Source organism: Neolamprologus brichardi, chromosome 5 (assembly GCF_056152115.1).
Source record: "Neolamprologus brichardi isolate AB-2024 chromosome 5, ASM5615211v1, whole genome shotgun sequence".
Classification (NCBI taxonomy): Eukaryota; Metazoa; Chordata; class Actinopteri; order Cichliformes; family Cichlidae; genus Neolamprologus; species Neolamprologus brichardi.
The window spans coordinates 19835579-19979757 of record NC_142108.1 but is presented as its reverse complement, the minus strand read 5'-3'; the positions used below and the strand labels follow the sequence as shown (position 1 = coordinate 19979757).

General features: G+C 38.5%; 5 protein-coding genes across 8 annotated transcripts; 4 read left to right on the top strand and 1 right to left on the bottom strand.

Annotated features, from left to right (window-relative positions):
- The first annotated feature begins 3224 nt into the window (after positions 1-3224).
- On the top strand, positions 3225-33083 carry slc38a3b (solute carrier family 38 member 3b). Of its 2 annotated transcripts, XM_006783134.3 has the most exons (17): positions 3225-3510; positions 13420-13585; positions 13912-13932; positions 14095-14176; positions 14297-14412; positions 16649-16722; positions 17258-17350; positions 19188-19269; positions 24936-25018; positions 26488-26546; positions 26907-27080; positions 27258-27337; positions 27420-27520; positions 28121-28245; positions 28348-28492; positions 29441-29544; positions 29634-33083. In XM_006783134.3, the coding sequence occupies exons 2-17, from the start codon at positions 13482-13484 to the stop codon at positions 29736-29738; spliced, it is 1548 nt and encodes a 515-aa protein (XP_006783197.1). In that variant the 5' UTR covers positions 3225-3510; positions 13420-13481; the 3' UTR covers positions 29739-33083. The 2 variants fall into 2 exon arrangements, with proteins under 2 accessions (XP_006783197.1, XP_006783198.1); XM_006783135.3 differs by lacking the exon at positions 13912-13932.
- A 2739-nt stretch (positions 33084-35822) lies between these two features.
- On the top strand, positions 35823-83891 carry gnai2b (guanine nucleotide binding protein (G protein), alpha inhibiting activity polypeptide 2b). Its single transcript, XM_006783136.2, has 10 exons — positions 35823-36515; positions 36625-36771; positions 63790-63832; positions 67397-67538; positions 75857-76017; positions 78860-78988; positions 80961-81090; positions 81583-81736; positions 81852-82044; positions 82685-83891. Exons 2-9 carry the CDS (start codon positions 36654-36656, stop codon positions 82040-82042), a joined length of 1068 nt encoding a protein of 355 aa, XP_006783199.2. The 5' UTR covers positions 35823-36515; positions 36625-36653; the 3' UTR covers positions 82043-82044; positions 82685-83891.
- Positions 83892-85276: 1385 nt separating this feature from the next.
- On the top strand, positions 85277-87890 carry inka1b (inka box actin regulator 1b). Its single transcript, XM_006783138.3, has 3 exons — positions 85277-85406; positions 85496-85537; positions 86777-87890. Exons 2-3 carry the CDS (start codon positions 85535-85537, stop codon positions 87704-87706), a joined length of 933 nt encoding a protein of 310 aa, XP_006783201.1. The 5' UTR covers positions 85277-85406; positions 85496-85534; the 3' UTR covers positions 87707-87890.
- A 1307-nt stretch (positions 87891-89197) lies between these two features.
- uba7 (ubiquitin-like modifier activating enzyme 7) lies at positions 89198-122262 on the bottom strand. Of its 2 annotated transcripts, XM_006783482.3 has the most exons (24): positions 122158-122262; positions 121849-122017; positions 121155-121289; positions 120856-120962; positions 120695-120785; positions 120303-120435; positions 119952-120049; positions 119721-119870; positions 119470-119634; positions 119212-119310; positions 119031-119111; positions 118465-118620; positions 118013-118178; positions 117436-117632; positions 116999-117063; positions 115259-115469; positions 113221-113295; positions 112444-112645; positions 112268-112356; positions 110284-110376; positions 107645-107836; positions 92263-92364; positions 91037-91119; positions 89198-90066 (listed from the first exon to the last, which is right to left on the bottom strand). In XM_006783482.3, the coding sequence occupies exons 1-24, from the start codon at positions 122202-122204 to the stop codon at positions 89934-89936; spliced, it is 3039 nt and encodes a 1012-aa protein (XP_006783545.2). In that variant the 5' UTR covers positions 122205-122262; the 3' UTR covers positions 89198-89933. The 2 variants fall into 2 exon arrangements, with proteins under 2 accessions (XP_006783545.2, XP_087697451.1); XM_087841325.1 differs by having other exon boundaries at positions 112268-112645.
- A 2331-nt stretch (positions 122263-124593) lies between these two features.
- Positions 124594-137443, top strand: LOC102792522 (macrophage-stimulating protein receptor-like). 2 transcript variants are annotated; one of them, XM_006783140.3, is made up of 21 exons: positions 124594-124648; positions 125377-126657; positions 128104-128274; positions 128403-128522; positions 128624-128794; positions 128934-129100; positions 129946-130075; positions 130188-130324; positions 130425-130604; positions 130693-130792; positions 130909-131139; positions 131288-131434; positions 131533-131695; positions 132169-132261; positions 132518-132703; positions 132788-132868; positions 132966-133147; positions 133271-133380; positions 134204-134369; positions 134478-134614; positions 134928-137443. In XM_006783140.3, exons 2-21 carry the CDS (start codon positions 125461-125463, stop codon positions 135151-135153), a joined length of 4095 nt encoding a protein of 1364 aa, XP_006783203.2. In that variant the 5' UTR covers positions 124594-124648; positions 125377-125460; the 3' UTR covers positions 135154-137443. The 2 variants fall into 2 exon arrangements, with proteins under 2 accessions (XP_006783203.2, XP_006783202.2); XM_006783139.3 differs by having other exon boundaries at positions 132497-132703.
- Positions 137444-144179: the final 6736 nt, after the last annotated feature.

The window sequence follows — 144179 nt, the reverse complement described above, 5'->3', positions numbered from 1 at the left end:
AATTGTTTTTTTTATAAACAGTTGATTGTCAGTTGTAATTCCACCTGATCCACTGAACGTCCTGTGTCATTGTTCATTACTTTGTATTGGAGATTTGACATATTATTAGATGGTTAAGAGACCACTTTAGCCTCTGAAAAACAATAATTTGTGATTGCCAGGTTTTTGATGGATGACCACTGCTGCACTGTGGTGATATTTTGTACGCAGGCAAAAGAAGTCCAAGGTCAAAAACTTGAAAGTTGCGTTTTGTGGTTTATTTATCCAGTTTGGCAAGTAATAAACAAAGATAGAAAATTGACCTGCAGTTCTTCCTGGCTGATTTACAAAGGCAAACAACAAAAACAAAACACAAAATTATGCAGTCATTAACCTGCAAATTGCTCCACACATCTTAAAACAGAAAAAAAAAACTTGAAAGTGATATTAATTCTTCACATAAAGAGTTGGTCATGTGCATGCAAGCAGTTCGTATGAAACATGATATATCTCTCATTGTTTCATGACTCTCATCATCTTTCGTCCTTTGATGTTTTCACTTCTTAGGAAGAAATGTCCTGAACCTCAAACTCACTTCTTTTAGACACATATATTGCAAGAAAGAGTACAAATTGATTACATATCTCACCTATGTTCTGTGCTGTGTAAAGTGTTTCACCACTTCCTAAAGCCACGCCTAGAAAACCAGCTGGGAAATAGTAGAAGAAATCAAGCGCAGGACGTACGTCAGCAAGAATTTAGTGCTGTTTTCTTTAGCTCCTCTTATGTAATACCATTATGTTCCAGTCACAGAGCTAGTAGTCTCTTTTTTACATTTTTGATGACACTTTTAAAACAAACAACCAGCACATGATTTTTTTAATGAACTGAAAACTGAACAGACTTGAAAATATTGTAGAAATTGAGTGGAGATGTGTACTTTGCATGTTTTTGTATTGGTAAGGAAAGCATTTAAAGACTTTTTAAGAGATGCCTATCTCTGTGGGACAATAATTATAGAAATACGTGAGAGACACAAAGTGCTGCTTTTCTGTTTGTCTTTTTAGTCAACTACTGCAAGTTGTTTAGCTAAAAATGTTCCAGCAGATCAGTCTGTTGAAATGTTTTGTACTTTTCATGTAAACATTACTTTAAGCAGATTATCTGAAGCAAGCATCAAATCAAGATATGTCACCTTTCCTCTCCTAAGCACAACCACAATGAATGAGTGATCTGTTAGCCAGCTTGTGCTAAAAAAAAAAAAAAAAAGGTATTGTCTAATGAAGTTGTATGTGAAAAAGCTTGGCAGTGATTCTCTTGGCAAGGGGATTATCGCTAAATCGGCAGCATTACTTCCGTGCCTTGAACTACTGCTTTGCTCCATATTTAGCACGTCTAGTGTGATGGATGAAGGCAGCTGTTTACAGGAAAAGGCTCTAAAAGCTCACTAAGCACCAAACTGCAATGTTAGCACCTATCTGCTGAACAAATGTGAAGCATTTTGAACCAGAATAGCTATAAGCACATAGCAAATAAGAAGAAAAAGTCAAGCTAAAATCTCTCTGATTCAACTCTACATATGGTTAAGCAGTAAGACAAATATGACAAATAGATCATGTGATCCCACTTGTTAAAAGATGAAAACTTGGCATCACTCAAAAATATGCATCTTACACCATTTAGTGCAGGATATTGGTGATCTCAGACTGGGTTATTGTTTCAGTCACTCCAATACATGCTCAGTCCTCTTGAAAAGTCAGGGGAATTGTGTGTATAAATGTCACGATCTGTTATTGTTGTGTTTTGAGGCTCCTCTGAGCTGTTCTGCATTTAACATTTACTTACTGTTTGGGCCAAATTTGAACTCTTTTGAGATGTGATTATGGTAAAAAAATAATAATAATAATAATAAAAAATAAAACCCTGTATAATATCCATATAGATGTAGTTATGGTGATGTTTTTATGAAAACAGCAGTGAGGAGTAATGATAGTAATGGTTATATGGTTGTCTAGTAAATCCCAGCATTTTCAGAACGTTATCGCCATTTCACTTTCTAAAATATATTTGAACCCTTATAGCTGTTGTGTTTTCATGTCTTGAACAAAGCAGAAATAAGGTTTCCCTGCTCTCTGAAACATCCATTAAGAATTAATAATCTATTTGTTGGCTGTTTATACATTCTAAACAGATCTGTAGTTCAGATTTTAATATTATAAAGAAATTATTGGCTTTGGTCAAAACTCACCAGGACCCTACAGTGAAGGCAAAGACATGTGTAAGGGTTAAGAATGTGTTTATGGAGGTGTGAATGAGCATTAATCTGTTAATTAGCGTCTCTAAATCTTCCTTCAATCAGCATGACCTCTAGAGGACGCTAAAGTGACATTTAATTTAGGTTGTCTTTTGCTTAAAATAATTTAATGTCGTGGCAACAGTGTAAAACTACATGATTCATTTCTGCAGTATAACCTTTTATGATATACTTGTAAGCTATGTAATAGCCAGTTATTTGATCCAATCTGGGTTGCAACTCTTGCTTCACACTAGGCTTGTTTATTTTATGTTTTAATATTTTATCTACAACTACACTATTTTTGTATTTCATTGTTTTCCTTTTATGGTCTATTCTACTGAATTCTGATAATTGTCTGTATTTGTGCAGCTGCTGGCTGGTGATGTTTCAGGTTAAGATATCTTAAACTTTAATAACTCATACCTGCACCAAAGCCACATCTAAAAATCAATTTATTTATTTAGATTAAGAAAAATAAATACATAAAAGAAAGTGTGATCCATTGGTAAATACTTGTCTGAGTGCCAGAAGCAAACAAGTGACCTCCTCACCTTTGCAATTTTTTGTGAGCGAGCAGAGGAAACCACTGGATCCAACACAAGACACACAATTTAAGAAAAATAATGTACTAATACAGCTTTTCAGTGCAGGAACCACGGTATGCGGAATATAGGGAGACGAAGATGAACGCGCGTATTTGGCACTGTCGGGCTTTTAAAAGCTTTCAGACAATTAGGACACGTATGTGAAACTTAACAGGATATCTCCTCTATTATCAGACAGATCTAAAGAGCCGTGTAGTTAAGTTCTTCATTCCGAAGACTTGAGTAATCACTGCCTGCTGAAAGTCAGATTTTTTTTTCTCATATTCGCTCACAGGCTCACTCACAGAACCAAGTGGCTGAAAACTACATCGAGCAACGCGGCTAAATACCCGGCGGGGGCGGCGGGGGTTGCAAAGGAGGCGGACCTACCACGACCCCCACAGTTGGAGCTTCAAATGGTTTTACAATGCAAATCATCTCGCAAAGAACAGTTTGTGGCCACTGCATTGGAAAGAGACGGTACAAATGTGCGTAAAAATCCACGAATACAGATAGACAGATAGATGGGCAACTCTCACCTTCCCTGAGGAAAAGAAAGACACGCGAAACGCACGAAAGGAGAGCGTGGTCATCAGATTGTTCCCACTTACCAGCGGAATTATCGTGGAAGCTTCGTGACACGAGCTTTTGGTGAGACATCACAATCCTGTCTTTTTTATATATTTGTTTTATTAATTAATTTATTTATTTATTAGGGGAATGGCTTTGTTACTTGTTGTGACTGACATATTTTTTTCTGCCTTCACTGAGAGGTGGACACTTGTAAAATAATACTTTAAACCTTTATTACAATATTTTGATTTTCATTCAACCACGCAGGAATATAGTAACCTAAGGGGAAAGCAATGAAAAAGACATAAAGGAAATTGTAGCTTCACTCTTTGGATATATAGGCAATAGCTTTGTTTCCTAAAAGGGGGGTGATCAATAAAGAAAGAATAGCATGCTCGGTCCCTCTGGAGTGAGCGCCAAGAGCAGATGTCACGACCATGCGTTTCATCCAGGGCAACAAACTGGTGCTCATCCATTGTTGTTGTGAATCTTTCTTAAATATAAACCGATGCGCCTGAAAGTTACTGTAGCGCAGTTGCAACAGGTAAATCCAAGCTGGACGAATGCCTACGTGAGCAGTATGTGACACAGAAACGGCTTTGATCGCTTATATGATTCCTATTTTCAGCTATTTTTTTTCACAGGAAGATGTAAAACTTTGACATGTTGTGACCCCAGTGTCCCAGTATTCTTACAGGTTGTAGAACAGGCTACTTCCCTGCGGTTTAGGCTGTAGCACATGCAGGCACATGGTATCGAGTAGCTAAGCCCTTTCCTTTTCCTCCTCTTAGCGAAACCATATCCGACGGAAACTAAAATTTTTTCCTACTTAGTTCACCACAAGGTGACAAACATCTAACAACGGCAAGAGTGGATCAGTAGCTATAAACACCAGGAGGAACTAAGAGCACCCCTTTAAAGCACTTTAAAGTCTGCCTTTGTTACTGTTTGCTGTAGATTAATGCTGTGAAATGGATTTTTATCCCATTCTAAGTATAAACTAGGCTTATGTGTTGACCAATAAAGAGGCTACAGTTCAGTTAAATAAATAAATAAATTGTAACGGGTAATAAATACATTTAAAATTAGCCATTTTCAGCTGAAGATGCCTAAAATAAACTGGTTTCAGCTACTCGACTGTGAGCATTTGTTTTGTGAGAAACTGAAAACCAAATGATAGTACAACAAGATGATGGGTGGAAGATTAGTGAGAGTGATACTTTTTTTTAAAATTTTGCATACAGTGTGCATTCTAGCTCTGAGTATATAATTAAGAATTTACAGCGACTGTTTATGTTGAAAAGTTGCTTAACTGTAAAGTGTTCTGCAGCAATAATAACAATACTTACAGTAAAACTGTTTGGGCAGGTGGTTTCATGAAGCTGCAGTTTTGTTTTGCTTTGTTTTGAAATCAGCATAACAGCTTGTGTTAATGTAGGATAAAACTTAACAAGTGGACTGCAGGCGGCTGGCTTAAGATTTTCCTTTTGCTGGAAATGTGTGGAAATGTGGTAGGTGGGGAAATGGTGAATGTTTTTCTGCAATGGCTGTCAAGATCTTTCGACCCCAAGCTGCTTAAATGCGTGTGTTGACTAGATGTGTTCGACTGTGACATATTGGGGGAAAAAGATTGGTTTCCAGGTACTGTGAGAGAGGGTGTATGTGTTTGACTTTGGTCCCTATCGAAACCCCAGTGTGGGGTTTTGTCCTCGGGTCATTATAGTGCAGAATGAGCAGATAAGCCTTGTGTGGTGAACAAAGTGGCTAGGAGTTTGAGCAGGAACCTGACAGGTGCACAGTGCGTGGAAGTCAGTGTTTTATCCATGTGGGACGCAGCCAGCTGTACTCATGTGTCACATTAAAGAGACCTGTGAAATGTTGTATTTAAGTCAGTCTAACTGTCATGTGTCAGGTTATTATTATCTTTGTCATGGGTCTCATAATCTTTGTGGGTTGAACCAGACTCCATCATGCGCCGGTGTCTATTTATATTGAAGTCATTAGAAAGTCATAGTCGTTTGTTGATATTGTTTATATTGTGTGGCAAAAATACTTTTGTTCAGCATTTTATGAGACAGTTAAGATTGAAAAGAGAGCCCTAATTCTGTTCAGAGTGGATTTTTTAAGCTTTTATCCCCCAAGTTTGTTCCCTGTGGATGAATATGCACTGACATGTTAATATATGATGACTGAAATATTCCACAATGAGCCATAGATTTTGTATTTATATTTGTACTTGTCCTAAAGAATTGCCTTGGCTATTTAGTCTAATGTTTTGTAACCCCAAGAAATCTCCTGAAAGACAATTAATAATAATAAAATGTTAGATAGCAGCTGTTCAAATTTCAGCTCAATATTTCGATTTCTAACTCATGGCATTCATGCATCATTTTTGGCTGCAGCAGACATGTTTTCCAAGGAGTGCTGAGTGAAATCTACTCAACACCATACATTAGACTGTCTGGAGAACATGAAAGAGTAAGATATTTCCTTCAGTAGAGACAATAACTGGACTTCAAATGAACAATAATGATAAATTCTGGATCTGATGGACAAAATTATTGCTCTGTGTGTACTGACCCATATGGGAAAGATTATAGAAAACACAAAGGTTTCCCATTCCCTCGGTAAATGTTTAGGTTTTATGTCTATATCCCAGAAGCCTGACTTTACAATTTACTCATTAAAGTGGTTACTTTGATAGGTTTTCCTCATACAACATTATTACTGCATTCATTCTTCTTTCTCAAAACAGTGTTTCATGGAAAAATGCGAAAAGGGACACTTAATTGTTCAAATCATAATATGAGACATAAAAGCCGTCAGAGACAATGTAATAAAAACATACAACATAAAACATTTATTATTTTTTTCCCCCATGTAGTAACAAAGACTCAAAATATCCGTAGGCCTTTAAGCCAGGGTACCTGCTTTAATGCTTCCACTGCAATCACTTTATTCTCGCATTGATGTCACATTTAATCATTTTGTATTTTTTAACTGTTCAAATAAAACAACAACCTGCACTGTCAGTAATTCACCCGTTAAAAATGCAACATTCTTGTGATGCAGTGTAAAAGCTGCCTTAAACACATGCCCAGAGTATAATTGCTCAGTACTTCCCGCTGCAAACTCCTGGTTACCAAACTGTGCTTCAGAAAAATGTCCTGCAGTTTATCAAGTAATCATAATTAATGAGAGTTAACTATTTGCTTAAATAACTTACCAAACTATTTTGGCTAAAAATTGAATCAAACAGCCCCTTTAAAAAAAAGCTGGTTGTAGTTACTTCTTACTTCCTTTTGATAACTGTAGGACATATGCTTTTAATATTAAAAAAAATATAGTTGGTTTATTATTATTGCACTGCACTGATTTTTCACTTTACTCACGTATGGCACAGATATATATGGTTAAGTCTTGTTATTCAGAAGATCTTCTTTGTAACACTGTAGATTACAAAAAATAATAATAAATAGTGTTTGTTAATAAAGACTTAATTACAGCTGATAAATATATGTAATCTCTTATTCTCAAGGTACAAAGTCATGCTACTAATCTTGGCCTGTCTTGTTAGATAGTTGAAGTTGAGAGGTCATTTAAAGAAAGCATTACAGTGGCTTTATTAACACTAAAGCCTCCTTAATTGCTTTAGTGCTAATAAAGCATAATAATTGCATAATTTGCACAATGTAAAATACATCTATGTATTTGCTGGGTTTCAACACGATACGAAATTTTGTTTTTTTTTTTAACTATTTTTTTTACTACAAATGCGCAAAATCAGTTCAAAACCATGGTTCCAACAAATGTAAAACTCTTCTAAAAGGATCAAGACATTACTGATAACTCAAGCTGTCTTTGAACCATCCTGGTTAAACTAATTTGAAGTATCTTTTACTGTCTTCTTTCCATGGTGGCTTCGTTCTGTGTTATCAAGCCTGAAACCCGGTGCTGTTCTCTATAACTGCATATGTGCGCTTGTCTGTTGTATTTTGTTTCTTTGTGTTTTTGTCATGAACCTACGTACGTTTGAGCGTTTTTATCTTCTGTGTTAAACACAGTGACTATATAATGATTGTATAATAAAATGTGAATCGTAAATAAAATGTCCTACTCTTTTTTAAATTTTGCTTTATTATTGTCTATAACATTTTACATCTAGCATTAATTATAAAGATTGTAGACAGGAGAATCTGGGAAAACCTGCATAAATAATCATAAATAATAGCTTTTATATCTACTCGGACCTGTACAGGTGCTTGTACTGACTTGCTTTGGAACAATTCGGGATGTATCAATTAGGCTTAAAATAAAATTTGACGTTTTATGGTTCCTAGATCCTAAAGTGTCAGCCTCTGGGATGTGTAACTCACAACTTCACCTACCATCAGGGTGCACCTGAACACCTGTACTGATGAAATATGGGGAGATTTGTTGGGCTGTTTGCTATTGCTCTACAAATCATCCTTTATCGGACAACTGAGCCTAATGTTTTCAACTAAATCTTTGTACAAACACAGACTGTATTGTCTGCTTGCACAACTGCACATTGAATTTCGTCCTTGTGTGCTTTCTAGTGGTGGTGCTTCATTTTATGACCCTTTAAATGATTTAGGCAGCTTGTATGTGATGACTAAGAAAAATAAGCCAAGATTATTTTATTGAATTTATAGAGGGTTCAACCTTAGAGATTGAAGACAGTTGTACCAAAGCATCAAGTTGCTTAAATAAATGTCTATCATGTTTATTTATTTACTATTTATGCAGTTCAGCAAAAAGGCAATTTCAGAACTATTTGGGGGTAGTTAAAGCTAAAAACAGAAATGTTTTATAGTTAACAGCACTCCCTTTTTTGTTCCTGGAACTATTTTCTTTTTATGTAGTCTTTAATGTCCCTGTCTGTTTGATTTAACATATATTTGATGTCATACATTTGTATAATATATAATTTATACAATTCTAAATTCAATTTCTAAATTAAACACCTCAGTTTTCCTTCAAAATGAATGTTTAGAATACTTTTAGTATACTTTCATGCCTGTTTAAAGTAAAATAAATCATCTGTTCTTTTGAACTGCTTAAAACGTTCGTGTTAATATAAAGGTTTTAGTTGTTGAGAAACCTATCATGATAAATGGAAAGAATATGTAATTCAAGTTCTGGCTGTAATGCAAGACATGAGCATGTGGTCCCCTGTCCCCTGGAAGCACGTGGATTAGGATGAGCTGGTGCTGCCAGGCGCTCTTGGCTGAACCTCGTGCCACATGCGCCTTTCTCATCTACATGTGCTTGCCTGCTCCCCACTGTCCCGTGTTTGTCGCGTGCATGCCCTGCTTTATGTCCTAGTGTCACAGGAATAGATGCTCTGGTTTAATGATAAGAAAAAATATATAAATAGCTCCTCTTACTTGAACCTTTAACCTTGAATTGTCAAAAAAGAGAGAAAGAAATCAGCTAATCGTTAACCCTTCCACTTGTTCAAACATTTCAAATGCCAGATAAATATAGTAGTTCAAAATGAGACTTTTCAGTTTTTGTCACTTCGTTGCTGAAAACAAAACTCATTTGGAATCTATATAAAGTCTAAGAGTTATTGAAATTATGTAAAAGCAAGTTTTAAATTGATACCTTTTTAGAACCAGCCTGCATTGCAACAGGTTTTAGAGCTAAATTTCCACGTAGGTGGGGTAATTCCTTTGGAAAGAAAATGACCAAATTCACAGGTTGAATAGTTTTAGGAGTGAACGTCACAAATTTTCACGGGACACAAATTGAATGGGTATACGCTTAAAAAACCCAGGCTTCTGGATCCGTGACAAGCTATGCTCTTTAAAATGATGTTATATGTGTTAGTATAAAGAAATAATTTGGCTTTAGTTTACTTTTGTGTTTTATGGGAACATTTAAGTGGAAATCACTGGCAAATATTTTCTGTATTTGTCAAAGTTCTACACTGAGATATGTCCCAGCTGTAGCAGCTATCTCCTTTTCACAATAATAAAGAATTCTCTGGTTTAGCAAAGCCACACTTCTGGTAAAATTTGTATACAAATCTGTTTTTAACATTTGAGCCAAATGTTATAAACCTTGTGGTAATTTGAGTCCTTCTACTTCTGTAACTAGTAATTATGTGGTACTATGTTGTCTTTTCAGTCCATAGTTTGGTAAATCCATTAGGATTTACGGTGCCATCTATAAAAGTCATGCTCCTGTCCTCCCACCTCTGTACTTCAGTGTTGAGACAATATGGTAGTCCTGGCGAGCTTTGTACCAAACATCCTGATGCCAAATATATTTATGTTGGTCAAGATCACGAGGAGCTCATTGAACAATGATTATCCAGTCATCAAATATACGTTGATGTTCTATAGCTAAATTGAATCTTGCAGTTTTGTGCTGAATAGCAAACAAGCGTCAGACGCCATCCGCTGAGACTGACATTGTGCAATGTCCTTAACATTGTCCACACTGGCACAGAAACACTGACTTCCATTGATAATCCCTGTGCCAAGTCTGAAGCGCTTTCTCTTCTCATATTCACCTCTGCTGTCTGTGGTGTGATCTTAGTAGGACTACCATTGCGGCTCTGATTAGTGTTATGAATCAATTTACATTCCCAATTTCCCAAGACTTTTTATTTCCCAATTTGTCCTGCAACTGTGTTTTCACATATTTATAGTTGGCCACCTCTGCTCTTGTAGCCTTTTTAAAGTTTCATCAGACTTTTTATTTCCCCCGGCAGCTCTTTCCATACTTTTGAATAAAGAAATACATGAGGAAGGTTAAATGTTTATGGTTTATTTTATAAGAGTGTTCTCAGTTGCACTCAGTTTTGTTTCAGTGATCATGCACACACGTGCACACTCACTTTGTTGCATGTGTTTCTACACTAAGACCTTTATTTTCATTCCCTCTAAATGAGGGTTTTTAGTGGTCATAAGAGGAAATTAGGTACTTGTAACATTAGAAATAATACAATAATTAATCATTTTTTAATGAACCAAACTGAGATTTTTCTTACTTTTCATGGTACTCTATGCAGTATGGAAGAGGATTAGGGCCACTGGAAAAAAATCTGAGAAAAAAGTCATAATTCTGAGATTAAAGTCATAATTCTGAGAAAAAAGTCAGAATTCTGACTTTAATCTCAGAATTCTGACTTTTTTCTCAAAATTCTGACTTTAATCTCAGAATTCTGACTTTTTTCTCAAAATTCTGACTTTAATCTCAGAATTCTGACTTTTTTCTCAGAATTCTGACTTTTTTCTCAGAATTCTGACTTTAATCTCAGAATTCTGACTTTTTTCTCAGAATTCTGACTTTAATCTCAGAATTCTGACTTTTTTCTCAGAATTCTGACTTTTTTCTCAAAATTCTGACTTTAATCTCAGAATTCTGACTTTTTTCTCAGAATTCTGACTTTAATCTCAGAATTCTGACTTTTTTCTCAGAATTCTGAAATTCTGAATTCAGGAAAAGAAGAAAAAAAAAAGACGTGCCCACTTTTTTTCCCCCCAGTGGCACTAATCCTCTTCCGTAATGCAGCCCTGTGAAACACAGAGTAGTCTATATTTCAGTAGATCCACCTTTGGCACCAATAACTCAAAGTAATCTTTTTCTGTTTGACTTTATCAGTCTCTTCCATTATTGAGGAGGAATTTTGGCCCACTCTTCTTCTTAATAACACTGCTTCAGTTCATTTACATTTGTAACCATTCATTTATGGGCAGAGTTGTTCAGGTCTCACAGCAGCATTTCAATCAGGTTGAGGTCTGGACTTTGACTGTGTCATTGCAACATTTTGATTCTTTTCTTTTTTTAGCCATTCTGCTGTAGATTTGCTGCTGTGCTTGGGATCATTATCCAGTTGTATGACCAAGTTGGGGCCAAGATTTTGCTGTAGGACAGATGGCCTCACATTTAGAGTACTGGCATACGGCATAAGGTGCCCACGACCTGTGGCAAACAGCAAGCCCAAATGATCTTGACAACTGTGTTTGGCAGCTGATATGTTGCATTTGTTGCATTTTGTTCTCACCACGCATGGTGCTGTGCATTATGGTCAAGACATATATGTTGGGTTTTAGATATATAGAAGACCACAACAGAACAGTCACTGCTGTATTTAAGTATAAACATGGTAAAGTCACGAGACAAAACAATAGGCTTTTGTTGTGTTTACTGTAAATTCAGTGATCCCATGCTTTATGGTTGTTCATGAACAAACATAATGACTGTAGTTTCACTCACCGTGAGAGGCTCAACCTTTTGAAGAGCTCTCCATGTTTACATTTCTAAGTCTGATTTATTTTTGCTTGTTTGCGATTGCTTTTCATGTAATGGCCAACACTAATCATAAATTGTATCACAAAGTGTATTTCAATTTGAAAATAGCATTCACACAACATTTTCTCCCCTGAATTTACCTCACTGGAAATAATTGCTGTCAAAGGCCAGTGTTGCAACAGGAAGTGTTTACATCAGGGGGTTTTAGGCTAGGGGATTGAGGCTACGTTAAGGGACGTGGTATCATTGAGCAAATACTGACTCACCAGATAACATGGTGCAAGGTATCAGTAATGTTAGGTATTTTTTCTTTTTAATTTAAAATCCAGATTTAGATCTTCTTCTTTTTTAAATTGATGAAAGGTATTCATAAATTTGAAGAGCTCAGTACCCGATTATATTGTGAAGCAGCACGCAGTGTCCTCTCAAGTTTCTTTCCTAGCTTCAGTGGCATTGTATCAATGACACTCTTTAATTGTACACTATGAATAGCCACAGCAGTGATCTTCTGGCAGAGAGGACACTGTGAACACAATTGAGCTGCTCTACCCTGGTCACAGCGGAAACTACTAACAACACACCATTGTCTGTCTAAGTTCTCACTGAAGTATAGAAGAGTATTTATTTCTGTTAAAAAGTCTGAGGCAAATTTTAAAGAGCTATTAATTACAGGCTTGCTAATGATAAAATGACAAATACTCTGACATTCTCTTCTGACTGTAACTGTGAATACAGCGTCCCCCACACTGATGCTACTGTTAAACTGTATAATTATAGTAGCCTCATAATAGCTGTTTTGGAAAGCGCTTTCTCTGTTATTTGAAGCATTTTGTTGTGAGTGATCTGGCATCTCGTTTAATCATACTCATGTTTATATTCATCATCAAGGCCACAGTGTCATTGTGTGGGGATGTCAGCAGTAGCACTAAAAATCGAGGGATCTGGAATATAAAAGACAAGAGCAAATACGGTTATTAAAAAAAAGTACTCTGACTGTGGACTTTGCCTTAGTGATCCTGACTTGTTTGCTTTGCTCCATTCTGAAGTTCTGGAAAGCAGAACATGCATCGTCATATTTCATCCTCACATTTGATTATTTGCAATTCAGTGTATGGACTACAGAAACTTCTGAAAAAGAACGAATGAGGTCAGATCATGTTGTCAAGTGTGTTGAACGTCACTCGCTTGACTCTGAGTCATTCCTGTGCTGTACAGATGTATTCTGGATAGAAAAATTTGACAACGTCATGAACACAACATTTTGTTCCAATTTCTAAAAAAGAAAATTGGGCAAAAACAAATGACTTGTTTGTGGCCTGTAAAGTTTAGCTTTCAGTGACGTGGCACAGACAAAGGCAGCCCCACAGCACATTTCTAGGCCCTCTCTGAAAAGAAGGATTGGATATAAGGGTTTCTTCAGGTCCACCCTTTTCAAGTTTAACAAACTTGCAGAGATGTATATAAGGATATTTTTCACATGGACTAATCAAAAGTCTATGAACTTTTAGAGAAAGCTTGTGTTTCCACGAGCATTAAAAAGTAGCTGATTGTCTACAACAGGCTGGCTGAAACCACATGTCTTGAAGGCCATTAAGCATGTTAAGTGTACATTGTCTTTATGAAATGGTTTATCCAAAACAAATAAGGCCTCTTGTCTGACATGTTATCTGACTCATGTTTTTTCCACCTCTGCCCTAGATATTCAAGTCACTCATAAGAACTGCTTTAATCGAACGCATACACCAAACAGAGCTTGAATTATGGAGCCTTCTCAATCAGAGATGAACATATTATCAAACGGGAAAAGTCATGACCTCGGCGAGGATGTGGGTGTGCCATTGAAAACAATGCTAGATGAGGATCAGTGAGTATTCTTTCCTTATGAATGGCTGCCTTTGTTTCCTTTTTGTCTTTCTCTAGTTATACTTGTGTGAAAGCCACAATCTCATAAATCCAATTAAACAATATTATTTTAAATTCAAATGTCACTGCTAAAGCTAAAAGCAGATGTTTGATTTGTTTTTGCTTACTGTTGTCACTATGATAATTCTCCATTAATAGTGAAAATGATGAACAAGATAACAGATGTGGTGAACCACATAAAGTATAACTTCATAAATAATATTCGCTTTTTTAAATGCATGTTTACCTTGTTTTTGTGCTCGCCTCAACTGGTGGATCCTTATACAGAAATGGCACTCAAACAGTCAGGTATGTTTGCAGAGATTTACGTCAAGGGTTTTCAGCTACATATTTGCCCATTACGTCACCTTCAAAGCACATGATTTGCTAGAGTCTGCAGACGATGTTTGCTCACTTTCTCAGTGGCGGACGGAAATGTCATCAATTAACACCTGCAAATCTGGCCTCTAGATATGAAGAGCCTGATGATGGACTGGAGAACGAGGAATTTTTGCCCAACGAAGGCGGAAAGAAACCCATACGTTTCACAGATGTAAGTGAGAAACCCAACAATTGTAGCTATATAACATAGGTAACAACATTAGGTTTTATCTTAAATTGGCATTTAATGTATACTCTGTTATTTATTTATTTATTTATATTGCATTTACAGTTTGAAGGAAAGACGTCTTTTGGCATGTCGGTCTTCAACTTGGGCAATGCTATTATGGGTAGTGGAATCCTGGGTTTAGCTTATGCCATGGCCAACACTGGGATACTCCTTTTTTGGTGAGTAAAAGAGTTTTAAAACAAAAAATAAAACAAGTTATGTGACATTTTTACAGCAAATCAAACTTACAGAGATGTCTGAATATTGTCTTAAACATTTCTTTTGGAGGAGGATACTTGTTCACCTTTTATCATTAATTAGATTGATACAACCCTTATTTCAAGCTTTGTACAATAGCTTTTACTGTATGGGGACAGTCTATTTTTGCAATGTCAAAAGAAAAGACTATATCTATCAGCATATAGAAAGTTCTGTAGCAGGTAGTTTCAGTTCCTCCCTTATGGATGGATCTACATATTTTACACTGGATGGCTTTTCTGGCACAATTCTCCCATTAATACTCCCAAATGGGAGCAGACTGGCTTGTGACCTCTTGAGGCTGGTTTTGTAACCCCTACTGGTCTCAACACAGGGATCTTTTGTATATTAAGGAAATGTGTTAACCAGTACACTATGGAGCTAGCATATGGAAAACTATTTTGAGACTAATTCTTAGAACTATGTTCTCATGGCAGTGCCAAGAAACCAGTGAAGACCTCAGGAAATATCTTCACCTAGGAAAGGAATTTTCACATGGATGTAGGGAATCACAGAGATCTTGGTATAAGGAGTCATCCTAAGCGATGCTGTCAGGCCCCACATTTATATTAAACAAACAAATGTATGACAGCTTCCCACCTGTCAGCAAAAAAACCAATTAGTCTTTTTCCAACAATTTTCTGACCTCAAGATTTGCTATTCTACTGATATGCAGTGATTAAACTGAAAGGAGGTAAACTAAGTTGTATTTCTCAAAGTAATCTGCTTTTTCAGTGCATTTATAAATAGTACTGATTTATTATATGTCTTAATGTCTTGCAACACATTATATGCCAAGATTGGTTCACTTTTATTTATTGCCTCTCTTAGGCCCCAAGCCTCCTTGCCACATAGGCCATAGAAAGGCCACAGCTCAGAATAACTGAACCTCCAGACCCAATAGAGGCATCCATACAGACAGCTGCTGTCAGACCATGACCCAGGTTTTCCTAGTCATATAGTTTATGTTTAAGTAGCTGCAAAGAAGTGAGACTGGAGCAGAAAATGGCCTCAGCGTCTGGGGAAAGCAGGAAGTCAGTTTAGTTTATACAGAGTAGCTCTTGTACTGAAGGAACCTATAGCCTTATGGAATCTTCCTATTAGTACTTGCATTAGAACTGTATAGTGTATGACTAGCACAAATATAGTTAGACTGTAATATTACATCAAGCCAAATTTAACACATACAGAAAAATAAGTAATAAATAAGTACAGCAAAATAAGTATGTTTATAGATGTCTGTATTATAACCACTAATGCTAGAACAGGTGTTTCAGCCACTGAAACAGCTATCCAGACTGAAAAAAATACTACTGAAAATACATGATACTGCAAGGTTTATAGATCTGGCTGGAATAAGTATTTTAAACAGTTGCAATTAAAGTTGACATATAAAGGCTAATTTACATCATGAAAAGCTGACAGATGTAACACTGCCTGTGTAGCTGGATTTAAGAAATGAGTGTTTAATCCTTCGGGATTGTATTCTGATTTTGAAAGTTCAAGTTTTTAAAACATGTTTATTGCCATCTTGTGCCAGTAGAGAATGTGACATCATGTGGTAGGTTTTTTTGCGGTCAATAGACTTACATTAGTTTATGTTAGCTAACAAAACTAATAACTCAGGAGAAAATAAGGACATCCATCTATCCAGTCGCTTCCGCTTATCCTTTTCAGGGTCACGGGGGGTGCTGGAGCCTAAAATAAGAACAGTAAAATAAAATAAAATATAAAAAACATCAGTTTTTCACTTTTGTCCTGCCCTTGGCTGCGTCAATGAGTTTTATGTTAAAACTGAGGATATGCTGTCCAGCTGTCACTCTCTGTCTCTGAAGCAGTAAGTGGTTCTTCATTGTTTGGTTAGCTGCACTCAAACTGTAAAATCCACCTGTTAGCCATAATGTTTGAATTTGTAAAGCACTTTATGAATGAGATTAGTATGGAGAGCGGCTTTGAAACAGGTGACTGGTGGTTTACCAAAATAAAAAACCTGGAGTCAGAAACGGATTTTTTCTTGTGTGGTCATATGTACTGTGCGGCACAATCAGCTGATGCAGTCAGTGCTAATTTATGACCACAAAATATCATGAATCAAAAAAACAAATTTAATAGTGGTATAGAAAATAACGAGTGTGTGACTTTTGTTTTTTGTCACAGGTTTCTTCTGACTGCAGTAGCAGCTCTGTCATGCTACTCTATTCATCTGCTGCTCAAATCCTCAGGCATTGTGGGTAAGCATTGTGTCATTTCTCAGTGTTTTGAAAAGAAATGGTACAATTACATGTTGTAAAGTTCTCACATCAAAAATCCCTTCGAGATTGCTATTGTGGTTGCCATTAGAAAAGGACAGCTGATAAAGTTGAAAAAATCAAAAACCGCTTAATGTCAAAGAGTGCTTGACTGGAAAAAAAGTTATGTGAAAAAAACTTGATCAACAAATAAAGTATTCATAATTTAAATGTATTTTTAAAAGTCAATTTTGTATAGAAGGATTTGATTTTCAGTCATCGCGACTTGTATAATGCCCTGTCTCATTAAATAAAGACATTTTGTTTTGTTTTTTTATTCCGTAATTTGAGGTTTTGCTGAGTTAAAATTGTCTAGGCAAATTTTAAAACTAGAAAAAAAAGTCATGTCAGCGTACTCTTTATTTATCTAAGTTGTGCAGCCATTTGTCAACCCCTCTGAAAGCGTCTTGTTGTGTTCCTTGGACAGAGATCTTAGCAAGTATAACTGAATTTGTGATTGTTTGTAATCTGCTTACAGGAATCCGAGCTTATGAACAGCTGGGGTACAGGGCCTTTGGCAATCTTGGAAAAATAGCTGCTGGCACAGCAATCACCCTGCAAAATATTGGAGGTGAGGAGATAGTGTAGGTTTGGAACATGTTCGCTCATGTGTTCTTCCACTGGCCTGTAGCTATAAACTGAATTCACTTCAATTCAATTCTGTTATATGCTTATTGCACCAAATCACTTCAAGGTGCCTTATACTGTAAGGTAAAGACCCTATAACTATAGTCAAATAAGCCATTAGTATTACTTTGGCTTTTGGTCCTATTTATAAGTTTGGGATATGATAGAGTATTAACACTGAAGTAGCTGCTTATAAGTAGCTGTAGTCCTTGTGATTTTGACATTAAAAAGATTTGCTCTTCTTACTGACCAGAGAGTTGTTGAGCCAAACTAGGTCATACCTTCTTCTTAAGCATGAACTACTCAACCCAGCTTCTTAAGAAAAAAGCCACAGTTTACCCTGTTGATTTCCGAATTATTAAAATCACTAAAGAAAGCTACCTTTTTGCTGCTCCCTTGTCATAAGGGGTAGTGTGTGTAAATCACAACACCGTTTTTGAAAAGAAAATAATCATAATCAGTCATCAGTATGAGTTATATATTTTACAAATTCTAACACAGATTTCAACCATTTCTAAGCAAAGAAGCAGCCACAATTAATGTAGTCACTTGAGTTAGGCCCAGGATATAGCTCCCCAGGCTGGTTTAGATTGTACCTTTTAAAGAGAACATATTCAGAAATCAGTAAGTTTTTCTGATCTCTGGCGTTCCACAAGGCTCCATCATTGGTCCTTTGTTGTTAGAAAAACATGTCTGCAGTTACTTGAAAATGGAGCTGCTTGATTACTAACAGACTCAAAAAGATAAAGCTGCTTTCCTTTCTTCACTAACGATTAGCTTTGGTACTGATTGTAAGATTACATTTGATGATTACATTTAAAGCATTTCATGGCCTACAACAACAAAAACATTTCATCAAGTGAAACTGAAGCAGTCAGTCATGAGTGTCATCGGGCAACAGTGGCTTTTCCTAAGACCAGAGTCAAGACAGATGGAAATTATCTGTGAAAGTCACCATAGATTATCACAGTCATTGATGTTTTTTTGTTTTGTTTTTTTCACTCTTTCTTTAAACTTGACTTTAAAAATGTTCTTAAATGCATTTTCCAGCTCTATCTTGTACTTAATTATTTATTGTAGGAGAGCTTGATTATATGTTTTAGTGTGATGTGATGTAATGTGATTTTAATGTGCCTCGCAAAGCTTCTTAAGCTCTAAATTAGTCCATAATTGAGATAACCCCATACTGATTTCATAACTAGTTTGCTGCTACTACGTGGTAAGATCTGGTACGATCTGTATCCAGATAACTGAAAAGGGGAAAATATGTTAATGCAAGCCGTAAACGCACAAGCATGTCACTGTGATCAGTCATACCACTCACTACCACTAACTTCACCTGCTCCTTCTAACCAAAACATTCCGACAGAAGTTGCAGATATTACTCATAGGTATAACAATTACACTGTAAAGAAGCTACAAAGCATAATTGTCATTGGAAAACTGACCTTATTTTTCAACAAATACACACTTTTGCTTGAAAGGTAACAGAGTCTATCGTCCCAGCTCAGCTAAGTTATAATCTCTAAGCAATAAAGTTTTGGTGCGAACGATAAATACTGAAAGTAGTAAAAGTTAGTAAAACATCCATTTTCCCAAAAGTACAAAGGACGTGACCACAGTGTCCGCAGTAGTAGCGACGGCTGTGTCACCTATGTAAACATGATGTGGTAAGTGTACTTGTGTCATGGTTTTTCTGATGTTTGTTTGGTTAGCGTGTGTACTTGCACTGTGGTTTACTTCACCACATGTTACATTTCCCCTGTCTTGTCTTGTTACAGCTATGTCCAGCTACCTTTACATTGTTAAATCCGAGTTACCGCTGGTCATCCAAGCTTTCCTGAAGGTTGAGCCCAACAGCGAGTGAGTCTTGTCATTTATGTCCTTTTCAGTATTTACACCACCGGGCTGACATGAGCACATGAGTCTTGCCTGTTGTTGACCCAGAGCTGAGACACTGTGTGCAGGGTCATGGGGCCTAGCCCAGTTTGCAGCATTTACTGAGTCAGTTGGTTTGGGGGTGTAATGAGAATGGGAGCCTGGAATTGGCTGAACAACAGGAAGGATATGATTGGGCATCTGATACTAAAGCACACAACATCAATCCTCACTACTGTCAGCTTGTAGAGGCAAGCACTGTCCACGTCAGAGTTGTGCCAGAGACACGGTCTGCATAAGGCCACGGAGGACTGAAGTAGATTCCAGCTGTCTGTTTAAATCTAAAAATGGATTGCAGCTATAATACTTATGTGCTCAATTTATTCAATAACTCAAGATACTCAACAGAATACTTTATTCAGTTCAATTTAGTTTTATTTATATAATGCCAACTAGCAGGATTACACATGTCAGGGCATAATGTGCAGACCTTCTGAGTTAAATGGGCTTGACACAAGATTTTCATCTAAGCATGGGACTTGTTCCAATTGTTGCTCGTTTGTGTATTTTAGTGGAATTTTTCCCTTGCTTGGATAGACTCCAGCCGCCCCATGACCTTGTATTCAATAAGCAGAAGGGAATGAATGATGCATGGACTCATAATTACATAATTGTTCAAGTCGTAGGTGCTTCAAATATTTAAAGTCATAAAAAAAGACCTTCAGCTGTAAGGGGTCTTGCAAACATAGTGTGGCAATCCAGAATCCTGACCTCAACATTATTAAGTTTTAAGTTAAGATTAAAACCAACTGAGACAACCTAAACCAGGGGTAGGCAACCTTTCTGATGGCGAGTGCCATTTAAAATTTCCTCAGAAGTCAGTGTGCCACATCATTGCATTAGATTAATAACGCTCTATATTAACAGTTACACAATATATAGAACCACTTTATAGAATTATATTTGTTTGCATATGTTGGCAGCTATCAGTGAATAGTTATCATCTATTTTGAAACAAAAAAAGACACTTTTTATCCATAACAAGAACTCCATAACAGCAAATGAACTGTACAACAGAAAATACAAATGCTATTTATGGTCTCCTCACAACAATGATAAGAAAAATAAACTAAGCCAATATGGCATGTTTGTTAATACAGAGACACACATGTTATGTGATCTCTGGTCTCCCATTCAGAGACACAGGTCTCCAAGTGTCCAGCATTCAGACGGCTACCTGAGGACACTCATGTGAGAGAAAATCTACTCACACAGATATGTAGAGCCAAATACTGTCAATAAGGCCTCTGCAATGTTCTGAAGACAGTTAAACTTGTCAGGTAGTGATGTCCAGCAGGTAAAAATGCAAGCTCCATGAACACGCACAGCTGTGGATTCCAGCTGCTTCGATGTTGCATTAACTGGCATTAACTCAGCCAGTTAATGCGAGACAAATCTAGCTGCTCATTAAAGATTTCTGGTTTGATCAGAAAATAAAACATTGGTCCATACACCTGAAAGTCCCAAAAACGCATTGTGAATTCTGTCTCGACTCTACGGATGTATCCGTGTATTTCCGTGGTGCTGATGCTGAGCGGAAAGCTCCTGAAGCTTTTGAAGTGTAGGAATGTGGAAAGGTAACAACGTCCCTCTCACCAGTAGGCTAAGTTATTTTTAGCCAATTACAAGTTGAATCTGGTAGTTGGGGTTGTTAGCTAAAATACCGTCATTAAGAAGCGGCACAACTAATGTGTCTATGCGAGCTGCCATTTACCATCTGAAAAGGTCTATTTATTTTTTAATGCACCTTTTCAGATTAATCCACTACTGGGACAAAAAAACAGCCCGGGCATTTTGACTAGAGACCAGGTATTAAAGCTATAAAGCCTTTGAATGAAAACAAACGCTGTTGTGACAGTGATGCACACTGTCTTGTTGGTATATGTATGATTTCTATACATTTTACATCAGATAAAAACTTTGGTTGTAAGATTCAGATAATTATTTAATAAAAGCTAGATATTTTAAATGAGAATAAGAAAGTATTTCTTTGTGCCCCCCTTTCCCTGTTAATGCCCTATCTGGCCCCCCTGGCAAAACTTTGCCAGATCCGCCCCTGCACAGTTACCAGCTGTCAGCTACTTTAAAAAAAGGATCCTGGTGTTATTTGTCTCTCAGAAACAGTTCATAACTTCCCTTCAACTCATTCATGTCACCTAAAAGGTAAACCTGTTTCTCCATCACTTGTTCAGCTCTGATGATTCAGTAAGGACATCTCCTGGTTTCATCTTCATGTTTCCGTCTCACCACATATCCAAACCAATATCATGACCAGCAGCTTTTACAGCTGTGGCTCCAGCAAACATCAGCTGATACTAGGAATTAATATTAAATAAATTCTAACAACAGCTGATCAAGCTTAAACGTGCTGCTGTTGTTTAGTGCGACATCCGCTGGTTTCCTCTTTCTGGCGCAAAGTGGGCGATAAACAAACAAGAGAGAAAAGCCGATCAGCTGATCGTTAATCAGTTTCATGATTGAAGTAGCAACAGGAGGGGGAGGGGAGAGAATGAGAGAAGAAGAGGCAACTCCAGCTTTGTGTCTTTTTCCATTCTAGCTGAAGTACGGGACAAACTGTGTCCCTACTCAGCTCAACACCAAACGCGTAATATTTTCTCTGAATGCGGGAGAGAAACGGGACGATTCTGTCTTTTTTAGATGCCCGATGGCCAGTCCAGCTATCGTCGTGCCATCAGTTAACACTTCTAACTGATGTTAACCCCGTGCCTAGGGTTGCCGACCCATGACCTAAACCCACATAACAACTGCAGTTCTCTCGTAGTTCTCAACCTACTTGCCACCTACGTTAAACGCTTATAGCCAAATGAAATAGATGTATTGAGCTCTGTAACTGCTCTACATGCCTTGCACACACACACACACACACACACACACACACACACACACACACACACACACACACACACACACACACACACACACACACACACACACAAATGACAGCAGCAGGTGGTGTAAAATGGGGTGCCAAATTCTGAGGCTGAGGATAGGTCAGCTCAGGGCCAGCCCTATAGCAACGGAGGCACACTGTGTTCATGTCCACTCGATGAAAATTGTCGTCCAAATTCATGGCGTCACAGCAACTAAGAGGAATGAGGGGTGTGTAGTGGGTCTGCAGCTTTATTTATGACTAGTGGCTCTTGAATTAGAAAGCTATCGTGTGGTGGAGAGACAGCCAAGTGCCTTTCACTCTGCCTGAGTTTAAGTAGTTTGTGCCAGTGCTGAAGTAGATCTGAATTGGTTGGTGTTGTTTTATGTAGGGTATGTGAAGGGTTTTTTTTTGGCAAAATATAAAGGGTCCAGTGATGTACAGCATGTTCAAATACAGAGAGGCTGAGACATTTGGAAACATGTCTGCCATTCAGTTCTAGAAAAAAAATCTGTTAATCCAACCTAGGGTTGTCACTCTATGAGAACAGTGAAAGTTAAATCAAAAACTAATTTTGAGGGAGAGAAAACCAAAACTGTTTGTATTGTCACTGCTAATGCAACTTTGGAAGCTAAATGTTAAAATACTGCTAGTCAGACTAACACAGTTTACTTCCAAAGACTTCATTTGACTGAACTTGGATTTCAACTCTAGACTTGACTGGACAGAACTCGTCCCAAGTGCAAGTGCACCTGCATGTGAAAGCTGCTCTCATTTGACCTACCGCCTAAAAGGCCAAAGAAGGCATGACCTATGATTTGTGCAACTTCCCCTGCTTTTAAGTGACTCGCCCAAATTCGCATGCACTACACTGGTAGTGTCATAGATCACACTGTGTTCCAGCATGTAGGACTGTGGCAGACAGCCGATCCTACTCTTTGTGTTTCTTGCAGGGTTAAGAATAACAGGCTTAGCAGTGAGAAACAGGCTTTAGGGGACAAAGACTTTCCTATGCACAGGATTTAAGAGACAGTTGACTTTAAACTGCATGTTTGTGTGGTCCCATTTGGCTCTACAGCTCCTGATGTTTTAAGTTTAGACAGGTAAAATGACTATAAACATGCTGTTTCACCACATTCATTTATTTATATTCACTTAGCAGATGGCAGGTAGATAAAGCGCTAAAGTTCACAGAATAACTCGCTGTATGGATAAGTATAAAAAAGGCGCTGTAAAGTCCCTAGATAGATTAGTCCCACTGGAAAAAGTCATATAGATGCCACTGCATTCCGTTTAGTATAACTGATGATTTGAGTAGTGATTAAAGACAAATAAATGTTTTTAAAACTTAAATATATTATGTCCATCCTTTATTACACAGCTGGATCACAGTGTCAAATCAATAAAAGCTATATCATAAAAGAAGTCAGACTCTCTGCAGCATCTCTAACTGCACCCTAACACCTGACAACTGAGTGTCAGCATTTATACAGCGGTTAACAAAGTTATTAGACCACCTGTCATAAAACAATAAAACACAAATATTTCAGTAATCTGTGAAAAACATATTTAAAACTCAAATTTATAGCTGTTCTTTGGGCAAATAACAAAAGGAAATAATGTTTTTATACCCAAATTTGAGCAGGTGCAGTTGATTGGTAGGTAAACAACTGTAATTCGGTATCTTGATAAAATATAAGAATGTCTTTTACTATTTTTTCTGCTTTTTCTGAAAAACAGTAAATTTGAAAATTTGATGATAACAACAGTAAATTTATTTTACAATTAAACTAAAAAAAAACCCATAAATAATGATTTTGGTAATTACTAGTACTGTTATTTAGGGCAATTGGAGAATAAACCTTCGCAGGTTTGCACCCTCTGAACCTGCGCAGGATGTGTCAAAAACAACAGGTTATGACACAGTGTAGGTTATGGCGTGGGTTACAAGATAGTTTACAGTGCAGGGTTTCAGCAGGGTTTGCAGATATGACAGATACCACGGTGTAGATTTAACACAGAAGTACGAAGCCACTGTAACACTAACATTTGTCTACATGTCCTTAGAATAAACATATACATGTAATCTCAGCTATTGAGGTTGCACAACAGAGATATTTTCTTAATTGAATGAATTTCACAAGATATTTGTTCAGAGTGAGGACATGTCTGGGGACCTGATGATGACAAACTAGCAGAGCTGTAGAAGGAGACTGTAAATGTGAACACTAATACTTGTCTGATGTCTTTTTTTCTGTTTGAAAGAGAGGATAAAGTGTCTGACAGGGACTTTAAGCTGATACTGGTAACATTTGCTGACTTCTTCAGTCCTAAGATGTTTAGGCACCATAGTGTTTTGCTTTACTGCAACTGTGACCAGTCATATAAATAATCTGAGTTATGCAACACACTATTCTAGTACTTCTGTTGAGAGTAACATAAGCAGACACATTTTTTCCACAATCTTGTGGCCAAGGGTGTTCCCAACAGGTTACTGTTGGCCTGACAAAATGGGGTACATCAACCATTTGGACCAACAGATTTTTAACAGCCCTGTGTCACAGATTTAGCTGCACTGACATTTTTAAAAGTACAAAAACAGCACTAACTCTATGCTACATGTACAGAATGAAGAAACATGTTACCACCACACACTCTTACCAAAAGCTTACCAAAATAAACTAGATTTTTCTCCAAACAGTCTGTGGTACTTGAACGGAAACTACCTGGTCATCATGGTCTCTGCCAGTATCATCCTGCCCCTTGCTTTAATGAAACAGCTTGGTGAGTATAATGTAAATATATCTTTGTTATGGGAGTACTGTTTTCCACTTCCATTTACCAAAGAAAGCTGTTAGTGTGTTGGAACATGCTATAATAATACCTTTTTACAGATATTAGAAAACTGTCACAGCTACAAATTGCTTCACAGTTTGAATAAAAGCCATATGTTAAAGATAAATATGCACGTTCGAATGTACAGACACATAAAAAGGCACATAATCGTCAGAAGCTCATTCAGACATATAAGCAAATAGTTGTAAACTATGGCCAAAAATAAAGGGATGAGGATTAAGGGAAAGCTTACCTATAAAAATGAGTTTTCAGCAGTCATTCAAAACAGTTATCAGAATCAGCTAACATGTGATCTAATGCATACATCAGACAGTGATGATGTTTTTTTCTCCCTACAGTTGCCCTGCTGTTAAAAAAGAAAACAAAAACATCCTCTTTTGAATCAGACCACTAAGGCAACTTTAACCTTATTGTTGACACAATACTAAAGCGAGTGGGCAATTGCATATAGGTGAATGTATAGGTGTTTTCTGCACACACAGTGACCAGAGATAAAAGATAAGCTTGAAGCAGATAAAAAAGCCAAATTTACTGATCTATGAGTCTAGCCAGACTTCCAGGACCATGTACACAACACCAGCGGGTTTAACTTTCCAATATAAATAATAAATTATTTGAATTTCCTAAGAGTAAAAAAAAAGTAATAATATAATATGTAATATAATATACTAATAATCAATAGCTAGTGAAATAATATAAAATATGTATGTTGTCTTCACTTAAATTTACAGTTTGACTTACATTTTTTTATTTTTAACTTAATTAAATGGATCTCCATGGCAGCTGGGCAAGGTCCCTGCATAACAAGTATTATGTGTTTACAGTCTGTATTAACAGTTAATGTCCTTTTATTCAGCTACTCGTTGTAACATAGCTTCTTTAAAGTAGTTTTGCTCCTTTTCATTATACTCCAGAGTGGTGGGTTTGAGTTTTGGGTTGTTTTCTTGCAGTGCATTTATCTAACTCGTGCATTTGCCAGTTTGTGTTCAAGAAATATTTTCTATACTTAGAAGTTATCAATTAAGATTATTTTAAATTAATCCAGCTTATCTAATAATTTTGAAGGCAAAGGTATGTACATTGCAGTCAAGCAATTAGTGCGTTCTTGTCCTACCCCTCACAGTGAAAACAGCGGGCTGTTCAGTTAAAAATAATTTCTCCTGACATAATCGCACTCTCAATTCCGGCATATTCTGCTCGTTAATACACAGTATAAACATGCCGTCTTTGCCCTCACAGTGCTGTGAGGTCACTCTGTACATTTTCAGGATGTTATTGCAGTAGCTTCATTTATGACAAGGAGCATCTAAAGCTAATGCAGTTAATAGTGGTTCCAAACAACACATGCATTCAGTCTGAGGAGCAGTTATGAATTTTCTCGTTCTCTTTATTTTCAGGTTACCTTGGCTACTCCAGTGGGTTTTCTCTCAGCTGCATGGTGTTCTTTCTCACTGCAGTAAGTTGGTCCAACACACACAGTGGCACATCATCACAGTCACTGCGCACACAGAGCCTCTTTTGCTCTGGCATGCCTTCCTGGCGTACACTTTATGTTGCTAACTTTCCCATCCTTGTCTCTATTTTTGGTGGAATGTGTCAGTGTTTGATAAGGCTAATATAAGAGCTACTACAGACATCAGAGGTTCAAAGTTAAATCTGTCTACTTAGAGGCTGAGTGGCCCTAATCTAGATTGAAATGGTTTTTCTAAGTAGTTGTTGATAACTGGAGGATGTTTTTTTAATGACTGACATATCACCTTATCCTTATTTTTCATGATATTCCTGTTTGTTCTTCCACATGTTGCCACATTTGCAGGTTATCTTCAAGAAGTTTCAGATTCCCTGCCCCTTTGAGGAGTTCTCAGTGAATGGTACCGCTTCCCACCTCAGCTTGAACGATTCAGTCCATATCCATGAGTACAACAACGGTGTGGTTCACGAGGATGATGACTCCCACTGCACCCCACGCATGTTCACCATCAACCCACAGGTAGGCGGCTAAGATGAAGATCCGTTTGTATCTGTGGATCTGTATCGCTTTCGAATATTGAAAGCCAGAGATGCTGAGATGCTGTAAATGTATTTGCTAGTTTCCCCACATGTATGCGGGGAAGCTCAACTGCACTGCTAATAATAGACAGTCATGTGTTTATGTGTCTCTTAACAGACAGCATACACAATCCCGATTTTGGCTTTCGCTTTTGTTTGCCACCCTGAGGTCCTGCCCATCTACACTGAGCTACACAAGTGAGTCGCCCATCTGTAACCTGCAATGTTTGATAACATCTCAGTGCAAAATGTGGCATTAATGTCCACTCTTTGATTTTAGCCCATCAAAGAAGAAGATGCAGAAGGTGTCCAACATTTCCATCTTAATCATGTACACCATGTACTTTCTGGCGGCTCTCTTTGGCTACCTGACTTTTTATGGTGAGGGCAATTTTCCCTGACATTTCTTTTACGATTGGTGTTTCAGTACCAGCAGACGAATACAAATGGCTGTGTTCATATCAAGTGGACAGAACAGTGATAGATATTTGTTATTATTAAGTAGGACAAAAGGAATCTAGTTTGGGCTCAAACATATTTGACTAGGGAGATTCGTTTTTTTTAGAGGGGCAACTCAGATACGGTGTTAAAATGTTCAATATACTTTACAAATCTTGCAAAAAATAAAAATAAAAATCATTTTCCTTGCAAAGGAATAGCTTTTCCTTGTTGTTAATTGTTAGTTATTGTGTATTAGCTATTAAGTGCCATCATCCAGACGATCTAATGTGGTTTCTATAAAAGCGTAGTAACCTTTTTCATGGAAAAATTGAGTCTCTGTAGACAGTTTTTTTTGTTTTGTTTTGTTTTGTTTTGTTTTGTTTTGTTTAATGATCCCATCCTTTACAGAATTTGCCCCTACTGTGTTACATGGAACCCAAGCGCCCTCTTGTGGAGATTGTTTGTCATGGTATGCTGTCCACATTTGCTGAGTAATGAGCTCATGCGCAGCTAAACTAGTTTCTGTTGATATTTTTGTAGGCAATGTGGAGCCTGAACTACTGCACACATACAGCCGGATTGATCCTTACGACACTTTGATCCTGTGTGTGCGAGTGGCTGTCCTTACTGCTGTAACACTGACAGTCCCCATTGTGCTGTTCCCAGTAAGTGATGCCTTTTATTTCAGTCTTCAATTAATAATTAAATTAATATTGTAACATTATAGTGTTTCTGATGTGATTTTTTTTTTTTTTTTTTGCCCACAGGTGCGTAGAGCCATCCAGCAGATGATATTTCCCACCAAATCTTTCAGCTGGTTACGTCATATTGCCATCGCTCTCATTCTTCTCACCTTTATTAATATGTTGGTGATATTTGCTCCTAACATTCTGGGAATCTTCGGCATTATTGGTGTGTATAATACTGAACGTAAAGTTGAAATAATATCAAAACAGTAATGTTTTTCTTATGCTATGGAGTCTGAGACTCAAGAAGAGGGGGTATAATGCCTAAATCTCCAAGAGGCAGTAAGGGAACTGATAGGTTGGATTTATGGGTAACTTCAGTTGCCATTTGTATACACACACAAACAAATATTAAATGTTAAAAACGTGACCAGTGTCATGGACACACTGACAGCTTAAGTCAATATTTTTGTTCCACTTTGTTTTCAGACTGAGGTCATGTTTCATAGGTTACAGGTAAAAGTATAAAACATTAACTTTAGGGACTACCGGGTACTTCCTCAAAGCAAGGGTTTACATACAGAGTTTACCTGTTTTTGAATCTATGCACAGAAGCAGAAAAAATAGAGGATATAATAAAAAGAGCTGTTTTCAGATTTTGCTTTTTTGTGTGCTAGTGTGTAAAACAGAGGGGATTAGGAGGATGGGATTAGGATCAGGCCCATGTATATGTTGTATAAATAATCAAAAAGTCTGAATAAAAGTATAAATTACAAATCAAGTTTACAGAAGAACAGCAATGACACGGTGGTTAGCACTGTGGCCTCACAGCAAGGAGGCCCGGAGTTTGACTCCACTGTCTGCCCAGGACCTTTCTGTGTGGAGTTTACATGTTCTGCCTGTGTTTGTGTGGGTTATCTCCGGGCACTCCGGCTTCCACTCACAGTCCAAAGATATGCACTTAGTGGGGTTAGATTAATTGGTGATTCTAAATTGGTTGTCTATCTCTCTGTGTTAGCCCCGTGTCAGATTAGTGACCTGTACCCCTGGAAGAGAACGAATGGATCGAGAATTTAGAAAACAGAAAACAAACATCAACAAATAATAATGAGTCCCGTGTATTTTTTTCTTATCAAAGTTTTATTACAGCATTGCATGCTTTTTTATTTTTCAGGCGCCACATCAGCTCCTTGCCTTATTTTCATCTTCCCTGCTGTCTTCTACATCCGCATTGTTCCCAAGGAAGATGAACCCATGAACTCTCTTCCTAAGATAATGGTGAGGCAATGAAAATATTTGCCATGCATGTTATATCATTTTTCAACTTCTTGATAGTTAAGTCCAATATGTTTTCCCATCATTCTTAGGCTGCCTGCTTTGCCGCTTTGGGTTTCTCCTTCATGGTAATGAGTCTGAGCTTCATTATTATCGACTGGACAACAGGGGAAGGCCTTGCTGTTGGAGGACACTAAGTGCTGCTTCATTGTGTGTAGTCTTAGGGAAGGGGTACATACTGTAAAACGGTCAATGGTTAGAAAATACTGTCAAGTAAGCAGGAACACACTACAGGGCTGCTAAGAACAGCTTCCGGGTTTCTAAATGTGTAAAACACCCAGTATAGTATGTGGGTAGAAAGGAATCACTCTTGGAAATCAATGTAACTTTTGGACTGTAATTTAACATGTATCTGTACAAAATCCATTTATTTCAATATTTTATTATTTAAGTTAACAGAGTGTAAAAATTATTTGAATAATTACGAATGAACAGGGTTGTTGTTTTGTTTTGTTGTTACCCTGTGTTAGTGCGATAACATCCAAGGATGCAGGGATGATAGTGAAATTGTCTTTCCCTGTTGTTTTCCCTTTACTCACACACACAAACAGCTGCAGCTGGCACTGTACAGAGAAAGACAGTATGATTGACAGTATGAAAGGAAACAAATTAAGATAAAGTATAAACAAGAGACAGTAAAATAACATACGTTTTATGTATTATTAGTTATTTTCCATTAAATGCACAGAAGAAAACAGATTATTTCAACCTGCACCAGCAGTGATCTGAACTGTTCATTCTCATCATTATTATGGAATATTATATAATGAGGTATTTTAAAGCCTTAGAGCATGGCCGACATTTAATTATGTGTCTGCAAGCTTTTGCTTCATATGCATAAATCAACAAATTTTATTCAAAAACCTGGGTGCCTTTTAGCATTTAACAAAAAGCACACAAAGATACGATGAAAGCAAGAGTTTATATTTATTTAGCTAACTACCAGAAACATGTTTTTAATTTCAAATGAAATATATTTAATTCTACTTTATACAATGAAACCAATGATCATGATACAGAGATAATTCACACAAATAATATTTCATTTGTTTGTTAAAATGTAAAGTGTTTGATAAAGAAATGCCTTTTTAATGCTTTTTTAGTGCATATAAGCCAACTGTGACCCTTTATATAAAGAGTTCAAGTTTACTTTAACACTTTGTAGAAGTTTATTTACCTTATTTTATTCCTTCTTTGAGGGTTTCAGAAATAATTTCTTTACTCTACCACATCACTACAATTTACAAGTTGGATGATGACTGTGTTTAAAAAAAAATAAATCTAAACAAGTGCCACGCTTTTCATGGATAAAAAAGAACACCTACAGGAACGTTTAAAGCCCAGTAATGAGCATGTTATGTCCAGTTTCCAGTCTTTTTGCTCAGCTAAGATAACAGCTAGGTAGCTCTACTTTTATATTTATCGTAAGACGTAAAACTGGTGATGATCTCATTTAATTTTAAGCAGCATCAAAGAGAATGTTCATCTTCCCAAACTGTCCCAACTATTCGCTCACTTTTAATCACCCGTGGTTAAAATTTAAAGGATGTATTTGCCCAGATTCCAAATACATAAATAAAGACCATGTAAATAGTTTGGTTGTACCCAGGTTTTAATAGGAATTTTATAAACAAATGTATAGACACGATGTATATATATAAAAAAAATAAGCAAATAAAACCAAAACGTCATCCATTGCTAGATACCGCTAGGTAAAAATGAAGAAAATGTAGTTTCTAGTTGTAATTCAGTTTGGACCTCTGACCTCTGAGTTGTTGGGTTTTTTTGTTGTTGTTTGTTTTGTTTTTTTGGCTCTGCCTGCTGGAAATCTGTAAAATTAAAATGAGTTAATTTGATAGATCGATGTGATGATGATGCTTTTGTTATTCTGTCGCATTGTCATTGCTTCACTAGTTGATAGTAATTTGCTTGGTCTTGTTGGCCATAAACATGAAGTTAATCTTTTTGCATGATCAAGTCTGTTCTGTATTTGGTGTAGTGAGCAGAGATTTGCCTTCCAGCACTGTCACATAGAGATGTTAAGTAATAACTGTGCATTTGGCATCTTATAGTGAAGCGTACTAAAGTCCCAATCTGTTTTGTGTTACGTGTTAAAAAGTCGTTCTTAAAAAAAACCCCCTCAGACTATTACGATTACTGTCATTACGCTCAGAGAGAGAAGACTTTTTTTTAGTTTAATTCATGTGTGTTGAGGAATACCTCCCAAGTTTTGGCTTAAAGTGATCTGAACACCCATAACGGGTATGACTAATTACATAGGAGTATGCTTTCACAGACTACAGGGGCTTTAGATTATGTAATATATATGAATATAAACCATAAATTCACAGCTTTTAAACCAATGGAAATTTTTCTCATGGACAAAAGTTAGAAAAGCTTATGACAAATACTTTCAACTTCTACCCAAAGATGGTTTTATATTGTATAACAACTCCCAGGCTTTAGAAAAGTCAAGGACAAATTCTCAGTTTATTTATATATAACTCTATTTTCTGTTTTTTGTAGCAGTTTTGACTCCAGGTTAAGTTGGGTTTTTTTTTTCAGACTAATCATGAGCAGAAGAAATATCCAGTATCCTTTTCAGTATTGCTTTTTCACATTTACTTGCTGAGCTCCTTGTGGTGTTATTGGTGGTTTAGTCTCATCAAGTTCAGTAACCAAAGTTACTAAAGGGATCTTGGGGTTACTTTAAGGGATCTTGCCAAAATAACAACTGACTACCTACTACTGCTTTAAAATGCTATAGCTTTTAACCCTGGAGAACCCTAGGGTTCCCTAGAAAACCAATGGGGTCGGCTCTGACCCCATTGGTTCTCCAGGGGTAAACATGTGCCACCACATGATATCAAATGTTAATCCATCACGCATGTAAGCAAATCTGTGTGATATGTTACTAGAGCTGTAGTTCAAGAAGTTAATTATAACGTCGCTACAAGTAGATAACAATGTCTCTGGACTTTGGTGACTTTATATAAATAATGTATATAAATGTATGCCTTTTATATTTGTGTTGCATATTTACAGTAGCTTGTAAAGTGTAAATAGCTGAACAATTTTAGTTTGCCAATAAAATAATTGTAGATGTTTTTAGATTGTCTTTCTTGGCCTCATTTACCCCTTGACTCAATCAAATTGTTATTTGGACAGTGCATGTTTTTTTTTCTTTTACTATGTACTGCTCTTAATTTGTAGGCAATTTTAGTATTTGATATTAATACAATAATGTGTGCAAGCCTTGAGTCATTCTTCATTTCTTTTTTTTATATTGCTAGGAAAATGCATTCTCTGTCAAGATGATCCCGCACTACTTAAATAATGTTAAGATCTGGGCTTTTGGTGATTGGTGGCATCTATGACTGTTAGTGCCTCATCGTGTATTTTGCTATCTAGGTCTGTTTGTATTGCACTGGCAATATGCTTCAGATCGCTGTCATGCTGAAAAATAAATGAGATCCTTTCCAGATGGTACTGCGTGGCGGATCGAAATCTGTTGTACTTTTTTGAATGCATAATTCCATCCCCAACATTACTAGCTGACATGCAGCTCCGACCATGACAGAATCTCCACTGTGTTTCCCGGATGACTGTGAACACTCACTGTTGGACCTCTCTCTTGAACTCATCTGCACATACTGACAACAATTTGAACCAACATTTTCAAATTTTCAATTTTCACTCTGTAAGACCTGTTACCGCTGATTTTTAGTCCAGTTGTTCAGTAATTTGTCATGCATCAGCCTTTTCTCCTTGTTGTCTTTGTTTAAGAATGGATTCTTGACAGCCAACCTACTGAGACCATTGCTGATGAGTCCCAAAAGGTTGATTCTGTTCATCTCGACGTAGTGTTTTTAATTGGGAGAAACATTTTGTCACTCATCCAAGTGACGTCTCTGCAGAAGTAATTTGGATGAGTGATGAAACGTTTATCCTACTGGAAATGTTGCGTCCAGATGAACAGAATCAGCCTTTTGGGATTTACTTACCTGGATGATTGAGCATGCATCAAAATATTTCTGATGAGGTTTCAGTGAACACTAACTAGATCAACTACAGGGCCAGATGCATCTCTCAGGTCCTGGGTCAGGTCTTTGCTAGATTTTTTTCCCCCTATTTGTTAAGGACATTACATTTAAATACTGTTCATTTGCTGTACATAGTTGGAAGCAAAACATAAATACATAAAAAAAACTTTTGCATTTGACTGTAGATCTTACCAATATTGGAATCCCGGAACATCTGTTTTTTAAAGGTGTTCATGCTGTTTTAAAGACAAGCTTATCATTTTAACTGCTCAGTTTTCCTATGAAACTGTTTGTCATCATGAGCCGTCGCTGCTGACCTCATTATGTCAACATACTGCTGGTTTTTACTGTAACACATTAAGACTTTTATTTAGACCAGCACAGGTCTGTGTATTTCTGATTGCTCAAGCTAATGTTACATTTAAGTACTATAGAAATGAACCCAATAGGATATCATCTATATTGACTCAGACTAAAGACATTACAGCAGTAGCAAGGGCCCTGCAGTTAAATGGTACATTAGAACTCAGCAATAAAATGTTTCATTTTATTTTATTTTTTACAAGAGAACAAAAGCCAAGACTGGTAAAATGGCTGTAATAAGCCTACTGTGAGCTGGTATAGTTCAAGATTATTTATTATTTTTAAATGCCCCATTCCTTTATTGTGCTGTGAAAATATTGTTAAAATAAAGAACGTGTCTCTCATGTCAAATAAATATAAGTAGCCATGTTTTACACTCTTAGAAGATTAGAATAATTCAAATTATAGCACTGGAAGTGATTATTTTATCTTAAATTGTATTTGACTTTATATTGGAACTGTCTGTTTTAACACTGTGTGTCTGACAAGGTAATCAGCAACACAGGGGCACCACAAGGGACTGTCCTCTCCCCCTTCCTCTTCATCGTCTACACCACAGACCTAGGCCACTGCACAGAGACCTGCCATCTTCAGAAGTTTTCTGATGATTGCGGTGGTTGGATGCATCAGCAGGGATGATGAGACAGAGTACCGGGCTATGGTCGACTCCTTTGTCACATGACGTGAGCAGAATAATCTGCAGCTCACCGTGGCAAAGACCAAGGAATTGATTGTGGACTTCAGGAAGACCAGGAAACACTTGGCCCCTGTTTAATCCAGGGGGTCAATGTTGACATTGTGGATGACTATAAATACTTCGGAGTATACATAGACAATAAACTGGACTGGGCTAAAAACACCACAGCACTTTACAGGAAGGGCCAGAGTTGTCTCTATTTTTTGAGGTGGATGAGGTCCTTCAACATCTGTCGGACAATGCTCAGGATTTTCTACGAGTCTGTGGTGGCCAGTGCAATCCTCTACGCTGTTGCATGCTGGGGGAGCAGATTGAGGGTTGCTGATGCCTACAGACTCAATAAACTGATCTGCAAGGCCAGCAATGTTGTGGGGATGGAGCTGGACTCTCTTAAGGTGGTGTCGGAGAGGCAAATGTTATCCAAGATAAAGAGAATGTTGGATAATTCCTCCCACCCACTCCATGGCATGCTGGCTAGCCACAGGAGCACGTTCAGACTGAGACTGAGATTACCAAAAAGCACCACTGAACGACACAGGAAATCATTCCTGCATGTGGCCATCTTCCAGTACAACTCCTCCACCTAACACACTGTATACACTGTGATAGCTACACCCTTTTTGCACATGCTCTTCTTTCTTATTCAGATATTTATTAGTAAGTGACTTATATGTATGTATATATTGTATATATTGTGCTATTTCTTACTTCTTGTATTGTCTGTTTTTGTTACCGTTTGTACTGGAGCACTGTAACCCACACAATTTCCCCTAGGGATCAATAATGTTTTCTGATTATGATTCAGATTTTTAATGTAATTGGTTATTTCAGCGGTAATATAATTTGATTCTATATTTTGATATAATTTGATTCTTTATGTTTTGTTTTGGAAAACAGCTTGTGTCCAACCTCAGGGAGTGCACCATACACATAATCTGTAATTTCTATATAAAGTTTATTCGCTGCAATGCCTTTAAGTCTTTAACGAGTAGATAAACTCTATTACTATGTACGTCCATTGGATGGCGCTGCACGTCAGCTATTCTAGCGGTCTCATTTGGTGCCAAGGTATTTCATAAACATGTGACGACAAGACTCATTAGCCATTTTAACAGCACTCCGTGCATCCTTGACCAGAGAAGGGCCCCTGCGTATCGCAGTTGGTCAGTGAGAAGAGGGCGGACTGCTGGCCTTCATTTCATTTGTCATGCTAGAGTCTGCATCCGCGGGAAATGCAGAGGAATGAGGCTGGCACAGCGCCTACTGCGGTCTGCACATCACACTCCTAAAATCACGCCTCGCTGGTTTGCACATTAATTGGTTTCGCTCACGCGAGCTACAGCGGAGAGCTCACCTGATCTAACAGGGCTATCGCGACAAGTTGCTCGAGTGACGTCGCTGCGACTGGTTGACAACTTACAATTGTCACACGATTATCAGAGGTTTTTCGCGCGAGCCTAAATACGCACAGAAAGAGACTGCAGCACTGTCGCCACCACCGAGGGACGCGCTGCTTACCAGGCCAGGACTAAGTGAGCCAGTCTACCGTGGAGCAGGGAGCACGGGCATTTCAGTCTGTGGATGGATGCAAGACATAGGGATTTGATAGATTCGACATGGACCACATAAAAATCTGAGGTTTAGTGTAACAAACACAAACCCAACAACAACAAAACAAAACAGCAAATGTTCTGAATTCATTTGCCTCTCTTATGAGCTTCTTGTAGACCAGAAGAGCGGGACCACAGACTTCTTGCAGGTGGATAAGCTGACTTTGTTTGCAAGTGGAAGAGGCTGTTTTTTTCTAGAAGGTAGTACTGGAAGCAAAAGCTGTTCCATTGTTATTCCTGGCATCGGCCGACGCACTGAAACCATCAGCACCCTGAGATTCTTATTGTTTTTTTCTTTTTTTTGCGCAAGCGGTCGGTGCGCCCCTGCGTTTGGATCCAATGGGTTGTACGGTGAGCGCCGAGGATAAAGCTGCTGCGGAGAGGTCAAAGATGATTGACAAAAACCTCCGAGAGGACGGGGAGAAGGCAGCCAGAGAAGTGAAATTGCTTTTATTAGGTAGGTAGGTTACATCTGGAGTTGACTCCTCAGGAAACTGAAAGGAGTGTTTCTTACTCCAGAAATGATTGTGTCACGTTGTCTGTACATAATACTCCGAAAACTCATAAAACCATAAATATTACAAACTACCACAAATGCGACCAAGTTAAACCTCACTATATCTAAGGCAGGACACTATACACATAATCTTAGCTACAGCATAGAAAAGGGGCCATTTCAGTGCTCATCTGTCTACAGTCATGTTGTGTATTATTAATTAGCCTACACAAGTGCCCACACTATATACTTGGAGATAAGTCAGATATCCTCATGTCAACATGCTGCACAGCTTCTTAGAGGATTGAGCTGGCATTTTTCCCAGAAAGCTTAATTCAATATATTAAACCTGCGGGCATTCACAGGATTACACTTCAGCTCTACTCTTATACTCACATTAATCTCTCTCAAAGGGATACAGGGAAGAAAATGCCAATTTAATAGGTGGCAACAGCAAAGCAACAGTTTATATCGAACAAATTCTGCATCTTGAAGGCACCATCTCCTTTCCTCCTTCTGCATTTCCATCCTGTGTGCACACAAAGTCGCATACATATGCAAACAGGAAATACATCCTCCCACTCATTACCGCATTCTCACTTCCCTTCTTAACAGTTTCAGCTGTTTAAGTTTGACTCGATCGTGCTTCTGATTGGTCTGTCAGCTCCTTCGAAAGGGTTTGTGTTTAATGTCAAGACAAGAGTTTGTGTGAATGCCAGTAGAAGTGGGCATTTTCTGAAAGCTGTTTTGCCAGCATGATTGCAAGCTTACTAGCAATCTCCCTCCTTACTCCAGCTCTGTTTTTAAAAGATGTCGAAAGATTTGCAAATCATATGGGCGATGTAAAAACATAATAACCAAAGAGACACCATGATAAGCATACCTGCAGGCCACTCTCTCAGTTAATTCGGTTAATTGGCAATTAGTAATTTAACTTGGTTGTTAATATTGTTAATATTTATTACCTCTATGGATAGTTTGGATGTTTAAATGGCCTGTATTTGTATAGCGCTTTACTTAGTCCCTAAGGACCCCAAAGTGCTTTACACTACATTCAGTCATCCACCCATTCACACACTGGTGATGGCAAGCTACATTGTACTCAGTTGCCCTGTGCGCCCCAGGCTGCCAGGCACTGGCACCACCGGGCCCTCTGACCACCACCAGTAGGTCCAATGACACAACGACCGAGGCTCGGACGGCCTCGTCTGGTAAACCTTCCGATTACCAGACGAACTGCCAACTCGAAAGCCACGATCGCCTTCAACTCTGGTCATGCACACATATTTCAACTAAAATAAAACTGGTTTTTCCTTCTCACATAAATTCACCCCATCTCTTAGAAGAAAAATGAAATATAAATAAAAAATTGTATCAAAGCTTAATGCAAATTACTGCTTTCTCTTTTTAACTTTTTTAGTTAAAAAATCTTTGCCATCAAATAAGATGTTTAACTACCTGACCTAAGTGAACCTCCTAAAGGCAAATTATAACATTTTTTACTTCTTTCATTGCACCTACGTGACAGATGCTCATAGGAAAAATACTGAAAGGCTGTGAGATCTCTTTCTGTTTCCTCTGCTCAGATTTCGGTAAAAACGTGTGTTTTGTCCATTAAGTGACCATTTTTCAGAAAGATTTTTTACTCCCCATGTTTGGTGGACACTTATCTTTGACCTAATGGAATGGGAATGTGTTGTAATCTCAGTGCATCTCTGTGAGCTGAATGGATATGCTTACGTGCTGTGCAGTCTTGCCTTTATGGATATTTAAGCTGATGTTGGGCAATTTACTTTAGCAATCACCATGAAACATTGTATTGTTTTTCTTGGCCTTCATGCATTGTACTGCAGGTTGTGGTGTGTTTCCAGGCAAACACAACTCTACTGCACTCTGTATGTGATTTTTTTCTTGGTTAGCATCTCTTGCGCTAAATCCAAAGTATTTTCAAACAGCGGATGATGATGTCCTTCAAGGGATGAGCTTCTCACATTCTACCGTGTCAGACGTTTGATTTTTGTTTGATATTTGTCTGTTATCTGTTGAATATCTGACTTTTAATGTATTGTTACTCCAGACTATACTCAGGAAAATTCAAATGCGCAGTGCAGGGAATAGCTGTGATCGGCACATGAAGGCTCGTCTTCAGGCTGACTTTTAGGAGTACTTAGTACTCAGTACTTATTTTGATTTGTGTTGTGCTGGTGGATCATGCATTTTTGTTACTGGTTTAAACACATTCATTTAGTAGTGGGAAGCCAAAATTGTGATCAAGATTAATATTTGATAAAATGTGCAGGCCTGCTTTGTTTGCAGGGATGATTAAAAAAACAACAACAACAACCCAATAGTTCGGAAGTTGGGGAAGCGGTCACTTGGATAGACAGATGTCTGGATGCAGGCAGCTGGTGTCTTCAAGGCCTTACCTCGGGTAATAGGACTCACTGAACTGGACCTCTCTGCCACTTGCGTAGATGTTTGTGCTTCAGTTTTGGTGACTGAAATACTAGTGTTATATTAGTTTGTTGCTAAGCACTAATTAGCAGGTATAGGTAGCTGGTGCCCCCCATGGTTTATGGACAGAGATGGGTAACGCGTTACTGCCCATACTTGTATCTGCCCATACTTATATCTGATTACTTTTTTCAAGTAACGAGTAAAGTAAGGGATTACTATTGCAAAAACGGTAATTAGATTACCGTTACTTTCCCGTAGGAATGCTGCGTTACTGCGTTACTAAAACACTGATTTTTTTGCGAGATGCGTCTCATGACAGTGACGTAAGCGAGTGCGACGTTCGTGACAACAGCTGTGTGCAGATCAACAATGCATAATATATCGAGTGCCGGAGAGAGTATGAGCGTGCAGCATTTAAAGCGTGGAAGTACTGACCTTACTTTGAGTTTGATTCCATAAAAAGTGACAAAAACATTAGCGTCCGTTGTGCGTGGGAAGAAAACTTCTTTTTACACCGAAAAAAACCCTAAACAAGCTCCGAGTGCGCAAAGACGTAATGGGAAATTCACAGAGAAACTCGTGGATTCTTCCACTGACCGCTGCGGCACACCTGCACCAGGGTAAACCTCCGCCTACCCTCGCTCCTGCTTTACAGGTGAAAATAGAGCAAAAGGATCGCTAGTCTTTGACTTTTTAGTTATTTTCTGCTGTGTTTTACTTGCATCTATTTGAAAAAGTGAGTGTAAACATACAAAAAAAAATTATTTTATGTGCTGGAATGTGCAGAAAATAGGTTTAAATATTAAACAAATTTCTTCAAGTCAGAGAATGGTGCATATAATTTAATTTTTGCTTGATGCATAAAGTTAAAAGATTAAAACTGATAAAACAAGTTTAAAAAAAAGAGACTTTTCCATTTGATTACATTTTGTATGATGGATTATGCAGAAAAAGTAGAATTGGGCTGACAGAGCTATCGCTTTATCACTTATTTAGGTTGTAAATTGTGTTTTTAAAAAGTGACTAAGTAACTAAGTAATTAATTACTTTTGAAAATAAGTCATCAGTAAAGTAACGGGATTACTTTTCTGGGGAAGTAATCAGTAATTAGTTACTGATTACTTTTTTCAAGTAACTTGACCAACACTGTTTATGGATGCAGCTTGCTAACCAAATTTTACTTTTCTTCTTTTGCTTAAACTTATCATATCTTAATGATTTTTTATTTAGTCTGTTGTAATTTGATGACTGGCTTCACCTTGTCTGACATCTCAAGCAAGCCATTTGCAGACTTCTCTTTGCTCACAGCACCGGTCAGTGATATTTATATATAACTTTGAGTCTTTGTGCCTAATACCAACGTGAGATTGTAAGAGGACAGTTGACTGGCAGAGTAAAATTGACAACAACTAGTTCAGAGTCATTTTAAAGTACAAGTACAGTGCTTGGAGCTTACAGCATTTTGGATTTCATTTGCCTTCGTTGGTTTCAGAGTCCCGTGCTGTGGTTTTCCTAATAAGAAAAGTCAAACTGTCTGCTGTAAAAAGGGCATATATTTATTATACACAGTTTATCAAACATTATGTAACATAGTTTGTTTTTCATGATTCAAAATAATTTGTGGAAACAGATGCAAACAAGCAGCCTGAAGGTCTAAATGGTTAAGTTTACTTACAAACTGCTTAGCAACCAATTAATTTGTCACAGCACCTGAATAAGTATAATAATAATATCAATTAACCAACAATAGTAAAATAGCAGTAATAATAGTAAATGTAGTGATAATAGTAGTCATGCTAGTAATCTTAGCATCATTGTAATGCAGTATATAAAAATATTATGAATAAAACTTATATGTACCAGTCCCATCTAACTACTGGCTAATCACCTGTGCACCGCCTGGATTGATTATAAGAAAGCCTTTGACTCAATGCCCCACACGTGGATCCTGGAATGCCTGGAACTGTACAAGATCAGCAGGACGCTAACAACACTAGAGGCCCACTTCAAGCCAATAGCATAAGTGACCCTCAAATGCATGCTTTACCAAGGAGATCCTCTGTCTGCACTGCTCTTCCACATAAGCCAAACTCCCTCAGTAAAATCAAAAGACTGTGGTATGGAGCAATAGAGCAATAGACACACAGAGTATTGTATTATAGAAAGTGATTAGAGGAGGTATGAAAGATTTTCTATTCCTGTACTTGTGGCAGTCTATTAGAGACGGAAGGACTGCTTCTGCCTGCCTATTAAGTGGTGCAGAGGGTATTCAGGATTATCCATGATGGATAACAGTTTGTTCAGCGACCTCCTCTCTACCATAGCTTCATAAAGAAAATGAAAAAAGAAACATCACAAAGCAGGCCGTCCTAGTCAGTTTATTCAGTCTTATGGTGTCACCAGCTCCATCGCTGCTTGCCAGCAAGCCATAGCAATACACTCCGTTCGCCACAACTGTAGTGCTGTCTCCATCATTTTGCTGCAGACATTGAAGGGTATCAAATTCCTTAGGAAATAGAGCCTGCCCATCCTATTCTCATATACGGCCTGTGTGTTTTTCTTCCACTCCAGTTTGTTGTCAGTGTGGATGCTCAGGTATTTTTACTCTTTCAACACATTAAAAGTATTTCTGTAAGTGCTGTGACACTGACTTGTACTGAAGGCCTGAGGTGTACAAGCGAACAGGAATAGAGACAGAAAAGTCCCCCGTGGAGCTCCTGTACTGCACATCACCAAATCGGACAGACCAGTGCCCAGCCTCATATACTGAGGCATGTCTGTCAGCCAGGCAGTAATCCATGAGATGGTGGACGTGTTTTTGGACGTTTGCCCGTTCTCATAGTACCAGTGGCTGGATTGTGCTTTCTCACAATATGAAGTATCTTCTTCTTCAAGTATCGTCTTGGTCCTATTTGTCCATAGACTTGTTTTCCTGGCTCAAACATAACAGATAGAAGAATCAGATTGATGTGTTTTAGTAAGTAAACAACACATTTGGCGTTTCAACAGCATAAATACTTTACAAGATGTCCAGAGGAATTATGTCACAAAGATTTTGATAAAAGCACAGGGGGCTGTGTTTGGGACTATTTCTTTGTTAGCTGAGTGGCTTCCCGCTGTCAAGAGGGAATTTCTTCAAATGGCACAAATGTGGCTGCAACTATGTTTTGTGAGATACCTTTACTCAAAATTTCACGTGCTACTTATTACACAGTTGTATGCAAATGTCTGATTAGATATCTTTTTTTACACCTAAAATTTCATAGAGGAAATTTGGACTGACCTTGAGAAGATCGTTCTAGTTTTCAAGATTATGGCAACAAAATGAAACACACACTTTGTTGGCTTCAGAGAGCTTAGCATGTGAATTTTGTAACGTTAGGCAAGACAGCATCAACATCCATGATATTTAGAAGGGTGAGGCAGACAATTAGAAAAGAAGAACTGACCAACGAAGGAAGTGAAACTGAGTGGAGTGCAGAGATTAGTAATTAGTAAAAATTAAAAAATTTATTAACTAAATCACTAAATACAAACTATGACACTTTTCAGTTTTAAAAAAGGTATCTTTCCAGTTTAATTAAAAAAAAAAAAAACACTGTTAAACCCTTTTAATCGATGTCACTTTTGTGGATGCTGAGTGAATTTTTTTTTTCCATGATGAGATCAAGTATTTTGAACAGCATTCCTTGTTTGTTACCTCATGATTTGACAAGGAATCCTCAGTTGACCATATAATCACTGTTTTGTAATTCTACACAGCCGCGCTTTATCGTCTTTTATCGTCTGTCTTGATATCAGTTCCTCAGGATGTCAGCAACATCACTAAGTTAAAATAATAAAAATATTCTTGAGTTGCAATTTACTGAAAGCACTGAGAACACACAGGAGCTTACTGCTTTTTGATTTCTTGACTGAGCGCATATAGCAGTAAACCTAATGGTCTTATTTGTCCAATTTGTGTTTAGAAAAAAAACCATCATCTTTTGGCAAAAAGAGAAGATGAGTCACTTGATAGAAATCACTGAAGCATGAAGGAGTGAGTACCAAACTGTCAGGGGAATGGGGCAGCTGTTCTTTGCAAACTGAGTATCTTAATTCCAAAAATACTGTTCATGCAATAAAATTCCCAACCAACTAAACACTTATGTACACTCACCTGACACTTTTCTAGATACACCTTGCTAGTACCAGGTTGGACTCACTGTAGCTTTAGTGCTTTGTGGCATAAATTTAACAGTGTTGGAAACGTTCCTCAGAGATTTTGATCCATAGTGACATGATAGCATCACTCACTGCTGCAGATTTGTTGGTTGCCCATTTTAGTACAGTACTCACTCTCATGTTCAAGAAACCAGTTTGAGACAATTTAAGCTTTTGTGACATGGTATGTTGTCCTGGTGGAAGTAGTTATCAGAAGATAGGTGCACTGTACTGACATTGTCAGCAAAAATTCTCACGTAGGCTGTCCTGACATTTGACACCACCTCGACTTTTTCTATTTTGCTTTGCTTTTCTATTGTTGGGTTTTAGTGACCTGCGCAAACTGTAACCTCACTTTCCTGAGAGAGTGGCACCTGGTGCAGTGTGTACTGCTGTTGCTCATCTGCTTCAAGATTTGACGTATTGTGCAGTCAGAGATGCTGTTCTGCATGCATTGGTTGTAGCGAGTGTGAAAATCCTTGTAGATCAGCAGTTTCTGTTCTCAGATCAGCTTGTCTGGCACAAACAGCCATGTTGCATTCAAACTCCCATGTTTCAAAACACAACTAACACATGTCCTTTTACTTGATGGCCTGAGAATGAGCCGTAAAGTAAGAAGCTTAAAAGACTATAAAGTCCATAGAAAACTCTTCTCATATCAGTTTTCATGGGTTTTAAGATAGCCATGGGTAAGAAAACACTTATTTCACCATGTTGCACCATGCCCTCTCTGTATTGAGTAAGTAGATGGAATGTCTTTATATGAGCAGGAACTGGGAACAAAAACCAATGTTACATAAATGTATAAGACGGCTTCTTGTGAAGCAAGGTCATCACTTCGTCACATGTATACCCTTTCGAATTGTAATTTCAGTACTGATAAACACTGAAACACTTCTCTTATATCTCTTATCAGAAATGTTATGGAGAGTTGGCCTCATGTTTTTAGCTATTTCAAGCTATTTAAAAGAATGTGTAATACTTGAGAATAGTAAACAATTTATTTCCATTCCAAGTAATTTTGAGAGTAACTGATTGGCTCTGTAGATTAAGATTGAAAATCCAAGGTTAAATGAAGGCAGACAAGCACCCATTGCTGCTGGTAAAATATAGTAACACATCTGAAATGCTATTAAAAGGATTAGGGAGCAAGTTAAACTAAAACTGTAAACGGACAAGAGACTGTGAGAAGATTTTGAAAAATGAGAAGGACACATCATCACCATCAGAAACTACACCGTTATTAGTCATTAGTGATTTATGAGTGCTGACTTTAATATGCAAGATACTCCCTACTCTAATAGGCAGATTCTGTTTCCCTATTTTCACCCAAAAATGTGAGACTATTTTTAACCGTCTTTGTTCCCTTGAACCTCGTTGAAATCAGAACCCACTGCAGCTTATCTCTAATTCCCTCCCTCAGGAGACAGTAATAATAGTTCTTCACAGACATTACTCAATTCTCATGATGGAGAGAATAGCTCTGGGTGAGGCTGCCCATCCGGAGATGACAACTTCACAATTACACACATGTTCAAAGAATATACTTAGTACTGTTAGTCATGTCTCTGACGAACACCACTAAGTCCTCATTAAATCCCCGCGAGTTTACTGTATGTGCTGATCTAGCAAGAAATGAATCCTTCCTACAGTCACGCTTAGGATGCAGTTTTTACTTTGATGTAGATTTTGCACCAGGCAGTGATTATTGGTGAGTTTTTCTGCTTAAAGAAAACCAAAAAATCCACATTTTTAAAAATGTAGTTGGTTTTTAGTTTTATTTTTTAAATGCTATTTATTTATGTATGTATTTAGTAGTGAGCTGACAGTTTTTTGTGCTCAGAAGTAAAAATGTATTTTGAGCAAACAAATAGTTTTTCTTAATGAGGCTGTTTCACTCCGAGTCATGATGAGCAGTCGAACAGCAGATCTTCCAGATTTCATGTATGTGTGTGTTTGATTTTGGGCCTATGAATGAGATAATGTCTGAGACAGTTCATCCATGTGTCTGCTTTGCTTGATAAAGTGAGAAGTGTGTTGTGGCTGTTTCCTGAGGCAGGATGGTGGTTTATGACACCCTGTAAGAGTGTTAAATTCGGTATCTGTGGGAGTGAGCATACCACTCATATTCAGACCAGTGTGTTTATGACAGTTGTCGCCTGCCCAAATCTGACATCCGTCTCCTAAAGACTTTCATTCTTATATGTAATTTGGAAGTCAGAGATTTGTGGACTTTATAGTATAAGTTAATAATAAAAAAAAGTTAGCTAATTGAGGCATTAGTGTGGAATAAAGCTATTCCCGGTGGCATGTTTGTTTGTTTTTAAACAGTTATTGACTCTTTATTTAGGGCCCCTTCTGCCTGCTCCAGCATTTACTAAGTAAAAGGTCAGTGAACCTCCTGCCTATTGCATGAATATCTTTCTCTCCTTGTTTACTTAAAAGCTGACTAAGTTTACTTAAATCCATTTTAGTAACTATAAGGTAGCTGAACTTGAACAGCTTTCACATATGATAACCTTATAAATGTTTAAAGCTGGGTTCAAGGAGTTACAAAATAGACTACACATACGAGCAACAACAAAAACCCACAGCAGGGGACAAGCAGAGATACAGCTGGAAGGCCAGAGAATAAAGGTAGGTTTTGCGCCTACACTTAAAAGCAGGGATGAAGAGAGTACTTTTTATTTCAAGTGGAAACTATTTCCACAAATGAGGTGCAGCAACTGCAAAGGCTCTGTCATTTTATTTTCTGTGGTCTTGGGATATGTAAGAAAGCTTTGCCAGCAGATCAGTGAATGTAAGCAAATGAGGTTGATGATCAAATTTGGAGCCTGCCCATTAAAAGCCTTAAAAACAGTTGATAAAATCGTAACTGAATTCTAAAATGGACAAGGAACAAAATGCAGAGAGGCCAAGACTGGAACAGTGTGTTCATATTATGATAATATCTAAGCCTTACAAGATGTTTGGCTTTATTCAGTAGCTAACTGCTAACTTGCCTACCATGGTGGTGGGAATAGGATTTGGTGCTGGATTCACCAAACAGAACACCCACAGGAAAAAGGATTTTAATAGCCGTGCAGTGTTTTGAGCACAGGGCTGTTGCTCAGCCTGAGAAAATGCTTGAAATGTTAAATAGCTATTTAAATCTTTATATGGTGGTGCTCATCCACACTGCACGGTACATAAAATTAAAACCCACCACAATTGTTTTGATGATTCTTTGAAATAGCAGACATGCTTATTAAGTGAGAGAGGTGGATAAACTGAAGGGTGATTATTTACTAGACCACTATAGTGCAATTTTGTGGCAGAGTAATAAAGCAAAATTTCCTGTCCAACATTATTTGTCAATTATCCCACAGAACAAGTACTGTACAACCCTAGAAATGATGTTTTCTCTGAAATGCATTTAGAGTTCCCCAACATTTTAGCGAGCTGAGTTGCAGTCTGCTTGCTATTCCTCCATAATACCACAGTTCCTGTTATTGTTGATGTTGTTCCAAAAGTGACAACTCCACTTCATTTTATTATAGAGGTAATTCCCTGCATTATAATGAAAGCTGTTAGTAATCTGTTTTAACCACGGGTGTAAGTTTATAGCTTAGTGTGGAAAACGGATATTGTTTGGAAAAGCAGAATTTGGAGCAAAGCTGTCGTTTTCAGTTAAAGAAAATCCCTCTTTTGTGGCTCATTTTAAAACGACCTCACAATTTGTGTAGTATCTGCAGAGGTGAATACATTTTAAATTCTCCACGGTTTCTGCTAATAATGCTGGATTTAAGGAGGAGAATGAATTAAGGTAGAACCCTTGACCCTTTGTGTTTTTTACCAAATGTTCTACATTTTCTATTGCCAGTATTGGGATAAATCTATCTGGGGACTTTGTGATACCTGTGGTTGATACCCAGCAAACACTGTAAAGTTGTAATGAATGAACGTTTTAGAGAAGAGCTACATTAATTTAACCTACTTTTTTATCACAGCACACAAATAAAAAATGTTAAGCATTATCAGTCTTCATCTTCTATTTGGTGCAGATGACACAGCAGGTCCTTGCCCATATTTCATTTTTCAATCACGTTTTCTATTTTCAGCCCCATCCATAATTTAGGTAACTTCTTTTATCGCTTTCACTCCTCATCTTTTCATATTACACTCATCCCCTCTCATACAGTGGTGTAAGAGTGCAAACATGCCTCAGCAAGTAGCAAAGTCTTGCGGAATGACCAGAAATCATTAATATCAATTCTGTCTATATCATCTTACACTCGACTCCAGAGACAGTTTATCTAGGTGCTGCATGCAACGTGGAAGGACCTTGACCTTTTGCAAGAACACTTAAAAAGCTTAAGTTAGAGACAGCGAAGGAGATAAAGGATGGGAGATAGAAATAATGTAGACAGTTGAGGTCCAGAATACTGGAAAAACAAGGGTTTGCAATCACGACATGAAGGAACTGTCACATGGGGGAAAAGGGGAAACCTGAATTCAAATATTAAAAGTTCTCTTTTATAATTCAGACTGAGAAGATCCAAACCTTAAATATCAAAAATTGATTTTACATAGAAAATATTAGACATTGTACAAATTGTGCACCACAACATCTTTATTTTATTTTATTTTGGCCACCGATCTGTAGTCTACACTAAAAGAAAATATTGAATCTTACACAGCTGCTTATCACAGAGACCCAAAATGTAAGACGTCTTCAGATTGTTGTGAGTGGATCCCGTGATTGTTTTGCATTTTTCCTTAATAACCACTGAAAGGTTAAACAGCTGCTTTCAACTAAGTAATGTCATTTCAGTAGGTCTGACATAACTGAAGGTAATTATATTAAACATTACTATAAAAATCATATTTTGGGTAATATAGTTGTATACTAACTTTACTGATATGACTCTAAGTACGCCTTATATGGAAGCTGCAGTGCTTGGGAAACAGGGCCTCTGCAGATCTTTTAAATTGGTTTTCCCCCTGGAGAGGATTTTCTGCTCCACCTCTAAATAGGCGAGAAAGTAATCACTGTTGGAAAAGGTGTAGGAGCACTTTAAAGGGCACTGGGCCACATGAAATATAACTGTGATCAGATTTAACTTATGAAATGCAGTCATCAGCAAAGGAAAGTAACAGATCAGTCGAACACTCCTGAATGTGCAAGATTCGATCATGAAGTCAGATTCCTTCATTTTGCAGATGTAGTAGACTCAGATGAAACACACTGATTATAAACTGTTAGACAGATGCAGTGTACATGAGCCAACTTTGTTACCAAGGCCTCAGTTCCCAGCGTCCCCATTAGAAGATAAGCCAACATTGACAGTGATGACAGTGACAGTGCAACAATATAAAAGGCATAAGAGTGGAGTGTGAGAGACAAGTCTGTGTTTCAGAGCTGCAGCTGAGATACGTTAACCATCGCTGTGTCCGTAACTTGCAAACGTCCAACCTACATATACAGTGACAGACACGACAGACAGCTAGAACATATGTGGAGTAAAACGGTTAATAAATAATACCTGTGCAGTTCACATGTGGCAGTGACTCACACTGGGTAGCACTGTAACAATATCTAGCATAAAAAGTAGCAAAAGAAGTGTAAAAATGTAAGATCAATATAGAGATTTTCAACAAAAGGCTGCCATTGCACATATGATTTTTTTTTTTTATCTTTGTGACATCTCAAGGCAACTATATGTATAAGTGACAATATGAGTTTCAGTATCTTGCCCAAAGTCACTAGGAGAGCTGGGGATCAGACCACTGACATTCTGAGCAGTGGATAACACGAACTACACAGCCTCAACACTTGAGACAAAAATTATGGAAAGATATGGAACATGAGTAAAAAAAAGGGGGGGGCTTTAAAGAATTTAATTAAAATTCTAATTAAAATTTTGAATATTGAACAACAGCAAAATATGCCTGCATGCATTTATATTGAAGAATATAGTCAGAGCGTGTAAGCTCTTCACAGATAACCATTTTATTAGCTGCTGTAGGGTTTAGGACTCTGTAGCCTTCGTGTACAAAATGTTTGCTCTAAATTTAATACCTTCAGTAATATTTACAATCAGTGGGCCTGATGTAGAGTCCATCAAGATAAAGCTCTATATCAAAGTTCACCCATCGATCTGCCTGCCATGTTATTCCTGGAATAGCCATCAGAAACCATCCCCATATTCATTCATATAAAAGTTGATGCCAGAGCACTGGCACGGAGAGACTTAAAGAATCCGGAATAGAACTCCACAGGAGACTGAATGCCAGAGATTGTTGTTGTTTGACACTTGTTCTACTTGTACCCCCAGTCAGCTGTCTGGGTAACTGCCAGACAGGGAAGCATATTTAGCCACTCGTATTGTTACCCCCTGACACAAGTCATGCAGTTAAATTAATGCTTACCCCAAATTATTGCCTCGGGATGTTACTTAACGACCATCAAGTGGAAGTCTTTTTTTGTAATGAGCATCTTTATAGGTTAAACTTTTCACATACTCTTAAGTTAGAAAGGTAAATTTAAAGGTTAACATTTGGAACAAACCTCCATGGATCACAGAGAACCCACTTGGAGGGCTGATACAATTTATGTGTAGTAATGAAAATGTTCATTAATAATACAGTTAGGGTGTAGATCATACAGAAGCTGAAAAGGGAACGTCTCAGTAGAGTTTATGATGATGCACTGGCCTTCAGGAAGGTAATATACAGCTTGTTCCTACTCCGAGGTAATAATAGCATTTTAGGAGTAGCACTGAGGTATGATCTGTAGAAATACAGGCACAGTAACCACAATGAAGCATTATAGCCTAGTGCTTTTCCAAGGTAAAGACAAATAAACTGTCTACAAGCAGCTGAGACCCTGATATCTATATTGTATTATATTATAGGTTTTTTGCTCACTACCAACTTTGTGGCTTTAAATATATTATTTCTCCCTGCTGGTAATGCAGTTTCTGCATGCAGTAATGTAACTTCTGCATGTATGTCACATTTTGGAGAGGCAAAGCATGAATTGAACACGGTGGACCAGCGGGTCTATTACACGTTTTGCTGTGATGCTGGGTTAAGACACCAGATACACTCACAAACAATTAAAAAAAAATCATTACTTTGTACAGTTCATCTGTGATCGCATTACTTCATGCCATTACATTTCTCAGTCAAGTCTCACAAATTGTTGCATACACTGGGCAAGAATGTATAACAGTGTGAAGTTCACACTGGTTCAGAATGAGATGATTTGAAATGCACTATTAATTAAGATTGCCTCATAGCTGTTTCTGTTTAGCTGATGATGGCGAGTGATGGTGAGTGGCATAAATGTTTATGCTTCTTTGTAAAGTGAAATTTCTGTCCACAGTATGCTACGAATAATAAACAGAAAGTTTACATTTTGTTGAACAATAGTAACTCCAGCACTGTCGCTCACTGATTAAGATGTCCACAGCTGGTCTGAAACAAGATACTTTGTCTTACACTTAATAATATTACTGTGTAAGATGTACTCTGACATCAACTAGATGATGTGGGGAGAGAGAAGAAGGCAGAGACCTAATTTTTCTTGGCTCAAGTCTAAATTAATAGGCCATTAATTTGGCAGTTATTCATTACTATGCAGTGAAGGAGGCAGACTGCAAAAGATCCGAATGCTATTAACAAGCTATTTAAATGAACTATATTCGAAACTTGAACTACAACCACTCTGTGAAAGACACGGAGGTTTTGCTATAGATGTTATTTTAACAGCAAACAGGTCTGTTAAGATGTGTGATGTTTTGTTGAGTTGTTGTTAACGCTTGATGTTTTCATTGAAGTAAAGTGGGATTAATCATTGGTATACATCCACACATGTATCAGACCTCCATTCTCAACAGGCCAGTTCACTGTTTATCAATGATTATCAATACTGAGGTCCTGAAAACATGTGCCATTATACCACACTTTATTTTTCTCTTTTGTTTGTTTTTTACACATGTCGACATAATTGTTGTATGTATGCTGTATGCATAGGCGGTTGAACTGCATTTTAAAAGCTCACTTAAATGAGAAAAGTCTTTGCTGTTGCCTTGTTTGTGCCATGAATCTGTGACCCAGTCAGCCTTCGCTTAAACAAATATTTTTCTACTGTTGGAAAAAGATCTTTTCTACTTTCAGAACATGAAAACACGTGAATTTGTTCCTTCCTTGTTGTTCAAGATTTTGTTTTGGGGAGGAGACTGTAGTGTCGTAACCATGGCAACTAATCGAATGCCAGCACAAGCAAGGCAACCCATCATTCCACGGGCAGCTCTGCCAGGGCCGACATTTAGATGTGTTTTCCAGGCGGAGCCGGTACTCTGTCTCATTTCTCTCAGGCATTGGGTCAACAGTAACGAAACAGCTGCTGCAACATAAGCATCTTACAGGCACATGGCAATGTGAAAAAATATTCTGATTTAAGTCGGAAATGAGCTGTCAGGTGTGTACAGTCTGTTTTTATACATAATGATAATAATATGCAGCATGACTGGACATGAAGATGAAGTGGTAAAGCTGTGTGGCTCACACATTCTCACCATTTCTATTGCACTCCAGCTACCTTTCATCATCTTTTAATCTAGATATCATAGCATCTTTATATGCAACAGAGGGTTTTGTGTGTGTGTGTGTGTGTGTGGGGGGGGGGGGGGTTGCATTGTCAGAGTTTGCTTGCCTTTTAAAAGGTTTCATGAGAGTGTCAGGGCACTAAAACTGTACTGTGTGTCCTTACGTATCCCAGCAATCTGGTGTAACAAGAGAATACTGCATGATTTTATGGTCCCTCAAATAGTAGAACAGTTTACCTCCAGATGCCTCATTTGATTGCTGATGTGTGTGTCTAACTAAAGAGTATAAGCTAACATAATGGTCTGCAGAAACACAGGGAGATGGCAGAGTAAGCAGGCTGCCTGCCAGGCTAATACCAGCTGTGGTGGTTTGTTATATGAGCAATCACTTTACGGGTGCAGCAGATTGATTCGAGAGCAAAGGAAACAGCCTTCTCTTTGCTGCAAACTTTGTGTTTTATACGTATTGTTCTTGGCCAGATATATGGTTGAGTGTCAGTTTAAACTGCATTGGAAAAAACCTTTCTCTCTGCCAAGGATTTACATAATGACCAGATCAGTGTCAGGAAGCTACCCAAGTCTAAAGCCCTCCAACTGTTTCCATATCAAACTGTCTTAGTAGCTCATTCTTATTCACTCCAGCCTGCAGAGTTATATATGAGGTATTAAAGGGCTGATGTTTGTGGCTCATCATCAGAAATGACCAAGAATAGAGAAATGTAAATGTAAATGTAAATGAATTTAGCCTTGAGATATGACTGTTAACAATAAATGACAATGTGTAGATGTTTTTATTTTGGAGGGGGGGGGGGGTTGTTGTTTCAAAACTTACTGTTAAATTATCACTCATACCACTCTTTGTACTAAAGCCTAAAGAACAATACTTAATGATACACAGAAGTACTTTGCAAGTACTCTGATAAAATGTCATATTAGAAAGGTTTCCCAAGCGAAGGTAAGAAATAGGACGGGACCCCGGAGTCTAGATTCTGGTACTAGAGCAGAGTTAGCAGATGGCTGATTGAGGCCTTGAAAGAGATTCTCTGGACAGGGGAGGAGATGGGATGAGGAGGAGTAGTGTGGCATGAATGCTGGTCTGAAAGGCAGAACAATGTGTTGAAAAACAGGGATCAAGAATTGAGAAATACTGACTGGCTCTCATGAAGATGATCGGAGTAGTGATAATAAAATTAAATTAAATGAACTGAAAACCGTTGTAATGTGGAAGTGAAATAAATGAATAGATGCAGAAACAAGGCAATGGATCAGATCTAAATCATTCATTCCATTTTTGGAAGATTTTACACTGTATTTTTTATGCCTGCCCAAAAAAGGATTTTTTAAGACTAATACTTATATTTGGTGACTCAAAATGATTGACAGATATTTCTTTTGTCCACACACACAAAACATAAAGACAGTTACGTATGTGCTGTTATTAATCAGCCCTTACTGAAATAATATTCCAATTTATGTATCCATAGATAACAAACAAATATCTTTCCCTAGAAATTGGCCTCAAGATGGGATTTAAAGTCTGTCATAGAATCTATTATCTCTATGTAATTCAAAACATAAGCTACGGTAAGATAAGCTGATTTTTCCATTTAAACAGATGACCCAAAACAAGGTCCTAATGGACTGACAAATAGCTGAAATGAGAACTCTACAGGGAGTTATTTAATAGCAAATGTTAGCGTGTTACCCCATAAAAAGGACTGGGTGCAGTGCTCTGACTTGGTTTCTCTAGTGCATTTTCTTTTCTGCATGCAGAACATGCAGTTTTAGGTGAGATATATATATATATATATATATATATATATATATATATATATATATATATATATATATATATATATATATATATATAATTTATTATAGTTATTATTATGTTATATATGTTACTGGTTGGCTGAAAGAAATTATTTTCTGATATATTGCAGGTGGAAAAAACAGGACAGAGCTACATTCATAACCTCATCCTGAAAAGTCATATTACTGTGAAAAACACCCACAAATGGTCTAATGTTGGCAGATAGACCTCTGTGCTGGAAATGGAGAACTATTACTTGAGAATTTAAATTGCCGGGATGTAATAGGCTTTAAAAAATCCAGTACTTGATACAATAAAGTCACCTTCTTAAAATGTCAAGAGTTGCTGGGTCATTTGCTTTTAAGAGTGCATTATTATGCATGTTCCTTGTGGTTTACATTGTTATGGGAGGAACATGTAAAAAGAAGTAGATTAGAAAAAGAAGGGCATGTATTGTCTTTCCTAATTAGGCTCTAGTTTGATGTTTTGTCAGTGGTGACTGAGAAGGTTGTCACCACAGAAATGTGTGAAACAATCAAGAACAGTACTGGAGACACCTCCCAGCTGCTTACAGGCATTAATTTAAAACAGGATGTTAAAGGTGCTGAAGCATGCATTGTGTTCTAAAAGGATTAAACGTGAAGAAGTGCTTCTGTTATAAGGAGACAGTAATGAAGTGGGTGTCTGCTATATACTTATAAGCTCAGCACACTTCCTCAGGCACCATTGATTGATTGCACTGCATAGATTTGCATGTCATGTTATAGCAGCCATTGGTTGTTTGTTTTTTTGTCTCATGCTCTCCATGTGCTATGAATTTGTTTGTATCAGAAGAAGCTTCCACTTTGTCTTGTTTCTCCCTGATCCTCTTTAAATGATATACATCTGTTCTCTTCTTATATTCACTCTGCTTTCATTGGTGCGATTTAACACTGGGTGTACATTCATAGTGCATTTTCTTTTCTGCATGCAGAACATGCAGTTTTAGGTGATATATATGTATATATATATATATATATATATGCTGGCTGCACATTCAGAGTGCAGCCAGCATCCTACTCTGCAAAGCAAAGCAGCGAAGCTCCATTGCTCTGTGCAAGGCTGATGACCTACTTTCTCATTTCAAGTGATAACATACTGTACTGCATTCAGCCATGTAAAATTCCTCCATTGCGCTCTACTCTGCATGTGAATGGGGTTTGGGTGGTGGTGGTGGGGAGTTAGCTGCTTGGTTGGCTGGAACACCTGTGCTACCAACTCTGCTTGTCCAGCAGTCACCACTAGAACCTGCTTATTGTGACACACTAAGCTTATATAGGTCTTTATTTCTTTGGGGTGTCTGCAAGAAATTACTCATAGGCTGCAGCATATTGACTTAAGACCTGCAGAAAAATTAGGGGTTTCTTAATAATAGCCTGCTAACAGAGGGCAGTGTAGCTGAAGCAAGTGTGTGGTAAAAAGGAAACCAATTAATTGTCTTGAATTGAGTTTCTCTCTTACACAAATAAATTCCCATAAATAACCGTACTCATGCTGAGCAACCAGAGATTCCACTATAAACTCCTGTTTTCACTCTCTCTTTAAGGCCTCAATACTTAGCTCCAACAGCCTGCTTCTACTACAAACGATGCCGATGATAAAAGTAAAAGTGGTAAAAGTAAACCAAACAAGCAAATCTGCAGCAAATCTTAAGACTGAATTAAGCCAAATTGCATAATTTGGGAACAGATATTGAGTTTGGACAATGTGTCAGCAGTTATTTTCAGGCCACTGAAGGGTCGAGCTAAAAGCATGCTAAAAGCAGTATTTTGTTGACAGGAATTAGACTCAATAAGAAATACAAATGATAGTGCTACAAATTCAGAAAGAAATGATACTTAACAAGTTTACATTAACAAGTTTTGTTCATATGTTACTGTTCAAATTCTATTCAAGAAAACCCTCAGGGAATCAATCCTATGTATGTATGTATGTACGTATGGCACAGAACGTCACACCAGTACCCAGTACACTGAGACAGAGCTGTATATAAAAATAGTCTCTTGTTGAGGATCCTTCTTGATGCTATTAACACATAAAACAGTTCAACTTTTAATTGGCTGTAAAAGCTAGATGAAGCAGTCGTGACACCAACGGTTGGGGGCAGTGGGCCGGATGAAAAAGCAGGAGGAATCGTGTCACAGCTGAGCCAGTGACTCATTCTCCCATGGCAGACGCTTAAACAATAGATGGCCTATAACGCTGGCATATGCTGAGATGTGTTACATGTCTCCACAAAAGAAATGCAAAGGCAGTGGACTGAGTGGCACAGAGATGTGAAACAGTGTTTGTGATTATAGGCCTCGTTAGGATGCTGAGACACTGTGCTGAAAGGGCAGAATGGATTTTTTTATTCGCCCTGTTTCTAGGAAGTGTATTTGTTTGTAGTGTATGTCAATTTCACTAAATCCAGACTCAAATAATTGTTTGATGCATTCCCATGAAATTTAGTACCAGCATTTATATTCCAGGGAAAATGAATCCAGTAATCTAGTAATTTCTTGACCTTTCCTCTAGGAAAATTACTGAAGTATCATTTCTGAATGTGAAATATTCAGCAGTTATTAGATGAAACGCCACAAAAGGCCAGTTCCCCATGTAAAAATTAAGAGGATTCTCACATTTCATCAGCATGATCCATTGAAGGTACACTTCTTTTTAACAGAGTGATTAATTAACCAAGTCCTTTAGTAGTTTATATCCTTGTTAGCTTGATTTTGCATTTTTCTAGATCAATTTTATGCTTGCGAGTATTGTTAATTACAGTCAATAATGTCAAAAACCAAAATAATAATACAATAATAAATTGTTATTTGTATAGGACTTTTTTAAAACATAGGGACAAAGAACTTTACTGAATACAATAAAATAGATAATATACAAAAAGAAGAAAACATACACTACAACCACAGTGTACATTTTTTAATGACCAATCAAATGTTAGCTAGTAATGCAGATACTCAATTAAATAGTGTTGCATGCAAAATACTGGCCACTGCAATAATTTGCTAGCAAACTAAGGAACTGCAAAGGTTTTCAGTGCAGTGCTTTATATCTGTAACAACCAGCAACCTCCAGCAACTACTCGCCAACCGGTTGCAGAATACATACTTTTCCCTAGGAAATGGCAGTTGCATGGGGCGTCACTGACCAGTCTTTAGGCTTGAGTGAATGATGCTATAGCAATTTGGTGTTTCAATGCCAGCAATCACTTGGCAACTGGTCAGAGCATGCACATTTTCGTTCATGACCATTTTATTCCAGATGGTTGTTGATTGTCCTGTAAGCCTGTGTGACTGAGGCCTTAGCTAAACACTAATTTGCTGAAACAATGCTGGCAGTAGGAGTGATTTTTGCTGCTGAGTGCTTTACAGCTCACTCTTACGTGTTTCTCATTCCAACATCACCTTATACCTGAGCTCTGCATTTATCTATGAGTTGGCAGATAACCTGTTATGAATATTCATTACTTTTTTTTAAAAACAATCAAGCACTCATGCTAGTTCTCCCATCCCACTATCTTTTCTCCTAACTATTTCCCGGTGTGTTCAGTCCTCTAACACACTTTAGTCTGCATTGTCATCCACCTCCTCCACTTCTTGCTCATTTGTCACTCTCGTTCACACTGTCCAACTCTACTCCCAGTACCACCTACCTATCCTGTCTTTGTTAACAGCCTTTTAATTACAGTACTTTTTCTTCCTCCCCATTGTCCTCACTCATTCTGTTTTAAATTCTGTTTTACGTTCTTAATAATGTTTGCTGGATAGAAACGGGTTCACCTCTGCTCAGAATCCCCACACCATACACTTATAAGGTCCTGTGCCAGCCCTTCCAAAGGGACTCTGCGAGTTCTTATCTCCTCCTTGTTGTACGCAGCTATTCTGAGCCAATTTATAATGCAGCTTACCTCAGCCTCAGAATTATAATTAAAAGATGTGACTCAAATAAAGACCATAAGACGTCAGTTGTGTATTATGATTTTTTGGTCAGTTTTTTCATATGTTTTAACACCTACGTATGTCAAAAACAACTCCCCTCTCATTTCTGCATTAGTCTAAGTGCTTCACCGGGCACAATGTAGCCATTCTCTGATAGACATGGAGTCACACCAGTGATTTCATTTTGCCCAAAGACAAGCAGCATCACTCTGAGCTTCCCACTTTTCCTGACAGATCCAACACTCATTTTCACAAGTCTAAACAGCAGATAGAAGTCAACAGTAACTGCATGTCAGAGATGGTGCTTTTTATATTTTGAACATTTTTAGTAATTATAAAGTGTAAAAAAACCCCAACTATATAAAACAGTAACTTTATTGAGTAAACGTTACAGTGTAATAGTAAATAAAAAACAGTGCTGGTTTTTAGTTTTATTTCCCCAACAACTAAAAGCTACTTTCATCTGAAATGTGGGCCTCAGCTTTATAGACAGTGCCTTCAAAAATGTCAGAAACAAACATTTTAAAAAACGTGACATTTAGAGAATAACTGCTCTTCCTCATGGCAAAAATCTTTAGTTGGCCTGTTTCACTAGTCCAAAAGCAAACGATTTACAGTCATACTAAACAGCAGTAAATTTTGGGCATTCATGCTGTATAAATAATGATAGAAATTGTAGCAATTAATTTACCGTCAGCTGCCTTATCTTTTAATCAAGCAGTGCTGTAAACACCCTCGAGAAAATGCCAGATGTAGATTGGTATCGTAAAAGCTTTTTGACTGATGACTGACCTTTTCTGCTGTGACATTATGTGTGGATGTTTGTGTGTTTGCCCGGTTCAGAATATCTCATCAGACCATGAATGGACACTTTGTGTCATCAGCAGTGGGTGACTGAGGCAACTGCCAAGTTTTTTATAAATGTAAGTGGGTCTGTGAGGGTACTGGATGTGTTGAGAAAAATGGTTGTATTTTTTGTAGCCTGGCTACTTATGATCCTCATGCTACAAATCACGCTGTTACCATTGCTGCATGTTCTGGTACTCACTGAAAAACAACTCTGGAGCAGCTATGAATAGTTGAGGTTAAAGAAGCAGAAAGTAAGGGGGGGCGGTGTTCTTCTAATTGGCAGAAAGGGATTCTGAGCCTATTTGACTGAATGGGCTTTCGCACCTGCCGGCACAAAGCATAGATGGATCTTTGTAATGCTGGTTCACCCTCATTGCTGCACTAGCCCTGAAGCAGTGGATACAAGTCTTTATTTAGAACAGGGATGCCAAATACTCAGTATACATTGTGGACCACATACAGCCAGCTTTGATCTTTAGTGGGTTTAGGTTTATATAGTGCAAAATCACAACTGAGATGTAACCATATGAAAACGTTATAAAGAAAAGCTAATAATGTAATAATAAAAAGATCTGTCAGCATGACACTTTGGGTTCAAGTCATAAGAAATAAATGTGCAAAATTGGAGAAAAGGTTCAGGTAGCTCACTGACCAGACTCTTGTAATTATAAAACTAAAGATTTTGGTTAATTCACAACAACGTTTTTTTCTTTTTTCCCAATTTTATGCCCTCCTTCACATTTTCCAAAGTCATGCTGTGGGCTGGATTGGAGTTGGATAGAGATTTAGAATATTCTTTAGATTTGTCAGTAGCAACAGAATTGACTGCTTTTAGTACCACTATTTGATGTACTCTGCAGGGGCTTGTGTAACTGTTTTAGCTCCATGTGGGAAAGTTGCTGGAATCAATTGTGCAATCAGACATTTTATTGACACATAAAACGGTGTTAATAACCTTCTCAATGGCAATTGATTCATGTCAAGTAGCTCTTTCTACCCTTGCAAACACTGTTTTGAGTGCCAGTGATCTAAGTTCAGACACACCTTCTCATTTAATGTTTTTTTTCTGTATTTTCATGACTATTTACATTGTAGACTCACTGAAGGGATTAAAACTATGAATGAACACATATGGAGTTAGTCTGAAGTATCTCAAAGTCTGAAATATCTCAAAACATGTTTTACATTTTAGATTCTTCAAACTACCCACCCTTTGATTACTGCTTTGCACACTCTTGGCATTCCCTCAATGAGCTTCATGAGGTTTGTCACCTGAAATGGTTTTTCAACAGTCTTGAAGAAGTTCCCAGAGAGTTGTCAAATAGGGCAGTCAGCTGTGTACCAACCTGACTTCTGCACAACACATCTGATGGTCCCAACAGAAGACAAGAAATTCCACAAATGAACCCTTGCTTGTTTGCAGCGCTGTCAGCAAAGCAAAGAGTGGCTACTTTGAGGAATCTAAAATATAAAACATATTTAGAGTTACACAGTTTTTCCATAATTCCACATATCTTGCTTCATATATTTGATGTCTTCAGTATGTATCTGCAATGTAGAAAGTGGTATATATAAAGAAAAACCATTAAATGAAAAGGTGTGCCCAAAGTGTGTACATTTACTTAAAAAACAATTATCAATAAAAAAGTGTCTGTTCCCACCTTAAATGGTTAGTCTACTTTTGCTGTGTTGTGTAGACGCAACGCATGCTAATTAAAAATAATAATTTGAGCTTTTGAAATAAGCATTGTGTAACACTTTTTTTTCAGTCCTTAATAAGATTTATGCTACTACCTTATATCTGCGGAGGAAATACAACACTCCATGATCTTAGCAAGGTGCTATCCCTGCAAGAGAGATAAATGAACATATTTAATAATAAAATACTCTACTTAATTAGAACACTTTTGAACCTTTACCAAGATTCAAATATCACACCTTTAATGTGTGCTTTTGAAATCTGTATTTGGTATCTGCCTGAAAAATCTTCTTCTGGCTACAGTGCATTTTTATGTTTTTCATTATAAAACAAGGAAACACAAATCATTCAGACTGCTTTTCTTTCTAATGTTTCACAATCAATTCCAAACTGAAGATGGATTAAAAATATTTGTGTTTGTCTTGCACTGTCTATTCCCTTAGGTTGCAGGAATAGTGATATTTTCCTGTAAATACAACATCAGTTCAAAGGTTTTCCCCTGAAGCAGAATAAGAGCAGTCCCCGGTTTTCCTGAAATACCGTGTGCCTGAAGAATTGGGAGGCTCTTTTCTTTTTCTCTGCTGCTCACAAGCGTCCACCTCCCTTTAGGTCTGAAATATTAATGGATGAGTTTTATTCTGGAATCAGAAAGGTGCCCTTCATACACATGTGTGTCCACAGAGAGGTGGATATCACACTTTCTACCACCTACCTTATCATGCCTGTCATATATCTTTAACCAGGACATGTTTTTTTATATAAGCACTTGTAAATCAGAGGCTGTATTTATGTTATTTGTTCATGCTTGTGCATCTGAAAGGAAGCTTTAATGTTCCAGATATAAGTAGATGGCAGTTCAAAAGAGGAGATTTGACAAGGCCCTTGCAATAAAACAATGTGTTCTTAAGAGATATGGTGTTGAAAAAAAGAAGCAGCTCCTTACACAGTTTTGTCTTGATTAGAGGTTTCTACAACAAGAAGCGGGTATTAGTAATTCAAAAGAGAAAACTGAGAAGATCATTTTTCATGTTTTAAAAAAACACACATTCTTTTGTCTGCTGGGTTGTTGCATAAAATACATACATATATATATATATATATATATATATATATTTTATAAATACACAAATCACCTAGAGAGCCATCCAGCTCTCTGACAGCTTGCAGCACAGCAAATGTAACCTAAGACTTGGCTTTTTACACTTCTCCCTTTGTGTTCCCTTCTTTTTCTCAGAAAAATACTTGATGTGTGCGAAAATGATGTGTGTTGACAGCGTGAACGGGCAACACTGCTTGTCCCAGTTGGTCCGTCAGCCCAAGGCTAAGATAATGTCTGTTGGCAGGGCTGGGTCAGGTGGCGTGAAGGGACAGTTTATGGTGGCGCAAAAGTGGCAAGGGCTCGTGCCTCCTCATTTCAACATGATAACAATTGTCTGGAAACATTGTATTCATTCATTGTGTTGCTCACTGTATTCAGAACTTATGGAAGTAGGTTTACAGGCTATGAAACAAAAGGCAGTAAAGCGCTGACTTGTGAACTGTGTGCGTGATGATTTTGCTTGTGTAAGGAACATACAGTTTTTGCTTGGCTGACTCAGAATTAAGTTTTAAATTCTTAATGGATCTTTAGTTCTTTACTTTTGATCCAGAGGAATAGGAATTTTACTGTCCCGATGGTGTAGCGTTTCTTCCTTTTACAGCAGCGTAAACCAAGATGGTGGTTTCAGCACTAAATCCAATGTGTGCCCTGTACTGTGCTCTGCAATGCATTGAATTCTCCAAATTCACTATTTCAATATCTTTGATATATCTACTTTTATGCTTGACTAGCTTGTTGTTTTCCTCTTGCTTTTGACGTTAACTTTTTCTGAGGAATTTTGAAATTGCTGTCAGTTGACATTAACTGAAATACTGGAATAGGATCAAACTACAAACAAGCGAATGGAGTGAACATTGCTCCATATCGTCACTCATAATAATAAAGTAACATGAGAGTTTCCAGTCCAAACCAAGGGGTTTCTAATATAATTTGGTATAAAAGATCATGAAATTCTAATGTTTCATTTGTGCACACAGTATTCTTTACTCAAGCATGTTGGTGTCACGTAGGCCCTTCCACATCTCTGTGGGCCAATAGAAACTCTAATATAAATGTGACACATTTTATAAATCTCGTAAATCCAAGAACTGGGCTTCTTTAGTTTTGTGAAGACGTTTCACCGATCATTCATGAGGCTTCTTTATTTCTAAAAACAAAAGGTATGGAGTCCCAGATATTTAACCTCTAGTGAAGGTTGTTCCCTTTGAAGTGGACATTGATCTACTATTGACTTGGTCATCCCTAGGAAAAAACGTTCTAAACACAAGCTAAACAACATATACACTATGTGCACTTCTGTTCAGTGAGGAGAGGCCAGACCTGTACATAGGAGAAACTAAACAACCATTCCACAAATGCATGACAGAACACAGAGTTACACCTCAACAGGACAACACTCACCTGTACACTCATTCACCTGAAGGACAAAGGTCACTCTTTGGACAGTGAAGACAGATGGTTGCTGTGAACAAACATCATTGAACAGAGGTGGTGGCTTACCACTCCATTTGTCAGCCACCTACAATGCAGTCTTTAGGTCCTTAGATCCCAGACACACACACCTTGCCACAGGTGAGATTGGGGTAGGTCACATGATGGGGCAAAGTCTCACAGTGGTTTCACCCTTTACCCCTGCTGATGGTAATGACCCATTGATTTTTTTCACATCTTGGCTTATGTGATGATGCACATGATCAATAGTGGGTCGACGACCACCTCCGAAGGATACCTGGGAGTGTCCACTTTGTTTCTATCGCTCAAGAAGCTTCTTGGATGAGCGGTGAAATGTTTTCAGAAACTTAAGGAAGTCCAGTTGCTTTCTTTTTCAAGCTCCTAAGACTATCATGAACTGGATGACTAAGAGCCAACACAAACTTCTGCTGTGTAGTTTGTCTAATTAGCTGACTAGCTAAATATGGCATTCCTGATAAAATGTTGTGTGCCGCAAAGCCACCTTTAAATGATCTTTTTTTCATCATAATAAGTGGCTTAGGAAAAGCTGTGCAGTTGTGAACTATTTAATAGTCAAAAGCCACTTCTTCTGGAGTGAAAAATAAACACTGAAATGAATATGGGAAGTATTCATGCATATCTGTACATCGTGTTCTCACAAACGGAAACATAAATAAACCGGGCAACCCAGAGGATGAATGTGATGTTAGCAGTAGGTCATCACTGTGTTGCTCTTATTTTCAAAGCAGGAACAGCCACAACTAAAGTTTAAGTTTATTCTTATTATGTGCACACAGATCCTTTGTAACTCTTTTATGTTAATGTTCCAACAGGTGCTGGGGAGTCTGGAAAGAGCACCATTGTAAAGCAGATGAAGTAAGTTGCAAAAGGAATGTTTATTCCACCTTTTTTTAAATTCTGTGTAACACAAAAGCTTTTTCACCTCACTGGAATTTGGTTGGTAATCACAAAACCATTACAAGCTACAAACTAATATTAGCTCTAATGCTATATGCCCATTACTCATTTTTTCTATGATCTGTTAGTCAAATAGTTGTTTCCTTGTTTAACAAAAGCAACCAAAGTAGTTCTTATGTCTGTGTGTGGAAGTAAATGTTGCCCTTTAAGATAGTGCATTTAGATTTTTTACCCCTCAGCTTTGAAAGGATGTACATATGTATAATGTGGTATATTGCCATCACCATGCCAGACAGGTGGGGGACATGGACACCCAAGTTAGTGAACGTGATGACTCGAGAACGAAGTGACCAAGCGATATTTAAATTGATACCATAGGTGTATCTACTCAAGGTCTCAGAAGAGTTCGAATCTCATAGACCTCGACCTCAAGCACAGAAGTCCGAGGTCAATTGTTCTGAAAATCTTGTGAATACAATAGTTTGAGAACAAGGTGATGTGGGATTTTTTAATTCATATCATAGGTGCCTCTACTAGGAGGCTGAGGGGTACCATTGGCCACTGCTAGTATTTGTAAATGTTTTTTAAAAACCTCACAAATTAAGAAATTTCTTTATAATCACAATAAACTTTAATTATATTGTGTCACTGAGCCTAATAACCGCAGTCATATTATAAGTGGTCACACGATGCCGGTTAACGCCCCAGGAAGTCAACCCAGATTTTCTGACTTTAGCAATGAGTGTGTTTACATAAGAGGGGAAGTGCTGACACCAGATGACCCATTTCCAAAAATGGACAGGTCTAGAGCTGCATATTTAAAGAAGAACAAGAGATAATCCTAAATAAATATAATAAATGTAAAATATAATACAAGCTAAAAACAACACAGTTGTTTTAGCTAGAGACTGCAAGAAAATCTGGCAGTTTGAATGTGTAAACTGATATTGCTATCACTGCTTAATTCTTCAGTTACAAAAGTGTGCAGAAGAATACATATAATCGATTTCTGACAGTCTGTTTAATTCTAAGACGCTCATAAGGAAAATCCAAGACATTTAGAGAGGTAAGTTATTGGCTTTATTAAAATGTCAGTGCATGAGGATGCCATGTTCCAAGATTCGTTAATAGGCACAACTTTATCCATCATGTTGATATAATATTTCCAACTACAGTGGGGTGTGCTGCATAGGTTGTTGTAATGGTATGCCTCAATAATTATTGACTGACTGCCGTAAGGGGAAACCCTGTTAACTTCCTGTCACAGTTCACTGTTCTTATTTTATGTGTTTCGGTCAAAGAACTTGAGCAGTTTACAGTTAAAACGTTTCAGTTTTAGATACGATACAGTGGAATTATTTCAAGTTGGTTCCCAGGTGATGTTGTGGTCACAGGTGTTTAGAATTTTTTTGTACATGTGAGAACATAAAGGGTTATTGGAAAGCGTTACTTAACACATAGACTTGGCTTCTGAGACCAATAGGAGTCTATGGGAAAATGTCCCTCTGTCTTGATCTTTGCAAACACTTTCCTGATAGGTTTCTGGGCTCAGTCCCTCAGTCTTGAGTCATACTGAATAAAAAAGCCTTTTGTAAATCTTGGGAGTCCTGTGTTTCAGAATGAGGTCCAGTGAGCAAGTAATTTTAAAGCTAGACCCCTCCATGTCATATAGCTATTTTGAAATCAAAATGATGATGGTAAAAACACTCATTTTGAGGCTTCAAAACGAGACTTCATAAACCAGGGGATGATGTCAGGGTAGCTAGGTCCATCTTTTATGCTGTCTATAAAACAAAGGCTTTTCTTTTCTTTCTTTCTTTTTGTAAAGCTTGTGCACCAATCAGGATACACAATGACACAGATACTCACACACTAATGGATAAACACAGAGGACACTAAATACCTTAATTATTCACATTCCTCTGGGCTAACCAGGCATTGAATCCATTTTTTATGAGTTTGGACCAAGAACAGTCTGTTGCTTTTGAAGCTAATTTATAAACTTGTACAGAGGTATCGATTTATCAGCATGAAAACAAAAGCAATCGTGACTCTGACCTTTTATGTAATGTCATACATGACATTAAATAATGTCATGTATGACATTGTGCGGTGTAAACATGTCTTACAGCAAGAAAAGTTAGCTAATTCAATGTTCTTAGAACAGCTCAAAAAGAATGCAGCTGTTTTCTAAATTATTACTGTTCATTAACATTAACATCGGTAGGCTGTTAAAAGCAGGGGGCAGACCCACTTTAGAATTACTGTGGGGCTGTCTCACTTCGCTCTCTCTGCACTTTGTTCTGCAGCCTGATGAAATCTGGGTGATTGCACCTCATGATGGGCTGCACACTTGTGCATGCACAAACACTTAGTTCCGTCGCAGTCAGGGTAATAATACTGCAAGAGGTAAAGTTAGGATACTGCATCAGCTGAATGCTGCAGTGTTGAGGCAGTCCCACTGTGTGTTAACCCCATTTGCTACACATCATCCTACACAGCATGCTGACATGATAAATGTTATACTATTCAGTATGCTTTTTTACAGACTAGATAGCAACACAGACAAAACAAAATCAGCTTTTAGCTTCAAAAATATTTTGTGTTTAAACCCAGCAAAAACTCTTAATGTGTAACAATGATTGTAAAGAAAATGATTTAAATTGTACAGTACAAAGACATTAATGATGTTAATCATTAACTAGCCAGTAACAGAATTTGAGCTAGTCTGATTTTCTGTGTGAAAGAAGCTGTTTAGTTTAGCAGTTTCACTTAAATCTGAGCCTGGCAGCTAACTATATAACAGCATCTTGGGAATACGTCTTCTTAAAAATAATTCAGTAATAATCAACATGTATGTTTCTTTAGGAGAATTTCAGACCACTTTACATTGATTTATTAAAAGAGATAAGGTCAAACAGCTGACAGATAGGTAATAAAGGAAGTAGGTAATAAATAGGTTATAAATAGGTCAGATTCTGTGCTATTCCTTACTCTGTGTTGCCACCCACATCCATCCATGTCATCTGTACCACTGATCTCCACCATGACTTTTTGGGATATCTGCTGACAGTAAGAATTCACAAGTTGCTTAATTTTATATACTTTAAGCTGTTTTGTTTTTTTGTTTTTTTTTATAGCAAGGATGCAGGAGAACACTCCAAATGAGCTTGTAGTGCACATAGTGAAGCATAAGAAGTCGTTTTTGAAGACTTCATTAAAACAATAATTGATTCCCCCTCATGTACATCGAACCAAGTGTTGCCAATCTGTCATCCTGTTCTTATCGGCCATGAACTAATTCCATCCTGTGTCTGCTGTTAATTGAATTTCACATTCTGTGCAAAAAGCAAAAATGTGTCATTATTTACACTTGAAGTGCACCAGAAGAGTGTTTTAATTGACAGGGTAAAAAGTAGAAATGATTTCAGTAAGCATAATTGCATCACATATTTGAGAATACTGTGAGCAATGTTTTAATGTGCACTTAAATAAAACTTGAATGTCTCTTGATATTCTCAGGATCATCCATGAAGATGGCTACTCAGAAGATGAGTGTAAGCAGTACAGAGCAGTGGTTTATAGTAATACCATCCAGTCTATAATGGCCATTGTTAAAGCCATGGCCAGTCTGAAGATAGACTACAGCAATCCTACCAGAGTGGTAAGATGCACAAACACTCCCAAACACAATGTATTTTCTAAAGCATGGCGTTTGTGTACAAAATAATCACTCTAAATGCTTTTTTACTTGATCTTTACAAAATGCTTTATCTGTTGGTAAGCATGGGATGTGTAAGAGCAATAAAGACTCAAGAGCAAGATCCAGACTAAAGGCTAAAAACCATTGTTATGTGAGAATGCTGAATTTAATTTGGCCTTACTAACCATTGACTTACCAGGATGTCGCTTGGGGCTAAACAAAACAAAGCCTCCTTTATCAACAGCATCTTGCAACTGTGTATCTGGCACAGTACTTAAGAGTTACATTGTGCTTTCCCAGAATTGAAATCACAAGTTTTCCATTGTTTCCAGTCACTGTGCCCTATTTACTTGGTCATTTTTCTCAATATAAAGAGGCTAAATAAGCCAGTATAACTGGCTAGCTAATGAAAACAGGCTTGTCAGTCTTTAAATGTGTCATTACTAAGACATGTATAACACGGTAAAATAGGATTATTTAAAAGCTACCATGACTCTGGGAAATAAGATCTCTTTCTTACATGTTTCCTCTTCTTGGCAGCTCTTGTTCAGTCAATACCACTGTCAGGCTGTGCCTGTGTTTTAAACAAACATGGTATCATGTGATTTCCAACATGCATCTGTTCACAGCAGCCTTTTTTTATCAGCAGTAAGATTTATGTAGTAGGTGTTACACAGAACTGGAGCACAGTATAATCCTTTCCTGATATGTCTTTGCAACCTGCAGGGAAATAGTACTTGTCTTACTGACTCCATCTGGTCCATCTTTGATCTGCTGTCTCCTTAAAGTTGTACTAGACAGAGAGGAGTCTGAAAGTATACCTGCTGCAGGAGCAACAGCAGCCACTGAGAGCTCTGGTGCAGATTGGATTAATTCAGTGCTGCTAGCAGGGCACGTTTGAACAGCACTGCTGAGGCTGGTTTCTGCAGCCTCAGCAGCAACACAAACTAATTTCTTATTTTGAAGAATACCCAACTGTAAAAGGAAGATCTTGTTGCTAACCCGTTTGTCTGGAGGTGTTTTGTAACAATTGTTACCCATCATTTATGTTTGCTTTGCATGTTAGTGTTTGCTAAACCTAATCACTCCCAAACTAACGGTTTTATAACTGGCTAGCTAATGAAAACAGGCTTGTCAGTCTTTAAATTACTCCACATATTAAAGATGATTGATTATGCATTTACCTCACCTCTCTGGTGGGGAAGGAGCCTGAGTTAGTGCGTGAGGTTGAGAGGTACCGGCTAGATATAGTCGGGCTCACCTCTACGCACGGCTTGGGCTCTGGAACCAGTCTCCTGGAGAGGGGCTGGACTCTGTCTCAGTCTGGAGTTGCCCCTGGTGAGAGGCGGCGGGCTGGGGTGGGTATTTTAATATCCCCTCGGCTTGCTGCCGGTACGTTGGGGTTTTTCCCGGTGGACGAGAGGGTTTGTTCCCTGCGCCTTAGGGTCGGGGAACGGGTCCTGACTGTCATCTGCGCTTATGCGCCGAGTGGCAGTTCGGAGTACCCAGCCTTCTTAGAGTCCCTGGGGGGGGGTGCTGGAAGGTGCTCCACCTGGAGACTCTGTTGTCCTGCTGGGAGACTTCAATGCTCACGTGGGTAACGACAGCGAGACCTGGAGGGGCGTGATTGGGAGGAACGGCCTCCCTGATCTGAACCCGAGCGGTGCTTTGTTATTGGACTTCTGTGCTAATCACAGTTTGGCCATAACGAACACCTTGTTCGAACATAAGAGTGTCCATAAGTGCACGTGGCACCAGGATGCTCTAGGCCGTAGGTCGATGATCGATTTTGTAATCGTATCACCAGACCTGCGACCATATGTTCTGGACACTCGGGTAAAGAGAGGGGCTGAGCTGTCAACTGATCACCACCTGGTGGTGAGTTGGATCAGGTGGCGGGGGAGGACGCTGGACAGACCTGGTGCACCTAAACGTGTAGTGAGGGTGTGCTGGGAACGACTAGCAGAGGCCCCAGTCCGCGAGATCTTCAACGCACACCTCCGGCAGAGCTTCAACAGCATTCCGAGGGAGGCGGGGGACATCGAGTCCGAATGGACCATGTTCAGCGCCTCCATTGCCGAAGCTGCTGCATTGAGCTGCGGCCGCAAGGTGGTTGGTGCCTGCCGTGGTGGTAATCCCCGAACCAAATGGTGGACACCAGAGGTGAAGGGAGCCACCAGGCTGAAGAAGGAGTCCTATCGGGCTTGGTTAGCCTGTGGGACTCCGGAGGCAGCCGACAGGTATCGACAGGCCAAGCGGAATGCGGCTCGGGCAGTGGCTGAAGCAAAAACTCGGGTGTGGGAGGAGTTCGGAGAGGCCATGGAAAAAGACTTTCGGACTGCCTCGAAGAGGTTCTGGCAAACCGTCAGGCGTCTCAGGAGGGGAAAGCGGTGCTCTACCTGCACTGTGTATAGTGCTGGCGGAGCGCTGCTGACGTCGACTGAGAAAATTGTCAGGCGGTGGAAGGAATACTTCGAGGACCTCCTTAATCCCACTGACGCATCTTCCAAGGAGGAAGCAGAGTCTGGGGATGAGGGGAATGACCCGCCAATTTCTGGGGGCGAGGTCACTGAGGCAGTTAAACAACTCCTTGGTGGCAGAGCCCCTGGTGTTGATGAGGTCCGCCCCGAGTTCCTGAAGGCTCTGGACGTTGTAGGGCTGTCCTGGCTGACACGCCTCTGCAATGTTGCGTGGAGATCAGGGGCAGTACCCGTGGATTGGCAGACCGGGGTGGTGGTCCCCATCTTTAAGAAGGGGGACCGGAGGGTGTGTTCCAACTACAGGGGGATCACACTCCTCAGCCTCCCCGGGAAAGTCTATGCCAGGGTGCTGGAAAGGAGAGTTCGTCCGTTAGTCGAACCTCTGATGCAGGAGGAACAATGCGGTTTTCGTCCTGGTCGCGGAACACTGGACCAGCTCTTCATCCTCTCGAGGATACTTGAGGGTGCATGGGAGTTTGCCCAACCAGTCTACATGTGTTTTGTGGACTTGGAGAAGGCATTCGACCGTGTCCCTCGGGGTGTCCTGTGGGAGGTGTTGCGGGAGTATGGGGTGTCTGGCCCATTGCTACGGGCCATTCGATCCCTATGCAACCGTTGCAAGAGCTTGGTTCGCATTGCCGGCAATAAGTCGGACTCGTTCCCGGTGGGTGATGGGCTCCGCCAGGGCTGCCCTTTGTCACCGGTTCTGTTCATAATTTTTATGGACAGGATTTCTAGGCGCAGCCAAGTGGCGGAGGGCTTTCGCTTTGGTGGCCTCAGGATCTCATCTCTGATCTTTGCGGATGATGTGGTTCTGTTGGCTTCATCGGGTGAGGGCCTCCAGCTCGCACTGGAGCGGTTCGCAGCCGAGTGTGACGCAGCGGGAATGAGGATCAGCACCTCCAAATCTGAGGCCATGGTTCTCAGCCGGAAAAGGGTGGAGTGCCCACTCCGGGTCGGGGATGAGGTCCTGCCCCAAGTGGAGGAGTTCAAGTATCTCGGGGTCTTGTTCGCGAGTGATGGGAGAAGGGAGCCGGAGATCGACAGACGGATTGGGGCTGCAGCTGCAGTAATGCAGACGCTGCACCGGTCCGTCGTGGTGAAGAGGGAGCTGAGTGTAAAAGCGAAGCTCTCAATTTACCGGTCGATCTACGTCCCTACCCTCACCTATGGCCACGAGCTGTGGGTAGTGACCGAAAGGACGAGATCGCGGATACAAGCGGCGGAAATGAGCTTCCTCCGAAGGGTGGCTGGCATCTCCCTTAGAGATAGGGTGAGAAGTTCGGCCATCCGGGAGGGGCTCAGAGTAGAGCCGCTGCTGCTCCACATCGAAAGGAGCCAGCTGAGGTGGTTTGGGCATCTGGTAAGGATGCCCCCTGGGCGCCTCCTGGGTGAGGTGTTCCAGGCATGTCCCACCGGGAGGAGGCCCCGAAGCAGACCCAGGACACGCTGGAGAGATTATATCTCTCGGCTGGCCTGGGAACGCCTTGGTGTTCCCCCGGATGAGCTGGAGGAGGTGGCTGGGGAGAGGGAGGTCTGGGCCTCTTTGCTTAGGCTGCTGCCCCCGCGACCCGGCCCCGGATAAAGCGGATGAAGATGGATGGATGGATGGATGGATGGATTATGCATTTATTTATTTTCTGTCATATATAAAGAGTTACAGTAGCGCATGCTTGTGACAGCTCTAGGTCTTGTGTTTATGTTCTTTGGCAGGCCTGCCTTTTACGTGCTCTATTTCAGATCCTAATCAGGAAATGGCTTGGGAATGCTTGGGAATCTATAGAAACCAGTTTCCTCCCTGGCTGTCTCTTCTTCTGGAAGGCTCTTGCCTTTCAGGTCACTAACTCGGTGTTCATTTGATTTTGCTTGGGTGTGCTGCAGTAATAACTAGTTTAAGCCATATTTGGTTTTAGGTAAGCACCTGCTTATCAGTTCTCCTTGAACCGCCTTTGTGTTGACTTGTTATTAAAAAAATATTGACCCAGAAAAAATTGTTTCTCTGAGGATCTCCATTTCTTGGTATGTTCTAAATGATCTGGACATAACACGTTCATATTAAATGTGGTCAAAATTTCAAACAGTGAGGCAAACGCTTACATCGTTAAAGCTGTTTATTGTATTATGTATAAGTGTTAAAAAAAAGTGAAGTGAAAACAGTTGTTTTTAGTGCTAAAATCCACAGAATTATCAAGTAAATCTGTCTCTATATTCAGCTTTATTGAGCTTTGCAAGTTTTAGGTTTTTGTTAAGTCATCTAATCCACTACTTCACAGTTCATCATCATTCTCATTTTAGAACGAGGCAGAGTGAAATATTTGAGAGGCAGCCAGAGACGATTTTCGACGTGCAAGTCATGGATCTAAAAAGAATTTAATTAGCCAAAGCTACAGCTGATAAAATCTGCCAGCAAGAGTTGTCATCTGAGTAAAAAAATTAACAGTTGCTTTTGGGGGGGAAAAAATGTACCTCTGTTTAAAAGTAAGGATTCGCAAAGAATGCCACATTTAAGCTAAGTACTGTGTCGCCATACAAGAATTTCAAAGGCTGACGCGTAAAAGATATTTAATGATTTCTCTGATGTGCGGATGTGAAAGTTGTCTGTGTAGTTCATCCAACAGCAAATTTAATATCTACGGGATTTTGGACAGAGATGTGATGTGATTGTGAGGGCGAGATGTGCATTTGGATTCAGTTAATTCAGATGTTTAATTAGGTGATTAAAGAGCTTCATTATTATGACTGCATAATTCGAGCATATCAGAAATACCTAATGAACACACTAAATAATTAGGTGCAGCTCATACAAACACACACTAAGTTAAACACAACAGGGCATTCGTGAAACTTTTATACTGAAACCTGCAGACAGAAGACAAGAGATGCTGAGATGCAGTTTCCTGCACCCTGTGAACATTTATCAACTTTCAAACAAGCTGCCAGTGAGGTCTGACAGTGGCCGTGTGTGTATCCTGTAAGTGAAGCTGTAATAGAAGGATTAAGGACTCTGCTGTGGTGACGTTTTTTTTCTCACCCATAGATCTGTCAAATGGCTGGGTGTACGTGATGCTACTCTCGCACTCCCACACATAGCAATTAGTGTGCTAGCCTGCCCATACTTGCGCAGCAGCCCTGTAGAAATATACACACGCTTATGGCTTTCATACTATTCTTTAATTATGCCCCATATTGGATTTCAGTTGAGCTGATCAGCTGATCTGCATGTGATAAGGATCATTAACAGACACATTATTCTACTGTATAGAAGTAAACATGAAACTCAAGTCAGTGTTTGCAGTTTCATGGTGATTCATTGCAGCTGCAAGTGCAGTCGGAGCCTGCACATTTGTAAGTGAATGACAAAGAGGAGAAGGATAAGGCGAGTGTGTGTGAGTCTAATATTCTGCAGTCTGCAACTTGTAGCTGTGTTAAAAAGAGCAGAAAGAGTTTTAATAAATGTGTCACATTCCCAGAGAGCCATCGTAAACATCAATTTCATTGGCAGCATGTGAGCGCATCAGTCATAGTCACTATAACGCACCACTAAATAAACACATTTTAAAAGAACAGTAATGCTATTGGTCCAGTCAAGACATTGACTGGACCAATAGTAAAGGACATACACAAATTCAGTAAGCTGGCCATTTAACCAACGTAAACATCACCATCTAATAGGCACAGACGTAAATGCACCGGCTGCTTTGTTAGTACTGGACTCCCTTCTGCCTTCAAATTCGCCTTAATTCTTCACTGCATAGATTTGACAAGGTGGTGAAAACATAACTCTGAGATTTTGGTTATTATTGATGCAATGGCATCCTAGAATTCCTGCAGATTTTAGGCTGCAGATCCATGATGCAAATCTTCCAGAGGTGCTCTATTGAACTGATATCTGGTGACTGTGGAGGCCATTTGAACATAGTGAACTCATTGTCAGTTTCAGGAAACTAGGTGTGTTATCCTGCTGGAAGCATCCATCAGAAGATGGGCAACCTATGTTCATAAATTTGTGGACAGGGTCAGGAACAGTATTCAGAAATGATGCTCAGTTGTTACTAAATAGCCCAAACAATTAAAAAACAATTAAAAAATTGCAATTACACTGCCACTGCAGGACGAATCCAGGCTTTTGTGGTGTTTTCTGTTGTCCAATTTTTGTGAACCGTTGTGAATTTTAGCCTCAGCTTCCTGTTCTTAGCTGACAGGAGGTAGTACCTGGTGTGGTCTTCTGCTGCTCTATCCCATATACTTACAGATTCAACGTGTTGTGCATTCAGAGATGGTCTTCTGCGTAACTTGGTTGTAGAAAGATATTCGTTGAAATACTGCTGTCTTCTTGTCAGCTTGAAGCAGTCTGGTTATTCTCCTCTGACCTCTGACTTCAACAAGGCATTTGAACTGCTGCTCACTGGATATTTTCTCTTTTTCAGAACATTATCTGTAAACACTAGAGATGGTTGTGTGGGAAAATCCCAGTAGATCCGCATTTTCTGAAATACTGAGACCAGCCCTTGCAGCATCTTACTTAAATCATCTTTCGTCCTCATTCTGATTGTCGGTTTGAATCCCAGAGAGTTGTGTTGATTATGTTGGCATGTCTAAATCTAAACTGGGTGTTTGGCATGTGGCTGATTAGACATTTTTGTTAAGGTGCAGTTGAATACGTGTACCTAATAAAGTGATCATGATTGTATACTGACTGGATGACAATGGCAGGTAGAGATAGTAATAGATTTCTACTCAGTCCAGATTGTTTCCATTCACAATTACGAAATGTTTCATCATGAATCATTTTGATGATGCCATACATATTCAGAACTCTAGACAACCGCTAAAGAAAATCCTGACTGCAGTTGCATTAAGTTAGTAACACATATAAATGTGCAGAGAAAACCAAGGTTTATTTATTACTCTTTTCTATCTTTGAGAATGAAGGTCAGAGAGAAAAATAATTAACATTGTGCCAACACGAAGACGGTGAACTAAGAGAAACAAGCAAGGTGGCAAACAGCAGGAAATCAAACCACAGTCTGTTGAAGCAGCCCTGCATGCTGTTACTTTGAGTCATACAGACCTATTTCATATATCTTACATGTGGTCAGCCCAAATTGGCTGCCACATTGCTTTATCACATGTTGTAATGATATTATAATCTCTTTACGAAAATATTTCCTCTCTTTGTGCCAGTTCTATAGAGATATCGCTCACATTGGTCCATACTGTTGTATTATATTATCAATAAGTATTTAAATCAAAATCCGATTGTAACTGCCTGTTGAAATTTCTCTAACATGTTACACAGGTTAGCTTGTTTCTAAATATTTCCATAGCTGAAGAATATGTTTTGGTTTCCAGTGGTGCCATTTTGCAGAAATTCAAGAATTATCAGAACATGTTTGTCAGCTAATTGCCATTGTAATTTTTCTTCTTGATTGTACTGGCAGAAGAAATATCCTTTCTATTTCTAAATGCCATTGTTAGATATTTCTTAACCTTATTCCTTAGCTTCAGATGAAATTTAAAAAAAAAAAAGTTACCAGAGAAATACAACTAGGGTTTTTGTCATTTGATCAGTTATATAAAATTTGCTTCAGGAACGACTTCCCTCCCAGCCATTATAGAAGGGGAAGTAACAGCGGTTACTCTTTAATGTCCTTTACATAAGAGCATGTAACTCTTTGTCTTTAAGAACCAACTGGATCTTTGATCATGTTTGATTGTGTCAAGGATAGCAGCTGTCGCCTTGGTTTTAGTTGCAGTGTTCTTAACAACCCACTTCTGTGTCCTTATTGCCCCCTGCAGGACGATGCCCAGCAGCTCTTTGCCCTGGCTGCAGCTGCTGAGGAACAGGGCATTCTCCCTGATGACTTGGCTAACGTGATCAGGCGACTGTGGAGTGACAGCGGCATACAGAGCTGCTTTGCAAGATCGCGAGAATACCAGCTGAATGACTCGGCGGCATAGTGAGTGTGAATTTGTGGGTGGATATTTTTCTGCTGTGATCTGTTAATTAAATGCAAATTTACTGATTTTTACTGTGCATAGTTTCAGGTTGCCACCATGAGCATCTTCTCCTGCTCGTACGTCAGTCGGTATGCATTCTGTTTACACCAGACGCTATATTAATCCTCTACAAATGGAAATGTTAGAGATTTTTTTTAATTTATTTTTTGGAAGGGATGTGCAGTCCCTTCAGCCTCAGTCATATGTGAGAGCTTTGAAAGTCATAGAGACAGGAAGGATTATTCACTAACTTTCATTTAGTGATTATTTCTCCCTCTCTGGGTTTGATTCTTTAATACTATAACCTGATAAGCAGAGCACCGAATAATTTGTCTTGGGGGAGTGAAAAGATGAGATTTTAAAAAAAATGTGTTTACTTCAAGGAAAATTAGCTTAGAAGTAAACTTTGAGAATTGATAGTTCTTATAACACCCTCAAGTGATCATTTTTTATTGGAACATGCTGATTAATTTTGTGGCAGCGCTATATAAAAGTATGAAATGTTGCTTTATGTGATATTGCCATTTAAAAAATCTATTGTAATGGCTGCTGTGCTGTGAGACAAAACAAAAATTTTAGTCATTTGTTATAGTTATGGGTTTTGTTAACTCATTAATTATTCTGTAACGTTTTAAGGATGCATGAATGGTTTGATCAGCCCGATTGAAATGGTGGATATATATCTCAGTTTCTCTGTGAAGTGTGGGCTGGCTGGGCAAGTAAAGCTCCCAGTTGGCTTCGGATGATGATGCAATGCTTGTGTAAGCCAGGCAGTGTCAAACATGGTGCTTTCACACTCCCCTACTGACCAGCAGTCTGTCAGATAGCAGAGAAAATGCAAAAAGGACTGAGGGGAAGTGGGAAATATGAGTTGTAAATTTTGACATAAAAAACAAAAACAAAAGAAATGACCTTCTTTCTTGGATAGTCTTTATAATGTTTCCTTTTCCCCACATGCTTTTCATATTGAATACTGCTCTTAAAGGCAACATGTCTTTAAAAAACAGAATAATATGATGGAGAGTATGACTGTATTTCTTATCATGTGATAATGGGTATAGAGATGGGCTTTGTTCTGCATGCTATGATGTCATTTTACTCCAAAGGCCTATACCAAGCTTAACATTGTAGAGACTGTGGTACGTTGGTATCAGATTTTATTTTTTAACCCAGTTGATGGCATCGTGGGAGACTGAAGGCAAGCAGTAAAATAAAGAGATCTTTAGTATGGACTTTGCAAGGCACTGAGGTAGCAGGAGAAAAAAAATACAATAAAATCCATAAAGCAATGCAAGCAAACCGACTGTGAGGAGCTTGCACAAGAAACTGAGGAAAACACTGGAACTAGTCAGAGATGAGGGTAATGACCTGACAAAGATTGGGGGAAAACAAGCAGACTATATCCACATTAGGAGCGATGGATAATAAGACACAGAGAAAAAAACAAAATGAGGGAGGCAAAAGGAACAAAACAGGGAAACAAATGCAACAAAAGCATCATGAGGAGTTGAAAAGGACAAAGGACTCACACAGGCAAGAAGAGGACACAGACAGGAAATACAGAAGGGATGTGGAAAAGAAAAAACACCCAGGAACATAAGAGCAAACAAAAAATTAAAGATGTAATATAAATCACAGCATCATACCACAAGTGCCATGGCAAATTGGAGTGATGATGGAAAATGTACCCCCCCCCCCCCCCCCCCCCCCACACACACACACAAAAAAAATGCATTTAATACAGAGCTTTACTGCATGAGCAGTATTACACACTTCTATTGCAGGAGATACACAGCTGGTAAACTGAAATGGACAAGGAGAAAAAAACATCTGAGATGCAGCAGCGTACTGCAGCAAATTAAATGTGCAGACGTGTGTTTTCTCAAGCAGACAAATAACTTCTAAAGAGATCTTCGGCAGAATTAAGCCAACAGATAACTAGTATTCAGTGTAGCTGTTGGTCTCTAACAAGCTCAATTTTAGTAATGAGTGCGGCCGAGACAGAGTCACAACCAATATTCAGTGTTACCATCTGCAGGAAACTCGTTGGCCAGAGGCGCTATAGCACAAAAATCTTACAACAACAGAATCAATCAAGAGGAAAATATGCTGCAAAACAATTTCACGTATACAAACTCAGCCACTAGTTCTGCACTGAGTGAAACAGAAATATAGTGTGTTGGATTAAATACCCGTATGTAGATGTAGCTGCAGGTTTTAATCTGTTGATGAAACACAGTGATATACTTCTAGCATTGTATCTACTGATAGGGCATATTAAATATCAGCATGATGTTACACACCTAGAAAAGCCATTTTTAGGCCACGTGAAAAGATAGCAAATACGAAACGTTTGTGGATATAATAACAATTACAGAGAATAATAATCAATTTTGTTTGTAGCTGGTCAGCAGTTTTATAGTGGTGATTCATGAAGAAATGGGCCACAAGATGTTTTTGTTGAGTGGCAAGTGAGACAAACTGATAGCAAAGCTGAGCAATAAAAAAAAGCCAGAAATAATTAAACTTCATTTTTCTGTTGTAGTTCTGCAACTCTAAACTGGTTAGAGTGAAAGATGCACATTGCATTTGACTATAACTTTACTGTAGGACCCGATTTACACACTTCCTTTAAAAGCACTTCAGAAATCAAAAGTTTTAAAGCTATTCAACTGACTCAAAAATTGCAGTTTTGGGTAGTGCCTCAGCAGCCACACGCCTTCCTGTTGTTGTTTTTGTCTCTCATTTGTTGCAGATTGTAAAGTCATTTTGAAACCTTGCTCTCTCTCTTTCTGTCTTAAGTTACCTGAATGACCTGGAGAGGATAGCTAAAACAGATTACATTCCGACCCAGCAAGATGTGCTACGAACTCGGGTTAAGACAACCGGCATTGTTGAGACTCACTTCACTTTCAAGGAACTCCACTTCAAGTAAGGTTCAATATCAATAACCTGTCAATTAAAAGTGACATATTTTTTAAACAAAATAAATATATAGATGAAAAAAATATATTATAATTTCACTTTTAACAATTTTTTTTTTTCACTTTTAAACTTCTTTAGCCGTTTGCATTGTTTTGTGAGAGTTCTGGGACCCTCACTTGAAAGTTGAGCCCCCTCCCCATAGGCAAGAGGCAGGGTACCATAGGTCATAGGTCACCAATCTGACACACAGAGGGCATATTTGACTTTTAGTGGGATGCCGAACATAATTTGGGAAAAGCAGTAAGGCAAAAATGTCACTTGAATATTTGATATGGGCATGTTGTCATTTAATTAGTGTAGACAGCGGCATACTAAGATACCTGTTCTAGAGTCGTTATGACCTTCCTTGTGTGAAGACAGGCGAAAGATGTGAACTGCAGCCCTGAACCTTTCTCGACCACACCTTGCAAAGCTGTGGAAACTGTACTGCTCAGTCTGATCAAACATGAAAACTGTCTTTAACCTGCCAGCTCCACAGTAGTTCATGTCTGATATCTGCACATCTAAGAATAGAGCAGTATCAATCTGTACAGTTCACTGTTAGTGCCTTCTGCACAGGATTATTTCCAACCATGAAAACGTGTCTAAAGGAATCTATTTCTTGCTCTGTTTTACGTGTTTGCAGTCGGAGGTGTCTCATCAACAGTTCATTGGGATTTATGGGGGAAATGAACCATAGTGACTGTGAAAAGGGCAAGAGAGGACCTGATTTTCTCTACATTTTCCAGAGTTCATGGGTTAACGTGGTTCTAGTTTACCACAAAAAATCTACACTTGATTTTGATCTCAATCTTTATAGCGTTAAGGGGCAAGTGACCCTCCTGGCTTGAAATATGTTAAAACATCAGAAGACAAATTATACCAGCAATTAAAAGCTTAATTACTGTGATTGCGCTAAGAGCTGACTAATAAATTAGATCCTTCCCACAGCGCTCCTCCTTAATAAAACCAGAGCATTATTTAGTAATAAAACATGTTTGTCTGACATGGCACAGAACTAGTACTGTTGGTCTTACATAAAATGTGCTCTAACCCAGCCCAAGCACTTATGTGTGGGATAGTAATGCATGCATAGATATGTAAAGTATGTTATATAAATGTGCAAAGGGTATAAATGGAGAAAGAGAGTGTCAGGTAGATAAAAAAGATGAACTATATTTTTGGGTTTTTTTTGCAGATTTCTTTGTCTTTTTGGGTCTCAACACATTTTAATGCACTTTTTTAATACATATTAAGAGTTATGGGTAATAAAAAGGCAGCGTATCCACTTGGCTTGGTGTGACCTGCTTCCTGATAATCTCTGATATTTGCTTTGTGTTACCGCCTCAGTATTTGAGCTAAATAATGCATGAAGGCGATCAATACAAAAAAAGCCACGTTTGTGCTTTTTCTGCTCTATTCACCTTAATGAAGCCGATGCTGTCACCATTGACAGTGGCTGGCTTTAGATCACGTTGTGTCTAGTCGAAACTTCATTTTGGGTTGAGTATTATATATGTATACAGTAGTTGTCCTGGTGAACTGTTTTTATCTTTCCGTAGGCTTTTCTCACACCTCTCTTCTGCGAGTTTTAATCAAGTCTCAGCATCTCCATTAACTGAAGCTTTACTCTGAATATGGACCCTGTCTGCCTCTTCTATCCTGCACTGACCCTGCAGTCTTTCATCAGATAAATTATGTGACAGACGTCTCTCCACCTCCTCACCATTTTTAGTCCCCAAACAACCACATGAAAGCCAATTTATTTCCTGGCATTAAATGTCACTCTAAGTTTGCCCTTCCTTCACTCACAGCACTTTTCCTGAAATAGCAGTTTTTTCCCCTGTTCACATTACTCCTTTTTTTAATTGTGACCTCCTTCCCCAAATATAGACACACAAACACACAATTTACCTCCTTTGTTTGATCTCTCTGGCAGAATGTTTGATGTGGGAGGCCAGCGCTCAGAGAGAAAGAAGTGGATTCATTGTTTTGAAGGAGTAACAGCCATTATCTTTTGTGTTGCACTGAGTGCTTATGACCTGGTGCTGGCAGAGGACGAGGAGATGGTAAGGAAAAGTCCACCCTCTTATGCTTGTGTGTATGTGTACTTGTATGTGAGCCTCTTTCTGTATGGATGATATCACTTTACTAGCTTCATAAATCTGCTTTGAGGGCTCATTTTCAGTATGTGATACATTACATTATATTGCACTGCAAGGAATGTACCATTTCCCATCCCTCCTTATAATGGCTGAATGATAGTCAGCTCCATGTTGTAAAATTAGCTCATTGAGCTTCACTGTGAAGTGTAATTATGCAATAAAAGACGTAATAGCTATTTGTTCAAGTTATAGCACATGAACTATTTAACCCCAATTTTTTTGAATTGCTTAAAGAACGTGCTCAGGAGACATTTGGCCAAGAGATGCTGTGAAGTACCTGCAATATTTGTCCTCACTTTTATAATATAGAAGAACATTGTCCCCTGGTGGCAGCGCTGATGAACTGTTACACTGTAGTGAAAGTCATGAGCCATGACCAGTTTTGATTCTCTTTAGAACCGAATGCATGAGAGCATGAAGCTTTTTGACTCCATCTGCAACAACAAATGGTTCACCGAAACCTCCATCATCCTCTTCCTCAACAAGAAGGATCTTTTTGAGGAGAAGATTACCCGCAGCCCTCTTACCATCTGCTTCCCCGAGTACGCAGGTACACAGTGGAGCATCAGGAGCGATACTGCATCTGAGATCACAGTGATCATTCTCTGCAGAAAGTTCAACTTGATAATAAACTGCTTCCTTGTGTCCTAAATCATATTTTACAGGCGCCAACAAGTTTGATGAGGCTGCCAGCTATATCCAGACCAAGTTTGAGGACCTGAACAAGAAAAAGGACACCAAGGAGATCTACACCCACTTCACCTGTGCCACTGACACCAAGAACGTGCAGTTTGTCTTCGATGCTGTCACTGACGTTATTATTAAGAACAACCTAAAAGACTGTGGTCTTTTCTAAAGGTATGCTTCAGAGTGGGTAGAAATGTTACCGTAAAGCCTAATGGGCTGTTATTGTATTTTCATTTGGGTTGTCATTTAGGTGGCCTATTAATGATCTCATCAGCTATGTATTGTCTGTACTGGCACAACTCAATATTCAGTCTAGAGCTGTAATAATTTATCACTGTGAAGAAATTAAATTGGCAACATTTTAATTTAATGCTTCATCGCTTAAGTAATGTGTAAGAAAAGCTGGCAAAAATCATTTAGCTTGAGCGCATCAAGTGGGTTGTCTTGTTGTTCGGCAATAGTAAACAGTGAAATATCCAGAGTAAGACAAATGTCATTGTTGTGATACAAAATTAATTTCATGTCTGCTGAAAGGAAAATTGAAGGGAAGACAGAACTTGGGAACTTTGAGTTTTTCAGCATGAATTTGTATAGTGACTTATTTGAATGTGATTTAAATTGAGTGAAATTACTTTTTATATTGCATTTTTTTAACTTCTCAAGATCTGTGCAATTTTTTCACTAAGAATTAAATTTGCAATCAACTAGAAATCAGAAAGTCAAACGTGAAACAAGAGCTCCTTTCTCTTCATTTTATTTTATGTACATTTACTTGTCTAAAGAATGTATACTTGTTTGTCTTTTCATGCAGGACAAAACCCGACGCACACAGACTGCATGAGTGACTGCAATAGCCATGAATGATTACTGCTTTTCATAATGAAAACCATAAGAGAACTGATTCCTAGAGGGGGAACCTGAAAGAACTTTAACAATCACTGTTTTGCAACCATCACGTTATCTGTCTGATCTGTTGTTATTGTTTTTATATACTGTATAGCTTACTGCTCCTTATCAGGGGTTACTTGTACACATATATGACCGAGAACCTTCTAATTTGACAAAAGCAATCAAATAACAATTAAGGCACTTACATGAAAAGATCTGCTTTTTTAATTGCATTTGGAAACTGTGTAACTGTATGTTGGCCAACTGGCCTTCAATAAATGATTGTTGTAAGAGTAAAGTTTGACACAATTAAGACCTGCAATCTCATTATAACAAACGACTAAATCAAAACACTGGGAGGAAAAAACAAACAAAAAAAAACATGTTTTCCATTTTCGTGGACCAGTTGGGGAACCTCTTGGTATTTATTTGACTTATTCAGCGTTCTTTTATATTTGGATCTCTTATTGTGTTTTCCTTTTAGGTTTACATTTTACTTTGCCTTTTACTTTTGCATTTTAATAAGAAGATAAAGTCAAATGAACCTTTTTTTATAAAAATTCTATTAACTTATGTTAACTGGCATTTTATGAACCTTTTGACTGTAAACAGAAGTTATTTTTTAGAAGAAAACCAACAAGCATGGAGAATGAAAATGGATGAAGGGAAAATGTTTTTTGTACAATGTTTACACAGAATCAATATTCACTCTTGTACTATAGTGCATTGTTCTGCATGACTTGTCCATAGATTAGCTTGTATTCCCCACAAACTGATTAACATTCCTTAAGTAACTTCTTAAAAGAAACAAAACATAAATGGTTATGTGTCACTTTTAAGATATCTGCAAGATTTTTAAGTGGTTATGTCTGTTCCTAACATGGATCGTTCTGTACTTTTTATTTCAATCCAAGTCTTTTTACATATGTTTGTGCCTTGATATCTGTTTACACTTGTTCTTTAGAGACATGCTATCTTCATAGTGTGAACTAGGGCTATTTCTACTCCACTTCAGTTCACAAAATCCATCATTTAGGATGCACCACAATACCAAGACAAATGGATGATAGTTGTTTGTTAACATTAAAGTCCTTCACTTGTTAAACGTAAATAAAAGTTTGGTCACATGATCTTTTATTCTGCTGCGTGATGTGTTAAAGGAAAATTCAGAATACTTCATTTTGTTTCTTCATTTTTTTAACCAGTTCACTAGCAGAAGGACACTAAAGACAATGAATTGAGCAACTTTAAAGTATAGAATAAGCACTTTGCTGATTAAAAAGACATCAACAAAAAACTGAGAAGAAAAGGACATTCATGCAACTAAACTAAAAAGGATTTTGGTAAAACAAGACTATGTAAATACCATTCAGACAAACTGCAGCTATAAGCCAAACTTGTTTTATTTTATTTTAATACATCCTTTACACATTAGTTCTTGCAACTGAGCATGTAAAAGGTACTTAAAGCAAAGAAATGAGTGCGACTGCAACCTAAACTTTGCTGAATTACAATACAGAGTGTTGTCAGCATATAAAGAGGTGAGATAATGACGCGCGGTAGTCATGCCAGAAGGTATTTTGCGTTTCAAAAGGACCATTAGAATAGAATAGGGAATACGCATTGCTGAAGAAGCTTTGTGGAAAAGATCCACAAGGTGGCGACATGTAGATTTATTTCTATCAATACATACCTGGGACTTTAGGTACAGCTGTTTTCCTGAACGGCTCTGCAGCAGCTGCCTTTAGTAGCCTGCACGATTCTGGAGAGAATTATAAAATGTCTTTTAAATGCTTGTTTATCAACTGAAATCAAAATCTTTCATTATTTTTTTCATTATATATATTATAACTAAATTAATAACTAAAACGACACGTGGAAAAAACATTTTATTTAACTAAAATAAAAAAATAGACTTTTAGTAAAGGTTTAAACTAACTGAAATTATTTGTAAAGTTGGGGGGGGTATAGAGGTAATGTCCTTAGTTTTAGTATTTGTTAATCTAATAAACTGTATCATAACTTGGTTCATGAGTATTTAACGGGCATGTTTATTCTAACTTGTCTATAAGACGGAAAGTCTTATTTTTTGTTGCTAATACTAATTTTCCTAAATCTTGTCTCTGGCATATTTCCTCCATACAATAAAAGACTAATATTAACACTGAAAATAGCAAAAACATTTCCAAACAATAACAACTAAACCGAAACGAGCAGCACTACTCTGGAAAATAAAAGGATAAAAAAAACAGTCGAAATGAGATTTAAAAAACTATAATAACTCTGCTGGAACTGGTGCTCAAAAAATTCAAAATAGCAATTGGACGACTTGAGTATTCTCAGGTGTCTAATTTAAAGAGCTCCAGATGTGGAGTCCCAACAGTGTGGTGTGAAACGCACAGCGGGAACTACTGAAATGACTCCAGGGGGCATCTTATTTCAGGCGACTCACTATTGGCTGGTTTTGTAATGGGCTGTGCTGATTCGCTGCGACAAAAAGCTCAGCATCGACAAAGTCCACTGACGGAGCTTCATTTGGTTCAGAGGAGAGAGGACCCACAAAGAGCGAACAAACCTCCGATCAGCTGTTCGTCTGAAGAGTTGTTGTTGATTGTGCTGCGATTCATTTGGAGCCACATACAGAGGTGAGTATTGGCAAACCGCTGTGTTTTTAGGAAGGGTGGTAGTTGCCACACGCTCAAAACTTAATCCACTACTCTCTTTTCTTTTGCAGAAAAAAACACAAGCTTTGAACTTCACTTTCTCACAAGCAATGGTAAGTTTATTTTTTCTTTAGTTTACTTGTATTTTAGGTGCTGTATTAGTTTCATTAAGAGTACAAATGCCCAAACCACTTGGTAAACCCACTATGTGAAGCTTTCTTAAGACACTGGCTTCTCCTAGTTTTTTGGTATTTATTTTCTGTTTTGTTTTTATTTTATTTCTTGACCAACTTCTCTTTATAGTGCTTTAATCCACTAAGTCACTCTTAATTCAAACCACACTGCCTTTGCCAAAAGCGCACAGCTGGGTGAATCACTTCTAGCCCATTGTGTGAAAGCAGCCAAGAAGAACAGGGCATTTTAAAAGTGGCAGACTGACCACAGAATCTCACAGTGGATGTCTCTGCATGTCAGATGAAGTCTCCCCCAGAGGCCAAATGGTTCAGCACCCACAGCTGTGATAACATCATGGCATTGTGGCACCTTTAGTACTCCAAGACAAACAGTGGCAGTTAGAAGCTCAGCAAGCCAAATATTGTAAGAACCTGAAAGCTAAACAATAGCACTACGGATTAGACTGGAGGCATTTTTGCAACTTCCTGACCCAGGAACTCTTAGTAAATTGTAGTTTTTTCTTCATTTTTGTAATGATCAAAGTGCAGATTAAAATTTAAAGGATTTTTTCATCAATATAATTATACTGCCTACTCGAAGATGGTTTAATTAACACTGAGCACATGATCTTTGTGCAATTCCAAAATGTTGCTGTCACTTCCTGTTTTATAATACATGCCAGTCCACATCCTGTGAACTAGGGGAATCCAGAGAGGATATGTGAGCCTTCACACTCCACTCCAAACTAAGCTCTACTTTGTTCAACTTCCCCTCTAAATTTAGGAGGCAGGGAGAGTTTTCCCCAGTATGAAATGTGCATCCTGTGCTTTTAATTCATTTTCTGGACTCATATTGCATGGGATGGTCTCTATAAAGCTGAGGTTTTTCAGGAATGCTTGAGTTGTTATACGGCCAGAGAGCACAGTGATCTCAGCTGGTAAAAATCTTACTGGCCGAGTCCTGGAAATAACACACTGAACTGTTCAAGATATAGCTAGAATGGCCAGGGGATGATGGGATATGTTGGAAGGCGGCCTAGGAGCTCTCTTGTCTGTTGCAACGAATGAACATAGCTTGTCTTTAATTAAGTAGTTTTGGTGGACATGTCAATTTTGAATAGACTTTACTTAAATTCTCCTTGCACCACTAACTGTTTGTCTGCCTCTCCTGTTGTGCAGCTGTGTTTAGGAGATTCTTCTGACTGCCTCCGGGACCACATGCAGTACATGAGGAGATCCCTGCAGGATTTGAAGCAGATAAGCAGGCCGAGGCCACTTAGTGAACCATGTGTTCAGTCTTTCGCTGTCACTCGGTTATACAAACAGAGGGCACAGCAAGAACGACTCACTCGACTGCGTGCTTCTGATGCCAGTGAAGCCAGCACCTATGACTCTGCCTGCTGCCTGGCCAGCCCACTGGAAGAGGAGGAAGAGCAACAGGAGCATGAAAGGCTGAAGCAGGGCTCTCCCAGCAGTGAGAAGAGTGTGGACTTTGACTCAGGTTACTCTGAAGCTTCTTGGCCTGATGAAGGCGTGGTGCTGAGGAGGACCAGAAACATACGAGTTTCTTCTTCTGCCTGTCTCCGCACAAACAGAGGACCTTCTGGTCGTATCCGACCCAAGTCAACATCAGACGCCTGTCTGGAGCGCTGGACATCATTCGAGGCCAGTGAGCAACGGGACTGGACGACAATGCTGCTGAGCCGCAGCAGGAACAGACAGCCCTTGGTTTTGGGTGACAACAGTTTTGCTGACCTTATAAAGAATTGGATGGACCTACCGGAGCTTCCTGAGCCAGCAGAACAAAAACCAAATGCAGGCCGACGTCTTGCTAAAGACATTCTGGTTAACATGCGCCGAAAACTTGCAGGGGTGTCCAAAGGTGTGGAGATGAGGCAGAGGCCAGGAGAGTCCACCAAGGGCTGCAGGAGTGCAGAGGCTTCTAAACGAATGTCCTGTCCCGTGGGACTCCAAGGACTCAAACCTTTCTTTCACCAGTCCCACACAGGTCTACATACACTGGACAATGATTTTTACCAGTTCACCGCTCTCATGAAGACAGGGAGCCGGCAGCCCATCATATGCAATGACATCATTGGCTACATCTGAAGACTGTACCTACAGACACCCGTTTCAAAAGAACTATTATTTTTTCAGTGTTTATATTTTCGGAATAAAAGCTGATTATTATTATTTTTATTATTAGTATTATTATTTAATGCAAATTTGTCTGTCCCTGTTTGTCTGAGCAGTGCTAAATGCTACAAGAATATTAAAATTGTACAAAAAACAATCAACGTTTTGCATTCAAATAATTTTAATCATCTTAAAGCTTCATCATCACAGCAGTATTTTGTGTCAACTTTTAACAGACATAAAACGACTGAAATGCGTTGATATAATTATTGTATCACACCAATTAGTTAAAAACAAACAGAAAACAAATACAAAACAAGGTTTAGGAGCTGTGTAAAGGGCACAGAGTTTGTACCAGATTAAGAAAAGAGAGTGGTGTGCATCAAAACTTGCACAGTGTAGTTCAAAGGTCTTGATCCACTCATTGCTTTATGTTTTCCTAGGAAAGCCTAAACTAGATCCAGTTTATTGAAATAACAAATACATTATATAAGGCACTTATTCTATCACTCCTTATATTGTGGAGAGGCAGGTTCGTGATGGCTGGATTATGTGTCTTTCTATCCAGGTATGGTTTTACAACACTGGCAGTGTGTTTGGCATCACTCTCATGGTAAAAAAAAAAAAAAAGAATCTATGGCCAGTCGGATGCTTTTCAGATGGTATTGCATGGTGGATCAACTTCTGACGATACATTTCTGGGTTCATAATTCCATCACTTTTGACCACTCTCTGAAATCCAGTCCCAAACCATGACAGTTCATTAAACCTGTTTCCAATAACTATAAGTCCAGTTCTTGTGTAATTTAGCATACCTTAGCATTTTCTGCCTGTTTCCCTTTCTTAAGAAGGCTTCTTCACAGCAAACAGAAGGTAGATCAACTGAAGAGCCAGACATGTCTCAGGTATTGTGTCAAGTTATTGCTGGACATTCAGATGTTGTTCATCTGCTGTAGATAGTTTTTGTACGTCTGTCACTTCTTCTTTTGTCCTCCACTTGTCCAATTTCCTTTGAAGCCCACACTGCACATCATGCAGAGATATGCCAAGTTTTCAGCTAATTTCTCTTCAGGAATCTCCAAAAGTTGATTCTGTTCATCTGGACGTAGCGTTTTCATTGGGAGAAACATTTCGTCACTCATCCAAGTGACTTAGATGAGTGACGAAATGTTTCTCCCACTGAAAACGCTACGTCCAGATGAACAGAATCAACTTTTGAGTTAGTTAAAAATGTGTAAAAGGCATCCAATGTCCAATTAAAAACTCTTCAGAAAGCCTGAAGAACTATTACTCAAGGCAACTTTGATAATTTGGAGAACATCTGGCTCCTCGGAAACAATATATATAAAGAAATGCGAGGTGGCTCAAGAGACTTGCACAGTACTGCAAGCACAATACCAGCAGAGAAAGAACATTTTAAATGATGGTTGGGGAACTGAAGTCTGTTCATGAAATACACAGAAATAACTTGTTCCTCAAAGAGGCATTTTATTGTTCCAACTGAATGTAATCACAAATTTTATCATCATGCAAATTACAAGGTAAAGTTGAAGACATATATTAAGTAGTTGCAGAGAAAATGACAGAGCTGATTCACTTTATATAAATCAAATTCAGACAAGAGCATCAAGAGCGTGCTAATAATGTCAGCCTGTTAATGCGAGGGTGTGGAGTGAAACATTGAGGCTGCAGAAAGGGGCGGGGAATGTACAGAAGCATGCTGAGGACAGATGAAATCCTGCTAAATGACTTTGCTTCTCCACTCTGAACATATGGCAGTATATCTTCCATATCCATAAACACTGTGCACAGCATGACCTTAACTTAAGCCTAATTACCAACACTGGCCCAGTAGTGCGAGATCTATCATGTCTTTGCAACTTCACAACTTCTCAAAACTTTAGGTAAAAGAGTGCAGTTTGCCAAGATTCCTCATTTTCCGTAAAATGATTTATAAATCGATATATATCAGTGTTTTTTAAACATAGATCATTAACACAACAAAGAATGCAGTCTAACAAAAATCATGCCATTTCAATAATTTAAAAACACGAGGAATAAAACGTAGAAGAAAATCATTCAAATATCAAGCTCAGGTAATAAAATCTGTTCATTTTTAAATGTTAGATCCTGAGAATTCCCCTTGTTACACAGCAGCAGATTCATGCAACTCATATTTACTGAAACTGTGCCGATGGTATCACAAGTAAAGGTATCTGATCGTTGGGACTGACTCGCAGTCCTCGTCTTCAGAAAATGACGGGATTAATTCCAGCATCTTCTTATGTGCAGGGATGTCTTCCTTTGTTACCTCCTTCACTACATCAGACACTCTGCAAAACAAATAAATCAATAAATCATAAGCTATTCTAAATAATAATGTGGAAATCAAAGTTTGTGTTGAACAACTGCATATTCTCACTATTAATCTGGTGCTCCTACTAATACCTCTTTTGTAGTATATATCTCCACATGGCTTTACATTGCATGAAAAATCTTAAACATAAGTAATAACTAGCAGATAGAAGAAAATTAACCCCAATAACAAATGCATTGTCCAGGTTTTTATGTTCCCTTTTCACTGGTCCAACATAGGAAGCTCTGGACAGGGTGACTGCACAGGAAGTGAATACTCCAGAGGACATTTATCTTGTATGGTCTGCTGTCCACATGGCCCGCAGTCTGCACCTCTCTCTCCCTGTAGGTTAACCTAATCATAACAACAACACCAGCTCCCCAGAGACTTGAGCTTCCAGTACTCACAACATTATTTTGGCAGACAGGACTAATAATTGAATATTTCAGTTTACCCAGTGAGCCATTGCCTGTAAAGTTTGGAGGTGAAAAGTGATTTATTACATTTCCCTCCTACTCTCTTCAAGGAACTGAAAAATCCTGCAGGGTCTTTATTTAACTGATAAAGAGAGTTTGCAGCACGAGTCATCTGATTTATTCAAACACCCTGGAGCTAATGAAACATGCCTTTAATTTGCTGCAGCATTGAATGGGTCAAACACCCTAGCTTCTTCTAAAACGCAGAAAAAGAATGTCACGCTCATTTTATTCTTTAACGTCTTTCCTCAACAAACAGAAGGAAACCCGAGGAGGAGTTTCAGTCATCTGTGTTTAGTGATGCGTGTTAGTGTGTCAACATGCTCTCTCCTCACCGGCTAGGAGGAAACACCTCATTAGCCTCTAAACAAACAGGAGACTGTTGTTTATTGTGACTGTTTATATGTGCAGCAAAGGTCACGTAAAGGTAGCGATGGGCAGTTTGTACTGTATCTGTGTTTTAAGACATACCTCTTCTTCAGCCTCTCTTTGTGTCTATTGAATAAGACAGAATTCCCATAGAAAAGACTGCAGACATTCAAGTTGCACTTTTCCTGCACAAAGACAAATAGTCAAGATTAAATCTGTAGTACAGTATAATAAGCACAATAAGCCATGACAGTAAACACAGATAGAGTGCACGCAGTAACAAAGACTGATGTCCTTCTGCAAGGACACCAGTCTGCAGAGCTGAAAGTCTGCAGCAGTTCAGGAAACTCCACAAGCAAACTAAGGAAACCCAGTGGTTAAAAGGTTGAAAGAAACAACTGGAGCACTGAGAAGACGTGCCAATTTATTTTCCCTTTGCTTCCTCAGAAAAAAAAAATTCAACACCATCAATAAACCAATATTTGTTAGGTGCTTGCAATCTTGCTCTGTTCAGAGCAAGATTGCAAGCACCTAACAAATAGGCTGGGTGTGCTGTGCTCAGATGTTCTGGTTGAAACAAACATATCTCATACGTATGATGAAGACAGTGACTCAGAGATCAAACGTACAGTGTAGAAAAGTACTAAAGATCGCACTAAAAACAGGAAGAGTTACAATGGGATGTTAAGGATGGGTTTTCCATCACTGCATTCTAGGATACGACATTCAGGTCAACAGTCAGCTGTACCACTCTATCTGGGATGGAAGTGACATCCTGAAATTAAACGGCTTGCCATTCCTCACAGTAGAGGTCTGAATTCAGTATCACGTGCTGCTCTTGTCTTTTGTTACTGGTGATAAGATGGACAACCCAGACTGTGGTTAAAGTACTACAGCGTCAAAGTTGCCTTCAACCAAAGCACAGCTCTAATCTGAACTGCTGAGAGGACTTGAAAGGTACAAAAACTGTGATAAAAACAGTGCAGAAACAGGAAAATGCAACAGTTATGACAAGCTTTTCCAGTTAAACTGTTCACTGCATGAATTTGTAGATCTTATTTTCAAAAGTATTGTTTTACTAATAAAAGGAGCAATTACCTGTTTACTTATCAAAGCCAGTCTTTAACTCACTACAAATTTCAACAGCAAGAAGATTTTTATTCTCTTTTTTTCTCTGAGAAGGTAAGTGTAAAATAGCAAGTCAGGTTATACAATGGGTGTTGTGTAGAGGGGTGGAAAGGTTAATAAAAAAAAATCATGTGTGTACTCAGCAGCACCCGCTGTGAAGAAAGTGTGTTTCCTTGCTGAGAGAAATAAGAAGGCCATACCCTGATACACTGGAACAGATCTTCCAAGGTCATTTCCTGCTGACCACTTCTTCTGCCCTCAACGAGGAAGTCATCCCACAGGCTGAATTTCTTTCCTGCAACCTGATGATAGACATATTACATACAGCAACACTCACACGGACAAAGATGACAGACAAAGTACTGCTTGCTGTGAGGGATGTGCAGAAAATGGTTAAGTCCATAACAAGAGTCCTGCATGCTCAAAGACAGAGAGACTGCATTTTTCATTGGTAGAGCAGCTGAGAACAATCAGCACTCTAGAACCGGCCACACTGAGGTCAAGAAGCTTCTTCCTCATATACGATGAAGGGCACTTTTCTCAAGTTACATCTTTGAAACTTCACAGTTTATGATATGCACCAGTAGAATCTACATTCATCCATGTGATGTTGTGTGTTTGCATCTTTATAAAAGTAAAAAAATAAATCTAAAAAATCTGTGTGAATATAAATGTGCTGCAAGAGAAACAACAATTTTAGACTATAAATTCAAGCTGATTTAAATAGATATTAGTTGCAGTTTTATCTGTGTTTGAGACAATCGGCAACCTTTCCAAATGTCCTTAAATGGCCACATTAAGCTTGAGTTAATTGGCACTTAAGACAATAAACTAAAACAAATTGGAATTTTAATAGTTTTGCTGGTATTATATTAATTATATTGAGCAGTGGCCAAAGTGAAATGATTGATCTGATTTTAATTTTACAGCCTACAATACAACAGGGGCCAAAAACAAAAAGCACTGCCTTCAAACCCCTCACTTTCTCATGGGATCAGATTGTAAATTAAGTTATTTATAAGGTCAATAGGATTAATCTTTGATTTTGCACATTGAGACAGATTAATTAAACCCTTGTAAGCATAAACAATGCATTTGCCACTGGACCTATTGTTCATCACTTGATAATCCACATATGTAAGATCTAAGGAAAAAAAAACATCACCTGATGGAAATGGATCAGAAATCCTCACGTGCAGAAATTAAGTCTAAACATGTCACGTAGTCAGTCGACTCTGCTCACATACAGACGCTGTCTGTTGGAGAAGTTGTGAAGATCAAAAGTTGGCTCGAGCTGAGAATACCAAAACTCTGGCTGAACCTGGGTCCAATTATCTCTGCTTCAGCAGCCAAGGGGAACTTTTTGACTAGCCCTTACAACTCCCACCACTTATGAGGTTTGAGGTTATGGAGACACACTTTTACCCAAGTCTCACTGGATGTGATGTTGATGTCCTTTGTCCCAGTTTTCAGACAAAGCACACTTTTGTAAATGGACTAATAGTTAAATACTTTTCTACTCTATTTGAGCAGTTAAAATGCTTTCTTGGATTTTGTTTGCAAGATGTGCATCATAAGGGTGGACATGCCAGCTTATTTTAACGTGTGACTAGCATCAATTGTTAGTACAATCCTAAACTATCCACGGAAAGAACAAGAACTAGAACCTGAACACATTAAGAAAAGAGGATTCTTTTATGACCTTGCACATGCAACATCACTGTTGGACTGTAAAGGAGATTGTATGTTTTCAGTGTACCTATGCTTTTGTGTGCACAATGCAAAGCAGGCGTGCAGTCTATTTTCATTCCCACTCCTCCTTTCCTCTCTCGCAAGTCTGTCACCCAACTCTGGGGGGGAACTATAAGCCAATCAGCTACCATGGTGACGTCAACTATTCACAGTATAACAGGAGTGAAAAAATAAACAAGAATGCTGGAAACTAACAGGCCGCTGGAAACAATTACAAACGGTTTCCCACAAGCACAAATGCAGTATCTTTCTGTCATGGAACTTCCGCAATAAAAACAAAAATTCCCCCACAAAACAGGTCTTTCTGGGGAACCAAACAAAATGTGGATCAGAAAGTTATTGTTTTTGTCTTAAACTGAACTGCCAGACTGGGACACTGTTAAGAGACTTTTAGCTGCACTTCTGAAGCGGTTATAATTAAACTGCATGCACTTATAGTGGATAGTGTATATACAATAAAAGCTGGGAAAGGTCGTCTTGAGGTTAGAGTTTAGAATTACTGTCTGACAGCCCTCCTGTTATGTTGAGAATAGTGCAAATGACAAATTCCTCCCAAGTGTTGCTTGGTGGCTTATCACAGCTGCACATATTCAGTTGAGACTTGTAGTTGAGTATCAGGTTGTCAAACCTCAAAAACCACTTTATTAAGGATTCAATACTGGCTATAAGTGTGCTTTTAGGTTTACTGCTGTGTGTCTATTGTTGTATGTGGTACAAATTAAGCTGTTGTGTGCAGTCTAACTTCAGAAGATGAGAACGAAGCAAATAGCTATTTCATCAGCCTGAGGGACATGAATTCAAATTGATGAAAATATGGTGAAAATACAGTATATATATTTTTTTCATCTGCTCTATAGTCTTTTTATTATAAAGAGCTTCAAACCTCCCCATAAAACTTGAAAGAAGCATTTTTTCCAGAACAAAACCAGACTTGCTTCATGTGTAATATTTCTGGCTCTGATCTGTCCTCCCCTTGCTTTTCATTCTCCCTCTACAGAGCCCTTCAAACAATCTGTGAGGTTGTTTTTGGTTTAATGAAATGAAGCTTTTCTCAAATACTCTATCAGTGTTTGTGACTTCTCCATAATTAACTACAATGCATGATGTAAATTCTCTCTTCGCACGCGTTCAGATATGAAGTTCCCCAACATCTGACATTAACAGCCAAACGTGCAGGCTGCTTCCTCTTGTTGACAGGAAGCCCAGTGATCCCCCCTTCTCTTCCTGACAGACAGTATTTTATCTATGTGAAAACAGGCCACATACAGTGCCAAAATCATACACACACTGAACGTGGGATTAAAAAAACACACACAATATATAAATCCTCACCCCCTTAATAATATTAAATGTAATCAGCTGATTCCATAAGATATAAATGTGTATTATCACATAAACATAGGTGAGTACTGACATCAATATGGCCTACAGACAAAAATGACCTTTTAGCAATACATGTAAGCAAGTGGGAAATTAAAAGCCATCTCAAAGTGAATGTGAGCTACTTTTCTGTGCGTACACTTTGCAGACTGACATGAAAAGGTCAGAAGGACCTGGCTCACAAAGTATTATTTCAAGTGAGTCAGCACAGTATTAGACTCTTTAAAAAGGACAAAAAACCCCCACAAAAGTAGACCAAGATTGCCAAAATCTGACCCAACAATCAAAGGCTTAATATCACTGGACACAAATGAGTGTTTTCTTTTTCTATTTTGTTTGCTTGTTTTCTAGATTACATGTTTTGGTTTTAGTCACTGTTAACTCCCTAGGGCTGTTAACAACATATGACATGATACACAATACAGTCTTTTGTGATAACATATGCAATTGATTGATGGAGCCCAAAAATAGATGCCTCCATCTACAGATATGAGAGCAGGAGTGCAGTCTGAGGAAGTTTAGCTCATGAACCTGATAAGGAGGTAAAATGAATCCCAATCTAACTGAAGCACATTTTTGCTGGTTATTGTGAACAGAACCAAGCATTTGAAGAAAAATCATAATGTGTTGTTCATAACGTCTATTTCAATCTTGCCCTTTGAGACAATGAGCACTTTCGGAGACAGGAAGCGACCAGTGACCAGTATGAAAACTTTGATAAGCCCTCCTACTTTCAGCCTGCCACAAGAACCACTTCTGCACAGGCACGCTCCTGTCTCAGCTTCACTTGCTGGCAAGAATCCCAACAGTGGAAATATTTTTACAACCCATTGAGGCTTGAGGCCTGTTTCTTCAAAGGCATCTATTTTCCTTTAGAGGCCCTCAAAGAGAGCTTTAGAGGAGTCAGATGGAGGATCTGTGTGGTCTCTTTAGATCACATTTTCATCTTGATCTCTTTAAGCTTCTTGTAGCTTTCCTTTTACAGACATTCTGGTAGCATTTCAATAAGATCCAATGGTCTAGATACATTCTTAAATGAACCCGAAGGTCAAATTGCTCTCCACTGCTGATGATTACTGAATGTGATATTAACTGCAGTTTAAGCATATATTTGTTTTTTGTTTTTGTCAAGGGTGATTTGTGACAGAAGGATAGCAAGAAGGGTGAAGGGTAAGGTTTACAAGATGGTATTGAGGTCTTCTATGATGGATGGTCTGGAGAGGTGAAGATGCTAAGACTTTTATTGGAATTGGATTAGAAATCATAGGATATAGGGATGTCTCAGGCTAAGCAGTTTGGAAAAAGCCTAAAGGGGCAAAACTGAGATGGTGTGGGCATGTGCAGAGGAGGGATAGTGGATATGTTGGACAAAAGATGTTGAAGATGGAGTTGCCAGGCAGGAAGGAAAGAGGAAGATTTCAGAGAAGGTTTATAGATGCAGTGAAGGAAGCAATATAGAGGTTTAATGTAACACAGGAGGATGCTAGGGATAAAATCTGCTGTGCCCTTAGCTAAAGGGACCAGCTGAAATAAGAAGATTTCAGCTATATGAAATTCATAATAACCATTATGTAGATCATAGGTCATATAGGTTACAACTAGGGATGGGTACCGGTATCCGGTGCCATAATGGCACCGGTTCTGACACAAACGGTAGTAACCAGACTGAAAAGCAGCGCACATTTCAGTGCTTTATTTTGTTGCTTTTTTCGCTGAGATGTCACACACTTTGAATTCTAGCCAATCATTTTACCTTTGCAAGCGTAGTATGTTGGCCCAGGTACGTACGTTCTTTTAGAGCAGAGCTACAGATTAAAAATGCCCAAAGCGAAGCGGTCAAAGTCTGGCTGTACTTCACAGCAAAAGATGCAAACTCAGCAGCCTGCTACAAGTGCTTTAAGCTGATACTGTGATACTGTGCAAAAGAGGTAACACCTTGAATCTGATGAAACACCTGGTGACGTATAACATTTTGTTAAAAGCCGAGAAATGCGCCGTATTTGATAGCTTGCTGCGAGACCTCACACCGAGCACATCTACTGCGGGTGGGTTGCCTGTTATCGGATGCGGAGTTAGCAACATCCCCCAAAAACCCGAAGAGGAGAGTCCTGGCCCTTAGCCCTGCCAGTATAGCAGAAATGATGACGGATGATGATGGCAGCAGCAGCCGTTCTTCTCTGCGTGAGTAGCTTCATGTTGTTCGTGTGTAATTTACATTGAGTAAGCTAACCACGTTATTACATTAATGCACGTAAGGTGAACTAGCAAACGCCGGCGTAGTTATATACGGCTGTCTTCTTGTTTGATGGCAGATACTCCATTCACCCTGGCCAAAAAGGCTAAAATGACTAGAGAAAAAGTGGAAAACAGTTAAACGTGAGAGGTTTTTGGACAAAGTTTGAGTTTTTTCCATTGTTTAAGCACTGCTTCCAGCAAAGAGTGATGCCATAAAGGCACTAAATTACAAATAACCACATGGTGAACGCAGTTGTAAGGTGGCCATGCAGTGCTCAATTGAACTGTCAAATGTACAAATACACGGGACTGTAGTATTTTTATAAAATATCTGTATACGCCATATAGATGTTGATGCTCACTATAGAAAGTTTCAACGAGATCGGTCCATTCATCCAGGATGAGAGACAAACATACAGTCATTATTGTATGACCAGTGAGCACGTGTGAGACTTAAAATAGTGAAGTAGATTATTCTTATAGCACAAAACCAAATGACAAAATGACTGAAATGACACATGACCAATCATATAATAACATGAAAAACTAAAACTCAGTTGTAAAGTGGAAATTCTTCCACTAAGGCTTGTTTATACAATGTTTCTATGAAACCAGAAAACCAATCTCCCAGTTAACATCGTTTTGGTGACACTGAGTCCTTCAGTCCATTTTAGCATTTAAGACTGAAAGATAAGCCTTTGGTGTGCTATCTAATCAAGGCCAAACAGTCCATGATCACTGTAATGCCACATGGTTCCAGATTTAGTGTAAACTGAAAGAGTAACTTTAAAAAAATCTTACATCAGAAACAGTTTTGTTTGTTTTCCTGTTTTCCTTAGTGGGACAACAGTACTGTTATGTAAAATATGCCCTTTGTTCGATTGGAAGTGTCATCTGCTACTTGACCACTATTGATCACCACTCTTCTTTAGGCTGCAGTGAAGAAGCAGATGGCTGGGACCTCCAACTGTTCTATCCAACCCTCTGCAATTATCATACCCCAGAGAGAAGACAAGGATGCCAGCCTGATGCAATTCTCATGCAATTTTTTTTAAAGCTCCATTAGTATTAAAGATCCTTTTTATTTTAAATTTAGGTCCCTTTTTGACAGCTAACTTGTGAGGTACAAATAGAGGGTGAAAGCGGTGAAGGCAGAGCGGGGGTAGGAGCTCTGCAGCGATCAGACTCTTCTCAGGAGAGTGCAGAGTTTGACACACAGACTAAAAGCAGTGAGAAGCTTTGAAAAGGCTTCCATTGACGTGTAAAACAGCAAACAGAATCTCAATGTGACTGTCTTTCAATGAGAAGATAACAGCACTCCACCTGACTGAAAATGACCTGGGGCAGAAGCACTAAGTCAATAAAACCCTTACAAATGGGCCACTGACATGCTGGAGCCTGTACACACACTCCAACACCAGATGTTTGATGGATTCCCACTTATAAAGCAATGGATTATAATTAAAATGCCTTACAGGGATGATCTGATTGTGAGACATGCATATGCATTATAATTTTCTTCCATTTGGAATAAGTGCAAATTTCTTTCTGCACATTTCAGTTTTGCCATTTCTTGATGTCTTGCACTTAATACTGCATTACTTACTGTGAACATACAGGCACAGACACATGTATGAACGTACTCTGTGACTAATATGGTAACTAACACGATGTTTACTATTGGTATGAGGCATGTAATGGGACACAGCTCTCTGCAAATCACAGGGATCAGTTCAATAACAGCATACAGCCCTGGGCTTTGTGATCAACATGCCCTTTGTTGCTACGTATTTATTTGTAACATTGATCTGAGCTTTAGAAATCAAAGGTCATGCTCTTTGGTTACATGATGTGATGCTATATGTAATGATGCAACGTTTTCATGTATTGGCTACTGGAACAAGGTATTGATATTTATAGATCAATATGACATTCAGCTCTTGACGACATTAAATAAGCGTCTCCCTCTTATCCGATGTTGGAATTGAACCCACGGCACCAGTAATTTCCTTTTAGGATATTGATCATTTGCTCAATCCTGTAAGCCCCACTGGCTCCAATATCACATGCAATGTCCTGTAAGTCTTCTCAAACTGTCAGGTGTTTGTCATGTATGTTTTTTAGTCAAATGCTGGATGGATTTCCTAATTTTTAGCATAGACATTTACTCCTTTGTAGTATGAATTATAACCATTTTGGTAATCCCCGACCAACTGGAAGACTAGGCCATTACAAAGCCTCTTTCATCTATTTTAGTTATCTTTCAACTGAGTAATCAGAATCTGAATCAGTCAGACACTTCTTATTTTCATTAGTAGGTAGTAGGTGATATCATTAGTAGGTGAAAATTTGGAAAACCACTTATGTGGCACCTGTGACCTTATTATAACATTTTGTTTATGACGTAACAAGAGGGAATGGCTTAGTAATAAGTACTCAAGACATGCTGTCTGACCATGTTAGAATTCAGATGTGTTTATAGTCGTTCTGAATGGCTACACTGGAAGATGTATAAAAAAGTGGGTGTAAACGTCAAATCACTGGTTTCAAAATGTTACAGATAATGGGCCATGCAGACGCCCACTACTTACGTGGGAAACGTGGGATATGGTCTCATTCAGTGTTATCTAACTTAAACTTAGCTTTTTCTTGAGGTTTCTTGTGTTCAATTAAGGTAAAGAAAGAAAAAGAAGGAGACAAGGCAGCATGCTCTTAGGATGCGAATTGATGGGTAAATTTTAAAAACTCACGACCTTGTGAAAAGTGTAGAAACCTGCACTCATCTTGAGTCATTTCCAACCAGTATTGGTGCTTTAAAGACTTTCCAACAGAAGTTGGAACATGGGAAAAATGGATTACCAAGTATGGGAGAAAGGGATAAAGACAAATACTGTAATATTTTTCTGTTTTCATGATGGATCTTTGTATAAAATTATTTGTGAAAATATATATTAATATTGCTCAAACATATAAATTAAAACAGTGGGGCGCCTCAGGGATCGATTTTCAGGCCGCTACTTTTTAACATTTACAGTCACGTGAAGTTTTCCAGTTTTCAGAGGACTCAATAGGTGTAGAATCACTTTTAGCAGCACAAGCAACTGTTTTCTATATGACTTTATCAGTCTCACACATTTCGTTGAAGGAATATTAACCCACTCATCTTTACAACATTACTTCAGTTCTTTGAGGTTTGCAGGCATTCATTTATAGATGGCTTTCATGACCCAGTTTCAGCCAAGCTTTAGCTGTCGGACAGATGGTCTCAGATTTGACTCTAGAGCACTTTGCTATACAGAGGAGTTCATGGTTGACTCAATGACGGCAAGGTGCCCACATCCTGTGGCTGCAAAACAACCCCAAATCATCACACCTCCACCACCGTGCTTGACAGTTGGTATGAGGTGTTTGTGCTGATATGCTTGACAGTTGGTATGAGGTGTTTGTGCTGATATGCTGTGTTTGGTTCTTGCCAAACATGGGACTGTGCATTATGACCAAGCATATCCACTTTGGTCTTGTCTATCAAAAGTACATTGTTCCAGATGTCTTGGAGTTTGTTCAGATGCAACTTTGCAAACCTTAGTCGTAATGCCATGTTCTTTTAAGAGAGAAGATGCTTTCTTCTGGCAACCCTTCCAAACAAACCTTACTGTTTTCATCTTCTTCTAGTTGCACTGTTGTGAAATATAAAAATGACCAAGTGAGGCCTGTAGAGTCTGATATTTAGGTCTTGGTTTTTTTTCTTGATGTTTTTTTGCAGTTTTTCTGAGCATTGCTGCTAAATTACGTCCTTTTCTCTCTCTGAGTGATGCAGAGAAACTGATACACGTTCATACGCTTTCATATCTGGTGTGCTTTTATATCTAGTATGCCTGATTACTCTAATGGTATTTGATCTCTCTATATCAAACAATGTATTGTATACAATACAATGTATTCTAGTATCTGCTACAAGTGATTCAGAACTTGGCAGCCAAACTGCTTACTAGGACCCGAAAGAGAAAGCACATTACACCGTAGTAGTCTTTAAACTGGCTGCCTGTCAGTTTCCATATTTAAAATCGTCTTGTTTTTAAAGAACTTCATGATCTTACCCCAGTATATAAGTCTCACGGTGCATTACCCAGTGTAGCCCCTCAGGTCCTCCAGCATGAACCTGCTGATAGTTCTGACATGCAGGACACAAAATGCTTGTAGAGGCAGCTTGACAGATCATCAAATTGTTGAAGGGCTAACACAGAGAGACAGACAAGCACCCATTCTCAAAATCACGCCCAATTTAGAATCTCTAGTTAACCTAACTCATGCATGTTTTGGAACAAGAGCACCTGGACAGAACCCACTAAAGCACAGGGAGAACACGTAAAATCCACACAGAGAGCCCCAAGCCTGGATTTGAACCCAGAAACTTGTTGTTTTATTAAACTGTGTTATGTCTAATTAACAGCTTATCACTCATATGTGAAGCACTTTAAACTGCAACAACATCCTTGAAAGGTGCTTCATAAATAAAGCTATGACTGATTTAATTGATTGTACAATTGTATTGAAAAGTAAATCTTTCCTGTTTATTAATAAAATAATTTCATCTATAAATTAGAGTCGGCAATAGTTCAAAAGTAGAAATGAATGTAGGTATAAACAGCTAAAGTTCTTTCATCCTAAAATGATTGTATCATCTTCAAATATCTGCAAAAATTGTAAGAAGACAAATCTATGCCGCATTTCACGTAGAAAGTCATGCTTTCTGTCCTCCACATTTGCAATTTAAAATCCAAAACAATTTAATATTTGCACAGAAGAGTGTGAGTGGACAATGAGCAATTCACAACCTTTTCAAAGATTCTGAGTTTTTTAAATCCTACAGGAAAGGTGGAGATCAAGGCCAGTGATGCAGCAGTTTCGACACACACTTGAACACAATTAGTTGAATTGCAGCTGCCATATTGCCCCTGTATTAAAAATGTATGGAAGAGAAAAATACTACTGAGGATAATTGAGCTAGATCGAACACTGGTGGCTTATCAGTTTGAAAAAATGGAGTTTTGTGAGTTTTGAGCTGTACTGCACACTGTGCTAAATAAAAGATCTGGGTAGCGACTTTTATTACCTCCTACAGTCTGTGTTTAACAATGTTCTGGATCTGCTATATCCAGTCTGATCTGATCTGCGTCTGTTGCTACATAAATAAACAACCAGTGCAAAGACACAATATCGTTGCTGATTACACAAAAGGGAAAGAAAAGATAGATGGGGAACTAACGCACAACAATAACAGTACAATGCAGCAGAGACAACATCTGACTTAACAGCATTCTCCCAAAACAATACTGCCTCCAAATAAACCGTGGAAAACAACAGAAGGCACAAGCCGCATATGTTGATCACAGATTACTCATTATCCCACAAGCACTATTCATGTCTGGGTCTTGAGTTACAAACTGCACAATGGCCTCTGCACTCCTCTGGGAATCCAAAAGGCCTTGGATCATATTCACCCCATTTCTTTACTGGCACAGTCCAAGGAGACCAACACATATTTAACCACATGTGAAGCAAATCTCCTCCTTTGTTGTTCTTGTTCTGTCTTTAAGCCATTCCCTGTTATTTGTGTGACAGATGTGTGACCTTCAATTACGCTCAAATCACAAATCAGTTGGCCGTGGGTTTTCTTTTCTACATTAAAAAAAATAAAAAAATAAACAGACACAATGTCTACTCAGCAAATTTAAACAGTCTTCTTTTTTTCAGATTTTTAAATCCAAACAAAGAAGTAAGTTGTGACTAAAAGGTTTATTAGAAACAGAGACTGGAGCAGATGGACATAAAATCCTTGCCTCCTCCTAATTCTCTGCCGACAGCAAGATTACATAGAGTTCTTTGGGAAATCTGGTTTCAATGCACTGCTTCCTGTGAAGGCAGGAAATAATCATCATTTCTGCAGGTAATTAACAAAGAAGCGGTGTGACCATTGACCGACGAGCGCCTCCAGAGTCTTGCCTCCAACTCTGCTAATTAAATTAGAGACTGAAAGGGCAAAGTGGGGAAGTGGGGCACCGAGGAAGCGTGAAAGGGCACAAAGTTAGGAGTAGAGTGTGGAGGATGTGTGCACAGGCATGTAAGACGGAGTATTTCCATGGAACACAACTACCAGGCATCCTAGCAGACAAGTAAAGACAGCGTACTCTGATAGAGCGTTGGCAAGGTGCTACAGGGGTTGAAGATTGAGATATTTAACACACAGCTGAAACATGTCCTCCTCTGCCTGCCTCAGGTGATGTTTCTCTGCATTTTAGTGAGGCTGCAGCTCAGTTACAGCTGCACTCATCAATCTTTGCTGCTCTTGAAATGTCCTTTAATGACTTAGTGCCAGAAAATCTCAGAAAATGAGTCCAAATAGAAACAAAGAGTTTTTGTCCCTAGGAAGCAGAATTATTATTACTACTGATTATTCAAATATACTTACTATGTTTAATATGTTTATAAACAATGCATTGGACAACATAATTTTTTTTTAAGTTTTGTTCAAGTAAATCTGTTTTGGCCTCACCAACTATTAAGGGAAGTACTGATCTCTTAATGCTCCACTTGCGAGGCACTGTTGGTTTTTTTGGCCCCTAAAACTCTCCACTGTAACCTTGAAGGTGAAACAAAAAGGTGGCTTTGGTTTGTAAAATTGAAAAAAAAAAAAACAGGAACCCCCCCCCCCCCCCCCCCCCCCCCCTCCGATATAAAGCGGTGGGTTATTCCTTTGAAAAAGAGGTAACCCTGTTCAAATAAAAATTTGCAATTAATTTGGAAGTAAAAATGTTGATTAGTGTAACTTTAAATTGAAGCTTTTGCTTTGCACAGCTTGGGAAAGGCGATGAAGTTAAAGTCATTGCAAAGGCCAGTCCACTCTAGAGTTATTCCCATAATGTGGATAGTTACGAGCACTGTGATAATTAGATTAATACGGTGCCAGCAGTTACTATGTATTATTGTCTGACTGACTATAGCGGTGGTAACAACAAGCACCAACAAGCTTTTCATGTCTTTATTGTTTCGTAAATTTTTTGCAAACATTTCCAGGCATTTTAGACCCTGCATGTTTGAAAATAGTCTGCAGCTGCAGCTGACTGTTCTGTGTGAAGGGCACAGAGAGGACATTGTTGCTGCGGCCTTAAACTTGCCGCTGAGGTAGTCACAGAGCTGATTCAACATTTGACTGAATGGGAGAGCTGGCATGGATTATACTATATGGGACAACTGTCGCTTAGTTGGTGGAAAGGGTTGTGTGAGTATTTGCCCTTCAATCCCTGGCTCCTCTGTGTGCCAAGTGTCCTTGGGCGGAGGACTGAACCTAAAGTGGGACCTTTTTAGTGAGCAACTCTGCCATTTTTGTGGAACTGCAAACATTTTGTGTTTACCAGGCATGTTCACTGCCAGCTTTAGGACCAGAACACAGATGGAAAAACTGACCCAGATTTTTTACAGTATAAAAAACACGTTTCTGCTTCTCTAAAAAGAGACTACTTTGGTTGCAAAAATGTCTCCTTGTATGGAAGTCTTTGTGAAAACTACCTTGCTGCTGCTCATCATGTCTGGCTATGTGCACCTTTTAATTACAGTCAGCAGTCTATGGCTGTATTATATTATGATCCTTTAGTAAAAGAGGTTTTAGGAACTTGTTACTCTCGGTCTGCCTTTGATGACTTGGCCTTGTCTCCCCAACTAAAAAACATAACATTGGGAGGAATGCTACGCAAAAGAGTGTTGAGCAGACAAGGACAAACCTCTTGTTTACATATCTCTACCTCTATACAGAGGACAGCAGCAGGGAAATACCAGGAAATTTCCATATTTTGCCAAACAGCTGCAAGAAATCCTGGAAAATTATTAAGACAATGGGGGCATTGGGAGTCATTTATTTTAGTTTAAGAGCTAAGTTAAAGGGTTATTTAGTGACAGCTGTGTATGACCAGATTAAAAACACATTTTCCATAAGCACTTAGGCGATCAGAACTGTGGCACTACCAGTAAAGTTATGATGACTGCCCAGAATCTAGCAATGGAGTAATGTCATTAACGTCACTTTGGAACAACACTGGGTGGCCCACCTGCACAACCAGCAAGATGTGACTGTTGTTACTTGATATTAATGAACTGAGACTGATCTCATAAGGGGAGGGGTCTAAGCCATTGCAAAAGTAAGCTGAGACCTTAATACTGCATGTCTGATCAGTGATTTTTAACAGCTGCATGCCTGCAGTTGCTTCAAAGGCTGTCTCCCAAAAACTCTAATCTTACATTAGAGAGATAAGAGAATATAAAAGAAATGGCTTTGCCTTCTGTGTCGTTGTCGAATTTATGATATCTAAAATCATTTATATGTACACCATTTATGTATATTTCCACACTAATTTATTTCAGCATATTAATGCGTTAATCAAGGATTGCAGGACTCTTATTTTATGTGATCTCTTTAACTAGTCACATAATATATACATCACATTCATGCATAGGGGATGTTTACAGGGAATCAATTTGTTTAAAAATATCAATATATATCAACAAAGGCATAGACACCCTGGACCTTTGACCCCGGATGATTAAGTTAGTCTCATACTGGATATCTGAGGCCAAAATCTGTGTCAATATTTAGGTTAAATTATTATTGGCTTTTCATGAATCCATAACAAGGATCCCTTAAAAAGGTTAATAAAAACTTTGCCAATTACAATCTCATAAATAAAATTATCCAATTTATTTCAACTAGTCAAAATATATGTTGTTGCTGATATACTCATGATAATGACATGTGCACATTCAAACTATTTTTACAATAAATAGAGGGATGAGAAACTAGAATTGATGCCATATTGAAAGAGTAAATACAAACAAATAAAGAGAGACTATCAATTACAATGCTTGGTATAAATTATGAATTTAAACTAACCACAAAACCCAAAATGTTTTCTTTGGCACTATGTCCCACATTATATGGCTGAAGGTTTGGCAGCTAACCCTCATTCTCTGTTTCTCATATAATTGCATGTGTGTTCCTGATTTATGAATGCCTTCCGGTATTACTTTAGGATTTATCTTTAACTCTAAAAATGCTGTTCTGGCTGTGGGTGTCCTGTCTCCTTTGGGTCCTCTGTTGAATAAACAAAAGCTTAAAACCCAGAGCCTCAACCCATGAAGAAAGAGCCTGCGTCTGAAAAATGTAATGTCTGCCCATCTGTCCGATTCAGTACTTGAATACTTGAATAAACCTTCTGGCTGGGATGATGTCAGCTACTCCGTCACTGTGACTGATTATTTTAATGACTGACTCCAGTGTCCCGTGCTGCTTTGGAAATGTTAATACATCTCAGAAAATTTCAGAAGGCATGAAAAAATAGAAAAGTATATGCAAACATCAACAAATTTACAGGCAACAACTGTAAGAACGGAGAGAGGAAGAAGGCACGTCTGGAACCTCCAAACCTCCAAAAGTCACAGCTGCTTCTGTCATCATGACAGCGTTTTATGCAGAGGCTGAATTTTCCCCTGTAACCAAAGCTGAAACCAGACCCACACTGTCTCAGAGTACCCTCAAGCCCCACAGGACACAGTTACCCCAACTACTGACCCTGTCAGGGGTTTAGTGCCCTGAGTGGGAAAGCTGGAGCATTCCAGTCTAGTATTTGATTACCTCCAGAGGTGACCTACAGTGAGATGTAAGAGTGCTGTAAAATTAATTGGCATGATATTCTCTCAAACCTGACCTTAAATGTGTCTAGCATGTGGTACTGAGCCCAGAAGGACACTGGCTTCAGGGAATAGGGTTGCTTTGAATTCACTTAATTTGTCCAAACATGCATGAATTTGTTTTATGCCTTGCCTGCACTGAAATATGCTAAGGATTATACTGAGCTAGTTAAAGAATGGGCTTACAGTATATTCAAGATACTGAGGGCCAAAAGTGGGCTTTTACTCTGAGAGCACTCATTCATGGCTTAATGCTTTCCACTAAAAAAGGAAGGACATGAATCTACAAAGAACCCACCAGATTTATCCTCAAAATAGACAGGTTTAAATTATGAAAGTACGTTACACAGTAAGGGTCTGTCAGACTTTATAAAGTGCCTTACTCAGGTCCCATATGTGGCTGAAAGCTTTATTGATCTCTTCCCTAAAACCACTATAACTAAAATAAAGCTGTGGTCATATGGAGCTGTTACTCACTTCAAACTGCTGAGGCCGGCTCGGCTGGGACATGACAAAGTACTGGACGGCCAGGTTGATGTAAGCCGTGCGGTAAGAGCTGATCTTTTGGTGACCCTGAACCAGCTTATACAGCTCCAGGCACATGAGGCCTGCCACCGCGGCTGTCGTGGTGGCTATGGCAGGGATGATCCTTCCGGCAATGCGCTTACTCTGCAAAGGTGACAGTGGAACGTTCACTTTCACATCGCAGTGTCATGTAGTGGCAAGAAAATATTTCAGTTATCTTCAGTCACTTTCAGTACAATCCTAACGTGATCCAACAAATATAAACTCGTGTTTTACAACATTTCACTGGTAGAAAGAAACTTAATTCGTTTACTCTGTTAGTTCTGAAGTACTAGAAGTTTTCTTTTATTTTAGTTACAGGCAGTGTTGGGGAGTAACGGAATACATGTACCGCCGTTACGTATTTAAAATACAAAATATGAGTAACTGTATTCCGTTACAGTTACCGTTTAAAAAGGTGGTATTTAGAATACAGTTACTTTGTTGAAATAAATGGATTACACAGCGGTACTTCCCTGTTTCATATTGTTGCGGGTCAGGACAGTTTGGGTTTTGTTTGAAAGCTACGTTCTGTTGTTCCAGGCGGCAGCGTTACGGTTGCCATGGTTACAGGGTGACGCTCTCTCTGCGTGTTTCCTGGGTGAGAGAGCGCCTGTTGTTGTTGTGCTAAACTAATAGGCAGAATGCTACAGGTATAGCTCTAAAGAATGTAGCATCATAGGCAGTGTAGTCCGTGCTGCAGGGAGAATGGACTGCCATACACGTTATGTGTCTGTCAGCGAGGGAGGGAGAAAAAGGAAAAGTATGAGCTGTCATCGAGCAAAAACGGGAGCTGAAAGCATGTAAATATAATAATAACCACTGCAGCCAAGAAGAGTGCCTGACGAGCCCAGTTGTAAGTAAGCTATTAAGACTCGACTGTACACCGTGTTCCTGTTTTCCTCCAAAAACAATAAGTTCCGTTGGAGCAGCCTTTCAACGCCTCTCTCTGTCTCTCGCTAGCAAAGTTGACCCAGACAACAAAGTAAAGCTATTTTTCGGCTACGAGCCCGACACAGAACCCACCGTATTAGCCAGAGGTCCCTTTACTACGGTTTACCGCGGACCTTCAGTAACAGTAATAAATCACAGCAATAGTACATTCATGTGGTTGTAAACAGCATGATAATATATTAAGTAATCCAAAGTATTCAGAATACGTTACTCTCATTGAGTAACGTAACGGAATACGTTACAGAATACATTTTGGGGCATGTATTCTGTATTCTGTAATGGAATACATTTTAAAAGTAACCTTCCCAACACTGGTTACAGGTATGTTTACAAGTAATTTCATGGCTTATCAGTCAGTTAAGACCTGTCCCCTTGTTACGTATGGACATATAAATCAGATATAACATCTGAAGTTGATTCAAAGTGCTGAATTTGTATTTTATAGCTTTTCACTTCAACTTTAATATGAGGCACTTTATTGCATTATTGTTGGGTCTTTACCTTACAATATAAAGCGCCTTGAGGCTACTGTTGTTGTGATTTGGTGCTGTATAAATAAAATTGAATTGAATAGAAAGCAAAATACACCAATCACAATTTTTTAAGAAAAACTTTCTAATGTACAAGGTTGTACAAGACACCAGATTAAGCTTTGCCAGAAAATATCTAAAAGAACCTGCACAGTTCTGGAAAAAAAAAACATGGGCATAAAGATGAACTTGTTCCAGAGTGATGGGAGGGCAAAAGTATAGAGAAGGAGAGAAACATGATTCCGAGCATGCCACCTTATCTGTCACATATGATGGAGGCTAGGTTATTTCATGGGTAGGGATGGCTGCCAGTGGATCTGGGCCACTATTGATGATTAATGATGTGACTGCTGACAAAAGCAGCAGGATGATTTCTGAAATGTACTGGTCTATACTCTCTGCTCAGATTTAGTCACATTTTTCCAGAACTGAGTGGACAAAGCAACAAAAATTGTGTCTTAGTCCAACAAAACATGGACCTAGCTGTATATACATACATATACACAATATACTGATGATGTTGCATGATGAGTATTTTTACCTTTGACAGTTACAAATATATTAGAGTCTAGCCCTCATGTGGTCTTGCATTACTGATATACTGTATGTTTATTATGTATTGGTTAAATTGTGACTAAAGGAGAAGTTATTTGCAAAGATGACGCAAAATGTGGAAATGTCTGATTACACAAGGCAAACTCTGTTTTGTCCCCCATCTCCTAGGGGTAACCCCCCCCCCCATCCATGTCCATGTCTTGGCTGTGTATGTCACTGTGGCAGCTGGTACAAGGCCTGGCTCAGGTGTCACCTCCCAGGCGACAGGTAAAGTGCCGTGATTAGTTCTGCTCTGTGAACAATAGGTGAGGGGGCTGTTTTTGTGGCTTTAGGGCAGGTGTGTGCAGCACCTAGGAAAAACATGACCTACAGGGAGGGGGAGCAGTCGGCAGGTCTGTTTTGTCTCATTCGCCCCTCGGCTCAACTTCATCTCTTAGATCTTTGTCCATATTTTTCATTTGTTTTTACTATGTATACATACAATTAGATGTTTCACACAGTGAAAATACTGACCTTGTGACGATCAGCTGCAGGGATGTCATAGTTTTCTGCTCTCAGGTTAGATGCAGCAACAATGTAGTCCATGTGGAAATTGCTGTCATCATCCTGTATGAGTAGGAACATTAAATATTTTTTAATTAAGATATAACACTAGGACGCTTAATACCCATGAACAGCAATTACATATAATGACAAAAAACAGAAGGGCAGCTTAACAGTATTAACAACATTATAAATTGCCAGTGGGACAGTTCAAAGCCACATCCACGTCCAGTGACATACTCAGTGATGTCATTCTCTGTGCCCTCTTTGAGCTTTGCCTGCTTTGTTGTTATGTCGCTTCAGTCACTCTGATAAATGACTTAGTACCCTGTCAGAAAGCAGTGGAAATCAGATTCCTGTTGTGATCGACGTGGCCAGTGAGGTCATGCCTCTGCTAGTGCAGCTCTACAAAAGCTAGGAGGTGACTGTCACTCCAGGTTTGCTTTAGGGGTTGCGAGGAAGCTCCAAGCTGGCAACCTGATGCCTTTGAAACCCTCCTACACACATTCCATCTATCCACAGCCTGACCAGGGCACAGAGGGATAAAGATGAAGAAAAGCGGGTTTGGGAGTCTTGTTCTTATTCAAGACAACATTTGATATTTAGCTGACTTACCTCATGCACCTTCATTAGAGTCTTTCTTGGTTCATTGCATGTGTTATCAGAATCTCATTTAAAGTCATTTACCTTCTCTAAATTATTTTAATAACAATCTCTATCACTCAGCAGCGGCATCTTGACCTGCGTTTACCTTTTGTTGAGCAACAGTATCTTATTCATGGGGTAATATGGCACAGCTACTTTGTGGGCAGAGTTTATTGTAAACTCTTCCATAACGGAGGTTTAGAAAAGACTTTGTTATGCCCAGTGTCCAGATGTTGGCTATTACAGTTATTACAGGATCCAGTCCTGTCCAACAGGACATGCCAGATGCTGAGGAAAAAAGTTCCAGTAGGGAGGAATAAATGATTAAATAAGGAAATGGCTTATTTACTGCACAATTCTTTTATGCTTACAACTGTTAATTTTTATTTAAACAGATTTTGAGTTAATAGTTACATTAAGTCTTGGAGGATATAGATTTATAGTTAATTTAGAGCCTGTTCTTTTTTTCCATTTATTTTGTCATTTATTAATTAAGCTACTAACCGGAGTCAAAACTTGAAACTGGACCCAAGATGTTTTACTTTGTTTTTCAAGTTGGCTAATGCGCAGCAACGGCAATGTGCCACACTGAAAATTTGCTTAATTTTTAAACTTATAATGCATTTGTAGTTAAAGCTAAACTATTGAAATTATTTTTACCTGGCATTCAAAAGTTTACAAGTACAGAAAGACGAGAGGAAATGGAGAAAACAAATGGAACAAAGTGTATGGATGGCATCTTAAACCATGGGGTTGCCTCGTTTGAATGTGATTTGTGGCCATGTTTCCCAGAGGATATCAAGGAAGAATATAGAGTGTTAGGGATACTGTCACTGGGAAAGTGCTGTCCTATTAAGAAAATCGCTTTACTCCAACGTGTGACTGACTTTTAGGAAATACATTGGAAGGAAACGATTGCTTTGGGAACTGGGGATTATATCTAGTCTACACTCCTAAATAACTTTCTAGATTAGATGAACTTTTATGAATATTTAGAATGCCAGCCAAGTGCCAAACGTAACTTAATGTCTAGAGTGACAATGTTTTAATAAGGGAAGTCTCCCTTCAGGAATCTGTGTATGCTGTTTGACAGTCCGCAAACCAGTTCTCACATAAAAGTGCACATTTTATATCTGAGTTGTCTGACTAAATAATCATTATATTGCTACAATTTTTGAAAGAAGGAAGGACGGTTTAAAAATATATAACTCTACCCTGCTAAAACCACTGTTGAATCAGCTCAGATGAAGATGTCACTATCTGCAGCTTCTCTGTCTGAGGCAGAGGTGTCATTGTCCTATTGCCCTACCTTCTCAAAGTCGATAGGGTACATCTGAGCTGAGCTCTTCAGAGAGGGCGAGGCCAACTTTCCTTTCAACTCCTCAAGTCTGATCTTTTCTGTGGCAGAGAAAGAGAAAAATATGTAAAGATAAGACGTGCTGGAAGAAAGCGAGTTGGTAACAATAAAAAATTGAACTAACTGACCAGCATCATCGCATTCACGGTTTTTCTCCTCCTCCATCTCCTTGTCAGTAACATGAATCTTCACGGAGGACTTGGGAGTGAAAGCTGGCACATGGACATTTTCTAAGATTCCTCTGATGGAGGTCAAGTCCCTTGTCCCTTTGATCCCATAGATTTGCCCATACAGATTAGCTCCAGCCATCACATACTCAATATGAGTAGTCTACAACACAACAATCACATAGTCTTGATGAAGAAGAAAATATAATGTTTTGGAAAATACATTTAACATCCTAGTTAAACACGGTCTATTACAGAAGCACTGCCATCATGGTGAAACTGTGGAAAGAAACGTATTAAAAAAGGAGAATAGAGTCAGAACAATGTTAAAGTAATGCCAATTACTTCCCTTAATGGAATATATAGCTGCAATAATTTCTCCAGTGTTCCCAAAAATGTGCATCTATATTGTGCATAGAGTGGCAGTAACTTCTACTTATCAAACAAGCACAGTACAGTTCCATTATTTCACTTCTCTGCAACGCTGCTTTCAATTCACTGATAAGGAGAAGAACATGAATTGAATGTGTCTAGAAAGCAGATTATTATCTCTCTTTTATTGCCCGTGTGTACCTGAGATAAGACTCAATTATATGGTCAGAGTGAGGAAGAGCCACTATCAGACAAGATAAAGAAGGAATGTGAGTGGTTATCAGTATACTGTGGTATGTTTTCTCATTACCATCTACTATGTATATGATTGCTACTGGATGAAGAACTGGACCAGACACTACTCACATTGCTAGGATCAAAGGTCAGGGGGTGAGGGCATCTCTTGGATCCAGACCAGAAGGGCAAGCCATGAGTGGTCTTCTAAACAGAGGCAGAAGAAAATCCCTTTATCACAACGAGTAACAGATGCAAAATCATTTCACTTTTATTCTTTAAAAACATTTATATAAATATAAGTGTAACTTGGTGAGTAAACCTATGACTGTCATGGTGAGATCTTTGCCTTACATATAATGAAGGTGACGCTATATTCCAAACAAAAACACACGAGTAAACAGATTAGGTTTTACATTTTCAGCTTATATGATATTTAATGCATGACGACTTCAGTGCATTAGTGATTTACTGGATAAAGCCTGACAACTACTTTACTATTCTAACAAAGCAAGTCAACTGCCTTCCTTTGGTGCAGTCACACTAATATTGTTATCAGCTGTGTGTTGACTACACAATTTGTATGTCTGATAAAGGAACAAAGGGACTTGAGAGCTTTGATGTTTCCAAATGGTCCATATGCCGAGAAAGAGAGAGTCTCCTACTGGTGGTGCCAGTTTTCACTGCAGGGGGGGCATTGTATAACAGCCAAAAGGCACCAACAACATTGTCCTTTTCAGAATCAGGCATGTTGTTAGCCTTCTCTTCAGGGTCAGAGGGGGCCAAAACAGTGATTTGTCCTTAAAAAGAAGGATAACACTTTCATTTAAGGCTTTTTGGGGCCTCCTAAGGTTCTTTGACCAATTGTTCTTTTTTCTTGTAGAGACTTAAGAATAAAAGTGACTTTAATAATGGAAATTTCTACTTGAAATCAACTTTGTTGTGGTTGTTGAACCAAATAACTACAGGGCCAAATTTATCAACAATTCAATTAATTGCTGTTAATTAAGCAGTTTAAGAGCTGAATATCATTTGTCTCACTAATACAGCAAATTCTATGACAGGATACCTTTAAATCTCTTGTCATTTCATCTACACTCATTCAATAGTCATACATGTATACTGTCAGGTTAAGTACCGATGAAGAGTGAGTTGTAAATTATTAAATAGTATTAAGCAGGGTTAGATCAAATGAGTGTAGACTCCCTTTTGAACATATAAATTGTGTGGTATAGAGAGATATGGTAGAAACTCAATTTATTTTTTGTTCTTTTTCTCTATTTTGTTGTTCTTTTTGCTGTATTTAGATGTTTAAGATAAAGCAGTCAGTCAATCCACTTCTCTCACCCGTCACTTCTTGTATTTTTTACTTTTCCAACTTGAGATGCTGTGGCAACATAGAGCAGAGTAGCCGTGCAGTCATCAGTGTTGCCCGTGTACCAGCTTTGGTCAGTTTAGCTTTTGACTTTTAACTGACATTAGCTTCCTTATTATAGTTCCCCCAGAAAGTCTGTGGTGAAAACTGACTGTCAACGAGAACAATAAAACTATAACTCTTTTTACGTAACTAGGACAAAGAGAAGTATGGAGGGGGAAAAAAGAGAGAGAACCAAAGCCAAAACCACAAATGACGCAGAGTTTCAGCATCATGTGCTGTGATGATTAGATAAGAGAAAATTTATATTTAATAATAAAAAAATGCCATACCAAAAGCTGCATTAATAAATATTAAAACATTGCAAAACACTGCTGGAGCTCTGTTAGAAAACAGCTTGTTAGTGTTCTAAGTCTTGGGTTAGTGAGGGTTTGTTTGGGTTGATACTGATCTGTCCATCCTCCCACACCAAAGGTATGACAGCAACATGTGACACCGCTCTGTCTGCACGTTTCAACAGACTAAAAAACCCCTCAGAGACCCTCAAAGATGTTTATCAGTAGTGCTTTTCAGGTTTTCATCAGGGCTAATGTTGCCATCTACTCCTGGGGAAATATGCTGCAGTACTCCATGAAGTGAAATGTGAAAAATGCAATTCCTATTGTTCAAATATCTCACCATAGTGTTTAACTGTTTGGAATGCAAATATCTTACCTGCACAACAGTGCCCCTGTGTGTTCATGGAGACAAATTACACATGTTACATTTTTGGCACCAGAATAGTTGCTTTTTTACCTCATCGGGAGGGAAACAGTGCAGAAGCTGACGGATGTCGTTGTTAAACAGGGTCTCCCACTTGCAACGTGCCCAGCGCACACAGTCTTCCCAGGATTTTGGACGCTGTCCTCCAGCTCCCATGTCATGCAGGCTGCTCCACACTCCTCCGAGAATCTCCAAGGCCTCAGTGTCACCAAGATCTAGAGTTCGCTTTATAAATGCCGTATCCCTGTGGAAAATAAAGCAGCAATAGTTGTATTCAGTGACAGAGCAAATAATAATAATAATCATTGGCTGAGCACAAAGACAAAGCGCAGGCTATCGAAAAGTAATAATAATATATTTGATGCATTCTGTGGGTTGAACCTTCACAATAAAAGATTAGATTTTTATTTGCAACATGACTTGGCTGAAAGTAAACTTTAAAAACAACACACGTGGCATACATGACCTGCAACGTCAACCTGACTAAAGCCTTACTGGAAAACCCCCCAAAACTGTTTATCCCTGTGTCACAGAAGAGAATGACTAAAAAAATCTTTTGAGTGTTGTCTTGAAAGTGACTCAAAGGGGGGATTTCTCTGAGTGTTTCGACTCATAGGCAGAAAAGACAGTGTTGAGTAAGTTTATCAGGTGCTGGTCAGTACAACTCTAAACCCACACATGGGTAGTTCTTGCGCCATTAATATGCGCTCGCTCAGGAAACAAAAAACATGCCTGAACAGGAACATGCATACTCATAGCTGTACACAGAACTGTATGGGTGTGGCATTAAAACAGCAGCAACAAAAAAAAAAACTTCCTTTCCATAACCTCATGAACCATGACTTAATATTTGCTGGACTATGACATGTAGCTGATCTGTCTCATAAAAATGCCCAGAAAACTTTTCCAGGATTGCGCTAGAAGGAGGGCCGGGAAAAACTGGTTATCTTAGTAGACAAGTGCCCTTATCTCTAAAAAACTGTGCAATATGAAAAATTTGAATGGTTGTTTAAACTCACAAGCACCATTTTTGCTCTAGGCCCAGTTTTTGTTTCCATATAGAAACAAGAAAGAGAGTAAATGCTTTTACTGTCGTGGCAGATTAAGTTGAATCTCACTAAAACAAACAGAGACAAATCTCAAAACATGGCTGGATTAGGATGGCTCCGAGCCTCAGTACTCAGACACAGTTTCGACCTGGAAGCTTAAATCTGCCTTTGATGACACTTCGGTGTGTTATAATTAGGTCAATGCATTATGTAAAGCTTGATACAGGGGTTATTAATTTTTAAAGATTAGCCATGTACTTAAATCTTACAATTAAAATCCAGCAGATTCACTGATTCATCCATTTCACATCATATAGCACTCTTTCCTGTCATCTAATCTCTTTTTTAAAATTTGATGGATGGTTCCTAAACCACAAAGCCTCTAATTATCAAAGAATGCATCTATTATTAGTAGAAAACTGTGTTAGAGCTGCTGTGGATTATACATTACAGAGAGGAGACTTGGCAAGACAGACTGTTTATGTAATTTCTTACAAGGGCTTTACTGCTGAAAGCCAACCAAATGTTTTCCTGTTAATAAAACTAAATAACAAGCTTGAACCACTTCATTAGCTGTTTTGTAGGTGCGCTGGAATGCTTTGTAAGAAAGTGGAAAAGCATCGTAAAATGATCACGCTAAGTAACACCAGACTGGTGAAGACACCGTCTTGCTTTTGGCGCCAACACAGGAAAATCGCACGAGGATGGTATCATCGTATCTTACCTCACGAAGAAATTTACATTTTCAGGTGTCTGTTTGAACAGTCCTTCAAACTGGTCCCTCGCCCACTGAAACAATTACAAGACCAGATTAGTGAAAAAAGAATTAATAACACAATAAAAAAGACTTTATTTTGCAGAGCACTGTGCAAAAGAAAGTCTGCAGTCATTTCAAATGTTTTGGTCATTGTTATGTTTAACAGCTAATATGAATTTTAACAGCATTACCTCAGCAGGTCTTGGGTGGAGTCTGCATTGCACTGATTTTGGTGATACCCTGATTTTATCTAGCACTAGTGACACTTTTTAATATCACACAGAACAATCCCAGTTCTTTGTGCTAATTACTAAACTATATGCCAATATTACATCTGGTTTTAGATGCAATAAATTCCCATTACAACAAAAGTGAACACAAAGCTGGACAACTTGATTTTATACCTGCAATGTGTGCTCAATGCGGTGGGGGAAGTTCTTGAGAGTACACAGTGGTATAGCATTGCTAGAACTTGATTTAGCCGGTCCATAAGACTCCGTCAGGTGAGGAACCACCACCAGGGTGTGACCTTTGGTCCCTAGAGTGCCCCCCTCCAGCATTGGCTTCTGGTGTTGCACACAGCGTCCATCAAGATAGACCCCTGACCATCAAAAACAGTGGGTTAAAGCTTAGAAATGTACACGTACAGTCCTTATACTTACTGTAAATATAAACTGTGAATGTTTTTATATCATTTCTATAGACTGCAAAATAATTTTTATACTTGACATCTTATATGTAGACTGAAATACTGTATATAGGCTATAATAACATTTGTATAATTTGTTATTTTTACACCAATACCTCATTTTTTAAATACCCATACCCCATATTTTTACATCTCTTTTCTTATTCATAATTAGTCTTCTTTTGCACACCATGGGTATGTGGGTATGTCCCGAACCTATGGCAATATTAACAATACAGATGACTTTGACTTGTAATTTCATTTTATAATATAGTGACAGTAAGTGTCCTTACTGGCTTCCACGTTGTCAAGGGCTGCAGCCACTCCATCGAGGCCCATAAAGAAGCAGTAGTCGTATACTCCTTCACTGTCAGCATCCAGGCGATTCTGGTGCGCTGTGATTCTCATCTGTGGGTTTATGTCACACGCAGCTCTGGCTGCAACTTTTGATTTAGGTTTCTGCCAATTGACAAACGCACAAAAATGGAAAAGTTAGTCTGTGACATAACGTATGTGAACAAGAAAATGTATTAAAAACAAAATGATAATAAAGAGTTAATCAATTCAAGATGAATATCTAGCTTTGTTTTGATAGAGCCGCTTAGGAAACTAACTAAAACAAGCCATCTCAGGCTGTAATAATACCTTCATCACAAGCCTCTCCTGTAAGTAAGAGATGTGTTATGATACTTTTTTACATTTTTCACTACAGAATTGTGATACAATATACTGTGTGGCTTCTCACCCCGACATCATGAGTCCTGAACAGGAATTGGCGGTTCAAGTTGGATCTTTCTATTGAGTCCATGTCTGTTATGGTGATGTGTCCATCATCTCCTGCACCAAGCCCCATGAGGGCAAAGTTTTTAAGAAGCTCACAGCCGATAGCACCAGCTCCAACCTTGAAAATAACAGGAAAAAAATGAAATTGTCAGATGTGTTTTACAATGTTCCAGAAAGTCATTCACCTGTTGTTGCTCATCACTACATAGAGATTAGGCATTCAGTTGCTCTTGTACTTCCTGATGTCTTGCAGAGTTTGTGACAAAGATAAAAAAAAAATGCATACACTGTCTCCCTTAAAAATGTTAACCCAGCACAAAATCACACTTTTAAAGGAAACAGGGAAAGTGCCAAATACTGTTAAAGAGCCCCTATACAAAGATGCCAGGAAATGCCACCTGAATCACAGCTTTTTCCTGAATGTGCCATCATTTACACCAGACAAGATCAAAGAAAAACACACATGGAGTTTCTGCATTACAGTGCAGAGTGTGCCCTCTGTTGGACAAATATCAAATCAGTCCTCACCAGGAAATACTTCTGCCGTTGAAGCTTCTCCTGGAACGCGGAGCCAAACACAGCAATCTGTCCATCATACCTTGTGCCGTTCTATGAAAACGAGACAGATTAAATGCGCCTTAATGCTGTTTATATCAGTCAAATGGAGAGCTTGTTTGATAGCCCGGGAATCTATATTTTAAAGGTATACCATCGCAAATGAGCATTCTGTCGGCTGATCCTCAGGCAGGCACTCCAGTGCATCAAAATATAGCCACTGCTTAAGAGGTGTGAATTTCCTACTGCATGCCTGCAGGAATATTACAAAAGACACACAATACTTGGTCAACTCAGCTAAATACAAATGTTATTTATTATACAGTGTAAACAGTAATCGTTTATGATGAGTGAACCCCCCCTCCCCCCTCCCAAAAGATGAACATTTTCAGGCATTTTCTTCAGACCTCACCTTAATGACTTCCTGAGCAGCCAAGCCTCCTATGAAAGCATTGATGGGAGCCAAATCCCCCTGGGCTGTGTACGACAGGCTTTGTACTGTGACCTCATCTAGCTCTTCCAGTTGTGCGACTTCATTTAGCTCTCTCACTATGGTTAGCAGGTAATCTGCATCGGACTGTAGAAGCACCAACAAGTGAGTGGAAACAGTCCTGTAAATTGCTTTAATGGTTAAACTACAACACCGTAGCTGGATTTACAGACCTGGGACCAGAGACCAGGGAGTCGCTTTTCTTTCTTCACAAAGCTATGGAGTGCTTGGAAAGCCAAGTGCAGGGTCTGATGCCGAGATATTTTTCCAAAGTCGTTCATTACCAGCAGATCATGGTCCTGTAAAGCCTCACTCAGTGGTTTCTGCAATTAAAATGAGATTATTTCATTAACAATGGATTTATTGTTTAAAAGCTAAAGTAGAAACAAAACGCTTGCACCTACAAAATTTAGCAGGACTGGCTGTTTAACCTCATTCACCACTCCACCCCGTTCATACTCAGAAAAGGCTGAAGTGTCACCAATGCTGAAGGAATACGGGCCTAATGATTGAGATGACAAATGACAAAGGTTATTATGGTAAATTGAAATTAAAAAAGTTAAAAGTAGATTTACTGAAAAATAATACAAACCCAATGCTGAAAATATAAAACTATAATGACTGCAGATGACTTACAGATAAAGAAGAAAAAGAAAAAAATCTCTAATTGCATCAGATTTTTAGAGTAGTGATTGTCATAGAGGTTGAAAATGTCATGAAAAGAAAACTTGAGGAAAGAAATTGCCAACACTGACCCCGGACTTTAATTCCCACGGGGGCCATATTGTTTAGTTCTGTCATGCCTTGCACTTCAGAAAAAATAACTTTATCGCCATCGAAGAGTCCGTGCTTCTGGTCATCTGTGCAGATCACCACTCCAGGATTATCCTAAAATAAAGACATGCTAACTGTCAATTCTTAAGCCTGTTAAGTAAACCTATTTGCAACACTTCTTGGACAATCTGGTTCAAGGATTGTTAGTCATTAAAATGGTCAGAGTTTGAAAGCATATCTTGGATTCACTTAGGGTTCCTCTCATACGATCTGTTATACACATTACACAGAAATAAATGAAGTACGAGGATTTCAAAATGTATGGCTGGATCTGCAATTTAGCTTTAGCACAAAATAAAATGGAAAGTTTTACCTTAGAGATAGATTGTATCATCACTGATGCAGGCATCTCTCCATCCCGGTCCAAGACCTCAAATTTCTCCCCAAAGTCACAGAACAGCTGACTGCAATTGAGAGTTTTCTCTTGATTGTCCCATAATGTTGATTTAGTACATGTTCAAGAGTTTATCTTACCCACAGAGTCCCTTGGTGTCTGCTACAATGAACTTAACTCCATGTGAATGACACAGCTCCCCAAAACGCTTCTGATCCTCCAATGAGGAGTCAGTGAGGACCACTACCTGTAAAAACATAGCACCCCTACTCAGAAAGGTGTTTTTTGCTTGATGTGCACTGTGATTTGGCCTTGATGAATTGAATATTAATTTAATGAAGGGCAGAAAGTTTCTCGGTTCCAGAAATTAAAAAAAAAAAAGATTATTTTAACCTTAGTGGACATCAGCACAGTATTGTTGGGAAAAAGATTAAAATACCTGATATTGCAGAAGAAGGTTTTCATCTAGTGGTCCAGTATAGTGTTCCACAACCACATGTGGGTTTAAAACTGCCAACTGTTGTACCGAGCATGCAGCCCGGTTCTGACCAAGATGAGACTCCTTCAGGAAAAACTGTTGGGAACAATTAAAATTGAAGACAAAACAATTTCAACCCAAGGTCCACCTGCTTTATTACGTTTGACCATCCATCTATGCATCCATTCTCTTCCACTCATCCCCCCATGACTCTGAATTGTATAAATGAAAGAAAATAAATGAATGGATGACCATCATCAGTAAACTGAGTTTGCTCAGCAGTAATTCTGAGCAAGTTTTGCCTGTGTCAAGGCTCAAGAGTGAAAGAGAAATCTCAAAATGTATCAGGTGTTTCCCAGTGCATGATAAAGAAGGCGTTGTCCTCGCTCGAGAAATGAAAAGCAAAACACAATCATTTGATCACTTAACATTGAAATATTGAGGATTTATTTAATCACGGAATAATATCAGTGCCACAGTTTCATCCTAAAGTCTAATAACATTTGAAAAGAAAAACAGGTTTGAAAAAACAAAAATCCCATTACCAGGATCACAATGAGCTCGGTTTAGTAACCCTTCATCACACAGGCTTCCTAAAGTTTGTTGTATATTTATGTGTTTATGCAATCAGCTCAAACGCATCCCTCTTGGATACCTGAGATGACAGGTCGCTCCATGTTGTCATTCCTTCGTCATGGACAGTGACATGTTTAACTCCGGACAGGACCACATTCTTGGCTATTTCTACTCCCAGACCTTTCATTCCTGCTATGAGGACCTTGGCTGAGCCCATTCGGTGCATCGCCTCGTGGCCCAGAACATAACTGTGCAGATTAAAGAACACATAGTGTCATAAGTCATTTAAAACAATTTAAATACCAGCAATCATTCATTTTTTTAGACGATACCGCCGGTCACTTTTTGACAGGTGTGCACTTTTTGGCACAACATCGCTGGTACTTACAGTTGTCGGGAGTAGAATCCTTCATCAATTTCAGAGATTTCTGACATTTTATAAAAGCAGTTGACGGCAAATCTGAGAGAGCTTAGAGAAAGAACTGTCCAGTCAAAACCCGGAACTCTAAGTAAACCGGTTGTGACAAAAAGAAAAAAACAAACGCAGCCGTTTTCAGGAAAGTATTTCAGTTTCGATTCAGTCTCTGCAAGGTCCCACTAACAAACGCTTTCTGTAACCACTAGAGGGCGACTCGAAACTTTGCAACCTTTGTCTCTCTGTAACAGCTTAGTGTTGGGTGACAATAAAAGTTTCTCACTTTTTCATGTTTTCTCCTGCGAGTAGGAAAGTGCAGGGGAATTATTTATGATTCTCTGGCTGAATTTCTCTTTAGCTCTAGTTTCTCTGTGCTCACCTTAAATCTGAATATCAAATGTTTGTCTAAAAGCAGGATTTAATACGTAAACGTTCACGTCCTTATTGAAACTCACAGAATCCCCTCATGCATCAATAAAATAATCTATAATCTATCTATAATCTCAGTCTAGCAGTCAAAGAAAAAAAAACAACTGAATGTAGTACTGTATGTGTAGGATGGACCAAAAGTGACTCATTACTATCATCAGACAGAGAAATAAACAGACTACCAGGGTAATTATGGTGTGACTGGGGAACACACAAGATTAGCAAATAATATTTTTTTAAAAAAGCTGTTAGGATGTCCAAATTTTTGAAGTTATAGATGAAATTCATAGACAACACAACATTACAGATGGTACAGTTTCAAAAAATGTGTTTATAACAATGACTTGGACACAAAATAACAAATTAATAATGTGAAAATACAGATGAAGTAAGTTATTCGGCCTATGTTCCACTTCCAAAATGATAGGTTTACTTTTATTTTCTCACTAAGAACTGTTCATTATTATCTCACATGATACAAACATTTGTAATACTACTACTACTACTACTACTACTACTACTACTAATAATAATAATAATAATAAAAAGTTTGAATACCCTTACTTTAAACAGTCTTCTGGGGATTTAATATTCTTTCTTAGCTACAAAATAGATTTTTTTCCTTGTATGGGCCAAATCAAACTCTAAACTGCAGTGAGCTCTAAGTCTGTTTGCTTGGCCCATGTCTTATGAGTCAGGTTGTCAGATACACAGATAAGATAAGATCAGTAAGCTGAGGAGCAAACATGATGGCCTTACTACTATTGTTTTTGGCAGATTGTTTGATTAGTTTCTCACTCTGACTCAGTCCAGCAAGTCCTTGTGGAGTTAAAAAAAAAAAAAAAAGAAAGAAAAAAACTTCTTTTCTTGTTTTTGCTCCTGCACTACCTCAGACTTTTTCTATGACATTAGGAGTAATGGTTGCTTTTGGATTTTTATGGTTTTAGGCCTGGAAGTGAAAGCCTGCTGAGTGACACTGCAGCATATGTTTACTTTGAACTTTGGATTCAGTAGTAGATGTTTAACTTTGGAGTATAAATCCACATTATAGCATTTCTGTTGGCACACTGACAGTGATGGTCATTGTGGCCTCAACTTTTACAGCCTCCATGTGCCATCATCCAACAGAGCAAAGTTTTATATCACTAATATATTTTTAGGTGATCTGTCTGGAGAATGGAATACATTCTTCCCATAACTTCCTGGCTGCTGAGGAGAAACTGTTCCTCATCCAAAAGCAATCTATTTTTGGCAAATGTCCCTCAGGCGCTGATATAAGCTACAGACTGCTTTCATAAGCCAAGATTTTTTCCACAAAAATTTAAGTCTGACTGGAAATATGTTTCAGGATGAAATATGACAAAGTTATCTTGGAGAGGAAATTATGCGGATGGTCAAATTTCGCAACTACTTCATACTTTCTCGTTGCAGGCGCGGCTTGGTAGGGCAGAACCCACTTAGGGAATATCACAGTCCACAGTCAAGCGAGTCAGAATGATGATGGCATTTCCGGTCTTTAACAGTTTAAAAGAATTAAACGTTGAATCATATTAGAAAACTTGTTTGAACGGGCAGTGTCATTCTCATTTTTACAGCACAAAAACGACACGAATTATCGTTTGTTTTGTAATAATAGCCAAATGAATATTGGTCCAGACATTTAGATGTACCTTTATTTAGCAAACAGGGTTGATAAGATAATAATGGCACGATAATGGCAGGATTTAAGGATATTAATTTCCACAGTATTTCTTTTTTCAATGAAAATTGGCTTATAATTTATCCAGATCTCCCGTCTATACAGTACCATACAACTGTAAAAATGCAAATCTCTCTGTAGGTCTGATGACCTGATTTTTTTTTTTTTTTTAAATCACCCTTTAGACACAAGACCGCTGGCCTGGAATGCTTTTATTGTGAAGGGTTAGTAACTTCCTGTTTTGTTTAGTTTTTTTTTTTGACGTGAAGTCTTAAAGGAATGGGGGAATTCAGTGCCAGTGTAAACTCACTGATAGAGGTATTCAGTCACTGTAAGGTGAGTAGAACTTCACTAGCATACGTATCTCTGAGGGATTCAAATTTGTTAAAGAAGTTGTTAAAGATTTTTTAAATTTTATTGGTTCCGGAGAACTTTCAGCTATTGGTCCATGTTGATGATTCCTATCCAAACAGTTCGAGTTAATACAAATGATTCTAACTGTAGTAGTATCATGGTTTTCATTAGGAGTTATGTCATATAGTAATATGAAATTTACAGTAACGTAGTCCTATATAAGCCTCCATGACCGTTTTGCACTGATAATAACTATTACTTTTGTGTATTTGACACATGTAATGTAGTTGTTACTCTGTATGTATTTTGTGTAGTTTTGGTGGGCTGAACGCTCCCATGGTTACTCCACATGTTACAACGCGTTGTTTCTTGTCCGCTTTAGATTGTATCGTTATCCTCGCAAATTCTTGTTGGGTTTTACATGCCGTGGCTGCGTATATTAGGTAATACTACCTTTTAAAATGAGGCATTTAAGAGGATAAGGTAAGGAAATGAAGATAAGGAAATGCTTAATCAAGAGCCTCAAAAAGAAAAAGAAAAAAAGCAGCTGATACTTTCCTCCTTCCTCAGTTCTCCAGCTGTGTCTCAGATTAAGTAAGCTGTAAAATGTTTACAGTATGAAGTGGAGAATCTCGGCTGAATGTCAGAATCCAGTGGTACAGCTTCCTGTCTGGTAAATCTCAACATTCCTTCTCTGCTTTTTCTTGCAGAGCTCCCGCTGGTTCTCCAGAATGTTTACTTCGAGAAAACTGTCTTACAGGTAGCATTTATTCACAGCAGACCATAAAGTGGAAATGGTCAGTTTGACTGCCTTGTTGACAGTATGGATATGGATGCAATCACAAACTGCCTTGGGGCAGCACACGTGTCCTTCTACACCTCAGAGTTCCATAGATTTCACTGTAAAATATTCCCTCCCCCACTTCCAAACCCAGAAACCAATACAGAACATTGCAGTGAACCAGGATAATGAACAGGTTTACATTGGATATCAGAATGCGGTAGTGGGAGTCAACAGTTCTATGAATAAAATATGGGAGGTGAAAACTGGACCTATAGGCAGTCCTGATTGTGAAACCTGTCTGGCATGCGATGTAGAAGTTAAACCTGAGGACCCAGTGGATACAGACAACGAGATTCTGCTTTTGGATCCTGATCTAAATCTAGTTCCATACTTGTACATTTGTGGAAGTACTCGGTATGGGATCTGTTACTTTACTGACATTACCCTTGAAGCCCCTGCACCTCAATGTTTATACACAAAAGAAAGGAACTCTCCAACCTACTGTCGTGACTGTGTGGCCAGCCCATTTGGTACCAAGGCCATGATCGCTGAAGATGGGCAGACATCATACTTCTTTGTTGCAGCCTCTGTCAATGACAGAATAACACAGACGTATCCAAGGAGGTCATTATCAGTGCTGAGGCCACTTTCAACTGAAGATGGCTTTGAGATGGTCACAAACGTGACAGTGCTTCCTGGACTACGTGACTCTTACAGCATTAACTACATCTACAGTTTCTCTGCCAAGGATTATGTCTACTTTCTTTCCTTGCAAAGGGAAAATCCCTACAAAAACGATTCAGCTTTTCAGACTCGTCTGGGACGACTGTCTATTTCTAATCCAGAGATGTGGATGTACAGAGAGCTTATTGTGGAGTGTCGGTACGAGCCAAAGCGCAGGAGAAGAAGGAGAGGGGCTTTCAAGGGTACTGTTTATAATGGATTACAGGCAGCACATTTCGGGCAAGTTGGGAAGGACTTGGCTGATGAGCTGAGGGTAGCTGAGGGAGAAAATGTTTTGTATGGGGTGTTCGCGGAGGTAAACAAGCATGGCCAGCCTCAGAAGAACTCAGCCCTCTGTGCGTTACCTTTAACTAAAATAAACCAAGAAATCGAGGCTGGTGAGGAGGCCTGCTGTAAGTCAAGTACAGAGCAGCTATCCAGAGGTCTCTGCCACTTCCAGCCATGTGAGAACTGCCCACATGAAGTGAGTAACTCTTTTTCATGCTCGAGTGTCATCAGAATGTCACTATATGCCCATACAGGAAATGGTCTGTCCAGACAAGCATTGTGAGCAAAGTGGTTTACAGTACAGTATTATTATTTTCTTGAGCAATAAAGGATTGTATATTCAAAGTAAAACTGAAGTTAGTCCATAAATCTTGAAAATTAAAATGATGTTTGCCTGCGGTAAATCTGGTGAAGGTGAGTGTGTGAGCGAGAGAGAGAACAGGGAGGGGTGGATGAGTCACTGGTGTGACCTGCATGTTGCGACACCATTACTCTGTTCTGTTTCAGTCAGTAAGTTTCAGTCTTTCTCAATGAAAAGGTGTGAACTGTTTGTAGTACAAGGCTTTGGTATAAAAACAGTTGCGGTTTCTTTTCATTTTAAAACAAATAACTGAGAGGACACAAACTGCCTCAGGGCAGCCCACATGTCCTTCCAGTCCTAGCAGGTTAGTGGATTTCACTGTGGAATATTTCCTCCCCAACTTCCAAATACACAAACCAATACAGAAGAGAAAGGTACTGGACGGTAAAGGCAGGTTCAGCCTTATAAGAACATGCACACCTCTCTCTTGAAACACCTTGAATGTAGCTATGGTTCCTCACGTCAAAATAAAATAAAGGTGTGGTCTTTCCTTTTATGGCGCTCAGTCTGTGTCCTTTGAGCTCCCACAGGCATGTACACCTACGGGAATGTGTGCCAGGAAACACAAGCTATAAATCCTGCTGATAAAAATGTGGAATTTCAAGGGGAGAATCAGTGTTGGACTGTACTCATCTCTATTTGAGTAGGAAATAGGATGAATATGAAAGAAGTGAGGGGCAAGGAGGAAGAAAATCAGTCAGAAAATATTAGTTAAAAGAGTCATGAAGCTGTCTTTAGAATCCCAGATTTTTACTTATTGAATCTGGTGTGTTCAATACAGTGAACTGTATTTCTATTTAAGCATTAAAGTCTGAGAAGCTCAAATGGTGTGAAAATTGGACATTGAAGTGAGAACTCAAATATGGGCATGCTGGAGCAGGTCAGCTTAATTAACTCACCAGTCTTGCAAAACCTGCTTTTTTTCTGGACCTTTTTTTTTAAACCAGTCTAACTCATGTTTTGCACGCCCACCATGCAAATGTTTAGTTTCAGCAGAAGACAGAAACTACTCTGAGAAACAGTCACCAAGTCAACAAAGCTGAGGTCATTGCTGTTTTATGACTTTCCAATCACGGCTTGTTACCATGGCTGGAGGAAACTACAGCACTTCCTCTATAAATGAATAACATTAAGATTTTTTTTCTATCCCTTTTTCTTGTCACACAAACACGTCTTCATGTACTTATTCTAGAACGAGCCCAGTGCTGATAGAGGCAGATATGCTGAAGATGAAACTCCTTGAGCTGTCCATGTGTAAATGTGTTTTTTCTGCTTGTACAGAACTCTGATAGCAGATGCACTGATAAGCCCACTCTGGTGTCAAAGCCATACTACAGAATCGATCTCTTCAACAGCGAGATGAGAAATGTACTGTTTACTTCAGTTCTGGTGAACACGATTGGGACTCATACGGTGGGCCATTTTGGCACGTCAGATGGGAGGATACTCCAGGTAACAACATGGTGTTGGGCTGGAGAGTACGCTGAAGTTGGAATGCATTATAAAGTACTGAATGTAGATGTTTTTGCTATGATTTCCATGAATCCTTGCGACATTACCTCTCTGTTTCACATGTTTAGGTGATTTTAAGTTCCTATAACCATATTATTTTTGCCAACTATTCATTGGGAGAGACTGCAGTGTTGAGGAACGCAGCTGTGTACTCTGAGGATTCACTTCTCTTTGTGGTTGGAAATAAGGTAACACTCATAATACCTGCCACAGGTACTGCTTATCTCTTGATGAATTTTCTCTTGTATGTCTTTTATAACACCCTCATCTTACTCTCTCCACAATCAAGATGTTCAGGGTGCCCTCTACAGGACCAGGGTGTGCACATTTTAAGACGTGCCCCATGTGTTTGAATGCTCCGTCTTTCATGAACTGTGGCTGGTGTTCGGGAATCTGCTCAAGGCAGGAGGAGTGTAGCTCACAGTGGAACAAAAAGTCTTGCGGACCTATCATAACAGAGGTAAATCTGTCACTCTGTGTGACTCTGTGATAAGCCATTGCATGGTTAAACAAAATGAGTCATAAAGTTCCTCCAGTCACACTGATTATACATACACATAATTAGCTACTGATTTATGGTGGTAATTTTATTTTTCCAGTTTTTTCCTAAAATGGTCCCCGCTGGTGGTGTGACTGAAGTGACGCTGTGCGGATCAGAATTTCAGTCTGCTCTGCGACCGCCCATCATCAGCGGCAAAACCCACATCGTTACTGTGGGCTCGGGGACCGTGTGTGGTGTCCTGCCTGAAAAGAGCAATAGTAGCAGGTGAGTAGTTCAATCCCACGTATGCTCCATTTCCTCGTGTTGGAAGTGCTGCTCAATGTGCTGCTCAGACTTAATTAAAAAATGATGGTATTGAGCTTTTTATTGGTTATATAACTGATGTATTAATTCAGACATATAAACTTCTGTTCTTAACATCTCAGTGACATCTTTTGTCAAATCTTTGTGCAAAACAATAATTTGGGGCTTATTGGCTCAGAGGAGGCAGGGAAAAAGATTGTTGGACAAGAATAACTATAACAGAGTTGAGACTGACAGCGTAGTGATGTCAAGAACAGAAAAGCAACACCCAGGAAAGCAGGCAGATGAGTGATTACAGTTCGTCCTTATTGAATTTAGTTGACCTCTTGGGTCTCAGAGTACAGGCTTATTTTTTTTCCTAGAGTTTCCAAAAGTAGAGTAGAAGGTAGAGCCTTGAGCTATTAGGCCTGCTCCTGTGGAATCAGTTCTAGTTTGGTTTCAGGAGGCAGATTAGATATATAAGTTTTCCTAAATGAGTCTGTGAAGGTTCTCAGTCATCCAGGTCATCGTAGTCTAGGGAGCTTGGAAAGAAAAGCGTCTGGACTTCTTAGAGTTGCTCGAAGACGTTTCACCTCTCATGCGAGAATCTTCTTCAGTTCTAAGGTCAAATGGTGGAGAGTCCCAGATTTAAACCCAGTGGGAGTGTACCCCCAAAGAGGGGGGAAACTTTCCAAAACACTCACTCCTCTCACATGATTTGTCTTTTATTTTGTTAGTTGTTTATCATCCCTTTATGGGAAACATCAGATGGCTCATATTCTCTCATAGAACTAACAGACATGCCATTCCCTGTGTCTCTAATGCAGACTGGTGTGCAAAATCAAGGAAGAGACACCAAACCAGGGACTCAACATCACTCTGGAAGTGAATGAGGGAGAGGTGGAGGGCATTTTCTCAGTTGAAGGCACAGCTCAGATTTCTGGCTTGTCATTTGTGGTGAGATCAATTTTTAAATGGCACCACCCATTCTGTTTTCTAATTATCAGAAATAATTTCTGTAATGCATTTTGGAATCACGATGTGATTTACTTTGTGTGTTTCTTATTAGACACCCAGCATAACAGAAATCAAGCCTGATTACGGGCCCTTGTTTGGAGGAACAGTGGTCACATTAACAGGCAGATATCTTAACACAGGAGTAACAAGAAATGTCAAAATTGGAGATAAAAGCTGCACCATTCAAAAGTGAGTAACGTAGATGCTACAACACATTGGTTTTGCTGTGCATTTAAGCAGGTAGCCTTAGTTACGTATAGTTGGTTATTTGAATTTTTATTGCTTGCAGTGTTTCTGAAGAAAAGGGGACTTTGTCTTCAATCGTCTGCCACACAGAAGCTGCTGAAGCTGTTGGGGAACTACCTGTGAAAGTCATTATTGACAGTCTTCAAGTGAATGACACTAAGATGTTTTCCTACAAGAATAATCCTGTTATAAACTCTGTGTTTCCGAATTGCAGTTTCCAAAGGTATGACACTAAACTGGTCTAACTAATAGGCTTACCACCAAGTTCCTCATCAAAACTAGCAGGTATGCTAATTTATATTGCCTTACAGAGGCTCCAAGCTGGTGATAGAAGGTCAGAATCTTGATGTCGCTAACAAAATTGTGGTTGAGTACACTCTGAAATTTCACTTCAGTGAGCGTCTTCAACGGGTAAGTAAGGTTTTGTAAAACTTTACTGGGATTTTTTACTAATGCAGTTACATTTTTCAGTTAATTAATTTTAACTTGATTGCAAACAGCATATTATTTTTTTTGTTTTACCTCAGGATTGCAGTGGCACAAGAAATGCCACACACATGGAGTGCTGGGTTCCTGCTTTTCCAGAACAAATTCCAGATACCATTTTTAAAACTGGAGCGCTTTCTATTCACATAGATGGGGAAAATGACGTCTGGAAAAGTAACTTTTCCTACTACCCTAATGCCCAAGTCATTCCCTTTGAAAATGATGACAGTATATTACGTCTAAAACCAGGAGAGGACGAGGTTTCACTGCATGTATGTTCACACACTTGTGCAGTTTTTCCCACTCTGTCATTTGTTTGGCTGTTTGTACAAAAACCTCAGGAACAGTAGTTGCATTCTTCACAAGACAACAATTACTACTTGTGTTTTAACATTTAAACCCTTTTTCAATTTGTAACAGCATAAAAAATTGGATGCAGTACAAACATGTATGAAGATCACAATGACCATTGGTGATGTGGTCTGCAAAGCGCAGGTTTTGCAAAATGAGCTGACCTGCAGGATTCCTAAAGGCCTGGTTGTTCCCAGCAACGGGCTGCCTGTTAGGGTAAGAATCATCTGTTTAAGCCATCCTAAATCACTTATGGAGATTCCTATTTAAGTAAATGTATTTAACAAGAGGGATCATATTTTCCACTGCTGCAGGTGTTTGTGAACCATGACGTTTATGATATGGGTACAGTGCTCTTTGATGACAGCTTCAAAAACAATGCGATTGCAGGCATTGTCCTGGGCATCCTTGCCGCACTGGTAGTAGGAGCTGCCCTTGCATTAATTGTTATGATTAATTTCAGGAAAAAAAAGAGAGGTGAGAAAGACTTTGCTATTTCATGATGCATTTCAATAAACTGACATACTTTACTAAGCAATCTTGCAACAAATTTTAATTACATGCATCTCTCAGTCGTTCTTAGCTGACCTTCGGCTGCTAACTGGTGCTTCACACATTATCCTCAGTGGATTCTTCCCTTGTGTCATTCACAATTTAGTAAAAAAAAAAAAAAAAAAAAAAAAAAAAAAATATATATATATATATATATATATATATAAAAAGCTCTACATGACCAAGCTCATGACATAAGGTTTCAGCTAATCCACTGAGATCATATTCTAGCAGGTGGCATGAAGCACCTTGTAACTGTGTATTCTAAAAACTGTTATAAAAATGACCATTCTATTACTTTAAATTTATATGCACACCTTCAGAATGTATTTTGTCCTGTCTATCTCTATGATTTTTCTTTGTCAATTGATTTTGATTGATTGAATTCACCCCTCCAGCCACCATAGAGAATCGCTTATCAGCGATGATGTCACACAATCTACGCCTGAGCAACAATAATTCTTCTTCTCCAACAGATGACTACAGACAGGGTGAGAGATTCAAGCCATGAACTGATTCAGTTTAATGTGTCAAAGAACAACCTGACTAATAAAGTTATTTAGGAACATTATTATTATTGAGGAACATTATCAACTTGAGCATAGATAATCTTTTTTTTATCCCAGTCCATTAAATACTTTCATGCTTTTCATTCTTCGCATGTACTCAGATTTTATCAGTTATTTATTTGCCTGTTTATGTTTTTTCTCTAATGCATTACAATAGATCTTTACTATCAAACTTCAGGTTCAGCAGGACTGGCTTTCCAGGGTTTATTGTACAGTGCCAGCTCTGATCATCTGTCTGTTCCTTTGATGCCACGAGACAATATCTCAATGATTAGCCTGAATTCCAATCTTCTTGAAGAGGTCAAAGATGTGCTAATCCCACCTGAGATGCTCTCAATTGAGGATAGTCAGATTATTGGCAAAGGTGAACCTCAGTATTGTACAATTGTTATTACTAGTTTGCCAATTTAGCACAGAATTCCTATAAGGCAATTTTCTTCTAATATAGGTCACTTTGGGACAGTTTATCATGGATACCTGTTAGACAGCAACAAGAAAGAAATCCACTGTGCTATTAAATCACTGAACAGTAAGTGAATATCAGTTTATTTCATAAAAGAAATTGGTGTTTTGTGAGCTGCTGGCTGGTAGATTAAAGTATTTTATTATATGTGTTTTATTAACAGGGATAACAGATTTCCGGGAAGTAGACCAGTTCCTCAGAGAGGGGATCATTATGAAAGGCTTTAACCACCCTAACATACTGTCACTGCTGGGTATCATGCTGCCCAAAGAAGGGCTCCCCCTGGTGGTTCTGCCATATATGAAGCATGGAGATCTGCGCCATTTCATCCGTTCTAAGAACAGGGTAAATTAAACTGTGGGGACTGTGAAGATGCTCTATTCACGCCATTACAAGTTTTAGCATTTCAGAACATGTCCTTAGATCTCTCTTTTTTTTTTGGTTTTACAAACTCTTTGTCCTTTACAGAATCCAACAGTGAAAGACCTGATTGGGTTTGGTCTTCAGGTTGCCAGGGGAATGGAGTACTTAGCCCAAAAGAAATTTGTTCACAGAGACCTGGCTGCGCGTAACTGCATGTGAGTGTGACTCATGCACTGATTACTGGCCTTGATATGAAAGACTTTGACTCACTACAAGAAAACTTATTTGTTGTTGGCCATAAGGGGAAATAATTCTGCAGTTTTAGCCGTTTTAAATTTGTGAACACATTGTTGTAGTCAGTTGTATATAGCAAAATGAAATTATTTCATGAAAATAATTCGATGTTCATTACAAAGCTTGTTAATAAATTCATCAGCTTTCAGGCATCTTTTAAAATTATTAGTTATTTTCTGCAATGTTAAAAAAAGTATTAGATAAAAGTGACAAATGTACATTAACATGATTTTGAAAAAAAAAATCATTTTAGATTCTTTTTTCTACTTGAAAGATAGTTTAGATCAGAGGTCCCCAGCCTTTTTTGCATCACAGACCAGTTTATGTCCGACAATATTTTCATGTACCAGCCTTTAAGGTGTTGCAGATGAATGCAACAAAATAAAACAAGTACCGATACCAAAAAAAGGAACATTTATTCATAACACACGGGAAAAATAAAATAAATAATAAAAACCGCTAAAAAGCCCGAAAACCATAAATTTCACACCCGAGCCTCAACTCTCCCGGCCCGGTACCAAATGACTCACAGACCGGCCTGGGGGTTGGGACCGCTGGTTTAGATGTTAAACACATAGCTTACTCAACGTGTATAAGCTTACACCATTAGATCTCATCATAGAGAACATGATTGATATTCACTGACACTCATTGTACACGTGCTAGTCTACATGTTAGAAATGTAAAGTAGAAATATGTTATTTGAACTAGATAGTCCATTCTTAAGATGTTTTGTCTTGACAGGCTGGATGAAAACTTCACAGTAAAGGTTGCTGACTTTGGTATGGCAAGAGACGTCTATGCCAAGGAGTACTACAGCATTCAAGATCACAAAAGGGTGAAGCTCCCTGTAAAGTGGATGGCCATTGAAAGCCTGCAAACACAGAAGTTCACAACCAAGTCTGATGTTGTAAGTGTGCCTAATTAATCAAGCCAAAGAAGATCATTTTAAATCAATCACTCAACCAATCAATCAATCAATATACATACAATATATTATTCTTTATCTGTTTCACAGTGGTCATATGGCATCTTACTGTGGGAGCTGTTAACCAGAGGTGCTAGCCCGTATCCAGAGGTGGACCCCTATGACATCACGCAGTACTTGTTGAAGGGACGTCGGCTTCTGCAGCCACAGTATTGCCCAGACACCCTGTAAGAATTAGCACCCTTTCACTGTCCCGTAGCATATGGGCATTATTAGATAAGATAACTCTTTATTGTCATTGCACAGTCATACATAGTACAATAGTGCAATGAAAACTGTCCTACGTCGGCATTATGTAACGTTGATGTCTTTAGTGGCCTCAATTCCACCCTGCATACCTCTAAATCGCAGGGATTTAATCCTATGTTACTTTGTATTTGAGAAAAAACAATGGCCGTTATTCAGTAGTGTCTTCACCTGCTTACTCTTTTACTTACTCAGCTTTTCATTCAATAATTTACGCAATTATTCATTCCACAGCTATGTAATCATGCTGGCGTGTTGGGACCCGGAGCCCGAGTGTAGACCTACCTTCCATAGCTTGGCTACCGAAGTGCAGCACATCCTGTCCAATCTGAAAGGAGAGCACTACATCAGTTTGAAGGTTACCTACGTCAACTTAGACCAGCCAAGGCCTTACCCCTCCCTAGTTGGAAGTGAAGCCACAACCTCAGACTTGGACACAGACTCTGATGGTGCCAGCTGAAGGTGCAATGACACAAAGCTCTTTGGCAGGCTCACGGCATCCAGAGTTGGAAAACATACAAGAGAAAAAGACAGCTTATAAAAATTTTTATGTGTATAAACCCAAGCACGCTGAACATTTCACTACTGATTTATTTGACACTGTAGGCATTATAAATTCTAACTGGAGGGAATAAACCCCACTGGAAGATTCATACTGGTTACTAAATTTTTTTTGTGACAAAATAGAAGCAGCACGCTGACTTATTTTCTATAACACGAGTGTGAATGAGACAAAATGAATGTAAAATAGAGCCTTGTTCTTAGACTTGCAGAACAGGGTTGAGTGGTACGTACATGGTGTTATTCACACAGTACGTGTCTCTAAATGTCTCTAAATCAGTACCTTAAACGTTGGGGACATATGACAGTGACTTGTGCTCAGGGTTAACAGTTTTTGCACCACAATTGTCTTGCCATATGGGCTAACTTAAATTGTTTTTTTTAGGTCTGTAGCATGTAGATTTAAAAAGAATACATGTGTGCATCTTACATCACACATGTAAAATAACTCAGTCGACACAAATTTGGAGCCGCTGATACAAAAAAAGCTCTGGGCCCAGAGTTATGAAAGTGAGCTTTTTGTCCTGTGTGGAAACACATCCATGCTTGTAATTATCACTAGAGGGCAACAAATGCCTTATTCTGAAGAAAACTTGAGTTGCTGGTGCAGTGATGTTCTGCACTACAGCAGTCGTCTCCACACAAAGGTGCCGCACAATCGGTACAACTATATTTAACTAAACCTCAGAGAACCAGATTCACAGTTTCACTGAGTGAATGTAACACATTACGGTCTTTTCATTTCAATCAGCAAAATGTAACCTGAAAAGCATTTTGATGAATTTCTGTGCCTTTTGCTTTTAATTAAAATAATCTCCATAGTACATAGGACATTTGAAGGTCATTTATTATATGGGCACTGATTTTAATCTTCTATACTGACGCTGTAATGTGGTTTCAAACTGATAGTTTATTTTCACAGACTAGCTTTCCACCAAGAGCAATCAATTCAGTTCAAAGATAGTTGAGTTTTGTTATTGCTATTTATTTTTGTTGAATCAAAGACCGATCTGATCTTTTCAGTAGCTTCCACAGTCAAGCGGGGCTTTATACAAAATGCTTGATTCCATATAATCTTCTCCAAAAAGACTTATTGTGAATAAACAGTGTGAAAAAACCTACAGCAGATGGGCAAACAGGAACATTCCAGCTTTTTAAAAAATCAATTTAAAATTTTATTCGGAGCACCGCAGCAAGTACAAAAGTTCTTCATGAAAGGGGATCGTCAAAGCCAAAGATGAAAATGATGCTGAGTGCATTGACACAGGTCTGAGGCAGTGCAGCGCTTGTTCTCTGCCAGGTAGATGAGAGGAAAAACACAAAACTGTTTGAGGTCTGAATAATGTTAGCTCAACCAGAGTGAAAACTGCATGCCTCTACCTAATCTGTGTATCTAGCATTTGTAATACTCTATGAATAATTTATGGATCTAAAAAAAGATTTTCTTTTTCCATCCCTTGCCTTTAGGTACTGTAAAGGTGGTAGCAATAATGACAAGTTCTGGTTACACTCAGGTCCAGATTTTGGGAAAAAAAAATCTAATGAGCTGGCCTAAAGACTAAAGAGAATCTGTTTTTCCCCCTATGAACATTGTGTAAGATGTCGTTATTTAAGTTACGTTGAAGCATGCATAGGATCTATTTTGTTTGTATGCTACTAATGACCTACAGGAATTTAAAAAAAAAAAATGGTTTTGTTATCAACCTTTTTTATTCAGATCATTTTAAAAATGTATTTTTAGACAGTATGTGATGAGCACGAGCTCATGCAGCAAGCACTCTAAGCTTCAACTCAATGATCCTAAAGCAGTAGAAAGACACAGCACGTAGTTTAACTGTTCCTCAGACTCAGAGTTAAGCTTTTTTAGACAAGCGCTATAAACCATCAGTCTTTACAAAAAATATAGATTTGTGACATAGCATGGATTTTAAATAAAAAGTGAAATCAATTTGGGGAATGAAAAAGGGTTCTTTTTTACATTGTTTTTCTTATGATATGGAAATCAGAGTGATTTTTTTCTTCTCCTGTGACAATATTTCTCTTTGCGTTTTGATTTCAGCAGACATGCTGAGCAACTGTCAGGTTTGGCACTACAAAAAGACACTATAAATGTGAAGTATGTTGTAAAAAGTGAAAGTAAATGTGCTCGGCGACTATGTGTGAATAAACAGATCTCTTAATGGACTTCAGATGAAGCCACAGTTGACTCATTTGTTGCTTACTGAAACTAAAGAAACTGATGACCGGCACTACCACATCTACATAGCTTAAAATGGGTTGCCCTGTGATCTGTTACTGAATTTTGTGTAATTGGTGGCCTTGCAGAAGGATTTTAAATAAAATGCTCCAAATATTTCTGAGATTGATGTTGATGTTCCTCAGACACATAATCCCATAATCCAAATTATGCAACGTGAATGTATTTTCTTTAGAACGTACCCATGTTTGTTTGTTTTTCACACACATACACACACACACGAACAAAGTAATCTAATACATATCTGACTTACTTTTCAAATCAGATATACTAAACATCAGGGAAACATCTGTTTCCTGATGTCATAATGACTTTGAAGTTGAAATGAATGCTGTTTGCAACCAGCAACTCCAAATGTAAATGTAAACGTGGCATTAGTCCATACCAGTTTAAGCCTGAGGACAGAACAATAGCAGACATCGGTATTTTTTCCAACAGGAGCTTCGTGATGCATGCTCAGCCATCCAGGTAAGTAAATGTCAAAAAGTTGTGGATGCTATGTTTTGATTTTCTCCAACCTTATAAACAGTAAATATACTACATGTAGTATGTATAATACACATTAATAATTAGAAGGAAAAGAAGTTAAATGATGGAGGGGCAATCATTAACGAATATTATTGTATAACTAACAATACAATTTCAAAGCAACCCTCAGCATAAGCACATCATTTCAGCTGGTCTGTTTATTCAGAACCACTAAATACTGAATGTTCCTCCTTCTCTTTGCACACACAGACACACAAACACCTTCCTATCCAAACCCACAGTGATGGGGAATAGCTCAACTGAACAGAGAGCAGACCCCTAAAGTGTCTGGTCTAAAATTCCTTTTGTTGTCTACAACAGTATATATTTATAAATAATTTAAACTTTTATTTCACACTGCCCTGGTTTTGGAGCAGAGTTGGTTGAAATCTGCAAAGTGCAGCAGCTGTTGTGTGATCTGTGGCAAACTGGACCAGAGAAGTAACAAACTTTAAGATTTCAGTGGATCTAAACACATAACAAACATAATTTGCACACTTACTTTGTGTATTCAGTTTCATAGCTAAAATAGGATAATGATAATTTTCTATAAATTAAATGGTTTCATAGATATGCAATGCAAGTTCGCTGTAGAATCTTCCAGAATGACTGCACATGAATAGAGACATTTTGTTTAAAATTAGAAGCTGAAGGAACGGATAAGGTGCCAAATTCTAAATGTTCTACTGTTTGTAATGTCACGGATGCAGTTGCCAGTTTATTTTGGCTGATGATGATGAGCTGAGTGACATGTTCAGCATTTGGTTTTTATGTTGGAGGTATCTGATCAGACACACTCCTCTGAGTTTTTTAATAGACAGATAAACAAGAGTGAATTAAAAAGAACTGCATTTGGAGACTGATCTTCAAACTCCAGAGAGGCAACAAACTTCTGCAGAACAAGCTTCCTGTGGTTTGTCTGTGACTGATATAATGGTAATGATACTGTATGGTGATTTAGTGAAGTTGCAAGCGATCTGCATTGCATCACTTGGTATAAAAAAGGCATGGGAAGTGAGAGAAAATAAAAGAAACTTACCTGATTCACAGTTGTTGAGCTACTCCCTGCAGCTGTTTGGGCTGTGCATGCAATTCGCAGTCTGAGGTTTTCATCATTGATCAAGGTCTCCCTGTTTTTCAAGACGTTGCTCAGAAAAAGAAAAAAAATGGGCTGAGAGAGACAGAGAAAGAAAATATGACACTATAACAAGATTGTGCAAGCTTAATTACTTACTAATAAGTTTGCATAAGGTTCATCAGCTTTCTTCTTGTTTACCTTTGTATACATTCATGTAACATTTAATAAATCAAATTTAAAGTCTTCTGTATGACATAATATTTACTCAATATTTCAAATTACAGAATATTATGCAGTCAAAAGGAATACATTTCACAGTGCTCTAAAGTGCTTCATTTTTATTCAATTGCAAAACATATATCATAGGTGATCTTGTATTTTCACGATAATATTGAAATTGTTCCTAAGTAATGGACTAATGTAACTGAGGCCTTTGCATGTTAAAAATCCCTCTTTTCTTTTCAGAATATCTTGCATACATGTTGCATGCTTTCTCACGTCTGTTCTCTGAACTCAGTCCTCTATCCTTGAGCTTGTGTACCATCAGTAGCTACCTGAATAGCGAGGCAGTCTTCCTCCCTCTCCCTTGCGCTTCTCCATTGTTGCAATGCATTCAGAGGGAGGATGAGGAGTTGGGAGGTCACAGATGGAGAGAAGTGTTCTGTTTGTTCCTGTCTCTGCTCTCTGAGTGAATGTCTCCACAGATGGGATTATATTGAAAAGCAAACACAAATTTGCAGAGCAATGAAAGTGCTTTAGAACCACAAGGCCATGCACACAGTTAACTGTTCTTGTTTTTTTTCCGCATTTGGAGTTTTTCATTAGTCGTCATCAGTGCGCTAATGCATTTTCTGGCTTACTAAACGCACATGTGGATTACAGTATTCATCCACATACTGAATGTGTTATTATGATAACAAAACAAATCTAATTAAATGTGATTAAATATTGAATCCATTCTAATACCATATCCAGTCATTGCCATCAAAACTCGTGCACTCTGATGACTCAGTGGCACGGGTAACCATGAAAATGTAAATGCACATAGAAACTCTGAACATCATGCGTACGGTCCTACAGTTTTAACTTTAGTCACACAGATTCATTGTCCCTGACTCCTTTTATCCTCCTTCTATTTCAGTGGATAGGCTCACAAAGTTGTGCCTACTGTGAATTCCTGGTTAGGATTAGCTTCCATAGTGACAGCTAGAAGGTATTTTTTATGTATATGTCAAATATGTTATTATATAACTAAAATAAAGGAGAATTCCTTTTAGCTGCTAAATACTTTCTTTAATGTGAATGTGTGATAAAATACTGTCAATAAAATAATTTATGTTTGTTTTTATTTTACCATCAAGTTTGCCATCATCTAATGGGTTTAAAACGTGATTAATGTGATTCAGCTTGCAAACCTGTGTGTGATTTATAGGTATTCATGGGCATGCACTTCTTCCATGCTGGATATATGCTTTGTGCATGCATTATATTTTATTACTGACTTTATTATTATTGAACAGGCTAACCGTTGATGTACCAACAAAGGGAAAAACACAATGTTGTCCTTTAATGTCCTATTAAAAATATAATAACATAGAGTGAAGGAAACACATCATTACCTTAGTACGACGATTTAATAATGTACATTATTATTTGCTCATAATTACAATAAAAACAAGTTGTTATTCTGCATTCTTATTCTGAATGATGTGACCTACTTGGCACTGTGCTGTTCTGTGCTATGCTTTCTCCACACTGAGTTTGGTTATTTATGGATACATCTTTGGCCCATGGTGTTTTCAGGTGACAGAATAAAATCCTGAACTCATGGCATGCTAATGGCTTTCCTTTCTATTTAAACTTAAATATGGAACAATCAGACAGTAATACAACCCATAAGACAAACCTTAAACATCCAGATTGAGCTGAAATAAACTCTTAACACTTCAATCATTGTGACATTACATGACAGTTAGACAAAGTTGTTCCTAATTACATTAATGCAATGTGTCTTTTGTTCTCTTTACGGTGTCATAATGAGTTTAATTAGTAACACCTGTGGTGTTATTAACTACTTTTTCAGCCCAGATTGGCTGTTATTAAAAGGGTCTATTGCAAGAAGAACACTGAGTCATTACTGTTGTTCATCAAGGTTGTACAACAGAGAGTATAAACTCCATCAAACTGACCTTCCCAGTTATAAGGGCAAACCTAATACATGATGGACCTTAACCAAATTTCTTACAAACATAGATCAATCTGAGGCTTTCTTTGTGTTTATAAATAAGAAGAAATAAGAAGCTAAGTTAGCCCCTATAGTGTATCCAGCACTAAAGGGAACTTCTTACATGCAGTCTCAGTACTTACTCTTGTATATATCTTTGTGCATCTGCAGGGAAGAGCAATTGTTTTTTCCCAGCGGGCCACAATTAGGGCTTAATTGTAACATCTACTCTTACCAGTAGCAGTTCATAAAGAGATCAAATTAATATTGAGCAGAACTGTGTTTAGCTTATTGGTGCAATCCTCCACAACAGTCCCAGTTTCTCACATGGCCCGCGGGAATCTTAATTGCTCACCCCTGGTCTACTGTATGCTTTGTATATGTATACAGAATTGTTACACAGCTTCTTTTTCACTCTGGTATGGAGCAGCCTGAATTGTTTACGTAAACCTGTAAATATTTGGACCATGGTTGGACAGGAAAGATGGGTTTGGGGTAGCAAAATTTAGATTTTAAGTTTTTATATCATTTTTATTTCATTATTAATGGGTTAATACACGTATTTACATAAATAATGCATTATATACAATGCAGAAATATCAATATACATATATTAATATGCATTTGATTTTCTCAGTTTTTAATTTTAATCAAAGTATATGTGAGTATCTTATGTCGATAACAAATATTCTAAATGGTCATATTTATCTATTCGGCTATAATATTTGCTGTCTTAGTTGCATAAACAAAATATAAAGTATGTATAAACTAGCAAAAATGTTTCATTGAAAAAGTCTGGGACTGGGTGATAACCTGGCTGACCAGTCCCCTACCTTCAAGGCTGTTAACAAGTGTTGGAAGAATTTCCTGCTTTGCTAGTTTCCTGCCCAGGAACAATGTAGCAATAGTTTTGGCTCCGTCAGCCTGTAAAAGTCACACTTAACATTTGCTGAGAATGTGTCAACTTTTAAATTTCACACCATGTCCCAGTTTTGGAAGCAATTTTACAGTATGTGATTTATTTAAATGCCTTGAAAGAATTTGGAATGAATGGACAAAACCATTGTTATACGTGCTGTATACCTTGTCCAATATAGTAGATGTTTTAAACAAATTACATGACTTTCTTGTGCTAAGCTTATGGTCAAGTCGATAACAATAACAATTAAGAACGATGTCATAACTGCTATCAAGCATAAAAATCTTAAAGGCTCGTTTAAATTCTACTTATATTTCAATATTAAAATTATATTATTTGAGTTATATTTGTTTTTCAAGTATGAAATACTCAAATTTCTCCTTATACCCAAAGGAGACATCAGAGCAGTCCAAGGAGTTCACACTGATCATAAACTTCAAACAGAAAGGTGCCAGCTTTCCTCATTCATTCATTACATACGCCTGTCCTGCTGTACCGAACACCAACAAGACACTTTCCATGCGTTCTTTGAATGTCACGTATTTTCAGTGGCCAAAACCCAACAATTTGCCCACGTTTACAGAGTTTACATGGAAATTTGTTCATGAGAGGGAAAGAATGAACCACGTGAACCATGTTAGCATTCGTTACCAGAGTTCAGACAGGTTTGTAGACAGAAAATGTGGATAAGAGAGATTTTCTGTTATGCTGATATGTATTTGTCTTCCAAAAGCCCTGTTGTTGCTTGTGAGCCTGTTGCTATGACAACCATCATTTGATACCAGTGGTGTGTAGGAAGACAGAGAGATATGGTTGAAAATTAGCAAACGGCTTTATGCATGTTTTATAATCTATTCATAATTTTCACGTATGACTGTTTTGTCGAGGGAATAAATAAAATCAGACTGGAACACAAATATACATATGTGAGAGAATAACACCCATTCAAGTATTGAGCAACTAACGGTTATTTTCCATCCCATGATTAATTAGAAGGATTATTATACTGCATTTTCCAAAGTGAATACATCACTGGTAATACTCTGAATATATATATATATATATATAAATATATATATATATATATATATATATATATATATATATATATATATATATATATATATATATATATAATATATATATATATATATATATATATATAAATATATATAGTGACCTATATCTCTCTGGTACCACCCAGTACCTGCAAGGAACATATTTATTTGATTAAAGGTCAGCTCATTCAACTGAAATGTAGACAGATTATATGTTTCTCTTTATAGGTGTAACATTCTTTTGTGGGTTGCAGAAGTAGAATCTGTAATATTAATCATCGACACTGAAGTTTCATAAAAGACACATCCAATATCTTTTTTTTGTAGACTAAATCTGCTCGCCTTTTTTTTTTTTTTTTAACTATAACAGTGTATCAAGTGTAATATTTCTGCATCCACCATAGCCTGCAGCAATTAGGAAAGAGTCCCACTGTTTATGAAAGTGGTTAACTGCTGGTGAAGACCCAAAGGCAAGCCTCATAAACTGTGAATTAGCGCAAGAGAACTCAGAGATAAATTGCCTTTCAACACGAGCACAGAGACTTCAGTACTTATTAGGATATGAAACCTTTAAAATTCGCTAATTTGTTCATTGTTGTTGCTTTGTTCCAAGAACAGTGCCAAACAATGTAGTGCACCAAACTAAAGTTACTAAAATTTAGGAGCATGTTACATGACCTGATATTTTTCCCGCTTAGCTCACTTCGACACATGATGCGGTAGATTATTATGGGGTGTTTGCTTTGACACAGAATACATGCATGCATCACTAGTTATGAGCTGATCAACATCATGGACATCCAGTCTCACTGTGTTGGGTAGCTATGGTAACCTCAAAGAGCACCAAATGTTCTGCTTGAA

Bases quoted from the DNA above. Each gene is read 5' to 3' on its own strand.
- LOC102792522 (XM_006783139.3), top strand. From the start codon at position 125,461: ATGGTCAGTTTGACTGCCTTGTTGACAGTATGGATATGGATGCAATCA. The intron at 128,523-128,623 runs GTAACACTCATA...TCCACAATCAAG, and splicing joins TCTTTGTGGTTGGAAATAAG to ATGTTCAGGGTGCCCTCTAC. The intron at 131,435-131,532 runs GTAAGAATCATC...CCACTGCTGCAG, and splicing joins GCAACGGGCTGCCTGTTAGG to GTGTTTGTGAACCATGACGT.
- uba7 (XM_087841325.1), bottom strand. From the start codon at position 122,204: ATGTCAGAAATCTCTGAAATTGATGAAGGATTCTACTCCCGACAACT. The intron at 120,963-121,154 runs GTATTTTAATCT...ATGTTTTTACAG, and splicing joins ACCTTCTTCTGCAATATCAG to GTAGTGGTCCTCACTGACTC. The intron at 119,311-119,469 runs GTGAGGTCTGAA...ATATTCCTGCAG, and splicing joins CTGCTCAGGAAGTCATTAAG to GCATGCAGTAGGAAATTCAC.
- gnai2b (XM_006783136.2), top strand. From the start codon at position 36,654: ATGGGTTGTACGGTGAGCGCCGAGGATAAAGCTGCTGCGGAGAGGTCA. The intron at 36,772-63,789 runs GTAGGTAGGTTA...ATGTTCCAACAG, and splicing joins AGTGAAATTGCTTTTATTAG to GTGCTGGGGAGTCTGGAAAG. The intron at 81,091-81,582 runs GTAAGGAAAAGT...GATTCTCTTTAG, and splicing joins TGGCAGAGGACGAGGAGATG to AACCGAATGCATGAGAGCAT.
- slc38a3b (XM_006783134.3), top strand. From the start codon at position 13,482: ATGGAGCCTTCTCAATCAGAGATGAACATATTATCAAACGGGAAAAGT. The intron at 25,019-26,487 runs GTGAGTATAATG...CTTTATTTTCAG, and splicing joins TGCTTTAATGAAACAGCTTG to GTTACCTTGGCTACTCCAGT. The intron at 26,547-26,906 runs GTAAGTTGGTCC...CCACATTTGCAG, and splicing joins TGGTGTTCTTTCTCACTGCA to GTTATCTTCAAGAAGTTTCA.